General features: G+C 39.0%; 1 protein-coding gene across 1 annotated transcript; it reads left to right on the plus strand.

The window, feature by feature from the left end:
- Nucleotides 1–2,962: 2,962 nt before the first annotated feature.
- On the plus strand, nt 2,963–105,227 carry TpnC4 (Troponin C TpnC4). Its single transcript, XM_070278905.1, has 5 exons — nt 2,963–3,117; nt 49,800–49,833; nt 49,887–50,285; nt 50,344–50,364; nt 105,073–105,227. Exons 1-5 carry the CDS (start codon nt 3,115–3,117, stop codon nt 105,075–105,077), a joined length of 462 nt encoding a protein of 153 aa, XP_070135006.1. The 5' UTR covers nt 2,963–3,114; the 3' UTR covers nt 105,078–105,227.
- The last annotated feature ends 38,952 nt before the right edge of the window (nt 105,228–144,179 follow it).

The following is a 144,179-nucleotide window of genomic DNA, read 5'->3' on the forward strand; positions in this document are numbered from 1 at the left end:
AAGGATCGGTCGACTATATCCTATAGCTGCCATGTAACTGAACGATCGGAAATGGTATTTGGTACAAATATATACTTTCGTATTTTTGAAGATAGAAGCTTTGTACTTTTTTTTAGATTTTTTATTTTAATTAATTGGTTTTATTATGATGTAATCATAAGGATCGGCCAACTATATCCGATGTTTGCGATATATATCCGGTTTGAACTGCAAAGGTATATCAACTTCGGCTCCGCCCAAAGTTAGCTTTACTTTCTTGTTTTTTATAGACATGGCTGATAAATACATACATATATTAATATTTGAGTAGTTACGATAATAACATTGTTTTAACTAACTTTTGTTATGTTTTAGATATCTCGCTACTGGCACTTCATTTAGATCTTTATCTTTTAACTTTCGAATGGGTGCTTCAAAGGTTCGTTCTATGCAACCTCTACATATGGCTGTTCCCACAGAAGAAAATTTAAGAAAAGTTGCGGATCAGTATTGAAATCTTTGGCAATTTCAAAATTCCAAATTGTGTGGGGTCTATTGATGGAAAGCACATTCGTTTAAAATGTCCAGCGCAATCAGGATCAATGTTTTATAATTATAAGAAATTTTTCTCGATTGTGCTGCAGGCAGTAGCAGACGCAACGTGTAAATTTGTTACCATCGAAGTTGGTGGTTACGGACGGCAAAGTGATGGTAGAACTTTTGCTTCCTCAGCGATTTACACAAAGAAAAATTCTGGAGAATTAAAGTTTCCCAAGGATTCCTATATGCCGAATACCACCATAACTAAGCCATAAGTGTTGTTTGCAGATAACAGATGAATCTTCTTTTGGACTGGGTTCTTCGACCATATGCCAGAAGAAATCTAACATTGGAAAATGAATAATTTAATCTGTTGTGTTATGTTAATCTTTAATGTTATTATCGCATAATTAACTCCAAATGGAGAATATTATGGAAGCCAATTGAAGCGACACCGCCTAACGCAGAAATTATTGTTAAAGCAATTTGCATACTGCAACTTTGGATTCAGAAGATCTGGACACTCAAATGGAAGAGGGAGAACAATTTATAAGCAACAATCAAAACAAAATATTGGAAAGTTCAAAGAAAAGAGGTCGAATAATTAGAGACACGTTTTGAAGTTTTGTTTGCAGCCTTAGAAATGCTGATAGTATTTAAGAATTTGATTTTATAATTATGTATCTCACTTCGTATTAATACTAATTAAATTACTTACCATCAACATTTTATTTCTTTGAGATTTCTTTCCAATTTTGGTCGACAATGTGCCTATTGTGGTAAAATTTTTTCTTTTGGTCCCATAAGAAACGTTATTTGAAAACGGGAGCAATTAGCTCTTCATTTATTATAGACATTTTAAAAACACGTGCGTCCGGCAAATCAAAAATGAAAAGTATATTTTAACATGCGGAAAGAAAGAAAGAGGAGAAAGCAGAAAGCAAAGCAGAAAGAGAAAGAGGGTAGAAAGAAAGAGAAATAATAACACGGGCAAAATAGCAAGCGATTCGTCTGCAAAAACAGTACTGCTCCGTTTAAAACTGATTGTTTGTGTTTCGTCTTCGTCTCAACGCGCACTATGTTTACGGGCGAGCGAATTCATATGAATTGTTCTGTACTGTTTTTCGTCTTCAACTTCATCTTCAGCTTCGTCTTCGTCTCAGTGCGCACTATGTTTGCAGCCTAAGGAGGAGCGGGGAGCGAGCCGGGACGAGTCTTTATAGAAAGGTGGTGTCGTTGAATTGGAGGATCGTATTTTTGGAGTCCGACAACCCCAAATGTTAGAGTGTTCCTAGAAAGAGGTAGTTGTGTGGAGCAGAAGCGCCGCCTTTGGAGAGTCCGCAGCCCAAAAAAGTAAAGTACGAGAATACAAGCGAATGAAGAAGGAGCCTTGCCAGGTCAGTTCCACTGAAGCCCAGGGTGCAAGAGTCGAGTTGGGCATTGCTAGACCATGGTAGCCTTATCACAAAGCGTACAAGCGGCCCTCTCTGGGTAAGTAAAGAGGTTCCTTGGTTCTTCCACCCAAACTGTAACTAAGGTTTTAAACTATAGATTTTCAGCACAACAAATTTCGTTACATTTTTTTGTGCGAAAATCTTGTTAGCTTTGAAAATAGTAGGAAGCAGAATGAAACAGTCGATAGCTCCTGTAAACCATTTATGGCATGGGGGGAAAAAACGCTAGTTTGGGAATCGGAATAAAAATGCTTATAAGTAACTTTTTATATCTAGCTTATAAATATGACTGAATTCTGGGTTTTAGAGCTGAAGGGGTCGTGATAAATTTTTCGTAGGAGTCGTCATACAAAATCTTGTATAAGTTTGCGCAAGTTTCATTTTAATTTTTTACTATATGTGAAACAATAAGGAAACCAATAAAATACATTTTCAATCATCATCCCAATTTAATAAAAAATTTTTGGTAGTATTATATGATATATTCGATTAATGGGCATTTTTAATATCACAATTTTGTGCAATAGTTCTATTTTATTGATTTAAGCTCGGCGACTTAAATAGAAACCATAAAATAGCCAAGTGGTCAGAGTTTAAATTGGCAGGGAAAACTTACTAAATGATACAGGTATATGTATGTATGAAGAATACTTACATATGTATGAAGAGCGTGCATTATACATGTTTATTTTTATATTAATAAATATAGTATTGTAATTGTATTTGTAATTTAAAAGAATTGTTTAACAGTTAATGTCTTTTTTTTTAATATTCATACTTTTTAAGAATTAAATTATTAGATAATAATTCTTTAGTTTGCAGAGCCCACTGCAGAACATTTACAAGCACATATATCTTGTATGTGGCTTTTATTATCTCGTCATTGATTAAACCGAAAGACTCTTTTTGCTATTTGCTTGTGTTGTAGCCGTTTACATTTTTACAGTTTCTGTATAGGAAAAATTGTTTTCCAATTATTTTTCGATTTTAAAACTAATCAGTTTCCACCTTGGATATTTTATACGCCGGGTGATTTCTAATCTTTCAGAACAATACTTTCAGTGCTCCGAATATAAATTAAAAATTAACTCAGAATTTAAAACAATTTTAAAACGTATATTTACATTTTAATTTCTTAAATATGGTACGTAATTTTTTTTCGTTATTGAAAGGATTTTCTTAAACTGTTCAAAGTGCATATTTTAGTGGTATAGTATTAGTTCATTTAGTATTCAGTTGATTTTTATACCCTTGCAGTGATTTTGCTCAAAAGTGTGCAACACAGTGCAGGATACATCTCTGCCCCTATAAAGTATATACTTGTATATTATTTAGCAGGATCACGTCCTTAGTCGATATATTTAAGAATGTAGGTCTGTCCGTCTTCCTTTCTTCATAACGTCAAACTAGTACTTTTAAAGCAATCGACTTCAAACTTTGCACAGTTCATTCTTTCCTTTCACGGCATTTTTTTCTTAAAAAATAACGTAACATTATCCATGTGATAAAAAAAAAAAAAACATTATTAAAAATAAAACCGTCCTTTCTTTCCCTCGAGTTTTCCGACTATATAATACATGGTACTCGTCTCTTCCACCCACAATTTCACTAATCTTTAAAGCTTAAACTTTAACGGTATGGACTTCAACGGTATGGATATAAATATTAAACGGTATGGATATTAAGTCGGAGGATTTAGATAAAATTTGTATTTAAAATATATATAACCTACAGAAATATTATGGCATCAAAAGTTTTTCCAAAAAAAGTCAAAAGTTTTTTTCTCATGCTACAGAAATTTGAGATTTATGGAGGCGGGAGGAGGCGTATGCCACGCCTTCAATAATCTCTTAAAGTATCCGAGATCCACGCACGGACGGACATGGCTATATGGACTCGGCTGTTAAAACTGATCAAAAAAAATGTTTTGGTGCCAAACTTTTTCGGGTAAGGGGTATAATTTAGCCGGGAAACTCGACTATAACCGCCCTTCTTGTTTCTTTTGTCGATTTTTGCTCCTAAGCCTTTTGAGAAAGGATGCCAACAAGATTTTCTATCGCATTCAATCCGGAGCTGCGCGTTGGCTATTTCAAATGTTTGATTTTCGTAATGTCTTTATGTGCTTCTCCCAATAAATAAGTGTATTAAATAACTAAGAACTAAATCTAATAGCTTTTCATAGGTTTGAGCGTTCCTGTATTAAAACGTATAGATGAATTTTCTAAATACCTAAAGGCAGGCCATACCATAAGAGACCCTCCGTGTAGGCCTTGTATCCTGATAATAGCAATTAGGGAAATACCGGTAGCAATTATAGCTATCAAAATTAAAATTTGTCTTACTTTTAAATATTACTTTTTTCCACTCTTCGACCCAATTTGTATTTGTTGGCAAACTGCATCTCTTTTATGTCTTGGCAGTAGTCTAGGTTTAAGCAGTTTTTTGTTTTCCTATGAAACATCTTTAAAGCTTATTAAAATTTGTTGAACTCATCGAGTTGAAGCTGGTAGACTTAAATTTTATCATATTTGGATGTGCTGATGTGTTCCGTTCAATCACTTGTGTTCCGTTCCCAACTAAGAGCTATTGCCCACATCGGGGTTTCTTTCAATGATTTTCTGGGTCCTTTAGCAAGTTTTCTATTCCCGCATTTCTTTGCAATTCGACCTATTGACATTACCCATCTGCAAGAATGCCAAAAAACCTACATTCGAATTAATTCTATAAAAAACAAGAAAGGAAAGCTAACTTCGGGCGGAGCCGAAGTTGATATACCCTTGCAGTTAATACCGGATATATATCGCAAAAATCGGATATAGTTGGCCGATCCTTATGATTACATCATAATAAAACCAATTAATTAAAATAAAAGATCTAAAAAAAAGTACAAAGCTTCTATCTTCAAAAATACGAAAATTTATTTTTCTACCAAATACCATTTCCGATCGTTCAGTTATATCAGATATCAGATGACTGCGTAGCCGGTTCGGTTTGAGTGAGCGCACGAGCGTCCTACTCAAACGCACTACATCAAAACCAGGAAAGACGAAGTAATGGCATTAGAACGGGTGAAGCCAATGTTTCAAAAGCATTCAAATGCCGACCTGTTTCTTTTGTATGAAAAAAACAGAAAATAAAAAAAACTCAAGAAATTTTTTTTGTTAGAAAATGAAATTAATATTGAACGGTATTAATGAGAAAAATATACATATATATTTTTATGCTTTTATGTGAAGGTAAATCTTGCATCTTAAAAAATATATAAGCTTTCGTTTTTTTTTTCAATTAAAAAAAATTTTTTTTTTTTAGTATGTTGTTCATACACTTTTGTCACCAGCACGTGCTTCCACGCAATCACGAATTTAAAAATTGCATTCAACATCTAATGTCTTTGGCTATGCCCGGAAGTTTCATTCCGTTTCACGCTTCATATATTCTCACTCGGTGTTCTGAAATTCTCGGCATGTGAATTCGAGTGAGTTCACAAACTCATAAAACTTAATTTCAGCCACGTTATCTGTGACACTGAAATAATGGAGCAAAAGTTTTTAATAGTTTGCCTTCTGTATAGGCTGCTAACAACTTATAGTCCTTGGTTCCTAGCTTCCGTCTCTTCGTCATCGCTGATTACATCGTTGCCATTTGGATTGCCTCGGTCGATTACTCCTAAGAGTATGCGGCTCTTAGCAATTTCCGTAAATGACCTTTTTGACTGAGTCAAAGCTCTTTGTTAACGGCTTGAGAGCGTTCCCGCTTGGGTTGCGGTCACTCCTTTTTGGGCTCCTGCAAAGGGACCGACTGCTTTGGCGTCCATGGGTCAGCTATGGATGGCTTGCTTCCAGCCAACCGAGTTTGGAACGGGGCCCTACCGGACCCTGCTTAGCGGTATTGACCTGGCAGGTGGGCTCCCTCGTCGTCTTCTCTGCCTTAGGCCCCTGGCCAGACTCGCTTGTCAATGCCAGTTAAGTGGGTTTTTTGGGTTTTTGGGTTCTTTAAATTCTCAATAGGATGTCCCACGAGTTGTGGAGAAAGGGTCAACCGCCCTGGTAGAGATCCGCGACACTCGGATAAGGTTGCTTAAAACAGGGGGTTTCCAGGTGCCCTGATCTATCCGTTAAAGTTTGTCCTAAATTGAGGTTTTCCTAAATCTGTTAACTGTTATGTTAACTTTTATTATATATGTCGGGTCAGGCAGCATCACAGGGGTCTAATGTTTATATTTAAGTAATGTTAATTTAATGTTTAGTGTAATTTTTATTTATTAGGCTTAAGTATGTACAAATAGCTTAGTTAGTGCAAGCCAACCCTCTCTCGGCCGCTCGATTCAACGGGATTTCTTCAGAGAGTTTTGGCTCGCAGTGTCTAGGTCGGGCAGCCCTCTCCATTATCGAGAGCTTTAGCTTCGCAGTGAGCAGTCGGGCCGCCCTCTCATTGAAAAATCTCAATGACCAAACAATTTATATACATTAACACAAACTACCTCATATTCTCTCTGTTTACCATAATCCACATTAATGTTACTAGTTCTGCTCCAAGAAACACAACTACTTGTATTTTTAAGTTAGGTTTGGTATAGAACATGAATCAATAATTCTAAAAATCACTAAAAGTTGGCTGCATTTAGCTTTAAACAACTAACTTCCTTTGGGGAGCTACCAAAAACCAAGGATGGTCGCATGTAACATACTAATTTTGGACTTTATGCCACAAAATTGGCGTTTCCGCCAGTGAATGCCAAACGATTTGCATGGAAATGCTCCTATCGAGCCAAGGAACGCACCAACTCTAGAAAAGGCTTTAGAGATGTATCCAAACGATGAACCATTCCCAATCACAACAGCTGAGCACAGAGCACGGCAGCAGAAAACGGCTACAAAAAAAAAAAGAAACGCTTTGGAAAAACAAGTTCAAAAGGGTAAATACAGCGGCAGCGAAGGAGGAGAAGACACATCACGAAAGAGCCTGTACGTCAACGGCAAAAAAAAACTCCAATACAAATAACCCCTGTTTATGCGACACATATCATTTCGTGATTTGATTTTGATTTAATTTCAAAATGATTTGATTTCATAATAAGTATAGAAACCAAGCAACGCGATAAATTGAAAAAAAAATTTTCATTAACAATCGGCAAATAAGAACCGGAAAATTAATTTCCAAAGTCGCTAACTGGAAACTTTATTCAATTTCAACTTTTATGAACGGCGTTGCCACCGGATTTGTACCACCAATTCATGCTTTGAGGCTGAAATCATAGTCAACTTTCGTGTGTTACCGAATTCACGAAATGGCGTTTTTGTACACACGAATCGGAAATCGTGAAATGAAAGCGTAAATTCGGCATCGCATAAACACATTAATAGAGGAGTTGTAGTCTACTTCCCTACTGAATCGGTAGTACGGCCGTAGGTTTGTTGTTGGTGATTTGCCAAAGCGCAAAATTATGCAACAACAATTTTTTGCTAAGAATCCGTACCGTTAAAGTTTAAACTTTATAGGTAAGTTAAATTGTGGGTAGTTAATTAGCACCGGGTATAATATAGTCGGGAAATTCGACTATAGCCGCCCTCTCTTGTTTTTATGGCATGGCATTTGCCTATAAAATTAAAAACATCAATTTTTCGACCAAATTTGCACAATGATTAATAAACCATAAGGTGTTTTTGGTTTTATTAAAATATGGTCAAAAGAATTAGACGACGCAATTACTAAAAACGTGTTCCTTGGGTGCATCCGATACTGAAGTACGGTTCATGTGACTGGAGTCCCGAATACGGAGTACGTCAAGACCGTATAGATTTTCTAAGTCCAAACGAATTTCTTACTATTTGCTCTAAGGGGACTTCCTTTGTATCGTAGCAGACTCTACCCCTCTTAACAAATCGTAGTATAATGCTGGGTGCAATTTTTCTACACAACATTATTAATGGTGATATAAATAGCCAATATTTACTAACGCGCTTACATTAAAACTTTCGTAATAGAAACACTAGAAACTTTAGTCCACTATTCCTTAGCCATTGTTGTCCACATATGCACAACTCGATTCTCTCAGGGACTTATGTAGAACCAAAGATTATAAAGTACATAGATGGGACATCAGGACCCAAAACGGTCAACTTTTTGCGACGAGCTTGCACATGCATACGATTCTATTTTTAGAACTCTTTACATGTACCCGTCAACAAAAATGTGAAGGGTCGGAGATGTTTCCTTCACTGCGTTTCACACTTTTGGACAAAATTATAATACCCTCTGCAAGGGTATAATGAATTGACTGCGTAGCCGGTTCGGTTTGAGTGAGCGCACGAGCGTCCTACTCAAACGCACTACATCAAAACCAGGAAAGACGAAGTAATGGCATTAGAACGGGTGAAGCCAATGTTTCAAAAGCATTCAAATGCCGACCTGTTTCTTTTGTATGAAAAAAACAGAAAATAAAAAAAAAAAAAAAAAAACTCAAGAAATTTTTTTTGTTAGAAAATGAAATTAATATTGAACGGTATTAATGAGAAAAATATACATATATATTTTTATGCTTTTATGTGAAGGTAAATCTTGCATCTTAAAAAATATATAAGCTTTCGTTTTTTTTTTCAATTAAAAAAAATTTTTTTTTTTAGTATGTTGTTCATACACTTTTGTCACCAGCACGTTCTTCCACGCAATCACGAATTTAAAAATTGCATTCAACATCTAATGTCTTTGGCTATGCCCGGAAGTTTCATTCCGTTTCACGCTTCATATATTCTCACTCGGTGTTCTGAAATTCTCGGCATGTGAATTCGAGTGAGTTCACAAACTCATAAAACTTAATTTCAGCCACGTTATCTGTGACACTGAAATAATGGAGCAAAAGTTTTTAATAGTTTGCCTTCTGTATAGGCTGCTAACAACTTATAGTCCTTGGTTCCTAGCTTCCGTCTCTTCGTCATCGCTGATTACATCGTTGCCATCTGGATTGCCTCGGTCGATTACTCCTAAGAGTATGCGGCTCTTAGCAATTTCCGTAAATGACCTTTTTGACTGAGTCAAAGCTCTTTGTTAACGGCTTGAGAGCGTTCCCGCTTGGGTTGCGGTCACTCCTTTTTGGGCTCCTGCAAAGGGACCGACTGCTTTGGCGTCCATGGGTCAGCTATGGATGGCTTGCTTCCAGCCAACCGAGTTTGGAACGGGGCCCTACCGGACCCTGCTTAGCGGTATTGACCTGGCAGGTGGGCTCCCTCGTCGTCTTCTCTGCCTTAGGCCCCTGGCCAGACTCGCTTGTCAATGCCAGTTAAGTGGGTTTTTTGGGTTTTTGGGTTCTTTAAATTCTCAATAGGATGTCCCACGAGTTGTGGAGAAAGGGTCAACCGCCCTGGTAGAGATCCGCGACACTCGGATAAGGTTGCTTAAAACAGGGGGTTTCCAGGTGCCCTGATCTATCCGTTAAAGTTTGTCCTAAATTGAGGTTTTCCTAAATCTGTTAACTGTTATGTTAACTTTTATTATATATGTCGGGTCAGGCAGCATCACAGGGGTCTAATGTTTATATTTAAGTAATGTTAATTTAATGTTTAGTGTAATTTTTATTTATTAGGCTTAAGTATGTACAAATAGCTTAGTTAGTGCAAGCCAACCCTCTCTCGGCCGCTCGATTCAACGGGATTTCTTCAGAGAGTTTTGGCTCGCAGTGTCTAGGTCGGGCAGCCCTCTCCATTATCGAGAGCTTTAGCTTCGCAGTGAGCAGTCGGGCCGCCCTCTCATTGAAAAATCTCAATGACCAAACAATTTATATACATTAACACAAACTACCTCATATTCTCTCTGTTTACCATAATCCACATTAATGTTACTAGTTCTGCTCCAAGAAACACAACTACTTGTATTTTTAAGTTAGGTTTGGTATAGAACATGAATCAATAATTCTAAAAATCACTAAAAGTTGGCTGCATTTAGCTTTAAACAACTAACTTCCTTTGGGGAGCTACCAAAAACCAAGGATGGTCGCATGTAACATACTAATTTTGGACTTTATGCCACAAAATTGGCGTTTCCGCCAGTGAATGCCAAACGATTTGCATGGAAATGCTCCTATCGAGCCAAGGAACGCACCAACTCTAGAAAAGGCTTTAGAGATGTATCCAAACGATGAACCATTCCCAATCACAACAGCTGAGCACAGAGCACGGCAGCAGAAAACGGCTACAAAAAAAAAAAGAAACGCTTTGGAAAAACAAGTTCAAAAGGGTAAATACAGCGGCAGCGAAGGAGGAGAAGACACATCACGAAAGAGCCTGTACGTCAACGGCAAAAAAAAACTCCAATACAAATAACCCCTGTTTATGCGACACATATCATTTCGTGATTTGATTTTGATTTAATTTCAAAATGATTTGATTTCATAATAAGTATAGAAACCAAGCAACGCGATAAATTGAAAAAAAAATTTTCATTAACAATCGGCAAATAAGAACCGGAAAATTAATTTCCAAAGTCGCTAACTGGAAACTTTATTCAATTTCAACTTTTATGAACGGCGTTGCCACCGGATTTGTACCACCAATTCATGCTTTGAGGCTGAAATCATAGTCAACTTTCGTGTGTTACCGAATTCACGAAATGGCGTTTTTGTACACACGAATCGGAAATCGTGAAATGAAAGCGTAAATTCGGCATCGCATAAACACATTAATAGAGGAGTTGTAGTCTACTTCCCTACTGAATCGGTAGTACGGCCGTAGGTTTGTTGTTGGTGATTTGCCAAAGCGCAAAATTATGCAACAACAATTTTTTGCTAAGAATCCGTACCGTTAAAGTTTAAACTTTATAGGTAAGTTAAATTGTGGGTAGTTAATTAGCACCGGGTATAATATAGTCGGGAAATTCGACTATAGCCGCCCTCTCTTGTTTTTATGGCATGGCATTTGCCTATAAAATTAAAAACATCAATTTTTCGACCAAATTTGCACAATGATTAATAAACCATAAGGTGTTTTTGGTTTTATTAAAATATGGTCAAAAGAATTAGACGACGCAATTACTAAAAACGTGTTCCTTGGGTGCATCCGATACTGAAGTACGGTTCATGTGACTGGAGTCCCGAATACGGAGTACGTCAAGACCGTATAGATTTTCTAAGTCCAAACGAATTTCTTACTATTTGCTCTAAGGGGACTTCCTTTGTATCGTAGCAGACTCTACCCCTCTTAACAAATCGTAGTATAATGCTGGGTGCAATTTTTCTACACAACATTATTAATGGTGATATAAATAGCCAATATTTACTAACGCGCTTACATTAAAACTTTCGTAATAGAAACACTAGAAACTTTAGTCCACTATTCCTTAGCCATTGTTGTCCACATATGCACAACTCGATTCTCTCAGGGACTTATGTAGAACCAAAGATTATAAAGTACATAGATGGGACATCAGGACCCAAAACGGTCAACTTTTTGCGACGAGCTTGTTGGTGAGGGAGGAAACGCACATGCATACGATTCTATTTTTAGAACTCTTTACATGTACCCGTCAACAAAAATGTGAACCTATGTGTGTATGTGTGACTGCACGACGGAGTAAGAATGTTTTAGCTTCCAAATTTCAATTTCAATTTCCCGTTTCTGTTTTCTATGCGCCGATGTGGTAGTTGGTAAAACAAATAGTATTTTTTATCGCCGCAGATCTAGACAGGATGGTAGCGTGATGCATAGAGTAGTTACTCTATGTGTAACTTTTCTGTGTTCAAATCCTCGTAAGGACTTTGAACTCTTTCGTTCTTTTTTTTTTATTTTTCCCCAATTATAATATTTTTCTTTAATTTTACAATTGTAAAATTGTTTTGTTCTCCATTATGCCCGTCTAATAAAATTTCAAGGGAGTCCTGTCGGCATTTTGTCATCCGACACGTCCGTCACTTATTTTTACTTTAATTGTTATAGAATGCAATTAAAAATAATATTAATAACGAAAAAATTAAAAGTCAAAAAAAAAAAATAAATAATAAATAAATAAAAGTAAATATAAAAAGAATCAAAAAACTAAAACTTTATCCAAATCGAAACAACCGCCTGCTAATGAAGTCGAACCCAGGACCCCATGAATAAGGACCGCGCACTATCCATCTAGGCTACCCTCGAAGTTGATTTTATGATACTTAAAATTGGTGTTAAAGGAGGCGCTAGAATCTTCTAGAATCTAGAAAACAGAGTTGACGAGTAAGGATAGTAAAAGATATTTCTGATCTCTTTACTCTTAGATTGGTTCGATTACAACGTTTCAAACGTTCATCGTTCCAAAGATGTTACGATCTAAAAATAGAATTCTCTCTTTCCCTCTCTCATCTGCCAGCCGTTTGTCGTGGAACCCGCTCTCAAATTTTTTGATTATTACAGCGGGTTCCACGACGGAAAAAATGAAAACATTTGAGAGCGGGTTCCACGACGCGGCCTGACAAAATGCCGTAGAACTCGCACTTATAGACATTTTTACAGCGGGTTTCACTACGAACTGAGACGATGTTAAGATGACTTTACAATTTTGTATTTTTATACCCTTGCAGAGGGTATTATAATTTTGTCCAAAAGTGTGCAACGCAGTGAAGGAGACATCTCCGACCCTATAAAGTATATATATTCTTGATCAGGATCACCTCCTGAGTTGATATGAGCATGTCCGTCTGTCCGTCTGTCCGTCTGTCTGTCTGTCTGTCTGTCCGTTTCTACGCGAACTAGTCTCTCAGTTTTGAAGCTATCGTCTTGAAACTTTGCACACACCCTTCTTTTCTTTGCACGCAGTATATAAGTCGGAACGGCCCGGATCGGCCGACTATATCCTATAGCTGCCATATAACTGATTGATCGGAAATGGTATAACTTTGGTGTTTTTAGAGTAAGAGAGTTCAAATTTGACATGAGAGCTATTTTTGGCAAATTTTTGTGACATGCCAAATTTCATAAGGATCGGCCGACTATATCTTATAGCTGCCATATAACTGAACGATCGGAAATGACCTAACTTTCGTGTTTTTGAAGATAGAAAGCTGAAACTTAATACAGATTCTATTATTGGCCAGTTGATCCGACCTACCAAATTTCATTAGGATCGGTCGACTATATCCTATAGCTGCCATATAACTGAACGATCGGAAATGGTACTTGGTAGAAATATCAACTTTCGTATTTTTGAAGATAGAAGTTTGGGACTTATTTTAGATTTTGTATTTTAGTAAATTGGTTTTATTATGATGTAATCATAAGGATCTGCCAACTATATCCGATGTTTGCGATATATATCCGGTTTTAACTGCAAGGGTATATAAACTTCGGCTCCGCCCGAAGTTAGCTTTCCTTTCTTGTTTTTTATTGGATTATAAATTTAGAAAAACACATTAAAATAATAAAACAATAATATAAATACATTAAAAAAAATGGACTTCCCAAGCCTGGTTTGAACTCGTTTTACTTTGCACACAATCCAAGCACTCTACCACTCGGCTATTCCTCATTCGTTGTCGCGCGAAAAATTTCTCAAACTTAACTTGTCGCGAAATGGAACCCGCTCGTTCCACTGCTGGAACCCGCCATAGAAAATTTTTTTTTGTATGAGATGTCCCATCTATGTACTTTATAATCTTTGGTAGAACTTAAATAGTCTCTGCCGCATCATCTCACTCTCCTCTCCTTCAATTTTAAAAATTTATATTCCAAATTATATACAAGAGCACAGCAATTCCTCCTCGTTATTCTTCTAATTTTTCTATCGATTTAGTATCTCGCATCTATTCGAACCATCATTATGCGCAAGTGCCCAAATATCAGAAGGGCGGTAGGTGGGCTGTACGTATGCAGTTATACTCAGCTCAAAAAAAATATCAACGTTGTTAAATACACCGCTTACTATAGAAATCAACGGTAAACCTCGGAATTTAAAATAGCAAAAGATATTGTAATTACACCACAGATGCAGAAACTTTAGAATAAAATCAAAAGAATCTGGCAACATTGGCAATTTTTACACTAGTTGATTTGAGCGGCTCAAAAGGCCTATATTGAAGATATTTCGCACGCTGTCATAGAATTCGACGGGAGAAAAATAAATCTTCAATGATTTATTACAGCGATTAAATAAGTTAATCTCACTAAAGGGACACATGAACCTATAGAAGTCCAATAGAGAACCTATAGAGGTCATTTTTTTTTGTTTTTTAATTATTAAGTGAAGAACCCGTACAGCATAAAATGTACCTTAACAACACATGGATAGAATATGAAAAAAGAAAACAAACCTCAATACAAATATAAGGATTACAAATGGAATGGCAGCCTTATTGGCTCCTAATTGTTTTGGCAAAGCCTTGTCGCTTAAGGCGTCTCAATGGTATAGCTGGAAGTAGGTTTCTAGCAAGTAGGCAACGGTGTCTTAAAAGTTTTTCACTATATCGGCTTGTGTGCCTACCAATCAGGTCTTCTACAGTGTGTAGCTTCAATAACTTATCTTTATGAAGAGTTGTCCCGCGCACATACTAGGGTTTGTTATACCAGTTGTATACCATAAAAAACATACCAGTTTGTTATATTCCTTAGTGTCCGGTTCTGCAACACCTGGATTCGTTTATATTTGGATTTGGCTGCGATTCCCCAAATCTGTATTCCATAAATCCAAATTGGCAGGATACAATGCGCATATACCGCTCTTTTGCATCTCTTTCTATTTGCAATCTGCTCTTTCTATTTATAAGTCAACGCAGTTGCTGGGTTCTCAGCTTACATTTTCTAGCCGTGACTTTAAGATGTGGCCCAAAGGTATTGCGCATATCCAGGGTAATGTCAAGATATTTTGCTTGTAAAGGCTGCTCCAGAGTGACTCCCTCTAGTTGAATTTAAGGCGGATTCATTATTTTTCTTTCAGTGTAAAACAGGTGTTTGTTGTTTTCAGCGGATTGATCTTCAAATTCCACCGTTTGCACCAAGCTACAAGAGATATAAGATACTCCTTCTGCCGATAAAGACTGCGTCTGAGTACTCCAGGGCGTCAAAGGCCTGCAAGATATGTTTCACCAATCTGTGAACTTGTTCAACTGTGCCGTGTGATTGGCATTTACCTTTTCCCAAACTTTAGATAGGGAGGATAAGAGTCTGATGACTCAAGATCAATCTCTGGTTTACCGGGCTTGTGAATCATCTGAATTGCAGCTTACTTCCATTGCTTTGGAAAAATTTGGATCCTAATAATGGCATTACAAATTAATGCTATGTATAGGATAGCTCTTGTAGGTAAGGCCTTCAACGTAGTGTTACAAATCCTATCAATACCCGGAGCTTTATATTTGGGCAAAGATTCGATGACTTCAGATATCTCCTCAATTCTATAGGTTAAATAGGCATTGACATCTGCAATGGAGTCTCCAAACTCTGATGGGTCTCTTTAACTTGTTTTATTGAAGCAAAATCATAAGGAGTGAAGCGATCCTCTAAGTGTTGACCGAAAGCAATTCGTTTTTTGCAACTTCGCCATCAGGACATCGGATGGGAACCTGTCTATAAGGTTGTCGTTTCAGCGATTTTGTGCATTTCTACAAAAAGTGTAGTTCGTGTCAATGGTGTAGTCCATGGAGGACAATTTATGGTCGAAAAAATCGCTGCAAAGTTCGCCCTTGTAAATACAATGCCATAACTTATAATACGATGATCAGGATCAGGTGGCGTTGAAACAGTAGCAGCTCTATGTATATTTTCTGTTCGAATTTTGACAGCGTTCCCAATGTCCTCTTTAGAGCTTAGAGTCGAATTAAGTTGAAAGGAGCTTTCAAGGTGTTGTTTGAAAGCGGTGAGATCAGTGCGTTTTGTGACTAACCTATGACTTGGGCTGATATTAACACCATTTGTTAGCAAATTAACAACTAGGGCAATGTGATCAGAGTCTAAATCCCAGCTTTGGCTGATATTTATTTGAGAATCTAGTATCCCATGGTATAATGCAAAATCAATGCAAGTAGCTGTGTGACTTGATACATATTGGTATCCAGTTGGTGAACCAGTGCACAGTGGTCCGGCTTGTATGGGGAGAGCGGCCAAAAATACTTCTAGTTGAGGTAGGGACTGGAAACTTGGCACAAAATATTTATATTTTTATTCTAAAATGATATGTTAAAATCAGCCAGATCGGACATTAATCAGCTATATTATATAGCTGTCATATAACTGATTGATCGAAAATGCTATAACTTTGGTGTTTTTATAGTCAGAGAGTTCAGTTTTTGTACGAGCTATATTTGACAAAATAATACGACCTACCAAATTTCACAAGGATCAGCCGACTATATCTTATAGCTGCCATATAAATGTTTGATCGGAAATGACCCAACTTTTTTGCTTTTTAAGATAGATGGTTGAAACTTAGTACAGATTCTATTTTTGGTCAGTTGATCCAACCTACCAAATTTCATAAGGATCAGCCGGCTATATCTTATAGCTGTCATATAACTGAATGATCGGAAATGGTTTTGGTAGAAATACCAACTTCGGTGTTCTTGAAGATAGAAGTTTGGGACTTTTTTTTAGATTTTGTATTGTAATAGATTAGTTATATTATGATATTTTCATAAGGATCGGCGAACTATATCTGATTCTTGCGATATATATCCGCTTTTTTCAAATTGAGGTTAGGTTACTTGACAATTGAGGTTAGTAAACGATGACAAGCAAGGCTTCACAAAAAATCGCATAGCACTAAGAGGGGCAAAAGGTGTCAGCTGAAATTGAAAACATAGATTAAGCATACATTAACTAATATTAACAATCAAGTTTTGTTTCACGCGTACGCCCGCGTAACAACTTTTTGTCCAATTGAAAGCAACATATGAAGAAAAACACATCACTCGACGGGTCACTGTTAAAACAATTATTTTAAAACAATAATGCAACATATTATTTCATACAAATAACATAAATACACAGCGCATACCTTGCTTTTGGTAATTCTTTACACTTTATGGCGATTAAACGCGATTTAATCTAGTTTTTAAGATCTTCCAAAGAGCAAATTTTAAGCTGCGTGCGCTGCGATTTTCACGTGTTCCATATGTCTCTTTTCTCTCGCTATTCGTAGCCCGTAAGAACGATGGAATGAAAAAATTCTTTTGTCGTTTTATTCATTGTTCTATTACGAAACAGTTCATAAAATGAAAGCGGCAAATTTCAAACTTTTAATTTTTTATTTTTGGCCTATGAAACCGACCTCCAATTTTAGCCACTCTAGCTGAGATAGATTCGACTAGCTCACGTCCTCTGGGTGAATTGTGTCGCCCCACATCCAATGTCAAACATTTCAATCACCACCAATCAGATACCTCTGACCACAAGAAGCGAGTTTGTCAGTGAAATGCCTTTCTTCGATTCTGTGCCTTGGAGGACAGTATATTCCTCTTACACCCATAAATCCCATGACTGTGGCAACTTTAATGGAAGACATTTGTATGTTTTGTGTTTCAATAAAACTTTGTGGGAAATGACTGATAGAGCTTCTCACCAATACCGCCGATCCTCCAATGCCAAGATTATGCCGTAATGGCTTATACGCTGGATAGCAGGAATATCCATATAATTTGACAACTTCTCCTCAATTAAGCCTTATCTCACTTAAGGGTATAATATCAATACGGTTGTTGTGTGCAAAGATTTGAACTTCTCTGGCTTTACCAGAAATGCCATTGACATTTCAGATAAGGATTATCCCCCATCCATTGATTGATTGAGTTGGCCATTTCAAAAACCATATTTTCGAGCCGTTCAAGTCGTTGGCTTGTTCTTGTTTAGTTTCTATTGTTCCTGCTGCTGCTGTAGCCACAAAACAAATTGCTGCTGCTGCTGTTGCTGGAGCTGTTGTTGCCATTTTAAAAATTGCTGCTGCTGTTGCTCTAATATTGACTGGACGTCGATCACATTTTGTTGTTGTACAGCATTTTTATTCGATTTCTGTAATTGTTGCTGCGGTTGGAGGTCATGTAGACGGCGCTGGGCAAGTCCATTTCCATTTCTGACTATTAAGGAATAAGATAAACCTCCGCTTTTGGTTGCAAAAATGTTAGGTATTTGCTTAGTGAGTTGCTGTTGACTGATGTTTCTCACGGTTTTCTTGTGGTTGACGTGTTGTTTGCTTCTTTGGGGGACCCATAGATCGTCTAAGGAAATCTTGATACCACTGGCAACCCTTGTAGCTTGCCGTATGATTCCCACCACAGTGCATACAAGTAGGCGGTTGATCTAGGGGCCGTGGGTATTGCTTTGTATGATGATCTTCGCCACATCGAGCAAAAAACGGATGTCGACGACAGTACTTAGCTGTGTGGCCATATTCTTAGCATCGTATATTTCTGATGTGTTACCCATCCTTTCAATTTTAACCCGTTGACGGCAAAGTGTTACTATATCGTAAATATCATTTATTTTTGCACCTGGCTTAATATTAATAAAAAATATGTTGAGTTTTGCGGTTAGTTTCGGTTAGTCCTTGACTTTGGGTTATGCACCTGAAGAACATCAAAGCCAAATGTTTTAAAATTGGTAACAATTTCGCTGGTTAATGTGCTATGATGAAGCCCCCTATCCACTATTCTATGAGGCTTATCTTCCTTCATTTGGTAAGTATGAAATTCTATTTCCAATTATCAAAATGATTAACAATTACTCGATAAGATTTAGAGTCCTTGGGAAAGATTCTAGCTGTGACTCCTTGGTTAACTTTAACTTCTACGTTATCTAAACTAGTGACCTCCGAAATGACATTAAATAGTTCATTAAGGTTGGTCATACTTAAAAATATTTGCGGTGGTTTTGAAAAATCATTAACATTATTATTACTATTAGAATCTCTCTGTTGAGATATGTCGTCAAAATCATTTGTATCCATATAATCATTAGATATATTTGTTTGGGCAGCTACTGAAGAGCTAGAGAAGCTTTCCTTTTCATCACTTGGTGTCATCTCAACCTGTCTGTCACTGGTTAGGTCCACTTCCAAGTCTAGTAAGGCAAACCTGTTGCTGTACCTTGACATGCTGGTTGATGCTAAAGCATAGTACTGAGTTGACGAAAATCCGCTGTTGAAATTCCGATAGCGATTTTGAACTTTATTCAACTACCGAGCTAGTGTGACCAAAAAAATTAAGAAATAAGGTTATACTGAACAGCTGTTGTTTGTAAAGCATAGTATTGAGTTGACGAAAATCCGCTGTTGAAATTCTGATAGCGATTTTGCACTTTATTCGGCTGCCGAGGTAGTGTGACCAAAACAATGAAGAAATAAGGTAATACTGAACAGCTGTTGTTTGTAAACAAAAAACAAATAAGCAGAAATGAATTCAAAACGATTGGATGTTGGTGTTTTGTTTATGTATTTCGCCGCTAAGGAGCTGATTAAGAAATAGAAAACTGGGTCAAAATCAAAATCCAAATCAATCACAAATCATTTCAATGCCATTTTATGGCATTAAAATGCCCCTTCGGGACGGCCAAATAAATCTTCCCCAATTTCCTGGATAGAAGTAACTTAATACAAAAAAAAAAAAAAAAAATGCCCCTTGTGGGTCAAATCTCATATTATGGGCTTCGTCTTGACCGCAGAAATTCATTTTAATTTGTCCTGGCGCGTCGAAAATGTTTCGGGCCGACTATTTTTTTGTTTGGTCAATTGACCCTCCATGTCACACCTATAAAAATAAATTGAAATATTTATTTTAACACCCCGAGAGCAGCTGTTTATTTTTTTTGATCCGGCAACACCATTAAAATCGATAACAAAAATTTTCGTCAACTCAGTACCCGCAAAATCCAGAAGGCAAAAATTTCTTCTTCTTCTTCTTTCCTTTTTTACACCGTTTTTTTTATATGGAGTTTGACAGCTGTCACTCGTTGGACAGCGGATTTTCGTCAACTCAGTACTATGCTTAAACAAAAAACAAATAAGCAAAAATGAATTCAAAACGATTGGATGTTGGTGTTTTGTTTATGTATTTCGCCGCTAAGGAGCTGATTAAGAAATAGAAAACTGAGTCAAAATCAAAATCAAAATCAATCACAAATCATTTCAATGCCATTTTATGGCATTAAAATGCCCCTTGTGGGTCAAATCCCATATTATGGGCTTCGTCATGACCGCAGAAATTAATTTTAATTTGTCCTGGCGCGTCGAAAATTTTTTGGGCCGACTATTTTTTTGTTTGATCAATTGACCCTCCATGTCACACCTTTAGAAATAAATGAAAATATTTCTTTTAACTCCCCGAGAGCAGCTGTTTATTTTTTTTGATCCGGCAACACGATTAAAATCGATAACAAAAATTTTCGTTAACTCAGTACCCGCAAAATCTAGGAGGCAAAAATTTCTTCTTCTTCCCTTTTTTACACCGTTTTTTTTTTATATGGAGTTTGACAGCTGTCACTCGTTGGACAGCGGATTTTCGTCAACTCAGTACTATGCTTAATGGTAAAAACGTAATGTAACGTAACGATGGTATCAAACGTAAGATCTCTGTGGACCTTTTTTTGGACTTAAGTTCGGGTGAAAGGGGTTTCTTCCTCTTACTTATGTTTTTGGCTGCCCTTCAAGATGTTAGCAGTGGTGTCAGTGGTGTAGGGGAAATTATAGCAATTTCATCAAGATTTGGAGAGGCGATTGCAGCAGCTCCTCTGAGCAATGGAGAAACAATATTAGACGAGCATTGCTTGAAAACATTATTATTACTAGGGACCGTAATTATTATAATTTTTGAAATAAAAATTATAAAATAAAAATTATTTGTTGATTTTTATGACAAAAATTTAAATATAACTCTTATTTTCAATTTTTATAGTAATAATTAAAAACAAAAATTATTTTTCAATTTTTATTTAAAAAAAAAAATAAAAATTATGATTCAATTTTTATTAAAACAATTGAAAATAAGTGTTATGATTCAATTTGTATTATGGACTGTTAAGGACTGTTAAAAACTGTTGGACTGTTAAAAAACCGCTTACATATTTATGATCTGTGGCGCTGTACCTTTCAAATGATGTATTCTTAAAGGACATAATCAAGGATTCCCTTATAATTCAATAAATAACAGTGTTCATTACAAAAGAAAGACTCGATTATGTGAATTATGTGATAAAAAATCGTTTAATAATGGCATCTTTAATGACAATTTATTATTACGCCTTTATTAAAAAACATGTCCTAAAAATGTTTTAATCAAGGATTCCTCAATTATTCAATTTATTTAGTTCTATTTCTACTAGAAATGTTAAAGTCTGGGCCAACTATGGAAAAGTACACACCGAGTTTCTTAAAATTCTTTCTATTACATGATGTCGTCTTGTGAAGTGCGGAGTTGCCTTAAACGGCTCCCCCAACGCATAGGTCCAAAGAAAGGTGAACTTCAAAGGCCTATGGCTATGGCGTACGGAACGTTTTATTCTGTAAATTGTAACAGAGGCAGGCGGATAAAGGGGCTAGGTGGCAACGCTTAGGACATTATCGATAGTGGTAGAAGCGGCAGGAGTTGGCAGCCCTGCAAACGGGTAAGATCGGGTAGGATCGAAGGAGAAAGGAAAGAGGGGAAAAGATAGAGAGAGTGCGATAATTTTCATTTCTGAGCCGGCATTTTGAGCAATTGGAAAAGCGAAACGTTTGCAAAGAGGGAGGAAAGGAGGCATTCGACCCTCCGACAAATAATAATCCCTGAGCGCGGGTTTTTTTTTTGAGTGTTGAGGAGCCCAGCAAATACGGTGGTGTGCGTCACGAGCGGTGAATCTTTAAGTAGCTGTCTCCGTGAGCCCCCAGAGAGGGCGAGAAGAGAAAGAGCTCTAGAGGCAGCCAAAAGGAGGAGTAACAAGGAGGCGCGAAACAAGAGGAGCAGCGGCGCAAGTTACCCCCTTAACCCCCATCAAGGATCGCGCTTGACACCGACCGTTATCGATCAGGGCATTGACCCGGGCGAAAGCGGGCCCAAAACGTGGGCGAAAGGCGACATAGCGGTGCTAGTGCTGTCGGATGTGGCCGCTTAGAGGATAGACGAATGTGTGATATCCCGATGAGGGAAGAGTCGTCCTAAGGCGGGCGTTCACGTGCGGTATTCCTCAACATTTCGTAAAGCCGTTTTGTTTATCGTTACGGGAAGCGTTCGGCGACCCTTAAATCTTGAAAAAAACTCCCCTACAGGTGGCATGCTGGAAGCGCTTCCATCATCGCGACGTGGGAAATAATTGGTGAGTGAAGTAGGCTTAGAGAAAGGTCCGTTCGTCGGCGTCCGTACCTTGGACCCTTCCCGAATTCGGGTTTGATCCCTCGCGGTGTCCCTACCGCGGCAGCTCCGGTCAGGCTGAGAAAGCAATCCGCCATCGCTCTCCAACTTGGAGCCCTGTAGCCCCGCCCCCATCGTCGATCGCCTACCGATATTTATCAGCGAAATCGGCCGTAGACCGATATGAGACATCCACCTCTCACCGGTTACCTCCTTCATTTCTTGTAATCTTGGATTGCTTGGATTGGATTGCTATTAGGCGTTTAAGACATTTGGTTCCTTCTTTAGGTTAAGAAAAACATTGTAGATTTTAAGAGATTTTTTTGAATGGAGATAATTAGTTTTAGTTTATTCCTTAGGCCGTCATTTTAGAACATAAGAGAATTTTTGAATTGAATTTAATAGCATTTAGTGTAGAACTCTAGATGAAATATTTTTATGAATTTAATCAATAAAATTTTATAATGTGGTAAATAGTGTAGTCCCAGTCTGGTTTGCAGCCACCATGCGTACACCCAGCCGTTCCAGGATGCCGTAGTGGGCAAAACATTAGCCCGGAGGGGAGCTTCAATAGGGATCACGGTCAGGCCTACGCCGTTCGTTAGGCCAGGCACGCATTCGAACAAATTCGATTGCTATGATGAACATCAGGAACCTTGCGGGGAGAGATGAGATTTTCAGGGAACCCACCCACTAGCCGACGAGATCTAGGCCGGCAAACGCGTGCAGCTCATCTCTCGTCCGTTACCGTCGATAGCAAGGTTCCCGCGGCATCTATGTTCGTTACAGTTATAATCATTTTTATAATTCATCATAGTTTTTCTGGCGCCCAACTTAGTGGCCATGTATTTTTGATACGGCTACAAAAGCAACCATGTTTTGAATTAACAACGTTTAGATACGTTTTTTCGGCTGGTTATAATGGCATGGCATTAACCACGACCAAAACACCCAGGAGCTGAAGCTAACATCGGTTGGGAATTCTACTTTTAAAAGAAGAAGAGTAGACCACGATACCGCAACAGCCCCACAGAATAGGAGTAGAATGGTGAGATCGAAGGTGCGCTTTGGAACTTAGGTGATAAGAGGAATCATCTAACCACGCAAACGACCTCAGACATCTTCCATAACTAACAGACGGGAAAGCTGCCAGGATAGGTGTTCGGAGAAGCAGGCTCAAACAAACGCTGAGTTCTGACCACGCCTTTAGGTAGCAGGCAGATCCCGTCGTCCCCCGAAGAAGGAGACGGACGCTTGGAGTTTAGCAGCAGGAGTAGCAGCTAACCACGTCCGAGACATCGACCTCGCGGCACCTGGGAATCAGCAGAGCTTGCGAGAGTAGAGATTAAGGGGGGTTTTTCATTTTCCGAACGAAGCGGATGGAACCTAGGAACGGGAAGAAGAAGAAAAAACAATAAGGTGGCGTATTGGCGGTGCGCAGATCAGACAGTGGCAAAGTTTGGTTTTAGTTAGCAACAAGTTAGCAATCTTTCAATAGTTTAAGTGTTAGTTTTTGAGAATTTTAGGAAAATAACAGTAAAATAACAACAGTAAAATGAACCCAGCAGAGTCAGAGAAGGGGGCAGCAACGCCCCAAAAGGTGCCAATATGCATGTTATGCAATAAAGAGATGGCAACAGGCAGGGCCAGAACCAAATGTGGGCATAAGTTCCACAAAGCATGCATAACGGCTCACGCGAAAACCAAGGCAGCATGTCCCACTTGCAAGGTGGTGTGTTTTGAAAAACCCCAGACGACGAGCGAAATGTCTGCAGCAGGCACAAGCCAACAGATTCGTAGGGCCGATTCACCGGGTGGTACAGGCCAGGTAGGTTCTCAAGCAGAGTCCCTAGGTAGTACGGCAGAAATAAGCTCAATGATGTCTCAGTCGGTTCAAGCCATGCAGGCAACACTACTAGAACAATTGTCAGCACAGATGGAGAGGTTGTTCCAGCAAAGAGCTCAGTCTGAGAGGGAAGCCGAAGGAGGAGCTGGGAGGACAACATCCCGAAATGAACAGCCTAGCGAACCCTTTGATAACGAGGGAGGGTTTCGAGACCAGGGGCATACCATCATAGACGAATTAAGACAGCCAGCATATCGTCCAGACAAGGTTGGACACATACTAAACAACTGGAAGATCAGGTTCAGCGGGAGTCCAGATGGCATGTCAATAGACAACTTCATCTATCGAGTAGAGGCCCTGACCCACCAGACGCTAGATAGCAATTTTGCAGCACTCTGCGCGAATGCAAGTCTCTTATTCGATGGCAAGGCCGGAGATTTCTATTGGCGCTTCCACAAAGCGAATAGGGGCATGAGATGGGGCAAGTTGTGTGATGCTCTTAGGAATCACTTTCGCGATAGTCGGTCGGGCGTAGACATACGCGAAGCCATGAGGGATAGAAAGCAGCGCGAAAAAGAAAGATTTCGACACTTTCTATGACGCAATAGAGCAATTGATGGACGGGTTGGAAACGCCTCTTAGCGAGGCCACGATAGTAGAGGTTGTGAGGCGAAATTTGAGGTCCGAGATACGACACGAGTTGCTAAATGTGTCAATTCGATCGATCAGTCAATTGAGGGAAATCTGCAGGCGCCGCGCGAGGTTCTTGGAGGAGGTAAGGCACGAGAGCAGCTTTTGCAAGCCCGGCTATACGAAGAAGGCGAACGCTGAGGGGTTCAGACGCGAGGACAGAGGACATCATAGGAGCCATCCTGCCGGAAAGGCGGTAGCGGAGTTGAATGAAGGAATGGAAATGGAGGATGCAAGTGAGTTTTCGGACGATGGAGATCCGGACATCGAAGCAGTGGCTCTCATTTGTTGGAATTGCCGAAAGGAAGGGCACAGGTATCACGACTGTGCGGGGAAACGTAAGGTATTTTGTTTCGGATGCGGAGCGCCTAATACCTACAAACCGTCTTGCGCAAACTGTTTAAAAAACGGGCGGGTGAATGCGCAAGACCGTCCGACTCAGCGTGTTCAGATAGGGCAGAGCAAGGACAAGTAGAAGATCCAGAGAAACCATCGTTAAAGAATTTAGAAGTAGACAGAATCATAAATGAAGTTGTAGAAATTAACAAATTAGATACTAAGTCGAAAAAATCTAGGAATACAAACAGATTAAAACTATATTGGCAGGCGGTGGAAGAGATTGAAGCAATAAGGTACAAGGAGGCGGATAAGCGACCGTTTGCGGAAGTTTATTTGTTAGGGGAAAAAGTCATAGGGCTGCTAGATACGGGAGCGGCGATTAGCTGCTTGGGAGGTAGGTTGGCGGAAAGGTTTATCCAAAGTGAAGCGGAGTTCAAGCGAAAGGGATCGTGCGTGAGAACAGCCGATGGACAACGACAGCAAGTGCTAGGCCAGGTGACAACCGAAATAAAGTTTAAGGGGCAATGCAAAAAGCAAAGTCTATACCTGGTGCCCACACTGAGTCAGGACTTATATCTGGGCATTGACTTTTGGAACAGTTTTGAGCTTCTGCCGACGGAGTTCCAAGTCAGTGAGGTGTCGGTCAGTCACGAGTTGACGGCAGCACAACAAGCTAGCCTTACGGCGGTAGTAGAGAAATTTCCTTTTTTTGCCAAGTTAGGATTGGGCAAAACACAGCTGATCAGTCACAGCATCGACGTGGGGGATGCTAAAGCAGTGAAGCAGAGACATTATCCCGTCTCACCAGCAGTGGAGAAGTTACTGTATGGGGAGGTGGACAGAATGCTGAAATTGGGAGTAATCGAAGAGGCCGAGAGCGCTTGGTCGTCACCAGTTGTCTTAGTCCAGAAACCAGGCAAGGTCAGACTATGTTTGGATTGCAGAAAAGTGAATAGTTTTACGCAGGGAGATGCATACCCGCTGCCGCAAATCGATGCAATTCTTAGCAGGCTTCCGAAAGCAGTTTACATCTCGAGTTTGGATCTAAAGGACGCCTATTGGCAGATTCCTTTAGATCCAGCGTCACGGGACAAAACGGCATTCACCGTACCAGGCAAGCCTTTGTACCAGTTCACAGTGATGCCTTTTGGATTGTCGAACGCATCGCAGACGATGACGCGACTCATGGACAAGGTCATCCCGGCTTCATTGAGGAACGAAGTTTTCGTCTATTTGGACGATCTGCTAGTAGTAGGAAGGAAGGAAGGAAGGAGGAATCTGACTCGAAGGAATCTGAGAGTCGCATTTGGCAGTCCTTACAACGGTAGCAGAGCATATCCAACAGGCAGGGCTAACGTTAAACGTCGAGAAGAGTCACTTCTGCGTACGTTCGGTTAGGTACCTGGGTCACGTGATCGGGGAGGGAGTCATCAAGACCGATCCGGAAAAGATAGCAGCGATGGTGGAGTACCCAATTCCACGGACTCTGAGAGCTTTGCGTAGTTTTCTAGGCATGACCGGGTGGTACAGCAAGTTTATCAGCAACTACGCGGACATAGCTGCCCCACTGACGGATCTAGTCAGACCGAAGTGCAGGTTCACAATGACGCAGGCTGGAATTGAGGCGTTCGCAAAGTTGAAGGAAGCGATGTGCTAAGCCCCAGTGTTGCACAGCCCAGATTTCACGAAGCCATTTTACATCCATTGCGATGCAAGTAGCTACGGAATAGGAGGGGTGCTCGTTCAAAAGACAGAGGGAGATCGAGGGGACGAGTATCCTATTGCCTTCGTCTCAAGGAAGTTGAGCAAGGCTCAGAAGAACTATTCGGTCACAGAACAAGAGTGCCTGGCGGCGATTATCTGCATCAATCGTTTCAGACCGTATGTCGAGGGGCATAGATTCACCGTAGTTACGGATCACGCGTCGCTGCAGTGGCTTATGTCCCAGCCCGATTTGAGGTCGCGTTTGGGTCGGTGGGCAGCCAAGTTGCAAGGTTACAAGTTTAAATTCGAGCATAGGAAAGGGAAGCTACACGCGGTTTCAGACGCGCTATCCAGGGTTTTTGAAGGCGAAGACGAGGGGATAGATGTTTCGGGCATAGACGTTGACTACGAGTCGCCGCACTTCGAGTCGGCTGAATACAAGACGTTGGCGGAGACGGTGGAGGCCAATAAGGATATGACGCCTGATTTGAAAGTGATGGAGGGTAAGGTCTTCCGGAGAGCGAGATTGGCCCAGGAAGAAGGGTTGGTTGATCAGTTTGTTTGGAAGTTGTGGCTTCCTAAGGAAGTCATTCCAGAGGTCCTAAGGGAGGCGCATGATAGTTCAATGGCAGCTCATGGGGGTCTCAATAAAACGCTGGAGAGGATTCGGCGTATGTATTATTGGCCGAAGTTAGTGGATGATGTTAGAGACTATGTACGGAATTGTGAGGTGTGCAAGGAAACGAAAGCACCCAACTATGTTACGAGACCGACGATGGGCAGAGTAGCTGGATCTCAGAGATTCTTTCAGAAAATCTACGTAGACTTTCTGGGACCGTATCCATGGTCGCGGTCAGGTAATGTGGGCATATTCATTGTTTTAGATCATCATACCAAGTTCGTTTTTCTGAGGGCGGTAAAGAAGCTGTCGGCCGATACGGTGGTCAGGTTTATTAAGCAGGAGCTGTTTCATATGTTTGGCGTGCCGGAGACTGTTGTGTCGGACAATGGGACCCAATTTAAAGGAGAGGCGTTCAAGGGTTTGATGCGTGAGAATCGGGTGACTCAGGTCTTTACGGCAGTGCACTCACCGCAGGCGAATGCGTCTGAGCGGGTGAACAGGTCCGTGATAGCGGCGATTCGGTCTTATGTGAAGCCAAATCAGAAGAATTGGGACGAGCAGCTCAGCGAGATCAGTTGTGCTTTAAGAACAAGCGTTCATTCGGGCACAGGGGCTTCGCCATACTACCTAGTTTTCGGACAGCAGTATATGGGTTCAGGGGGTTCGTATAAACTTCTGAGGGCGTTGGGTCTGTTGGAGGACCGGAGCGTTATGCTCTCGAGAGAGGACTCCTTGGACGTTGTCCGCAACCAAGCGCAAAAGGCTTTGGAGATGCAAGGCGAAAGGAATAAGAGACGGTATGACACCCGAGCGCGGGAGGTCGAGTTTCAGGAGGGGCAGGCAGAATAACTTTGCAACCGGGTATAGCGCCAAGCTTGGCCCGAAGTATGTCAATGCCAGGATAAGGAAACGGACCGGTAAGGCGACCTATGAGTTAGAAGATAGGCAAGGACGTTTTATAGGAGTGTACCATGCTAAGGACTTGCGGCAGTGAGTCCTGCCTCTGTGAGTGATCTGATTAGGATCCATAACGATCCTAATTCAGCTCTTGAGAAGGGGGCATTTTGTAACAGAGGCAGGCGGATAAAGGGGCTAGGTGGCAACGCTTAGGACATTATCGATAGTGGTAGAAGCGGCAGGAGTTGGCAGCCCTGCAAACGGGTAAGATCGGGTAGGATCGAAGGAGAAAGGAAAGAGGGGAAAAGATAGAGAGAGTGCGATAATTTTCATTTCTGAGCCGGCATTTTGAGCAATTGGAAAAGCGAAACGTTTGCAAAGAGGGAGGAAAGGAGGCATTCGACCCTCCGACAAATAATAATCCCTGAGCGCGGGTTTTTTTTTTGAGTGTTGAGGAGCCCAGCAAATACGGTGGTGTGCGTCACGAGCGGTGAATCTTTAAGTAGCTGTCTCCGTGAGCCCCCAGAGAGGGCGAGAAGAGAAAGAGCTCTAGAGGCAGCCAAAAGGAGGAGTAACAAGGAGGCGCGAAACAAGAGGAGCAGCGGCGCAAGTTACCCCCTTAACCCCCATCAAGGATCGCGCTTGACACCGACCGTTATCGATCAGGGCATTGACCCGGGCGAAAGCGGGCCCAAAACGTGGGCGAAAGGCGACATAGCGGTGCTAGTGCTGTCGGATGTGGCCGCTTAGAGGATAGACGAATGTGTGATATCCCGATGAGGGAAGAGTCGTCCTAAGGCGGGCGTTCACGTGCGGTATTCCTCAACATTTCGTAAAAGCCGTTTTGTTTATCGTTACGGGAAGCGTTCGGCGACCCTTAAATCTTGAAAAAAACTCCCCTACAGGTGGCATGCTGGAAGCGCTTCCATCATCGCGACGTGGGAAATAATTGGTGAGTGAAGTAGGCTTAGAGAAAGGTCCGTTCGTCGGCGTCCGTACCTTGGACCCTTCCCGAATTCGGGTTTGATCCCTCGCGGTGTCCCTACCGCGGCAGCTCCGGTCAGGCTGAGAAAGCAATCCGCCATCGCTCTCCAACTTGGAGCCCTGTAGCCCCGCCCCCATCGTCGATCGCCTACCGATATTTATCAGCGAAATCGACCGTAGACCGATATGAGACATCCACCTCTAACCGGTTACCTCCTTCATTTCTTGTAATCTCTACTTGGATTGCTATTAGGCGTTTAAGACATTTGGTTCTTTCTTTAGGTTAAGGAAAACATTGTAGATTTTAAGAGATTTTTTTGAATGGAGATAATTAGTTTTAGTTTATTCCTTAGGCCGTCATTTTAGAACATAAGAGAATTTTTGAATTGAATTTAATAGCATTTAGCGTAGAACTCTAGATGAAATATTTTTATGAATTTAATCAATAAAATTTTATAATGTGGTAAATAGTGTAGTCCCAGTCTGGTTTGCAGCCGCCATGCGTACACCCAGCCGTTCCAGGATGCCGTAGTGGGCAAAACATTAGCCCGGAGGGGAGCTTCAATAGGGATCACGGTCAGGCCTACGCCGTTCGTTAGGCCAGGCACGCATTCGAACAAATTCGATTGCTATGATGAACATCAGGAACCTTGCGGGGAGAGATGAGATTTTCAGGGAACCCACCCACTAGCCGACGAGATCTAGGCCGGCAAACGCGTGCAGCTCATCTCTCGTCCGTTACCGTCGATAGCAAGGTTCCCGCGGCATCTATGTTCGTTACAAAATTCATTAAATTAGTTTACATTCAAATTTAGCTCTTCTTCTTACCGCAGTGTGCCCTCCTACTATTCACAAGACAGTGAAAAGGCACCTTTCGGCGGCATTCACATAACCGCGATTAATAGGCCCGTACTTCAATGGGCCAAAAATCGAATAACTTAAAAAATACTAAATTTCCTATTAATACTATATTAACTATCGATAACAATGTTTTTGGCGTCGACACATATATTGAAATATTTATCTATTTTTTAATTTTCTATTTATTCAGTTTTAAAAACAGTTTCTTTATGGACTCCGATGATAAGTTACACCGTAAATCCGAAAGTACCAATTTCAGTGCTGAAAATGCTCTTTCTACCGAAACCTGTGCAGCAGGCACACTATGCTACACTTTTGCTAGTTGGTAGAGACGAGGATAAGTAAACTTTTTGCCTTCCCAGTATTCCATTATATCAGAGGTCGGCACGGCCCTATCTCGGGGGCATAGGAAATTTCTCTGCCCGAGCTCTGCCACACACACACAGTATACATGTGTGAAACGTCATGCTCACAGCCTACTTTCTGCTATTCGTTACTAACACTAATGCGGTAAAATCATATCAATGTATTGGGGTGCCGACCACTGCATTATATTCTCCTGCAAAAGACAGAGGGAGATCGAGGGGACGAGTATCCTATTGCCTTCGTCTCAAGGAAGTTGAGCAAGGCTCAGAAGAACTATTCGGTCACAGAGCAAGAGTGCCTGGCGGCGATTATCTGCATCAATCGTTTCAGACCGTATGTCGAGGGGCATAGATTCACCGTAGTTACGGATCACGCGTCGCTGCAGTGGCTTATGTCCCAGCCCGATTTGAGGTCGCGTTTGGGTCGGTGGGCAGCCAAGTTGCAAGGTTACAAGTTTAAATTCGAGCATAGGAAAGGGAAGCTACACGCGGTTTCAGACGCGCTATCCAGGGTTTTTGAAGGCGAAGACGAGGGGATAGATGTTTCGGGCATAGACGTTGACTACGAGTCGCCGCACTTCGAGTCGGCTGAATACAAGACGTTGGCGGAGACGGTGGAGGCCAATAAGGATATGACGCCTGATTTGAAAGTGATGGAGGGTAAGGTCTTCCGGAGAGCGAGATTGGCCCAGGAAGAAGGGTTGGTTGATCAGTTTGTTTGGAAGTTGTGGCTTCCTAAGGAAGTCATTCCAGAGGTCCTAAGGGAGGCGCATGATAGTTCAATGGCAGCTCATGGGGGTCTCAATAAAACGCTGGAGAGGATTCGGCGTATGTATTATTGGCCGAAGTTAGTGGATGATGTTAGAGACTATGTACGGAATTGTGAGGTGTGCAAGGAAACGAAAGCACCCAACTATGTTACGAGACCGACGATGGGCAGAGTAGCTGGATCTCAGAGATTCTTTCAGAAAATCTACGTAGACTTTCTGGGACCGTATCCATGGTCGCGGTCAGGTAATGTGGGCATATTCATTGTTTTAGATCATCATACCAAGTTCGTTTTTCTGAGGGCGGTAAAGAAGCTGTCGGCCGATACGGTGGTCAGGTTTATTAAGCAGGAGCTGTTTCATATGTTTGGCGTGCCGGAGACTGTTGTGTCGGACAATGGGACCCAATTTAAAGGAGAGGCGTTCAAGGGTTTGATGCGTGAGAATCGGGTGACTCAGGTCTTTACGGCAGTGCACTCACCGCAGGCGAATGCGTCTGAGCGGGTGAACAGGTCCGTGATAGCGGCGATTCGGTCTTATGTGAAGCCAAATCAGAAGAATTGGGACGAGCAGCTCAGCGAGATCAGTTGTGCTTTAAGAACAAGCGTTCATTCGGGCACAGGGGCTTCGCCATACTACCTAGTTTTCGGACAGCAGTATATGGGTTCAGGGGGTTCGTATAAACTTCTGAGGGCGTTGGGTCTGTTGGAGGACCGGAGCGTTATGCTCTCGAGAGAGGACTCCTTGGACGTTGTCCGCAACCAAGCGCAAAAGGCTTTGGAGATGCAAGGCGAAAGGAATAAGAGACGGTATGACACCCGAGCGCGGGAGGTCGAGTTTCAGGAGGGGCAGGCAGAATAACTTTGCAACCGGGTATAGCGCCAAGCTTGGCCCGAAGTATGTCAATGCCAGGATAAGGAAACGGACCGGTAAGGCGACCTATGAGTTAGAAGATAGGCAAGGACGTTTTATAGGAGTGTACCATGCTAAGGAATTGCGGCAGTGAGTCCTGCCTCTGTGAGTGATCTGATTAGGATCCATAACGATCCTAATTCAGATCTTGAGAAGGGGGCATTTTGTAACAGAGGCAGGCGGATAAAGGGGCTAGGTGGCAACGCTTAGGACATTATCGATAGTGGTAGAAGCGGCAGGAGTTGGCAGCCCTGCAAACGGGTAAGATCGGGTAGGATCGAAGGAGAAAGGAAAGAGGGGAAAAGATAGAGAGAGTGCGATAATTTTCATTTCTGAGCCGGCATTTTGAGCAATTGGAAAAGCGAAACGTTTGCAAAGAGGGAGGAAAGGAGGCATTCGACCCTCCGACAAATAATAATCCCTGAGCGCGGGTTTTTTTTTTGAGTGTTGAGGAGCCCAGCAAATACGGTGGTGTGCGTCACGAGCGGTGAATCTTTAAGTAGCTGTCTCCGTGAGCCCCCAGAGAGGGCGAGAAGAGAAAGAGCTCTAGAGGCAGCCAAAAGGAGGAGTAACAAGGAGGCGCGAAACAAGAGGAGCAGCGGCGCAAGTTACCCCCTTAACCCCCATCAAGGATCGCGCTTGACACCGACCGTTATCGATCAGGGCATTGACCCGGGCGAAAGCGGGCCCAAAACGTGGGCGAAAGGCGACATAGCGGTGCTAGTGCTGTCGGATGTGGCCGCTTAGAGGATAGACGAATGTGTGATATCCCGATGAGGGAAGAGTCGTCCTAAGGCGGGCGTTCACGTGCGGTATTCCTCAACATTTCGTAAAAGCCGTTTTGTTTATCGTTACGGGAAGCGTTCGGCGACCCTTAAATCTTGAAAAAAACTCCCCTACAGGTGGCATGCTGGAAGCGCTTCCATCATCGCGACGTGGGAAATAATTGGTGAGTGAAGTAGGCTTAGAGAAAGGTCCGTTCGTCGGCGTCCGTACCTTGGACCCTTCCCGAATTCGGGTTTGATCCCTCGCGGTGTCCCTACCGCGGCAGCTCCGGTCAGGCTGAGAAAGCAATCCGCCATCGCTCTCCAACTTGGAGCCCTGTAGCCCCGCCCCCATCGTCGATCGCCTACCGATATTTATCAGCGAAATCGACCGTAGACCGATATGAGACATCCACCTCTAACCGGTTACCTCCTTCATTTCTTGTAATCTCTACTTGGATTGCTATTAGGCGTTTAAGACATTTGGTTCCTTCTTTAGGTTAAGGAAAACATTGTAGATTTTAAGAGATTTTTTTGAATGGAGATAATTAGTTTTAGTTTATTCCTTAGGCCGTCATTTTAGAACATAAGAGAATTTTTGAATTGAATTTAATAGCATTTAGCGTAGAACTCTAGATGAAATATTTTTATGAATTTAATCAATAAAATTTTATAATGTGGTAAATAGTGTAGTCCCAGTCTGGTTTGCAGCCGCCATGCGTACACCCAGCCGTTCCAGGATGCCGTAGTGGGCAAAACATTAGCCCGGAGGGGAGCTTCAATAGGGATCACGGTCAGGCCTACGCCGTTCGTTAGGCCAGGCACGCATTCGAACAAATTCGATTGCTATGATGAACATCAGGAACCTTGCGGGGAGAGATGAGATTTTCAGGGAACCCACCCACTAGCCGACGAGATCTAGGCCGGCAAACGCGTGCAGCTCATCTCTCGTCCGTTACCGTCGATAGCAAGGTTCCCGCGGCATCTATGTTCGTTACAAAATTCATTAAATTAGTTTACATTCAAATTTAGCTCTTCTTCTTACCGCAGTGTGCCCTCCTACTATTCACAAGACAGTGAAAAGGCACCTTTCGGCGGCATTCACATAACCGCGATTAATAGGCCCGTACTTCAATGGGCCAAAAATCGAATAACTTAAAAAATACTAAATTTCCTATTAATACTATATTAACTATCGATAACAATGTTTTTGGCGTCGACACATATATTGAAATATTTATCTATTTTTTAATTTTCTATTTATTCAGTTTTAAAAACAGTTTCTTTATGGACTCCGATGATAAGTTACACCGTAAATCCGAAAGTACCAATTTCAGTGCTGAAAATGCTCTTTCTACCGAAACCTGTGCAGCAGGCACACTATGCTACACTTTTGCTAGTTGGTAGAGACGAGGATAAGTAAACTTTTTGCCTTCCCAGTATTCCATTATATCAGAGGTCGGCACGGCCCTATCTCGGGGGCATAGGAAATTTCTCTGCCCGAGCTCTGCCACACACACACAGTATACATGTGTGAAACGTCATGCTCACAGCCTACTTTCTGCTATTCGTTACTAACACTAATGCGGTAAAATCATATCAATGTATTGGGGTGCCGACCACTGCATTATATTCTCCTGCAGTCCAATTTGCTTAGGATAGTATGTGTGGATCTCTGTCATAGCCAACTTTAACTCAAGATCATCGTCGTCATCGGATTCCGAGTTCACCTCAATGGAGCTAAGGAAATCCTTCAGTAGAAAACTCTGGGATGCTCCATTAATCTCACCTAACGACGAACTTTGGCTTTCAGATGAAACTTCCAGTTCTTTTTTTACTATGCTTTCCTAAAAATAAATATAAATTATTTTAAAATAATAATTGCATTACTTTTACAATACGCGATTACCTTTTTATTTAGGGCTAGTATTTTTCGCATTAATGCCGCTAAATGATTATTAGCACATACCAACGATTTGTTCTTCCAGTTTTTGGCCAGAGAATATTTTCGTCTAAGAAAATCAGCCTAGTTCCGTAAAGAAAAAAGTTATAAAACCAGTGGGAGTGACACTTCCCCATATCGGAACCACTGACCAACCTTCCACCTCATCCTTGTCCACTAACCCAAAAAACTAGTATCGTCACTAACACTTACCTATCAGAACACTAGGGGGCTCTGTAGCAAACTCCCTAAACTATATTCTGATAGTTCTTCCTTTGCATCCCATATTATAGCCTTAACAGAAACTTGGTTAAAGCCGGAGATCTTTAGCTCCGAAATTTTTCCAAGTAAGTACACGATTTTTTGACGGGATCGTCCTCAGCGAAGGGGGGGTGGAGTCCTCATTTCGGTAGACTCTACTCTTGCTTCTGAAGAGGTGAAATCCCAAGAGTTTGGTGACATAGAATTTATTTGCGTTAAAATCACTATGTCCGTGAAATCTTTATACATTACATGTTCATATATACCGCCTATGTCTGAACCGCCCACATATTGGCAGCATTTGTCCGCTATTCGATACGTCTTTAATCTTATGACGGATCGTGACCAACTCGTAGCAGTGGGCGACCTAAATATCGCAGAATTAAAGTGGTCCAACGTCGATAACTCACCATCTTTGTCACTTATCACTCACCATGACTTCACCGTGGGCATGTTTGACATGTCCCTAGGTCAGATTAACCATGTTAGAAATTCGTTAGGTCGGCTTTTAGACTTATGTTTTGTATCTGATCCTGATGGAACCCCAGAGGATCCATATCACCCCAAGGTGGAGATTTCAATCAAAACATAAGATTCGCTGGTAAATAAGATTCGCTGTTTTCATAATGCTGATTTTCATAAACTTAATAGTCTTATCGATACATATGACTGGTCCGATATTCTGGAATGCACTGATCTTAACGTGACCTTAGAAAAATGTTATTTTACTTTAAATACATTTTTTGACTCATGTGTGCCATGGAAATATCCGTCCGCTTCAACAAATCCTCCTTTGTTTACAAGGTGCCTCACTAACCTAAAAAATATTAAAAATAGGCTCTTACTAAAATTCAAAAAAACCTGTAGTAGTGTTGATTTTTCAAGATACCTACTAGCTCGGTCGAATTTTAACGTGCGTAACGCGGAAGCGTAAACACGTATCTTTTTCACCCCTGCTTACGTTTGAAAATTCCTCTGCGACCTCTGATCAGGCCATTGCCGATCTATTCGCAGAATTTTTTCAAACAACTTATTCTCTGCCTAATTTGACAGATCAGCCTTACGCATACAACATTCAAGCAGCAAATCTTATTTTCTGTCCGTTTTTTTCTGAAAAAAACTTATTATCTGGTCTTTTAAGGGTAAAACCCATTTATTCGCCAAGCCCCGACGGAGTACCAGGCTGTGTGCTAAAATACTGCGCCAGGGCTCTGTGCAAACCTTTTCTAAGACTTTTCAACTTATCTTTGAAAACCTCAATTTTTCCCCTTAAGTGGAAGGAATCATTCATAAATCCCCTACATAAAAAAAAAAAAATAAAAAAGGGAAAAAGTTCGAGGCTGCCAACTACAGAGGCATCTCAACGTTGTCGGCAATTCCAAAGTTATTTGAAAAATTAATTACCCCTCATTTGCAACACCTTTGCTCTTCGATTATCACTCCTTGTCGCTCCACCACCACAAATTAACTGGAGTTGACATCCTTTGTCATAGATGGCTTTCGTAAGGGATATCAAACCGATGTAATTTACACAGACTTTATCAAAGAATTTAATATAGTCAATCACTCACTCTTGCTGAGTAAACTGAATAAGCTGGGATTTTCTACAGACCTCTTAAAGTCGATCTTCAGCTACTTAGATGGAGGGACACAAATAATCTTATTTAAAAACATACATTCCCGTCTGGTCTCTGCTATATCTGGCGTCCCTCAAGGATGTCATCTTGGCCCGTTATTATTTACTCTTTTCATAAATTATTTGCCCCCTGCTTTAACGAATTCTCTAGTTCTTACGTATGCAGATGATGTCTTTAGTACAAATCCATCTCTGCCTAATGCAGTCTTCAGTCTGACCTTGATAACTTTCAAAAATGGCGTTTAGCTAATGATTTAATACTTAATGGATCGAAATGCAAGTTTATGAATTTTTATCACTCTTGCCCTCTTCCATCTTATAATAGTAGACTCTTACTAATAAACTTACCTAGCTTAACAAATCGTAGGACGATGCTCCGTGTAGATTTTCTGCATAACCTAATTAATGGGGATGTAGATATCCAGCATTTACTAACACGCTTAAATTTTAACATTCCTAATAGAAGGACTAGAAGCTTTAGTCCTCTATTCCATAGCCATTGTAGTTCAACATATGCACAACACGACCCTTTTAGGGTCTTACGTTCGAACTACAATGGTCTCTACTCTATAGCATTTCTTTTCAGTCCTTTAAATTTAAAATTTAGCATTTTAAATTTCCTTTCTAACTCTTAGTTTAACCAAAGATTATAAAGTACATAGATGGGACATCAGGGCCCAAAACGGTCTACTTTTTGCGTCGAGCTTGTTGGTGAGGGGGGAACGCACATGCATACGATTCTATTTTTAGAACTCTTTACATGTACCCGTCAACAAAAATGTGAACCTATGTGTGTATGTGTGACTGCTCGCACGACGGAGTAAAAATGTTTTGGCTTCCAAATTTCAATTTCAATTTCGCGTTTCTGTTTTCGATGCGCCGATTTGGTAGTTGGTGGAACAAATAGTATTTTTGATCAATGCAGATCGAGACAGGAAGGTAGCGTAATGCATAGAGTTGTTTCTCTATGTTTCATTTTTCTGTGTTCAAATCCTCGTAAGGACTTTGAACTTTTTCTTTCTTTTATAATTATTATAATTTTTTTTTTCATTAATTGTAAAATTTTTTGAAATTGATTTTAAGATACTTTAAATTGGTGTTAAAGGAGGCGCGAGAATCTATACCAAAAACAGAGTTGACGAGTAAGGAGAGTAAAAGATATTTGTGATCTCTTTACTCTTACATTGGTTCGGTTACAACGTTTCAAACTTTCATCGTTCCAAAGATGTTACGATCTAAAAATAGAATTCTCTCTCTCCGTATCTCATCTGCCAGCCGTTTGTCGTGGAACCCGCTCTCAAATGTTTTCATTATTACAGCGGGTTCCACGACGGAAAAAATGAAAACATTTGAGAGCGGGTTCCATGACGCGGCCTGCCAAAATGCCGTAGAACCCGCACTTATAGACATTTTTACAGCGGGTTCCACTACGAACTGAGACAATGTTAAGATGATTTTACAATTTTGTATTTTTTTTTCATTGGATTATAAATTTAGGAAAACACATTAAAATAATAAAAAAAAGAATATAAATAGATTTAAAATTAAAAAAAAAATGGACTTCCCGAGCCTGGTTTGAACTCGGTTTACTTTACTTTGCACACCAGCCAAGCACTCTACCACTAGGCTTTTCCTCATTCGTTGTCGCGCGAAAAATTTCTCAAACTTAACTTGTCGCGCAATGGAACCCGCTCGTTCCAGCGGGTTCCACTGCTGGAACCCGCCATAGAAAATTTTTCTTTGTATGAGATGTCCCATCTATGTACGGTATAATCTTTGGTTTAACAAATAAGAAATAGCTTAGGTTAGGTTAGGTTAAGGCGGCGATGAGAGGCCGTTTCTGACCTCCATCCACTTGAGCCGCTGGGGCTCCTTGTGATACCGCACAGGCAAGGATCCTACAAAAAGACCTCTCCCTTCCCACTACTTATGTGCCCAAGGGTGCTCTATCCTTCCTGAAACGGCTCGCGGTCCCATCCAGATTTACGGATGAAGGCTACGAGTCTGTGTGGAGCGACCTCCGCGAGGTCTGTAAGGTCTGTAAGTGTTGCTGCGCCCAAGAATTTGAGCCGGATGCGCCCCAGCCCAGGGCATTGACACAGGAGGTGTGCGACTGTCTCTTCCTCTTCTTCGTCTCCACAGCTCCTCCAGTAGTCATAATGTGGCACCGCTAGTCTAGCCGCGTGTGCTCCTATTAACCAATGTCCCGTAATGGCCTTGATCGCCAGACTACAGTCCTGTCTATTCAGGGCGATAAGCATCATTGACCTCTTCCTAGATCGGATTGGCCACATCATGCGGGAGTTCCTGCAGTTTTGGAGGTTTCTCCATTTCCACAGTGATGGGCGGTCAAAGTGATCCCTGCATTTTAGCCTACACGTAGCTAAGGGGATACCTACTGGTACCTTCTCCGGTAGGAGAGGATTGGTAGTACCTGCTCTTGCTAGTTCGTCGGCGGCGCAATTACCCTCGTGGTCCCTATGCCTGGGCACCCATATGAGGTGTATGTCATGCTGCTCTGCCATCTCGTTAAGAGATCTGCGACAGTCATTCACTGTCCTGGAGTTGGATGAAATACCGTCAAGGGCTTTGAGTGCCGCTTGACTGTCTGAAAAGATACAGATTGTGTCCTGATTTCCAATAAGTGCTGGGGATCCGAGTGCTTCTCCGATAGCTATTACTTCTGCTTGGAAAACACTACAGTGGTCGGGGAGTCTGAAGGACCCATTTAAACACAGCTTTTCGCAATGAAAACCGCCTCCCACCTGGCCATTCAATTTTGAACCGTCTGTGTAGATATGGAGGGAACCGGCTGGTCCCGGGATTTGTGTGTCCCATTCCTCCCTTGTTGGAATGTAGACCTTGTATTTTAAGGTGGGATGATCGTGCGTGCAGTGGTGTAGATCTAACTTGGTATGTCCATAGTCAGTCCTTTTCCATGCGCCCGTCTCTCGTAGCCTGATTGCCGATAGCGTGGCCATCTTGACTCCCACTATCTCTACCAGTAATAGGTCGAGTATGAAGTCTAGTGCGTCCGTCGGAGTAGTACGTAGGCTGCTCGTGATACAGACCTCCGCCATCCTTTGCGTTTTCCTGAGCTTCTCCCTGATTGTGGAGTTGGTGAGAGCAGGCCACCATACCACCACCCCGTAGAAGAGGATGGGTCTTATGACCGCTGTATAAAGCCATCTTACTATTTTTGGTGACATTCCCCATTTAAGGCCAATGGCTTTTGTGCAAGTATAGAGCGCGATTGTAGCCTTGTTAGCTCTATCCATAGTGTTTGATTTCCAGTCCAGTTTCCTGTCTAGCGTAATCCCTAGGTACTTGGCGCTATCGCTAAGAGATAGTGTTTCTCCTAATAGTTTTGGAAGCCTTAAGTTTGGTATTTTGTACTTCCTGGTGAAGAGGACGAGCTCTGTTTTGGATGGGTTCACATTTAGTCCATTTCTAGCTGCCCACGTTGAGAGGACCCTAAGTTTGTCCGTCATGCGGTCACATAGAGTCTGGGGAAATTTTCCTGAGAAGGCAATTGCGACATCATCCGCGTAAGCGACAACTTTGCAACCAACCTAGGGATCGCAGTAGGCTATTAACCGCCACGTTCCAGAGTAGGGGTGAGAGTACGCCTCCTTGCGGGGTGCCTCTTCTGACGTATCTATGAATAGATTCTCCTCCTAGTGACGCCTCAACAGTCCTGTTTACCAGGATCTGCTTAATAAGGCGTACGGATTGATTATCTATTCCTAGTCCTGTCAGCGCATTGGTTATCGAGCTTGGTAGGATGTTGTTGAACGCACCTTCTATGTCTAGAAAAGCAATGAGTGCGTATTCCTTATCACTAAGTGCCTTCTCGACAAAAGTAGTGATTTTGTGGAGTGCCGTTTCCGTGGATCGGCCCTTCCTATACGCATGTTGTGATCCCGAGATATCATCTGGGTTTATAGTAAGATTAATATGGAGGCTGATTAGTCTCTCCATTGTCTTGAGAAGGAAGGACGACAGGCTTATTGGTCTGAAGTCCTTGGGGGTGCAGTGAGATGGTCCCGCCTTGGGTATAAATACGACTTTCGTCCGCAACCACATTTTGGGTACGATGCGCATCCTGAAAATTGCTGAGAAAGCTATCTTGACCCAAGATCTCAGGTTGGGTCCGACTTTAATTAGTTGAGCCGGGACAATGCCATCTGGGCCCGGGGATTTGAAGGGCTTGAAGCTATTTATTGCCCAGCTGAGATATCTATCATTCAATAGGTATTCAAGTGGGTTAGTGGTGGGGGGGCTATTCCCCTGTGTCTGCAATTCCAGGGTTGTGTCTTCTCGAGAGCATCCCGGGAAATGTGTCTCTATGAGAGCCTCTAGGGTTTCTTTGCTGGACGATGTCCAGTTGCCCTCTGAGGTTTTAATGTATCCTACATTTGGCGCAGTAGTTGCAAGGACCTTCCTGAGTCGAGAGGCCTCTGATGTTTGCTGAATTTTCGGGCAGAACTCGGCCCAGGCATTCCTTTTTTCCTTGCAAAGTTCTTTGTTATATCGCCTAAGGTCCGCTTTATACGACTCCCAGGCTGTCTCCGAGTTTGTTTTGCTGGCAAAATTGAAGGCCTTGCGGGCCTTGGTTTTAAAGAGCGCAAGTGTTTGCGACCACCATGGTGGTTTCTTTGACTTGCTTTTGCCCGATCTGATTTTGGGACAAGCTTTATTGAATGCCCTGGCGCATGCTGCCGTGACCGTGTCCACCATGGCATCCAGGGCTACCCTACTATCAACATTCCCTGTTGGAGGATTTCCCAAGGAACTATCTAGCTTCTTTCTATATAACTCCCAGTTCGCTTTTCTTGGGTTGCGTACCGTTAGTCGATTAAAGTTCTCGAAGTTGACCACTAATTCTATGTATCGGTGGTCTGAGAATGAGTGTTTCTCTAGGACTCCCCATCTAACAATCCTGTCTGCTAGGGATTCAGAGTAAAGAGTGACGTCAAGTACTTCTCTTCTGTTCTTGACTATGAAAGTGGGTTCTGTACCCCTGTTACCCACCAAAAGATTGGAGCCTAGGATAAAATCGAAAATTGACTCACCCCTCTCGTTTGTGTCAGTGCTGCCCCACAGATGATGATGGGCGTTAGCATCGCAACCTATGATCAGGTCGATCTTGTGCTTCCTGCTGTCTTCCACCAGCTGTTTGATTAGCGGGTGCGGGGGAAGGGTCTCCTGGTCGTGGCCCATATACGCCGAACATATCCTTAGAGGGCCATTTGGGCTCTCTACGGCTGCGGCTACGTGGTCTTCATTGCTGAAATTGGGTAGCAAAAAGAGGTTAAGGTTCTTTTTTGCGAGGATGCAGGCTCGCCTTTTACCTGTAGTATTGGCTTTGCAGAGCCTGAACTCCGACGCCCCCAGCCCAAGAATCCTGTCTCCTAGGATCCAGGGTTCCTGGATGAGGGCCACATCTGCTCCACTCTCGGCGAGGTGGAGAAGGAGGGCAGCTGACGCTGCTTTACTGTGGTGGAGGTTTATTTGTAAGATCGTCAGGGACATCCTTACAAACCTCCACCACAGTTGGAGGCCCGGACTCTCTAGTCCTCCTCCATTCCGACACCACCAAGCGCCCTTGCCAAGTCGCTTTCCTCCGAGGTGTACCCTTCTAGGATGTCCTCCTCCTCATCCGACATTCCCTCCGGGTGCCCCTCTTCGGTCGGCTCCTCCAAGTCTGGCTCTTGTGTGTCTGCCTCCAGACCGATACCTCCTGGCTTGGCCTTCGCATCAGATTTATAGATACGGACCAAAACATGCTCGAATCCGTACTTTAGCCGGTGCTCCGTCCTCTCCAGGGCTTTTACGGTCTCCTCGTTTAGTGTGAGGACGACCTGCCTCCGCAGTCCCACCGCCTCCTCGACCTTGGCGACTCTCCAGTCCGCCGTGGGGAGCGTCGGGTTGCACATCCTAAGCATTGTTAGAATGGTTTTCGGGTCGGCTGGCTTTTCTGTGAGCCACACTCGCGCCCTCGGTTTGCTGGGGATCTCGTCCCAGTCAACCGCCACCAGCTTAGCTCCAGGGTAGACCTCTCCAAGCGATGGAACCATCCGCTTGTAAGTCTCCACCGATCGCGCGTCTTGGCAAGCAATCACCTTGACGCTACCCTGATACCATCCTGTGTCTTCGCATTCTGGTGGGGGTCCTCCAATTCGCAGCATCTCCTCCTTGAAGCGCCCATGCAACTCGTTTACCACTCGTCGCCAGAGTTCCTTGGGGATGAGCCCATCCTTGGAGCCCTTGTCCAGGACTCCAATTAGGGTTCTTCCCTTCGTCACCTCGGCGAACGAGCGGTTGGGCGGCTGCGGCTGGGCCTTCCTCTTCTTGGCCTGGGGGGCTTCTCCCTCTGTGGACCTCTGCCTTTTCGCGCTTTGCGCGGCCTCCTTGGCAGGGTCTGACCCAGTGCGTCTCTTCGGATCCAGCCTTTCTCCCGCCTTTTCCGGATTGAAGTCGGGTAGGATCTCCCTTGCCCACTTAATAATCTCGGCCTGGTCCGGGTTGGCTTCGGCCGATGGGTCCGCCCTCATCAGAATGAAGGCTGCTCTTCTTCTATCCTTATAGGATCCTCTACGCTGCTTCGTGTGAGACGCTTCCGGACCAGGGTTCGCCTTAGGGGCACCGCCGGTTGGTTTAGAGGTTGACCCTGGGGTCTTCCTCTCCACACCGTTCGGTGGTCCCATAGCTAGCCCCGCTTTGGAGGAAGCTGCCTTGGCAACCTCCACTGCACCGGCGCGTCCCGCCTCCAGATGTTGTCCCTCAGTGGGGGACTTCTCCATCTCAGCAACTCCTTGGCTTTTGAGGGCCTTGGAGTTTGACGGGCCGTTGGCCCCATTTCCGGTCTTTTTTAGGGAGTTCCGTTCTCCGCTTTGGTTTTTGTTAGGTAAAGTGATGTTCATGTTTTGGTCCCACGAGTAGGCGGGAAGGGGTTCGTCCATCATGACATAGCCCGCTTGTCACGATAAGCCTGGTTAAAACTGGGAGGTCGGCCTGTCCCCCAGAGTTCGCATATTAGCGTCCGAGCCCGCCCTCGGACACGCATCCTTCGGCATATGCTGTTCCACCTTGGATTGGGGTAATTTAAGGAAGGGAGTGTTCTTCTCCCCGCCCGACTACCATTAGCCAGCATCCTCGGCAGAGAAATGACCTTACCGGGACCTGTTACCAGCCGCCCTCACGTGGAGAGTATAGTCGCACTACCAGCGGTGTACACAGTTACGGCACGCAATTGCTTGCGCGTAGGTCCCCTTGTTGTACCCGTTGGCTGACGGCCAAGTAATAGCTTAACATATACTAAAATTGTTTCTCGAGCGCCCCTCGGTCGTCTGGACCTCTAAGCTTTATGATTAATACAGGATATTACAGATATGCCACTTATATAAATAACATTTTTGTCTGCAATATATTTAACTATTTTGTTTGGCAAAACAAGAAAGAAAAGCTAACTTCGGGCGGAGCCGAAGTTGATATACCCTTGCAGTTAAAAACGGATATATTTCGCAAACATCGGATATAGTTGGCCGTTCCTGATGAGATTATGATAATATAACCCAATTAATTGTAATAATATATGGGCATTTCCTGGGGTCGCGAACGTACGTTTTTAACAGAAACAGACAGACAGACGGACAGACGGACAGACGGACATGCTCAGGAGGTGATCCTGATCAAGAATATATACACTTTATAGGGTCGGAGATGTCTCCTTCACTGCGTTGCACACTTTTGGACAAAATTATAATACCCTCTGCAAGGGTATTTTTTTGCAGATTTTTTATTTTAATTAATTGGTTTTATTATGATATAATCATAAGGATATATCCGATGTTTGCGATATATATCCAGTCTTAACTGCAAGGGTATATCAACTTCGACTCCGCCCGAAGTTAGCTTTCCTTTATTGTTTTTTTTTTTTTTTTTTTTTTTTTTTAACGTTGCTTTTATTTTTTGAATCTTCTCTTTGTGAGACTAACAAGAGGTGTATCAAATCTTATATTTTTAACTTAACTAACAGTCATATTGACTGATACGGAGTTAGACGGCCCTAAAATTCAATTGCTGGGTTGGGAGGTCGTTGCGTCTAAGGCGGGATACGCTAGAAACCTGAGTCAGTCCCCGTGCGAAAAAATTTGGGTGCGAAGACAGTTTTTCTTTGTATGACTCTTTTTGCTTCTGGATTTCGTCTTTCACTGCGAGGATGCCTAGATCCCGGTGGATGTTTTCGTTGCGAACATACCAAGGTGCCCCTGTGATAGTTCTCAAGATTTTTGATTGTGCGCGCTGTATGATGTCTATGTTGCTGCTGCTCGCGTTCCCCCACAGCTGGGAGCCATACGTCCAGATTGGCTTTAGGACTGAATTGTACAGTAGTAACTTGTAGTCCAGGCACAGTGGCGATCGTGAGTTTATGATCCAGTGGAGGCTGCTGGCTTTCAGTTTTAGGTGCATCTTTTTGCATTCGATGTGCTTGCGCCAGGTAAGTCGTCTATCAAGGTGAACGCCAAGGTACGTTACGTCGTTAGCTTGAGGGATCTGCATACCGTTTAGTAAAAGCGGAGGGCATGTTTGTCTATTAAGAGTAAACGTTATATGTTTACACTTTTGTTCGTTAATTTTAATGCGCCAGTCGGACAGCCACCTTTCCACTATTGTGAGATGATTAGCCAGTTGGGTTGTTGCCTGCGTTGGGCATCTGGAGCGACTAAGGATAGCGGTATCATCGGCGAACGTTGAGGTTGTTAGTTGTGCGCTCGTAGGAATATCCGCAGTATACAAAAAATATAGACACGGGCCGCTTCCTTGTGGAACTCCAGCTTCGATGGTGTAGTCGCCCGAAGTAGCTGCGTTGCATTTCACTGAGAATACCCTGTTGTAGAGGTATGATTCCTGTAGCTTGTGGGTGTATGTTGGCAAATACGTTTTAATTTTGTGCATGAGTCCGATGAGCCAAACTCGGTCGAAAGCTTGAGATACGTCGAGGAAAATAGCGCTGCAGTATTCTCGCTGTTCGAAGGCTGAGCGTATTTCGGATGTTAATCTCTTCACTTTTTCGATGGTTCCATGGTTTCTTCGAAAGCCAAATTGGTGTGCCGGGATGATATTGCAAGCTTCCAGATGTGGTATTATGCGAGTTAACAAGCATTTTTCAAACAATTTAGACAAACAAGATAGAAGGCTTATTGGTCTGTATGATGACGGAATTGTGTTGTCTTTTCCAGGCTTCGGTATCATTATAATGATGGATTTCTTCCACTTTTTTGGGAAATAGCCAAGATTAATGATTCCATTAAATAGTTTGCAGAGACCTCTATAGCGCATTTTGGAAGTTCGATCAGCATCTTTGGGGTCAATAGGTCACCACCGGGAGCCTTTTTTGGTTTTAGCCCTCTTATGACTTTTTCGATTTCGTTCGGCCGGAATGAAGGTGCGGCTGGCTGAGGGGAGGACTATGGCTGAATTTCTGGCAGGAGGAATGAATTTGAGGCTGGAAGACACTTTGGAGATGTGTGGCGAATGTTTCAGCTCGGTTTTCGTCGCTGCGAGCCCAGCATCCCGAAGAGTTTCTTATCGGGGTGGACGTTTCAATTGGGGCGCTAAGATTTGGGTGGGCCCTCCACAGGGGGTACTTTGTGCTTGTTGGCGAGAGATTCTGGATGTACCTAAGCTGTGCATTTTCTTCCTGTTGGTGAAAAGCCTGGTCGAGTGATCGGGTTGCATCGTTAAGGCGTTGTTTTGAAGCTGATGATCTGCTGTTTTGCCAATCACGACGCGTGCGCCTCTTATCTCGCACGAGCAACCGATCGAACAGATTTGCTGATTAGATTTGAAGTGTTTGTTTCGGTCTAAATCTTTCCTATAAGGAGTAGAGATTTTAGCTGCCGCAACGAGTACTTCTTCCAGGGCGGTCGTAGTGTAGTCGATGTCCGATTCCATGTTAAATTCCGGGGCGAGTTCTATGTGGGCACTCACGTACTTTTTGTATTTTAGCCAGTTCGTTTCTGTCGTCGTCAGGCTGAAGGGGTATTCGGTTATTTCTGGGCTTTGAAGAAGCGTTAGAAGCACAGGCGAGTGGTCTGATGATAATTCCGAGACTGCTTTGGCACTTATTAGATTGCGAGGTATGTTTTTTGTCACTGCAAAATCAATAAGGTCTGGGAGCTTTCGTGAGTCTGTTGGCCAGTATGTGGGACTTCCAGGGGAAACGTAGTCCAGTTTATTTTTCACATTTATAATTGCATTGTACAATTGTCTTCCTTTGGGAGTCACTAGACGTGATCCCCAGTGCGTATGTTTGGCTTTGTAGTCTCCTGCGGCTATAAATCGATCCCCAAGTGAATTGTAGAAGTCCATAAATTGTCCTTCCGAGATTGAGAAACGAGGAGGGCAGTAAACGGCAGCGATTGAAAGGATTCCGTTGCTTGACTGAATTTGTATCGATGTGGCCTGCGAAAAGTTTGTTGCAAACCTTTTGTGAAAGTGGTGTTTAATGCGTTCTCTGATTAGAACTCCAGTTCCGCCGTGGGCTTTCCCATCTGGATGATCTCTGCGGTAGATTGTGTAGCCTCTTATATGAAAGTTGTATTTGCTTGTAAGATGCGTTTCCACCAGTAGCATAACATCAATATGGTTTTCGGTTAAGAATTGTGATAATTCTAGTTTATGCCGTGAGACACCATTGGCGTTCCACATTGATATTCGTAGCGCCTGCATAGATTATTTAGACTGTTGTGCTACGAGCATCTGTATCACCATGTTCTGGTTTTGAACAAGCGTTTGCATGGTCGTTTTCATGAATGACATAAGCTCCATCATACTTTGTTGGAGGGTAAGCATCATAGTTTCCATTTTGCTGTGTGGCTGTTCTGGGGCCTGTTGAGCGCTTTGGGAGTTAGGCTGAATTGGAATTTCTCTTCCAGATCGTAGAGCATCGGCGTAGGAGAAGCCGTTGGTGGTGTTTAGTAGACCGAATGAGGATCTCGCAGCTTTGGCGAAGAAGACGTCTGGCGTAGTTTTTGACGCAATGTACGCATTCTGTGGATTTTGGTTGCGCGTTGCGGTCGCTTGACGCATGCGACTCTTTAACTCCTTATACACCATACATCCTCTATAGTTTGCTGTATGGCTGCCTCCGCAGTTTCCACATTTCTTCACGGTACTGTCCTTGTTTGTAGTGCAGCAAACGGACTTGTGGGCGTCCCCGCAGACTACACAGACAGCCCGAAGTGTGCAGTAAGACCTTGTGTGTCCATACTCTTGACGGTTAGTGCATTGCACTGGACCGTTGCGTTTATGTGGCTCTTCAACAGTGATTTTCCGATGCAAAAGATATTGCAGGTTGTAGATTGGGTGCACTTCGTTCTTCTTCAGCGACCTGCTTTCTGGCTCGAGCTCGACCTTGAAGAGGGGTTGTGGCTTTTTATCTTTATTTAGAATGTTAATAACATTCTTGGCGGCGAAGCCCGTTTCTTTAACGGCGGTTTTTATTTCCTCGGCGGTAACATCAGGTTCTATTCCCTTTACTACCACTTGTAGGCCCTTACTGCTTTTCAGCTGGTACGTGTACTAGTTTTTCTGTACAGTGTCCAGATATTTGGACACGATTCGGAAGTGCTCTTCAGTCTTGGTTTGCACTTTTGTTTCATGGATGTTCCCTTTGATAAGCGGAACAACATGAAAGTTGTCACCGTTCCCGATCAACGACACAGTTTTGTTGACCAGGGCACTCAAGCTCTTTTCCCTAATATAGATTGGAGGGGGCTTGGGTTTTTTTGCGGTGTCTTGGGCTGGTTGGTTTTCCTCAGCCTCCGCCAGTAGGGCATATCTGTTAGTAGTGGATCTGTCTGGTCTTTATCGATATTCAGGACACGGTTAATTTTTGTTTTGTTGCCTGCCGGATTACTCTGCGGGCTAAGCTTGCGCTTAATTTGGATGTAGCGATCCATTCCAGTCTGTGTGGCCGTTACCGCTTTGGCACTTTCCGAGGTTGTTGTTTTTGTACTCGCTGTAGTCGTTGACGTCGCGGTACTTTGAGTTGCAGAGGTTTTCGCTGTTGTTGCAGAAGTTGTAGCTCTGCTAGTTGTTGGTGCGAAATTTGTTTCCGATATTGGAGGGGGGTTATTACACTGCGAACTCCATGACGCGGAAGTCGGAGTGAGCAGTGCGGGTGAACAAGACCGTGCCCTTTGGGTTTCAACGGTCAGTAAAGCCGGGTTGCTTATAATCGCCGATTTTTCCCCTTCGGTATCGCGGGTTGAAAAGTAAGAGTAGAAGCCGTTTCTTTGGTTCACTGAACTTCTACGCTCGTTCTTTTGGTCGTTGCTCAATGAGCTCATTGCGTGGCTCTTATTTTTTTTTTTTGAACAATGCACTAGTTTTGGTTTAGCACATCACAACTGTTATAAACAGCTTGTCTGTCGCTTTTAATAAATTGTAGTTCAGCGTCTTTTCGCCTATATTGGGTTACCCCAGTTTTTTGATTAGCTGTATTATGGTGCAGTTCTCCCGGAGCTCGGACAAAGCACGTCCGCTCAGTTCGGTAGTTAAACTTAAACTTTTTTTAAGTTAGCTGTACTAATTTTCAAGTAATTATGTGCCCAAAATTGAACGTACGCACACTGTATTATACTCATCTCCTCCACGCACACTTTAAATTAGCTTTCAAGTTTAAATTATATATTCCAAACTTAAAAAACTTTGTTGCATACTCTTCTGCTGTTAAAAAAAAAGCACCAACCGAAGTAATTTAGTTGGGAAGCAGAATAAGATGTCTAAAGTTCCTCTAAAATTTTTACGATTTGTCTAAATTTTGATTTTCAGAGCTGTAGATTAACCATTGGAATAGTTTGGCATTAAAATTGTACTTAAATACTTATACTCTACTTATACTTACATATACCAAAGTATTAATAATTTTATTGGGTTGTTCTTTTTTTAAATTTATTTTCAGTCTGACGCAGAATACGACAAAGAACAACTTAGAAGTATACTAATTGGTAATATTAAAGAAATTTATAATAAACCCATTTTTTTTTAGTTCTTCGAAATGCTTTTAAAGCATTTGACCATGATGGGGCCGGCTCGATTGAGCATGCTGACGTATCCAGTATTCTTGAAATTTTAGGTCAGAAACTAGAACCGCCAGCGGTAAAGGCACTTATTAAAGAAGTAGATAAAGGTACAACTGGAAAATTAGATTTTAGTCAGTTTTGCAAACTGGCTGCACGTTTTATTGAAGTAGAAGAAGATGTAGGAGCTCTGCAAAACGAGTTAAAGGAAGCATTTCGGGTTTACGATAAAGAAGGAAAAGGCTATCTAACAGTTGCTACATTGCGTGGCATTCTTCATGAACTAGATGATAAGCTTTCCAATCAAGATCTAGATATGATAATAGAAGAAATTGACGCAGATGGTTCTGGTACAGTTGACTTTGATGGTAAGAAACAAAATATAATAAATAAAAGAGTATTACATAAATTTAATATTTCTTACAGAATTCATGCAAGTAATGACAGGTAAAATAAAGTAAAAACCATTCTTCAATAATTACATAGGCTGACAACAAAAAATCTCCACGAATAATTTCACCTACTTCATAAAATTTAGGCTTTCTTGAACCTCCTGAAGTTTAAACCAAACAGAAATTTCTTCATTTGCAGAAGAAATTTATCAATTTGTACTATATATTGAATTATGTAGACCAGTCAATTGGGTTCACCATAATTGTTTTTAGTGTACGAAAGATCATCGAAAGATTGAAAAGACATTCCTTAAAAAAAGATCAACATAAGATCTAAGAATATAATATAGAATATATAATATTCTGTTAGCATAATATTAGCATATTTTATTATGCTAATATAAAATATAATATAAATAATATAGAATATACCGAATATATAATTCGGTATTAGTTCATGTCTCATTACAATGGATGAATGAAGTTCTGGAATAAAAGAGTTTGTTTTATGCCTTGGCGAATGCCTAGGGCACAAAGGCATAGCTACCAGGTCCCACGTGGGTTATTTAGACTTCTTGTGATACCATGTGAAAGGATCGTTCCCTTCCCAGCTTATGAAGACTGCTAGTGTTGCTGTAAAATTTTAGTTAGGTCTGTAACATTGGTTAACGATAAATGAATCAGAAACTCAAATATCTCTGAAAGCAGCTAAAAAGCACCAACTAAAAAATAATCAATATTTTATCTGATGTCCCGCAGTTTAGTTACCTAAGGCAATTACTGTATACTTTTTTGTGTGTAGCAAATATAGGCTATGTACTACATTTATGTACGTAGGTGTTGACAATTTGTGATTTTTTTCACCGACCATTTCCTTTCCAGACTCTGTTAATTGCACTTTGATCACGTCTATCTGCCTGTATTTTGTCTATAATTTTAACAAGAGACGCGGTGTACGCGATTGCCAGTCTAGGATTCCTCGGGTGGGTGGTTTGCTTTCCCCTAAAAGCTCTCCCCACAAGGCTCCTGCGGGCTTTTTAAATAAGTTTCCATTTTTTCAAGTGGCAATATGCAAACAAAAAATTAGAAAGATTTAATAAACTTAATGATGAATTCTAAAAATTGTGAAATCTTATTTAAAATTCAGCAATCAAATATAATTTAAAATATTTTTTAAATTTTAACATTTTATTATGCTATTTAGCTTTTAATTCTTGTATCAAAATTGGCAAATAAGACTTTAAGTTTTTGTTGTAATGCGCTAAAAATTTTCACTTTTTTTTACTTTTAAAGACATTTTTATGTCTATTTTTTTCTCAAGAAAAACATTTGATGTGTTTGCTCTTTTTGTACTATTTCTCTTAATAAAAATCTTATAAGACGAGAAAAATTCAAAGAGATCGAAAGAATCTTCAATTAGCTCTTAATTTGTACTTTGATTCTAATATATGCTCTAATCGTACGTACGTGTTAAATCATTTTAGTGTAAACTATGGAAATTTAGAAAAAAATACCGACTTTTTCAAGAAAATTTTTTTATATTGAATTTTAAAATGGCGTACGTTTGCGACCGTATGTATGACGTACGTATAAAAAATAATATTAATTAAAAAAAATGTTTTTTGTTTAACAAGGTTATAAATAAATTTAGATGGATAAAAGAAGTTACAATTGAAATTAAATTAAATTAAAATTAACAATAAAATTATATTTTAATTTTTTATTAAAAAAAAAATTTGGTGAAACATGATTTTTTAAGAAAATATAAATTTTTTATAAAAACAAAGAGGTAAACAAAAAAAGAAAATTTTATGTGGGGAAAAATCGTACGTTTGCGACATGTACGTTCGCGACCCGTACGTTCGCGACCCGTACTTAATTTTATTTAAAAAAAACTAATGGAGATATTTAATTGAGAATAGACTCGATAGAAAGCTATATGCCTCTATTTTAAAAGTAAAGTTATTGCATTAAAATATTCCATTCCAATTCGCAAATTTATTGATTTTGCTAGAGCAAGCCAAAACCTACTTCCATTTCGCGTACGTTCGCGACCTCATGTTTTTTGCCAATATTATGAAAATAAAAAATCCATTAGAACCATAATTTACACTAAAAAAAAGAACTCACCAAATGCTATAGAAAACAAAAAAAAAAGTATCAGAAAATGTTTTTTTCTTTAATTCTTCGGCACTAATTGCGTACGAACGTACGTTCGGGACCCCAGGAAATGCCCATATGCTATTGAAATTGTTTGACGGACTTTACTATACACCTATAAAATTTTCTTGATAGAACTACAAATTATAGCATAGATAACAAAAAAAAGTAATAATTAAATTATAGAAGTGCATTTGAAGTTTTTCTTATGTAGTCATTGATCATAAAAAAATTAAATCTCCAAACAAAATACGTATGATTGTAAACAACATAATACGAAGTCACATTTAGCTCTATAAAACAGGTGGACAAGAATAACACGAAAAAGCTGACGCAAGGGGGCTCCGCCGGTGACATTAACCTAAAATACAAAAAAACAAGAATGGAAATCTAGTTTTGGCCGGGTCCTAAGTTAATATACCCTCGCTGTTAAAAAAGAGATATATCGGAAATATCAGCTATATCGGATCTTTTGGCCAAAAGGAAGTTCCAACTCAACACAAAAGTTTGGTCATTTCCGATCGTTTAGTTGGACGTCAGCTATAGGATATAGTAGGCCGATCCTTATAAAATTTGATAGATTATAAGACCACGCATAGGAAGTTGGGCGAACTGGATGTCTCGGAGCTGAGGAGCGAGTTACATATGTATTAGCTTCAACGACTTGGCAAGGGAGGTGAGGTTCATAATCGACAAGGAGGTAATCCTTCGCTCAACTTTTCTGTGCGGCCATGGTAACGGCCGGTCGACGGTAGTGAGAGCGATCCCCACTGCAAATTTGGATCAAACATGCAGCCGTATTTTCCACCATTACCTCTACCTATATTTAGCGGAGGCTATGCCGAATGGCTTGAGTCCCGGTAGCTATTCTCAACCATTAAAGATTCCAACCCGTTTATCGATCGGGTTGAGAAAATTTCAGCGCCGTTTACAGGAATGGAACATGGAAAAAATGATGATGATATATTAGAGCTCCTAAATAAGTGGTTCGACAACCATCCATCCACCAAATCGCTGGCGAAGGTGCTTCGAAAAAAAAACTCGCGTCGTGCGAGTCGATAGCAAGTTTCTTGCAGTTGTGTGGCTATTCGTCCAGCATTATCTCTTTCTGCCCTAGCTTACGCCAGAGACCCCGGCAGAGCTTCGGTTAACGATAACATAAATGTATATATAAGTAGTGGCTGGCTAAGACTCACCGCCACAGTGTAGAGGTTCTATGTTCATATTGCGACAGAACCGTTGCGCAGTTCAAAAGTTTTTTTTTTTTTGTTTTTTTTTTTTTTTTAATAGCAGGGTAACGTTTATTTAAAACTGTCCATTAGGGACAACCATTAAATGTTATCACATAAACTTCACTTATAGATAATTTTAAATATTAATATGGTAGAAATAAATTAGAGAGCTGGCCAACAGGTTCGGTTGATTATGAAGCCTCTGCATGTAACGTGCGCTGCTTCTTTGTATCTCGTCCTTGACCCAAGGGAAATTGAGAACCTCGTGGATGGTGCGATTGTCATGATAGACGTGGGCCCCAGTGGCGATTCGAAGGGCTCTAATTTCGAAAGCTTGTATAGTTCGGACATTCGTCTTGCTCGCAATGCCCCAGAGCTTTATGCCGTACGTCCAGATTGGGCGTATTATGGCCTTGTAAATGAGGAGTTTAGTGGACGTTCTCAGCTTCGATCTCCTACCCATAAGCCAGTAGAAGGATCGAAGTCTTTGATTAGCTTGTTTCCTCTTCTTAATCAGATGGGGCTTTCAGGTGAGCCTCCTGTCTAGGGTGAATCCCAGGTACTTGGGATTGTCTTCCTGTGGGATTGGAGAGCCGTTAAGGTTAACTGGAGGGCAGTTGCCTTTGCAGAGAGAAAATGTGGTGTCAGAGGACTTCTCATTATTGACGGCAATGTTCCATCGCTTTTGCCAGTTGCTGAGCAAGTCAAGCTGCAATTGCAACGTTTCGGCTGCCCCCAATGCGCTATCGGCGGTGGTAAGGAAGGCGGTGTCGTCTGCATAGGTTGCTGCGAGCAGGTCAGGCCTCTGAAGAACAGGGAGGTCGGCCGTGTAAGCATTGTACATCAACGGGCCAAGAACGCTGCCTTGGGGTACACCAGCGTGAGCTTCTCTTATACCGGAGATGGCCTCGCCACATCTAACAGCAAATTTACGGTCTTCCAAGAACGACTTTAGGAACTGGAAGTCTGGTCGGGGTAGGCCAGTCTTTAATTTATATAGAAGACCGGGATGCCAGACTCGGTCAAACGCCTGCTTCACGTCCAGCATGACGGCCATGCAGTACTTCTTGGTTTCAAACGCGTCCAGGATGCACTGCACTACCCGATGGCACTGCTCTGGCGTACCGTGTCGCCGCCTGAAGCCAAACTGGTGGTCAGGGATCAGTCCAGCCTCGTCAAATACTGGCAGTGCTCTGCTTAAACACACTCGTTCAAGTATTTTGGAGAGCATTGGTAACAAACTTATTGGTCGGTAGGACGAAAGGTTTGCTTCGGGTTTCCCGAGCTTAGGTATCATAGTTACCTGGGCACGTTTCCATGTGGACGGAAAGTACCCTATCTCCAAGCATCTATTATAGATCCTCGTAATTAGCTGTATGCTTGGAGGTGGTAACATTTTTAATGCAATTGCATTGATACCATCATCGCCCGGGGCCTTGTTGTTGCTCATGATAGTTATGAGCTCAGCTGTTTCCTCCTCAGTCACTGGTGGTATTGGATCGGCGTCCCAGGAAGGCTCGGCTAGCAGTCGGGCAGTTTCAGCAGCATCCTCCTGTGAGCAGCGATCGAAAGGCGTAAAGACTCCTTCGAGGTGTTTGGCTAAAGCGTTGGCCCTGTCCATCTCTGATCTGCACCAGTTCCGTCGGTTCTTTGTACAGGTGGAATCCTTTTCAGCGGGAGTCTGATAAATTTGGTGACTTGCCATAAATTATGTTTAGGGTCGCCTGGCTCGAGTTGTTCAACGAACCCGTCAAAGGCCTGCTTCCTTAGTCTTGCCAGAGTTTCTGTCAGACATTTGGTCGCTCTATTGAAGGCAGTTTTGTCCAAAGGATTCCTCGAGAGCATCCACACTCTTCGGAGTCGTCGCTTTTCAAGTTTGAGTTCTTCGACTTTTGGGCTCCAAAAATGGATGTCCCTGTCAGTGGCTCTTGGGCGGTTGAAGGGCCTTGGTGCTGCTTCAGAAGCTGCCGCCTGAATATGGGCTGTTAACTCTTCTACAACGGTGTCGATGTCAACCGGGGAGTCAAGTGTCGGGCTGGGGTCGGTAACGTTGTTCAGGTAAGATTGGTACTTGTCAACGTTTGTTGTCTTGTAGATCAGCTTTTTGCGGGCTGACCTGAGCAAGGCTGGGGCAAAAAGTGACACGGCAAAGGCGCTGTAGTCCGAGAAGAGGTCTTCTACTTCTCTCGCTTGAATTCCGGCAGAATCCAGTCCTCCGGAGATGGCGAAGTCTAGGACATTTGGGATTTTGTGGGGATCCGTAGGCCAGTATGTGGGTGCACCGGTTGCGTGACAGCTCAAGTTTCGGGACTGAATCTGCCTATATAGGGCCGAGCCCTTTGGGTTTAGCATTGGTGGAGCCCCACCAGGGGTGTTTAGCATTAAAGTCCCCTCCGATTATGAACTTGGGGCCGAGGCAATCCAGTAGCAAGCCGAATTCCTGTTCGTGGATGTTGTGCCTGGGGGGGGGCAATATGCTGCAGCGATTGTTATGTCACCGTTGGTAGTGGAGATTTTAATTTCGGCACATTGCACCCAGTCTTCGCACATGGCTGGAAGTGCCTCATACTTGATGCAGCTGCGAATAAGGATGGCCGCGCCCCCGCGACCTCTACCGTTCGGGTGGTTAGCGGCAATGAGGTCGTATCCTCTAATAGTCAAGTATGATTGCGTATAATTGCGTATGCATAAAGATTTGCAAACGGTGGCCATCATTTGGGCTATTTGGCTCAAGACCTTCTCCATCATGCGCTCAAACATAGATTCCATCCTAGCCATTAGGGCGTCCATTGGATTACTTGGAAGACTGGGATCGGGATTGGGGTTGGAGTCAAACTGTGGTGCTCCGTTTTTGACTGCGCTAGCATAGCTGATGTTAGGGTGAATTTTTCTGAATTGAGGTTGCTGGAGTCTTGGGGCAGTCTGCTTGGGGGCGAACGTGTTCTTTGCCTTTTTGTAGACTGGACAGCCCTTGTAAGAGGCCGCGTGTGATCCGTCGCAGTGGAGGCAGACAGCTGGTTCACTGGCGATTTTGGTGCATTCGGACGATGGGTGCCTATCTCCACACTTTACGCATCTGTACTCCAGATGACAGTACGGTAATATCCTCCGGGTCGGTGGAGAAGTGGAGACCTTTAACGACGATCCGATAAGCGCGCTCGTCTCGGTGCTGGAATGTGTGGTATCGATGGTTATTTTCGCTCAGGAACTTTTTCAGAGTTGAGTAAGTATCCTTGTCTGGAGTCATGACGCGAATTGTGTTGTTAGTGCTTGCCTTGTAGGTCACTTCAACATCCCCGCCTAAGAGGTGGGAAATGTCTTTGGAAAGGCCCTTGATGCTGGATACGTCCGGGATAAAAATTGGGGGCGGTTTGATTATTTTCGCCGTTTTTACCGCAGATTGCTTGGTCTTCTTATCATCTTTTTTCTTCATACCGCCAACCTCCATGTCGCTGACAGTCACCGATATTGAGGTTCCGTGTTGGGCATTCGGCAACTAAATTTCCGCCCTCGAAGTTCAGGATTCTATTGTGGCGTTGAACCGGGTAGACTGTCATTCTCTTACATACGAGCTTAGGATTAGGAAATTTAATGAGAAAGTGCAGAATGTCACAATTTTGAAAAACGCTTATGCTAGATACTTCTAATATTTCTACCAAACTAATATTAATATTAATAGGCTGTTTGTCTCTGAATTCGCATACGTCGGCACCATCTAGAATAGCTGGGCTTACAATATTTAATTTTGCTAGGGTTAGGCCCATAAGGATGCTCTCTAGGTCTGTAATTATGATTCTATTCTTTGCTAAAATGATTTCTAACAAGTGCGTTTCTTTATTTGTTTCGTATTTCTGAATCTGATTCATTTCGTTACCGAGCTTTTTTATACGTTCTTTAAATTTTATATTTAATTCTTTCTGACCTTCATCTTCAACCGGTTCTGATTAAATCTTACCTGCTCCCAATCATTAAAGTCAGGCATACCTGCAATAACCTTGAGAGCCGTACCAATTTAATTAATGCTTCTAGTAGCCCTGTAGTGGTACTTAAGGGTGGTCACCAACTTGCGAATATTTCTAAGGTCCGTTGCTATAACTGGTGTTCTGTGGTCGTCCGTGAATGTTTTCGTCATTGCTTCTGTCTGGTCCGCGTAGTCCTCGTAGGTCGTCATGTTCGTTGCGTGTTGTAGGTACCCGTAATTTTTCCAGATTACAATGTCATTGTCTTCTATCGGGATATAGTCCGCGTTCGTGTAATCGTTAAGTCTTAATGTTGCGTCCATCCTAATAGCCGTTAGTATGAAAATTAAAAAATATTTCTGTAACCCAGAAAGAATAATGAAAGGAACAAAGGGGTAGGTCAAAATCTTGTAAGGACGATTAACGTAGATTGTCCTTGTGGAGGACAGGAAAGGGAGGACCCCCCACCCTTTAATAAGGACCGTGGTATCAAGGTCTGCATCAATAACCTCTTCTGAGCACAGTGGTGTAAGCTTATTCCCCAGGCGTTTGTTTGCTTTCAGGAAAACTTTATTGCCCACTTGGTAAGTTTTATGAGTCCTATCTTTATTTACGTGTTCGAGGGTTTTCTCCTGAGACTGTTGAATTTTTTTGCTAATTTCTGCCTCGAATTCCGCGGATTTTACGATTTTACTAACGAAAACCCATAGACATTTTACTATGGGTTTTTCGTTAGTCACCGAGTGAATGGATTTATTGTATTTATTAGTTGCAAGAAGAATTATTTCGGTAGTGGCAATTAGATTGTTCTCTAGCTTCAAACAGCGTGCTATTTCGGCCAGGGTGCTATGAAATTTCTCTACTTTGCCGTTTGAGGTGCTGTGTAGAGGTGGTGCGTTACGGAAATGTTATAGTTGTTCAGGAGAATGGATTTTATGGTCTCGGAATTTGGGGATTTCTCATTATCGCAGTAAATCGTTTTCGCTTTTGGAAAAAAAATTTGATATTTGCATTATTGGACTTTTTACGTACACAATAGCCCTTGACGCGATCACCTGTACTGTGGCGAATTTCGAGAATTTGTCCACACACGTAAGGAAAAGAGTTCCGTCTGTGGAAAAAATGTCAATGTGTGGAATTTCCCCCACAAAAGTAGGTATAGGTGTTTGTGCTACTGATTGTTTGGATGGGTGGCGTTTGTACTTTGCTATGGAACAGATTTTGCAGTTTGATGCTAAATCTGTTGCTAGTCGGAACATTTTTGGAAAAAAATAGTCTCTTAGGACTTGCTTCGCTTTTCCTGGGCTGCTCGATGAGCTCTATTATGTTTGATTACCATGATCTCTTTCTGTTCGGTTCCGTCCGTTATGTCCTATACAAAGCTTTTTGAATGTCTGAAAGTAGTGCTCGGGAATAACTCCACGAGTTTGTGTTGAATAAATGCCAGTATTGGCAGGGAGCAATATATTGCCTCTTGCAAAGTATTCAGTAGGTTACCGCGGTCGTTTATTTTTACTATGTGTCTAACTTTGTTTTTAAACAGAATGAACGTGTCTATGGAAGAGCTGTTACTCACTTCAATTATTATTTGATTCCTGAAACAGATGTGTTGTGGCTATGGTATACGTTAGCGATTTCTCGCTATGTATGGTAGCCATATTGGAGTCCTATTCTTCTTCTAAAGCGTTAGCGTTTTGACAACGGGACAACGCGTCAGCGACAAAGTTTTCTTTGCCAGGTATATAAATCACCTTTGCACCGTGGTCGTCAATAATTTCTTTCCAGCGCTTTAGCTTAGCGTTAGGATTTTTATTAGAGGCGGCGTAAGCGAGTGGCTGGTGGTCCGTACAGATCTGTACATTTTTTACTCCATACAAATAATTGCGGATGTTTTATAATGCCCAGACTATGGCGAGGAGTTCCCGCTCCCGGAGTTCCAACCCCTTAAATAAGTGAATGCGAAACTCGATTTTACTACAAATATTTTCCACACTAATAATGGATCCAAAAAGATCCAGTTCGCAAAGGCAGAAAATGTCAACTTTATCAAAATAGATGACGAGGACGTTCCCCTCGCAGTAAAAGCTGCCTTTGACAAAATGATAGGCGAAAATTACAAAGCCTTTGCTGATCCTGACGAAACACTTCCTTTCAATATAAATACTGTGGCTACAATTAAAACCGATGGGGAGCCGGTGTACTCAAAGTCGTACCGGCACCCCATGGGTGTAACTGAGTTTGTCAACGCAGAGGTTAAACAACTTCTAGCGGACGGCGTAATAAGGCCATCCAAGTCTCCTTATAATAACCCAACGTGGGTAATAACCCAACAAAAAAGGAACCGACCAGAACGGGGGCAAGAAGCAGCGACTCGTTATCGACTTTAGAAAGCTAAACGATAAAACCGTAGACGACAGATACCCTATCCCTGCGATTACGACAATATTGTCGAACCTGGGCGAGTCAAAGTTTTTTACAACACTCGACCTTAAAGCCGGCTTCCACCAAATAGAGCTGGCAGAGAGACCGACACAAGACGGCTTTCTCAATAAACAATGGTAAATACGAATTCTGCAGATTACCATTTGGACTAAAAAATGCTCTGAGCATTTTTCAAAGAGCTATCGACGATGTCCTACGAGATTAAATTTCAAAGATATGCTATGTTTATGTCTACGATGTCATAATATACTCAAAGACGAAAGAGGACCATCTTAATGACAAAAGATGGGTCCAAGGAAAATTTTCCGAAACAGGTATGAGAGTATCTCAAGAAAAATCAAAGTTCTTCAAAAAGAGCGTTGAATACTTGGGATTCATAGTGATGCAAGGGGGCTTGCGGACATCACCCGAAAAGGTCGGGGCCATCAAGCAATTTCCCCAGCCAAAGACCCTTTTCGAGCTGAGATCTTTCATAGGGTTGGCTAGGTACTATAGATGCTTTATTAAGAATTTTGCAGCAAATGCAAGGCCTTTTACTAGCATTCTTAATGGCGAAAACGGTAAGATAAGCAAATACCAAACAAAAAAAGAAGCATTGAAATGAACAAGGAACAGATGGAAACATTCTGCAGACTAAGAGAAATCCTAGCATCAAAATTTTTTTGCCTTTTCTATCCAGACTATGAGAAACCGTTCAATCTAACAACGGACGCGTCGGGTTTTGGTCTAGGGGCTGTTATATCACAGGGTGGTCGCCCAATTACAATGATATCACGCACTCTGCGTGATAACGAAAAGACCTATGCAACCAACGAGCGGGAACTCCTCGCCATAGTCTGGGCATTATAAAACATCCGCAATTATTTGTATGGAGTAAAAAATGTACAGATCTGTACGGACCACCAGCCACTCGCTTACGCCGCCTCTAATAAAAATCCTATACAGTTGTACCGCGCAAAAATATGGATTTTTATCGATTTTTTTTTGACACCATAGAAAATATTTATGAAAAATGTTTTACCGACGTTGTTCAGTACATGTTTCTGGGTACTTAATTAAATTTTTTCATAAAAAAATATTACAAAAATGTTATATTATAATGTACTTTTTCAAGGTATAAGATTTTCGTTTTTTGTTCTTTAAAAAAGGAGTTTTCAAAAAAATTGAAAATCCCTCGTTCACGGACTAGCTAATATCATAATTAATAAGTGGTCAAAATTTGGTGTTGATCGGATTAGTAGTTTTTTAGTAATCGTGTCCATCGCAAAGATAATTTCCCAAAAAAAAAGATTCTGAGATAATCGCGTTTAAAGTTTCAAGTTTGTTCAAGTTTTATATGCAGATAGTGCGCTATAAATAGCTACAGCTTCGGTTCCGATCGTTATGAATTTCCGAATCGTATATCACAACTGTATATAACCCCTTAAGCAAGTCGAGACCGATAATACCGTCAAAATCTTTTAGAACATTGAGAATGAAAAATGGTGATTTAACATTAAATATGGAAGCAAAACATTTTCTCGATTTTTGTAAAGCCGTGGATTGACTTTACGTTAAATGGGGTGTCCACAGCCACGACGCTTTTCATCCCCGGGCGTGGAGTAATATAATTTTTTGAGGTACGTGTATCGATTAAAAGCTTTATTTCCCTTCCTGCGTAATGTACGGGAGAGGGGACTTTACCCTGAAAAATTAATAGAGTCCTCTGCATCCAGGACATCCTCTATTTCTGTGGCGCATGCTTGCACAACGGAATCGTAGTCTTCTTCGATTGCCCTACTACCCATGCTGAAGGCTGTCTAAAACGGGATGAGGTATCCTCATCCATTGGCTCCGCCCTTGTTTGTTTCTGGGCGTTTCCCGTATTACTATATGGTCTTTGTCTAAAAGAACCGGGTTGATTATTGCCTCCTTTTTGAGGTCTGGCAAAGTAAGGGTCTTTTGCATTGCCCCCAAGTTTTGACTTTGTTCTTGGTCTGTGGACCAATTCTTCCAACCCGCTTGTCGCTGGTTGTTTGGTTTACTCACTTTTTCCTCGCTGTGTCGAGCAAAACTAGCCGCAAAAACACTTTTTTCGTTGCTCGATTCGGCTTCTTGGGCCAAAGCCAATGCCGATGGCAAATCTTGTGGTTGTGCAGGAAATACGGCTATCTTTAATTATTTTTTTAGGCCGGATACAAACGCATGCAGGGCGTCGTTTCTGAATTTTTGGTTCAGAACAGCTGCTGCGGTAGCGTCGTGGGTAATAATAATTTTATTTGTCAGAAGCGTTAGCTTCAGTTCTACTTCATCGTAGTATTTAAGTAAGGGTAAATCTCCTTGTAAAGGAAAATGGTAAATTAAACTTAATTCTTGTTTAATTACGTGTACCGGAGTTTTATCCGCATACGTGAAATCTAAACGTGCCAGTATGGCATGGAAATTTAACAATGTATTATATGAAGACAATGCAGCGGATGCTGGTCCTCTTATTTTGTTTCTGAGGATTGCGACTGCTTGGTAGAATCGACTGCTGCCCTCGTAAGGCTCGAACACCCTGAATGCTGCTGTGGCAGCCTGCCTCCAAGAGACGTAATTCTCCTGTTTTCCTTCAAATCTGGGACGGATTTTACTATATCTAGCGGTTCGGAACATTCTATTCCTGGTACAATTTTGATCTCCTGATACGTTTTGATATCTGGAGTCTGATTTTTAATGAGTTTATTTCTGCCATCAATGTGGCTACCTTCTCATCAAATTCTCGTTGTTGCTTTTCAAGTGCGCCTTTAATGGCGTTCTCGATGGCTAGAAGCTGTTTATGAGACAGAAAATTCAGAGGTTCTAGTTTCAAGGACGCTCTCTCCAACGAGGGTGTTAGTTGCGGCCCTACTGGTTGGTGGATAAAAGTCCTCTTGGTGAGCCCTTGACCCCCGAGATTTCCTATACTCTTCTAAAAGTTCTTCATCTGACGACGCGTAGTTTCCCGTGGACATGGGTCAAAATTAATAATACAAAATGCTGCGGATTTTTATAAAATTTTGTATAATTTTGTTAAAAAAAAAAAAAAATTTTAATGTATTTATCTTTTTTTTGTAATATTTTGTTCGCTTTTATTAAGGGGTTATATACCTTTTTGAGCGAAAAAATTGAGGGAACTTTGGATTTTTATTTCGTGTGTGTAGAAATTATTTTATGACACTGAAGTTATTTTTTATTAAAAGTACATGTTTTTATTGAAACAATAAGCGTTTGTTCTTAAAAAAATATAAACAATTTACAAAGTTATGGCAATTCTCTCGGAACCCTTTTTTTTTTATAGCGGCTTGCGGTGACCACGATAGCAGTCCAGCCGGTCAACAAAAATCCAAAAACCAAAATTTTTTTATTAGTATAATATTATATCCAGTTCGTGAACGATTAGTTTCAAGAATATTTGGTTTTTCCTGCATACAGTAAACATTTTTCCAAAAAATTGATGTTTTCAGTTCTAAAAATTTTATTAAAAAATTTTTATCTGCGAAATAAAAATGGACGCAAAAAAACTGAATCGTTCACGAACTCGGCACAATCATTACGAATAATTTAAAAAAAAATTGAAGAAGATCGATCAAATAGTTTTTGTGTAATCGTGGTCACGGCGAAGGCACTTTTGGAAAAACACGACTTTGAGATAATCGCATTCAAAGTTGCTTGACGCTGTCCGCAGCCGTGACGAACCGCGCCTCAAAACGCTGCTTTCCTGCTTTCCTTTATTCGGATCTCCATAAAACTTTGGGAAAATATTCTCTAGGAGATATACTTTAGGATTCAGCAAACAAAAATTTTTCGTTTTTTTTAAGAAAAAAAAAGGTATATAACCCCTTAATTCTCAGTGCACTTCTTATGAATAGTAAAAATGAGTTAGCTGTCAAATGCTTTTATTCGTACTCAAATTTCAGAGAAAAATGTATTTCTTCATACTCAGATTTCAGCGACGAAAATAAAAAAATTGATATATTTTTTAATCATGTATTTCCTATTGTATTAATTTTTTATTTTTTATTTCTCTTGCACAATGACAAGTTTGACAAGTTTTAAGCCTTTTAGGCAAAGGAAAAAAAAACAAAATTTTAAGAGGAGAAAAGAAAAAAAAAACAAAATAAAAATATTTTCTCCTTTTTTTTTTTAAATCGTGTAGTCACTACAGGCCTAGCAAATCGTTTTTATTTGTTAAAAAAAATTTTTTATTTTCTGTATTATTTTTCTTGCACGATAAGCTTCAATACAAACAGCCTACTTACATTTTTTATATTAATTTATTAAGATATGCTGCAAGTTGCCGTAGGCTTTCCGCCACTTTAGCTTGTTGATTCCCAAGGAGGGGGGCGAGGGTTACCCTACAGCTCCCTTTACTTTAGTTGCTCCCACGGAGGGGGGCAAGGGGTTACCCTACAGCTCCCTTTACTTGGATTATTCCCGCGGAGGGGGGGCCAGGATTGTCCCTACAGCTCCCTTTTTCAATGTTTCGTTGGTTTTTTGAGTTTTATGCAAGATTTACCTGAATAAAATCTTGCACATTTTTTTTGTTTTTTTTTATATTATTTTTCACTATTATGTGAGTAGAAAAAAAATATATTTTTGTCTGGAATGTCTTAGAAGCTTTTGAGGGTGGGTTTTCTTCTCAGCTTCTTTTTTCACTTGTATGTTTATTTTATTTATTTTATTTTCCGACTACTTTTCCTGTAGCCGAATTGCACTTGTATTAACTTTATTTCTATGCCGTAATTTTCCGAATTGGGTGCGGATTCTTTATCACGCTTTGGCGCCAGTTAATAATAGATTATTTTTGTGTGGGTTTTACAAATAATATTTATTGATCATTTGTTTCGCATAAGCCCGTTAGGGTAAGTGTTACTGACAAAGATAAAATAAAATATAACGCGAGCTAAGGCTGAATCCGGAGCTCTACAATATTTATTGATCGTTTGTTTCGCACAAGCCCGTTAGGGTTAGTGTTACAGACAAAGATAAAATATAACGCGAGCTAAGGCTGCGGAGTGCTTCTTAAGACTGAACTAAAATACTACCCGGGCTGTACTTCGAAGCGCAAGTTGCGCAAGTGCCCGAGCCGGTCGCCGGACAGTTTCCCTTGGAATGCGTAGTCAGCACCTCTTTCGTTACGCGTGCGGGCCACCGGATCCGGTGTGCATTTCGGCACTTTTCCTAAATTCTGCCTGCGCGTGTTAACTTGTATATACATATTGTGGCCAAGTGCATCGAAATGTTTGTAATAGTATGTATGCATAACACTAAGAACAGTGTTCATTCAATATGTGAAGAATATGTTGCAATATGTTGCAGTAACTGCCGAAACTTACTTAAGCAAGGTCCGAGTCTACAAGGCGTTGCCTGCTTATATCAACTAAGGAGGTGATCGGGATCAAGAATATATACACTTTATATGGTGGAAAATTATTTGTCGGCCTAGCTGCCGAAGACAAAACTTTTATTTTTATTTATTATTAACAATAATCTGATATTCTAGAATCTAGATTATTATAACTAAAAGTAAGGATAAATTAAGTCTAAAGATATTCCATAATTTTGGATTTAATAACATCTAGGGATAGTTCAGGGTATAATAAATGGGACAATGAGTTATAATTTTTACAAATAACGCGAAATGGATCGTGTTCCGCAAAATTAGACCTAGAAATCGGTAGCCAAAGGGGTCGGAAGGATCTAGTTACTTTATTAGGAACAGAGAACATTATTTTATTATTATTATTAACAATGAACTGTTATTTCTATATTATTATAACTAAGAGTAAGGATAAATTAAGTTAAAAGATATTCCATAATTTTGGATTTAATTACAACTAGGGATAGTTCAGGGGACATTAAATGGGATAACGAGTTATAATTTTTACAAATAACGCGGAATGGATCGTGTTCCGCAAAATTAGATCTAGAAATTGGTAACCAAAGGGGTCGGAATGATCTAGTTACTCTATTAGGCACAGAAAACAATAATTTTTCAAGAAGTACTTGTGAGTCAACCTGTCCAAGAATAAGCACATGAAGCAGCATAACCCCAGCACAAGTACGGCGCTCTTTTAAAGGAGGTAGGTTTAGTAATTTTAACCGGCAATTATACGACGGGAGGGAAGTGGCAGTATCCCAGTTTAAGCCTTTTAACGCAAATAGCAGAAACTGCTTTTGGACTGATTCAATCCTCCTTTGGTGAACAAAGTATTGCGGACTCCAAACGCTAGAACAGTATTCTAAGATAGGACGAACCAACGATACGTATAGAGTTTTAGTTGTGAAAGGATCATCAAATTCTTTAGACCAACGTTTGATAAAAGCTAGCACGCCTCTGGCTTTATTCACTGTTAGTGATATGTGGTCGTTGAAGGACAACTTATTGTCAAAAATTACTCCAAGATCGTTAATTAGGAAAACACGATCTAAGACGTTATTCCCAAGAGAGTACGAAACGATGTGAGGCACACTGCGATTGAACGTCATAACCTTACACTTAGAGCAGTTAAGCAAAAGGAGATTGTTTGAGCACCACAAGAAGACTTCGTTAAGGTCTAGTTGCAAGTGTCTATGAAGGAAATGGTCTGAGAAAGAAAGACATAACTTGACATCATCAGCATACATAAATGTAGTAGCATAGTTTACAACACTAGGTAAATCGTTGACAAAAAGAACAAACAGAAGAGGTCCTAAGTGACTACCTTGTGGGACACCAGATGAAACATTTATAATCTGTGATGAACTGTTTTTAAACAAAACACGCTGCGTGCGGTTCGATAGATAAGAGGTCAACCACTGTACTAAAACCCCATAAGACACAGCTTATGAAGGAGGAGATGGTGGTTAACAGAGTCAAACGCTTTACTAAAGTCAGTGTACACCACATCAGTTTGCATGCGGCTCAGAAAACCTCTGTGGATAAACGAAGTGAATTCAAGAAGGTTAGTTGTGGTAGAGCGATGCTTGACAAAACCATGCTGTGAAGTGGAAATAATACTTTTACAAAAATGTTGCAGTTGGAAAGTAACCAGTTTCTCAAGCAGTTTGGGAATCGCAGATAGCTTAGCAATCCCCCGGTAGTTCTCAATAAGTGCTTTAGAGCCTTTCTTATGAAGCGGAATAATAAAAGATTCATTCCATCTCTTGGGGAGACATGCCAGCTCCAAGGATAAGTTGAATAAGATAGTGAGAGGATAGCAAAGGATATCAGAACAGTACCTTAGAACACAGCTAGGAACATTGTCAGGACCAGCAGAGATATATCTATTGTTGAAAGAGCTTCGAACAGATCCTGAATTCGAAATTTTGTAAAGTAAATGTTGTTTATATGTGGTAATTTATAAGGATAAGTAGAATTGTGGTTATATGAATCGGACGAATAGGTGGTTTGAAAAAATGACGCAAAGAGATTAGCAATACCTTGCTCAGAAGAATGTGAAATATTTTTATATGATAGGGAAGGAGGAAAAAGATTTGATTTACGTTTCATATTGACAAAAGAGTAGAAGGAGCTTGGATCATTTCGAAAGTTTACCTTACAATTCCTGATATACTGCTTATAGAGTAGATCGTTGAGAATAATAAACTGGTTGCGAACATAAAGAAAGTTTGACTGGTGGCACATCGATCCTGACTTGAGAAACTTTTTGTAAGCTCTGGATTTCCTGTTCTTAAGACGAGAAAGGTGTTTATTATACCAAGGTGGTTTTGTAGACAATGATACAGGGACTTCCGGAACAAATTTGTTCAAGGCATTATGAATTATTTCGTAAAACGAATCCGTAGCTGCTTCAATTGTGTTTATAGATGAAAGAAAATTCCAATCGATTTCAGCTAAATGATTCCGAAGGGCAATAAAATCAGTCTTTCTGAAGCATTTGAAACGAGGTTTAGCATTAAAGCAAGCATCATTGTGAGGCACATCAATAAACACCGATGCTAATAGTGTAGGGTGGTGAATGTCTTCAGGAAGCGATAGCGGCGGGGACCGAATGACTGTCACAGAGGATGACACATTAGAAAAAATAAGGTCGAGAAATCTGCCATGAGTGTTATGAATTGGATTAATTTGGAGCAGGGCAAGATCGGTTAAGCCATCGATAAAGTCGTTATGACAACTGGAAAGCAAGGAATTGTCTACCTCAGACGGGATCCAGGAAATGATGGGAAGGTTGAAATCTCCCATGATTAGGATTAAATCACGGGCCTTGGCCAACGAAGAGACAGACCTAATGGCATCAAGATGGTGAAAGTACACAATATCTTCAGCCATGGGAGGAATGTAGGAACAGGTCAGAAAAATATGAGACGAGCCAGTTAAAATTTTCACCGCAATGAACTCAATTCCGAACTCGTTCGTGAAAGGAATAATTTCAGAAGGGTACTTATTAGTAACAGCAATGAGGACACCACCTGCAAAAGTTGGACGATCCAATCGAAACACTATGAATTTGGAAACAAGAATTTCATAATCAGAGACAGAGGAGTTAAGCCAAGTTTCAGTAAGCACGATAGCATCAAAATCAAAAGAAGCACTCTTTGTAAAAAACTGGCTCAGCTTACCCAGAATACTTCTAACGTTTTGATAGCAGCAGGAAAATACAATGTTATTCAGTTTTTTGAAGCAGTTTCTGCAGGGATAGGATTCTGAGCGTCTTTTGCTAGGAATTCATGAACGATACTGTGCTCAGGCCAGGCTACAGGATCAAGTGCTTTTTCAAGGTAGGAATCAGGTAGAACTATTTTAAAAGAAGATATAGAACGCTTATGCTTAAAGTTAAACTTAAAAATAGCTATTTCATTAGGAGCTACCTTAAGATGGTTTAACAGGTGACTCTTGACATCATCAACAGTAGCATCCGGCATAAGCCGAGAGACAAAAATGGCCTTACGAGGAGCAACAGCCCTCAGCGTAAGTCCAGAAGATCTAACTTCAGGCGCCACACCAACCAGAGGCCTTGGAGACATCACAGCTAGAGCAGAGGGTAGGTTGTCCAACGATGGGGGTTGTCCAACGATGTCCAACGATGGAGGCTCCAAGATGAGAGGTGGCTCGAGATTTGTACTTGGTACGCTGATCGCTTCTTGCAAGGGATGAATATTAGAGTGCCCTGAAGGAAGGCTCATCAAGTCCCTTGGTACTGGAACAGCATAAGTAGGTAGACTAGTAGGCGACGGTAAAATGTTTGGTGTTAAAAATTCATCGACTTGTACAGCATGGGATGTAGGGGTATTCAATAATTTAGCAGTCAGCAGGTTGTTGTTCGGAATTTTTCGTCTGGGGGATTCACTTAACAACTTTAGCCCAAGGAATTGAGTTTCAAGAGCGAGGAATTGCTCATTAAGGGCCGAGAATTGCTTGCGGACATCTAGGAAACCATTTCTCGTCTGTTTCATAAAAGTCCGCATCTCTGACTCAATTTCTCTACAAGCGATGCAAGACCATGTCAGGCCAATTTTCTTGTTGATAAGGTCACTTATCCGTCCATTGTGTCCTCCTCCAGCACATTTAATATGTGAGCAGTTATTGCAGAGCCAACAAGACAGGTATGAATCACCCGTGATGGTTCCACCAAATTCACATTTTTTTGCTGTGCAAGTAAGACTCATTTTTGGCTTCTTTTTGACGGAATGCAGACCACTGTAATAGCGTGTAAAGAATTTAGGCTCTCTGAAGCACTCTGTAGCCGAGAGTGGACGATCAGATCGGATGTAAGAGATGACGTTACAAAAGAGATGTGCAACGAAGGTTCGGCGTCGTGAAGAACAACAAACTCCACAGTAACTATGAATGTAACGGGTTACGTCCGGAGAGTACAGCTCGGAGAGACTTATGTTGGAGAATATAGTTAAAGCGCAACAGAGATAACTTTAACCGATTAAATGTAAAAATTGGAAATAAATAGTTCAATGAACTTAATAAGTCGAATTTATTTTTAGGGATTAATTGTTATATTTCAACTTGTCGCAGAAGGAGAAAGCTTGAGTTCAAGATCGAAAATAATTGCAAACTGGCAAGAGCGATCGAAGAAACACGTCCGGGTACGGCAAGTGAATATACAGAACTGTGAAAAATTAATTTTTCAAGAAGTACTTGTAAGTCAACCTGTCCAAGAATAAGCACATGAAGTAGCATAACAAGTACGGCGCTCTTTAAGAGGAGGTAGGTTTAGTAGTTTTAACCGGCAATTATACGACGGGAGGGAAGTGGCAGTATCCCAGTTTAAGGTTTTTAATGCAAATAGCAGAAACTGCTTTTGGACAGATTCAATCCTCATTTGTAAACAAAGTATTGGGGACTCCAAACGCTAGAACAGTATTCCAAGATAGGACGAACCAACGATACGTATAGAGTTTTAGTTGTGAACGGGTCATCAAATTCTTTAGAACAACGTTTGATAAAAGCTAGCACACCTCTGGCGTTATTAACGGTTAGTGATATGTGTTATTGTCAAAAATGACTCCAAGATCGTTAATTAGGGAAACACGATCTAAGACGTTATTCCCAAGAGAGTACGAAACGATGTGAGGCACACTGCGATTGAACGTCATAATCTTACACTTAGAGCAGTTAAGCCAAAGAAGATTGTTTGAGCACTACAAGAATACTTCGTTAAGGTCTAGTTGCAGGTGTCTATAAAGGAAATGGTCTGAGAAAGAAATACATAACTTGACATCATCAGCATACATAAATGTAGTAGCATAGTTTACAACACTAGGAAAATCGTTGACAAAAAGAACAAACAGAAGAGGTCCTAAGTGACTACCTTGTGGGACACCAGATGAAACGTTTATAATCTGTGATGAACTGTTTTTAAACTAAACATGCTGCGTGCGGTTCGATAGATAAGAGGTCAACCACTGTACTAAAACCCCATAAGACACAGCTTATGAAGGAGGAGATGGTGGTTCACAGAGTCAAACGCTTTACTAAAGTCAGTGTATACCACATATCCCGCACCGAGGAACACCCCTGCAGACCAAAAGCTTTGGTTCAGGAGGACCATACGCGGCAGCTACCAAGCTAGGATGGGTATAGTATGGACCAGTAAGACAACAATCGAGTCCGCTGATGGAGAAATCGTGCCTTCTAGCCGTTACTCAGGATGACGATCTGGAGAAGATGGTCATCGATTACTTCGAATTAGAGAGCTTTGGATTAAAGCGAACGACTAGGCTTATAGAGCAACCAGACTGGGCGGCTATGGGAGAATGAAGCGATGAGGCTGCCACTTTGTTGAAGCATGGCAGTACAGTGAATCGTAAACATTGAGAAGAAAATGAAGCTCGACACAAACTTTGCGCAGGTCTACAATGGAATTATGGATGCAACAACAACTACTCGCAACAACTAGAGCAGCAGGAGGTCACTTATGGCAACAGTGACAAGTTGTGGTACGTGCCGCTCTTCGGTGCTCTCGGTGCAAATGCACTCAAAGATTCCTGTGAAGGCTAAGATCTACCACATGACAGTGGTGACGTTTAGAGCAGCTTCTTCGCCATGCTCAGTGCAGTACGTGAAGACCTTAAACGCTAAAGGTACGCACATACTGATTCCAGGGCAGTCCTGAAAAATTCAACGACCAAACAAGAAATAAGTAGGAAGTTAGGGGCAATACAACTTTATCTGATTTAAGATCAGGCTCAGAGCCAATCAAAGGCGGAGCCGATGGACGTTAACACCTCACCCCGTTTTAGCCCACCCACAACATGATAATAATAATAATAATTTTAGCAAAAAACAGAATCATTACCATTGACCTAAAGAAAATTCTTACGGGTTAACCGTAGCAAAATTAAATACTGTAAGTCCGATCATTCTATATAGCGACGACATAGGCCAATTTAAAGAAACGCAGCCTATTAATGTTAGTCTTATAATTAAAATACAATCGTTTCCCTTCCTTTTTCATAAGCAAATGGTCTTGTTCTTTTGTGCGCACTGCATTTATGATAAATCTTGTTGTAAACCGGTGTTTACTCACTTGAGAATTGAATTTAGAGAAACTTTACTTTTAACTAAAACAGTATCGCTTCGCGTATGTGGTATATTTAGAGGCGAATTAATAGTTTGTTTAATTTCAATTCCAACCATAGCTCGGCATGTCCGTCTGTCCGTCTGTCTGTCTGTCTGTTTCTACGCGAACTAGTCTCTAAGTTTATCGACTTGAAACTTTGCACACATCCTTATTTCCTTTGCACGCAGTTTATAAGTCGGAACGACCGGAATCGGCCGACTATATTCTATAGCTGCCATACAACTGATTGATCGGAAATGGTATAACTTTGGTGTTTTTAGAGTTAGAGAGTTCAAATTTGACATGAGAGCTTTTTTTGGCAAATTTTTGTGACATGCCAAATTTCATAAGGATCGGTTTACTATATCCTATAGCTGCCATATAACTGAACGATCGGAAATGACCCAACTTTCGTGTTTTTGAAGATAGAAAGCTGAAACTTAGTACAGATTCTATTTTTGGTCAGTTGATCCAACCTATTTCATTATGATCGGCTGACTAAATCCTATAGCTGCCATATTTTAAATATAAATATTAAATATTAATATTAACTTTGATATTTTTGAAGAAAGAAGTTTAGAACTTTTTTTAGATTTTGTATTATAATAAATTGGATCATATTCTCATAAGGATCGGCCAACTATATCCGATGTTTGCGATATATATCCGGTTTTAACTGCAAGGGTAAATCAACTTCGGCTCCGCCCGAAGTTAGCTTTCCTTTCTTGTTTTTTTGTGAAATAGAGATTCTTATCTCTATTTCTGCAATTTTCCTTTTCCCACTCCAATCGCTTTCTACAAAGCTCCCGCTTCGGCTCTATATGGCACAGTGGTTCAAGGTACATTGTTGTTAAACTTATTATATATTGCTTACATTTAAAATTATTAAAATGGAATTCAAACTTGTCTGCTCAATGATGTCTTGTAATAAGACAATATCCTTATCCCAGCCTACCATCCATTGTTGGCTATGTAAAACATTGTACACTCCAAGTGTGCACTCCGGGTTCACAGCCTCAGTTTCGGATGCCATTTCCCGTAGGTCTGGTTTAAATTAATGTTGTGATAATTGTCGTGTTGCCCTAGACGAAATGAGGTCGTTCATGAGACAGACTAAAAACGGATTTACGGAGTTGTTCACAGGTTTTCGAAAAATCAATTACCAGCTCTGCGCGCTTGATACTAATTAAAGCGGCCTTCAGCTGGTAAATAAGTCCCCTAAGCGTTAACAAATCCGCTGTTTCTCTTCCCCGTTAGCCTGCTCAGCCGACGACAACGCAGTCATTTATATCTCTGCCCGAACCCAAAGGCTAAAACTGGCAACAATTTTCACTCCGAATTCTTCAGTGCAAATGAGCAATTGTTCGATATGTCCTCCGTGACATCCCTTCAAGTGATGCCACGGGTACTAGTGAATGAAACCACCGTTAGAGTCACCCATCAGGGTATTCCACAGTCCGGACCACCGGTACCAACTGATGCTGCAGTTTTCGTACCTGTGACACCAAAACACTTACAGGTTATTACGACGAAACATAGAAGCCAAAACAAAAGCCTATATAATGGTCGACTAAATATAAATATATAAGGCCCACGTCTTCTTTCAAGATTCGTATGCCCGCGCTGATGTTCAAGACGATTTGTTCTTCCAGTTTTTGGCCAGAGAATATTTTCGTCCAAGAACATCAGCCTTGTTCCGTAAAGAAAAAAGTTATAAAACCAGTGGGAGTGAGACTTCCCCATATCGGAACTACTGACTAATCTTCCACCTCTTCCTTGTCCACTAACTAAAAAAACAAGTATCGTCACTAACACTCAAACAAACTCCCTAAACTATATTCTGATAGTTCTTCCTTTGCATCCCATATTAAAGCCTTTACAGAAACTTGGTAAAAGCCGGAGACCTTCAGCTCCAAAGTTTTTCCAAGTGAGTACACCACTTTTAGACGGATGGAGATCTCATTTCGGTAGGCTCCTACTTGCTACTGAAGAGGTGAAATCATCAAAAACCGACATCGATTTTTCCCTTTAAGTTAAAGGAATCTTTCATAAAAAGTCCGATGGTGCCAACTACAGAAGCATATCAAATTGTCGGCAATTCCAAAGTTATTTGAAAAATTGTCATAAGTCAGAATTTCAACGTAAAGAGTTCAAAATTTGTATTCGCGGGTGTTGTGTGTCGCTGATTTAGAATATAAAATCGAAATTTCAAAACTTCAAATGAAGGCTCTAATATGGGAGTTGTGACTTCCGTTATTACCTGGTGAATATATTATCTTATTTTTCACGACCCCAGAGTGTACCACTTGGAGGTTTGCGGTACATTTAGAGTCTCCTTTTTATACCCTTGCAGAGGGTATTATAATTTTGTCCAAAAGTGTGCAACGCAGTGAAGGAGACATCTCCGACCCTATAAGGTATATATATTCTTGATCAGGATCACCTCTTGAGTTGATATGAGCATGCCCGTCTGTCCGTCGGTGCGTCTGTCTGTCTGTTTCTACGCAAACTAGTCTCTCAGTTTTAAAGCTACCGTCTTGAAACTTTGCACGCACCATTCTTTCCTTTGCTCTCTTAGCTCTTAAAAATCTTAGCTATATTTAAGAAAAATTCCATCATGATGACTACAGATCGTTTTTTACGTAAGAGCCACAGCATTCCTAAGATCATTTTCAGCAAAAATCCAATCAATTTGCGTTAAATGTTTTGTATTGCACAATTATTGATTGGAATAAGGTTAACTTCATTTAAAATTTCCTCCAGTCGATCAGTGGTTGTAGATCTGTATATATTAAAATCTCCTAATACCAATTTTGTATTATTTTCTAAGCTGCGTATTCCTTCTACATCCGCCATAACTTCATTTCGAAATTGTGTTATAGGAAAATCAGGGTTCCCTTTATTATTATATGGCCATGACAACCCTTTTATCGGGTCTCGGTCTGAAGCGCAATGTGCCTCCACGCGTCTCTGTCCTGAGCGCGCCTTCGCCAGTTGGTAACCCCAAGTGTGGACAGGGTTTCCATCACCTGGTCTTGCCAACGCGTTCGGGGTCGTCCTCTCCTTCGTGTCCCAACAATCACCGCATCAAACACCTTACGAGCCGGAGCGTCTTAATCCATACGGGCAACGTGGCCCAGCCAGCGAAGTCTTTGAGATTTCACTCGACTGGCTACATCAACATCACCGTACAGCTCATACAGCTCGTGGTTGTATCGGATGCGATAAACATCGTCTACGCAGATTGGACCAAAGATTTTTCGAAGAATTTTCCTCTCGAACACTCCAAGAGCAGCTGCATCTGTCTGCGTCACTGTCCAGCACTCCGCAACATATAGGAGTACTGGAAGAATGAGCGTCTTGTAGAGTGTGATTTTTGTGCGTCGAGAGAGAGCTCTACTATTGAACTGCCTACTGAGCCCAAAGTAACACCTGTTGGCAAGTGTTATTCTCCGCTTAATCTCCAGACTGACATCATTTGTGCTTGTTATAGCAGTGCCTAGGTAGATAAACTCCTTGACGGACCCAAAGCTATAGTTTTCTGCAGTCAGCTGAGAATCAAGACGCCGCGATTCTCTGCTAGAACACACCATAAACTTTGTTTTCTCCATATTCACTGCTAGTCCTACTATTGCAGATTCCTTTTCAATAGCCCCGAAGGCTCCTGTAACATCACTCTTGGTGCGGCCAATGATATCAATATCATCAGCGTAACCAAGGAGCTGGACACATCTGTTGGTTAATATCGTGCCCGTCCGATGTACACCAGCCTTTCTTATAATACTCTCCATTAAAATATTGAAGAGTATACAAGACAGCGAGTCACCTTGTCTGAGGCCACACTTGGTAGTAAAGGTTTCGGATTGGCCACTTCCTACCTTGACAGAGCTGATGGTGTTGCTCAATGTCATTCTGCAAAGTCTAGTCAGCTTTACTGGTATACCAAGCTCAGACATGGCGGCATATAGGCGATCTCGCCGGGGGCTATCAAATGCGGCTTTGTAGTCGACGAAGAGATGGTACGTGTTGATCTGGTTTTCGTAAGACTTCTCCAGGATTTGGCGCAATGTGAAAATCTGGTCAACAGTGGACTTGCCAGGCCTGAACCCGCACTGATAAGGTCCAATCAATGCTTCAGCATGGGGTTTCAGTCTTTCACACAATACGCTCGTTAGGACCTTGTATGCAACTGGAAGAAGACTAATTCCGCGGTAGTTGGTGCGTACCGTGGCATCACCCTTCTTCAGGATGGGACAGATCATGCTGAGGTTCCAATCTTCGGGCATGCTCTCCGTGAGCCATATCTTACTGATTATTTGTTGCATGCTCCCTACCAACATATCACCAGCAGCCTTAAACAATTCTGCCGGCAGGCCGTCAGCACCTGCAGACTTGTGGTTTTTCAGCCGTTGGATTGCATCCTTGACTTCGATATGACTTGGGATTGACACTTCAATATCAGTGCCATAGATTGAGGTTCGTGGATCATAGTCTTCAGAGTCTGTGCTTGAGCCAGATAACAGACTCGAGAAGTGATCCCTCCATAACCTCAGCGCGACCTCTGCTTCTGTGACAAGATTTCCATCATCGTCCCTGCACGCCACTGCACCAGTCTTAAATCCTTGGGTCAGACGCTTGACCCTCTGGTAGAAGTTACGTGTTTCATATCTGCGTCTGCTGCTCTCTGTGCTCTCACACTCTCGCCTCTCCTGCTCTTTCTTCTTGCGTCTGAAAAGGCGTTTTTCGTCTTCTCGACCTGTATACATCCACAATAGCTCGTGTCGCACCAGCCTGCAGTGTTTTTCTGTAGGCGGCATCCTTTGCAGCTGTTGCGTCATGACACTCCTGATCGTACCATGGATTCCTTGTTAGAGGACGCTGGAATCCAAGCACTTCTTCTGCCGAAGCGCCCACATATCGCGTATGTCTTCAGGTATTGAAGGTGCTCGGCTTAATAGCCCCGAGACGTGAGTGGAGAATGCATTCTTCGCCTGTTGTGATTGCAGCTTTCCGATGTCCAGTCTTCTTAACGCATTTCGACGTGCAATCTTCGCTACACATAGCCGTGTGCGAATCTTAGCTGCAACAAGATAATGGTCGGAGTCGATGTTGGGACCCCGACAGGATCGCACGTCTTGTATATTAGATGCGTGCCTCGCATCGATCACAACATGATCGATCTGATTTCTGGTCAGTCGATCGGGAGAGAGCCAAGATGCTTTATGGATGTCCAAATGACGGAATCCAGTACTACGAACTACCATATTATGCGCAGCTGCAAAGCCTATTAATCTGAGACCATTGCTCGAGGTGGTCTCATGTAGGCTAAATCGCCCGACGGTGGCACCAAAGATGTCTTCTCGTCCTACCTTGGCATTAAAATCCCCGAGGAGAATTTTAATGTCATGGGAAGGACAGCGGCCATAAGCTCGGTCGAGCCTTTCCGAGGCTTCTCTTGCTTCCTTCATTGAAATTGTGTTTTACATGGGTGGATTTCAAGTCCTACGCAAAAAGCTAGTTTGTAGAGTTAGGACTCTCGTCGCGCGCTTTAGTTTGCCACTCAACGGCTGTCGAGCGACAATCCAGAGAGAACCACATGGAGGTAGTGCGTCAGCTTGAAGAAAGCAGTGACAGGAATCATGCTGGCATTCACCAAGTTGAATGCAATCAGACACTTTGACCTGTATGCTTTCCCCCATTCTCCCCATTCAGGCAACTTGGCATAAATCATAATTCCATTTTTGCCAATTGCTATCAATTCTGCTTATAATGTCGAAACCTTGTAAAGAAAAGTCTTCGCTGGGAAGAGTCCAAGTTTCGACAAAACAAAGAAAATTTGCAGAACAAATAATAGGGTCGTTGAAAATATCTTCGAAGAGACTCAACATTATGGTAATATATGGAGATTTCTTCAGTACTCCTGACTAAAATTTCATATTGCGTAGTCAAGAAATTTTCCTCCCTTAACTTTTGAAGTTCGTCTTGGACATTTGGGGCTCCAAATATGGTTGGAGTTACAAAGTCGCCTAGAAGGAAAAGTCCTGATGCGCTAGTAGCCCTGCTACATCCAACATACAGCGAAGCTCGCTTGATGCCTCTTTCAAGATGCACGGCGACTTTGCTATATCTTGCTCCTTGGCTTTTGTGGATGGTAATAGCCTCAGCGAGAAACAATTGGAAATTGTTTTCGGTCAACAGAAGCATCGGGGTTGTTTCGAACTTTTGATCTGGCGATAGCACCAACCGTGGGTTCAAAAAATTTCATCCAAAGTCGCGTTATTTTAAAGTCGCATCCAAAATTAAGTTAAAATTAAATAATCAGCCCTGTGTTTCAGAGGTTTTCATATTTTGAGCATATCTTAACGTGTTTTCTCTGTTTCGTGCAGATATGTTCGCAGTTTTCACTGTATCAACAGCAGTGGAAACCAACTCTTCCGGCCCAATTTGCGCTAGTTTTATGGAATTGTAATTGTTAACTTCTTCGTTAGAAGAAAATAAATGAATGGCATGATCAGGAACTTCGCTGGGTGAAACAACTCTTTGTTTTATGAGCTCTATATCTGCAATTGTCATGCAAGCCTCAGATAAATAATTCAGGGCTTGAGCAAATGCATGATCGCCTCTTTGGCGCATTATTTCTGTGAGCTCAAAATACATAAAGTTGCTTCATAGGCTATTTCCTGCTAAAACGCTATAAGGATTAATTGGATTAATCCTTTCCGAAAATATCCAACTGTCTCCAACTGGGGAAAGCTGCTGTAGATCTCCAAAAACTATAATTGATTTTCCACAAAAACATATGTCAGGGCTTCGGAAAATTTGACGAAGCATTTGATCCAAAAATGAAAGCATTTTAGAACCAACCATTGAAATTTCATCATTTATAATTAATTGGAGATCAATCAACTTGCAATGAATTTTATTTAAACCAGTGGTCGGCACGGCCCTATCCCGAGGGCATAGGAAATTTTTCTGCCCGAGCTCTGCCACACACATACAGTATAAATGTGTGAAACGTCATGCTCACAGGCTACTTTCTGCTATTCGTTACTAACACTAATGCGGTAAAATCATATCAATGTATTGGGGTGCCGACCACTGATTTAAACTGTAATTGCTTAAAGGTCTTAAGGGACTTAATTGGAAGAGAAAACACTGAATGAAGTGTCAGTCCTCCAATTCCAAAAGCAACTTTTCCAGTTGGAGCACATAATAAAACCTTTGCCGTATCCTTAGAACCAGGAAGTTTATTTGCTCGCCAAGTCACAGACTGATAGATGGTAGAAATCAGTCTGCGTTTTCGTACACTGGCCCCTCCACCAACATATTCGTAAAAAATATTTTTACAAACAACATTATGCATCACATGTGCATAATATTGTCTTTGCTTGTAGTTGAGTGACCGAGTTAGCGAACAAATGTCATCATTGGAAACTAACGGGGGGAGTCTAATTAATTAAAGTTCACCGTCTTCTTCAGGGTTGTTTATCGCGTTGTCATCCTGAGGAGTATTTACGTTCCGCTCTATATTTGGTACTGCCAATGCTCTAAACTCTTCGTCTAAGAATTGGGAGGCAGGTTCTTCCGCATCAGGAGCATGATCTCCCCTATCCTCTTGCAAATCTTCAAGAACTCTTTCCAACTCCATGACATCAAACACATCATAGTTACTTTATTTTTGCCTTAATGGCTTCATGGCTTACTCGGAATGTGTCTTCAATGTCGTTGGAAAGAAGTTCAGCTGAACTTCTTCATTTCGCTAAGGATAGAAGAGCATTAAATGCTCTCGGAAATAATCGGAAGGTGTAGAGTTAATGCTAAAGCGAACCCCCCTTAGAATCAGTGGATGCCTGCGTTTCTTAACGCAACCAGACCCATCTATCAGTGGATAGCTTTGCTCAGCAACTTCATCTTAGCATCTACCTCCACATCATTTGCTTCATCATAGTCTTCCCTATGATTAGCGGCAGATCGTGCATTTCGCTTGACAAATCTGTACCAAGCCGCAAAATCGGCCAACACACATATCGGCCACATATTGGTCAAGAAAATTACGCTCAAAAATATTCACCAAATATCAACCAAATTATTCACCAAACAAGCGTACGCATCTAGGATAAATTGAATATCCATATTAGCTCGTGTAAGCCTAGAATATTTCTATTATAAGCATTGAGCAGTCGGTCGGAGAATTGTCTGCAATTTGTGGCTTTTTCAAGCTGGAATATAAGGCTAATTTGTAGGCTTCAAAATTAGTTTCAAGGTGGGTCAGAAAATAATCAAAATTATTATACAAAGCTGCGTCTTCATTTGAAATGGTCTTTAAAGATTTCTTAATTTTTTTGTACAAAGTTTTATGTTCTTCAACATTTACTTCGTTTTCTTCTATTGGATGCAAAAGAAGCGTTTCGGGCATAGGAGGATATGGCATATTTAATCAGCAGAACTCCTATCCGCGTAACTCTCTCAGACAGGAAGCACTATGCTTGTGGCGTTGATACTGAATTACTTCTTGTAGCTCAGGATCGTCTTCATTTGTAGTAATAAACCTATCGATAAAGTTTATTACTTGCTCGGTATTTTCGACGTCTTCGAGCTAAGGAGCACCAGTAAGCCAGTACATGCCATGAGATTGCGGAGATCCTCTGTGCTGGAATTCGATTCTCCAATAAAAATGGGAAAGATTGAATTCCCCAAAAATATCAGTTTTTAACAATTTCATTAATTGTTGCAGCCTGTAATCGTAGTATCGAGAGCACGTCACTGGATCGGATCGGATTAACCGAGCTTTTTTGGAGCTGGAAAGAGCTGCCGCTTCTTCCTCGCTTATAGCCCTATTGTCCAATAGAAGGGAAAGGATAACTAAAAGTTCATTCCACTTAGTTTCAGCAGCGGAAAGAGTTATGAAAAATGTTGGCAACCCAAATTGTCGAATCATAGCTAGAACTTTTTTTTCTCAGCCTCCCAATGAGCTGGTGCAAACCGTAAGCCTTTAAGGATGTGGTAGCCATCATCATGTTGAACAAGTCTGTCAACAAATGACTCATCCCGCAGATTACCAGCGGTAACTGCACCGGACTTTTTGCGTAAAGCAATTGAAATAGAATTTTGAATGCGCTGCATTTTGTAAAATTTATACATGTATAAAACTTTAGGAATTACAACGCAACGACGGTCGTAAAATCGGATTTGAGATCTGCCTTTTTTTGCATAGGTTGTATTTCCTTTAAATATTTCTCCGCAAGACATAGTTGGAAAGGAAAGTTCCTTTGGGTCTTCGTCAAGCGTTAAGCTTGTTGGCCGACGGCCTTCACCCGGTACCAATGCAATGCGCTGAATTGCACTATCATTATTTTCCAATAATGTTTCATGGCCTCCGGGACTTAAATTTTCCTCGAGCTCTGCAGAATTTTGGGATAGATTCCAATCAGATTCCTCCGCAATAAAAGGAATTTCATTAATTCCTTGAAGTCCTGCTAGCCATGATTCGTTCAGTGAAATGTTGTGTTTTCTGTAGAGCTCGGTATTCACTAAGTATCGCACAGCTTCAAGGACCCGAGCGGGTCGAATAGTTTCAGTTTCAGTCATGAAATTGTGAGCGTACTCTAGTCTTCTTTTTAAATGGACTTGGATGACATGAGTAGAGTCGAAAGAGCGCAGAAACGCAGTCACAACATCAGGAACTGAAATTGGAACGTTCACTACTGCCACTCTGATTCCGCATTGCCTTTCATAGCTGAGGGAAATAATCCTCATAAAAAGAATTCTCAGTGAGATAAGGCGTTCTTCGAGGCAGGTGAGTCCATTCAAGCACTCATGAATTTCTGGGAAGTCGAACCCATTAGAGTGACGGGTGTTTAACCGGGTGGCCGGAATGAAGGTGCGGCTGGCTGAGGGGAGGACTCTGGCTGACTTTCTGGCAGGAGGAATGAATTTGAGGCTGGGTTTGGCTGGAAGACACTTTGGAGATGTGTGGCGAATGTTTCAGCTCGCTCGTCGTCGCTGCGAGCCCAGCATCCCGAGGAGTTTCTTATGGGATGGTCGTTTCAATTGGGGCACTAAGATTTGGGTGGGCCCTCCACAGGGCGTACTTTGTGCTTGTTGGCGAGAGATTCTGGATGTACCTCAGCTGTGCATTTTCTTCCTGTTGGTGAGTGATCAGGTTGCTTCCTTAAGGGGACCCCCCCCATTCTCAATTTTAAATTTTGACGATTTTCAATGGGCTGGCAAATGGACATAAATTATTTTTTAGGGTTGTAACTGTGCTTACATATATTAAGACACAAAAAGGAAGAAAATCATTTCACAGAATTTTTTTTTGTTTTGTTTTTGTTGTTGTTTTTTGTGATCAAAGAAAAGCCCTTCTTTTCGGCGGCGCATGTGATTTCCGCTCACTGGAACATCGGAATCCAAAAATTCCAACGGGATTAGAAAAATTACATGTTTGGCTCTCGTATGAACTAGGATTATTAACTTCGCTCAAAAATTAACAAAATGGCGGACCTTTGAAATTTTTTTTTTTTAATTTCCATTTTTTTCAGCCACAAATCGAGTTGAAAAGTAAAAAAGATCTTCACCGATTTGATTTATCCTAGTTCATACGAGAGCTATATATGTATAGAATAACGTGTTAAAATTTGGAAACGATTGGATTAATAGTTTTTGAGTAACCTCATGCGCCAGTTGTAAAAACACTGTTTCGAGAAAAACGCGTTTAAAGTTTTGAGACGGCTCTCGCCGTCGCCTGAGGCTTCCATCATAAATCGGCTATATCTTCAAGAGTTTTCGAAATTTTGACTTGAAATTTTCAGGGAACATTCTTGAATAGTTATAAGTTCGAATTAAATTTAAAAAAAAAAATCGATTTTTTAAAACCGAGAATGGGGGGGGTCCCCTTAAGGCGTTGTTTTGAAGCTGGTGATCTGCTGAGTGCCAATCACGACGCGTGTGCCTCTTTTCTCGCACGAGCAACAGCTCGAACAGATTTGCTGATTAGATTTGAAGTGTTTGTTTCGGTCTACATCTTTCCTATGAGGAGTAGAGATTTTAGCTGCCGCAACGAGTACTTCTTCCAGGGCGGTCGTAGTGTAGTCGATGTCCGATTCCATGTTAAATTCCGGGGCGAGTTCTATGTGGGCACTCACGTACTTTTTGTATTTTAGCCAGTTCGTTTCTGTCGTCGTCAGGCTGAAGGGGTATTCGGTTATTTCTGGGCTTTGAAGAAGCGTTAGAAGCACAGGCGAGTGGTCTGATGATAATTCCGAGACTGCTTTGGCACTTATTAGATTGCGAGGTATGTTTTTTGTCACTGCAAAATCAATAAGGTCTGGGAGCTTTCGTGAGTCTGTTGGCCAGTATGTGGGACTTCCAGGGGAAACGTAGTCCAGTTTATTTTTCACATTTATAATTGCATTGTACAATTGTCTTCCTTTGGGAGTCACTAGACGTGATCCCCAGTGCGTATGTTTGGCGTTGTAGTCTCCTGCGGCTATAAATCGATCCCCAAGTGAATTGTAGAAGTCCATAAATTGTCCTTCCGAGATTGAGAAATGAGGAGGGCAGTAAACGGCAGCGATTGAAAGGATTCCGTTGCTTGACTGAATTTGTATCGATGTGGCCTGCAAAAAGTTTGTTGCAAACCTTTTGTGAAAGTGGTGTTTAATGCGTTCTCTGATTAGAACTCCAGTTCCGCCGTGGGCTTTCCCATCTGGATGATCTGTGCGGTAGATTGTGTAGCCTCTTATATGAAAGTTGTATTTGCTTGTAAGATGCGTTTTCACCAGTAGCATAACATCAATATGGTTTTCGGTTAAGAATTTTGATAATTCTAGTTTATGCCGTGAGACACCATTGGCGTTCCACATTGATATTCGTAGCGCCTGCATAGATTATTTAGACTGTTGTGCTACGAGCATCTGTATCACCATGTTCTGGTTTTGAACAAGCGTTTGCATGGTCGTTTTCATGAATGACATAAGCTCCATCATACTTTGTTGGAGGGTAAGCATCATAGTTTCCATTTTGCTGTGTGGCTGTTCTGGGGCCTGTTGAGCGCTTTGGGAGTTAGGCTGAATTGGAATTTCTCTTCCAGATCGTAGAGCATCGGCGTAGGAGAAGCCGTTGGTGGTGTTTAGTGGACCGAATGAGGATCTCGCAGCTTTGGCGAAGAAGACGTCTGGCGTAGTTTTTGACGCAATGTACGCATTCTGTGGATTTTGGTTGCGCGTTGCGGTCGCTTGACGCATGCGACTCTTTAACTCCTTATACACCATACATCCTCTATAGTTTGCTGTATGGCTGCCTCCGCAGTTTCCACATTTCTTCACGGTACTGTCCTTGTTTGTAGTGCAGCAAACGGACTTGTGGGCGTCCCCGCAGACTACACAGACAGCCCGAAGTGTGCAGTAAGACCTTGTGTGTCCATACTCTTGACGGTTAGTGCATTGCACTGGACCGTTGCGTTTATGTGGCTCTTCAACAGTGATTTTCCGATGCAAAAGATATTGCAGGTTGTAGATTGGGTGCACTTCGTTCTTCTTCAGCGACCTGCTTTCTGGCTCGAGCTCGACCTTGAAGAGGGGTTGTGGCTTTTTATCTTTATTTAGAATGTTAATAACATTCTTGGCGGCGAAGCCCGTTTCTTTAAGGGCGGTTTTTATTTCCTCGGCGGTAACATCAGGTTCTATTCCCTTTACTACCACTTGTAGGCCCTTACTGCTTTTCAGCTGGTACGTGTACTAGTTTTTCTGTACAGTGTCCAGATATTTGGACACGATTCGGAAGTGCTCTTCAGTCTTGGTTTGCACTTTTGTTTCATGGATGTTCCCTTTGATAAGCGGAACAACATGAAAGTTGTCACCGTTCCCGATCAACGACACAGTTTTGTTGACCAGGGCACTCAAGCTCTTTTCCCTAATATAGATTGGAGGGGGCTTGGGTTTTTTTGCGGTGTCTTGGGCTGGTTGGTTTTCCTCAGCCTCCGCCAGTAGGGCATATCTGTTAGTAGTGGATCTGTCTGGTCTTTATCAATATTCAGGACACGGTTAATTTTTGTTTTGTTGCCTGCCGGATTACTCTGCGGGCTAAGCTTTCGTTTAATTTGGATGTAGCGATCCATTCCAGTCTGTGTGGCCGTTACCGCTTTGGCACTTTCCGAGGTTGTTGTTTTTGTACTCGCTGTAGTTGTTGACGTCGCGGTACTTTGAGTTGCAGAGGTATTCGCTGTTGTTGCAGAAGTTGTAGCTCTGCTAGTTGTTGGTGCGAAATTTTTTTCCGATATTGGAGGGGGGTTATTACACTGCGAACTCCATGACGCGGAAGTCGGAGTGAGCAGTGCGGGTGAGCAAGACCGTGCCCTTTGGGTTTCAACGGTCAGTAAAGCCGGGTTGCTTATAATCGCCGATTTTTCCACTTCGGTATCGCGGGTTGAAAAGTAAGAGTAGAAGCCGTTTCTTTGGTTCACTGAACTTCTACGCTCGTTCTTTTGATCGTTGCTCAATGAGCTCATTGCGTGGCTCTTACTGTTGCCTTGCACGTTCTTCTGGGTCCTCGCGATGAGTAGCTCGCGCTACGGCGTCCCGAATCCGCTCTTGAATTCGAAATTCGGGATTGGTCTTGTGCATTAAATTCCTTTTTCATAAATCTCATATTAAAGGACGCTTTTAGGGGAAAAGACTTATATGTCTTATATATGACTTATATGTATATGCCAAAATATATGTATCAACAATTAATTAATATATTTTTTAACACACGCACTTTTTTGTCACTGGTAAGAAGTAAAACTTGCACTTATTAACTTTAAGACTGGCAAAAAAATACTTTTCACACACATTACCTGTTGTGTTATGAACTTAGGTTTTACGAATATTTACAGCCCAAATTTTAGGGATAAAATGATTCCGCTTCGACCAATCAGAAAAAAGGTAATACCTGATATTTTAAAGTTACTCAGTCCTCATATAAACTAAATTCATACCTGTGTAACAGGTCACAATTGAAAACCCTTGAACGTGTTCATTCAACAAAGGAGGATTTTCATTGAACCAATTGGTGGCATTTCCTAGCTTTAAGGTCATCATGGGATAATCCCATGGTGTTTTCGTAATAAAAATTATTTATTTAAGAAGGAAAGGGTTTTAAACTTAACAATGAAAATGAATAAAATTTTATGATCTTTAATAACCTCGCCTGAATCCTACTATAACATATGAATATATCGGATCTTAAATTATAGTAGTCAGTGTAATAAAGAACAATTCTCGTCCCTGCAATTTTTGTTTGTTAGTATACTTTGTTCCTTCTATTCGCAAGATGGTCAGGATAGTTCGATGCGAATAAGGAAGAGAGATGTTGCATGAGGTTAGAGGTTTGAGAGAGAATCTCTACGCATGGGCACTACGATTGTTGTGCGTGTATGCTTAAGCCACTGCGAGAGACAGAGATACAAGTATGTTCGTTGTAGCTTTTCTGAAGGACATTTTCGGTAAGCTAGAATTGCTGGAGGAGTCTCAAGTTGGCAGTAGCACGAACAAGTATATTCGCCGTATACAATCCGTTAAAAATATGGAAAATCATAACCAGAACCCGACATCAGAAGTGCCAACTCCTGCATTTACTGAAGATCAGTGGCGTACCATTATGGAACTACAAAATCGCAATTTCGTCGAAATGTGTAAAGCTATGCAAGCGTCTGCGCGTCCACAAAATCAAGTGGTTTTGCCAAAATTTAACCCAGATGTGTCAGGAGTGGATGCGACTCAAAGGTGTGTAACGGCAAGCCTTATCATGAACGAACAGAAGAATGATGGCAGCGCACTTATCATGATGTTGAGTAGTTGCATGCAGGGCAGTGCTTCAGCGTGGCTTGCACAGATCTGCTATTCTGGCATTAATTAGGACCAGTTTAAAGAACTATTTCTATCGAAGTAGTGTTGCCGAATAATTTGATGGCAAACTTGGTAATAATATTGTCATAATACGAGGTATTGGCGACGCTGGCATTTCCAGTAAGTTACAAAAACTACTGTTTATACTACTGAAATACTGTTTCACTTCATAGCAGATAAGCATCTCTCAAATGATATTGTAATTGGTAGGGAAATCCTTAGTCCATGATACGAAATCATCTTGACCCCTGATAAAGTAAATTGGTCTCTAAGCCATCTGCCTTGTTACTTAATGTTGATACTGATATGATTGGTAATGACAAAGAAAACTTAATTAAATTACTTCAAGACTATTCAGTTGCATTTATTGATGGAATCCCTTGCACAAAGGTTAACACTGATGAAATGACTATTAGATTAATTGATCCAAACAAAACTGTGAAGCGGCGTTTATATCGTTTAAGTCCGAATGAAAAAGAAATTGTACGTGAAAGGATAACTGAGTTGTTCAACTGTAACATTATTCGACCTAGTTGTTCTCCCTATGCTTGCCCTATACTCCTGGTTAAAAAGAAAAACGGATCCGATCGACTCTGTGTTGATTATCGTGAACTGAACAGCAATACTGTTTCTAACAGATATCCCTTACCACTAATCAACGATCAGATTGCTAGACTTGCGGGAGCAAAATATTTTACTTGTCTGGATATGGCTAGTGGTTACCATCAGATACCCATTAATCCCGAATCCCGATCCCGCAGTGAATATACTGCGTTTGTTACACCTGAGGGGCACTATGAGTATCTGACAATGCCATTTGGCCTTAAAAAAGCCCCGTTTTCCCCTGTTTTTTAGCGAGCCATTATAAACGCAAATCTTGCTTATTTTTATGTAATAGTCTATATGGACGATATAATGGTGGTGTCATCTACCATAGAATCAGGTATGGAAAGATTGAGGATTGTTTTGGATGTATTGACTGCAGCGGGATTCTCTTTGAACATAGCAAAATGTGGATTTTTAAAAACTACTGTACAATACTTGGGGTATGAGGTACGAGCTGGAGAGTTAAGGCCTAATCCGCGAAAAATTATTGCGTTAAATTCCTTGCCACCACCGCAAACGATTCGTAGCGTACGACAGTTTATTGGATTGGCGTCTTATTTTCGAAAATTCGTGCCTCGGTTCTCACTGATTATGAAACCGATATATTCCTTAACTTCGAGTAAAAGTGTGTTTAATCGGAATAACGAGTTTGAAAAATATTATTGCTATTCTTGTAAATGAGCCGGTACTTGTTATTTTTGATCCACAACATTGAATACAGTTACACACAGATCCAAGCTCTTACGGTTATGGAGCAATATTAATGCATCGAATCAATGGTAGTCCCCATGTAATAGAGTATTTTAGTAAATTTACTTCCCCTGCAGAGTCTAGATACCATTCATACGAATTAAAAACCTTGGCATTGGTAGAATCCGTTAAACATTTCCGTCATTATTTAGTTGGTCGTACGTTCGTAGTGTATACAATAGAATATAGAGAAGGAAAGCGGAAGCCAGCCAAGTTGAAAAGTCTTTAGTCCCTGAAAAGCGTGTAAACTTGGCAGAAATCTCAAGTGACTGGCTTGCTCCTGAACAGCGCGAGGCTTCTACAATTACCCATATCATTAACAAACTTAACTCTAAAGAGTTGACAGATGATGTTGCACAGACTTATGAGTTGAGAAAAGGTGTCTTGTTTCGTAAAGTTCAGAGAAATGGAAGAACCCGTTGTTTGCCAGTGGTACCCCATGCATTTCGATGGTCAGTAATAAATCAAGTGCACGAGTCCATCATGCATTTGGGATGGAAAAAGACTCTTGACAAGACTTACCAATACTATTGATTTGCTAAGATGAATAAATATGTTAGGAAGTTTGTCGATAGTTGCATTACATGTAAAACTGTTAAGGGTTCATCTGGGAAGATACAAGCCGAGTTACATCCAATTCCAAAAGTGAATGTGCCATGGCACACGGTGCATATCGACATAACATAAAATGAAGTGGGAAGAATGATCTTAAATTTGTTTATTTGTTGCATACTTTAAGACTAGATTCTGATAGTTGTATTCAGGCAGTGAAATCATCTATTTCTTTGTTCGGAATACCGCAGCGTATAATCGCTGATCAGGGTAGATGTTTTACTAGTGAGAAATTTTTAGAATTTTGTACATCACAGAAGATTAAGCTTCATCTTATAGCTACAGGAGGAAGCCGTGCAAACGGTCAAGTTGCACGTGTGATGAGTACACTTAAGAATTTACTGTCAGCGTTTGAATTGAGTCACCGATCTTGGCAGGATGCTTTAGGTGAGATACAACTTTCCTTAAATTGCAAAGTTAGTAGTGCAACCAAAGCAAGTCCCCTAGAGTTACTTGTCGGCAAGGAGGCTCGTCCTTTGGGTTTGAATCCACCGTACTATACAGAGATGGAGGTAGATAAAGTCAAAGCTAGAGATAGGGCAATTGAAAATATGAAAAATCAAGCTCTTCAGAATCATTTTGTGTTACTGAAAAATGGAGAACGACATCAAACTAAATTGGATGTAAAGTTTAAAGGGCCATTTTTGGTTAGTGAAGTTCTAGAGGGAGATAGATATATCCTGAAATCATTGCATAATAAGAGAACTTATAAATATTGTCATGAAGATTTGAGAAAGATTCCAGATGGTTATGTTCCGAATGAATTGGAGTGCCCGCCTGAGAATTGTTGAAATGATTATGATATATCCGTATGAGAGGATATGTTATGTGAAAACCAAATGTCCATATAGTATGGAATGATTGAAATGAAGTTGCAATAGACTTCGATAAGAAATGTTTGCGAATGGCGGATTTGTTTGAGAATTCAAATGGAAATAACCTGGCTGATGTAAAGTTTATGCATGGTTTATGAACCATGACAATATTTGATTGAAATGTATTAAAGATATGGTTTTGAGATTTGAGCTATCTGCGTCATAGGGCAAGCACAAGTGAAAGATGAAAGATGAATAAGAATTGAAATTTGTTTATAATGTTGTATAGAATGTAAAATAATGAAAGATTTTGAAGTAAGTGAAAATGTTTAGCATTAGGAAATCACATAAAAATGGTATTCGAAATTGATGAGTAAAAGAAAACACAAGCTAAAATCACGGATTTATAAGTCATATTTGTAATATTATGATTACAGTACACGAGGACGTGTAAATTGTCAGAATGGCCGTGTCGGATCTTAAATTATGGTAGTCAGTGTAATAAAGAACAATTCTCGTCCCTGCAATTTTTGTTTGTTAGTACACTTTGTTCCTTCTATTCGCCAGATGGTCAGGATAATTCGATGCGAATAAGGAAGAGAGATGTTGCATGAGGTTAGAGGTTTGAGAGAGAATCTCTACGCATGGGCACTACGATTGTTGTGCGTGTATGCTTAAGCCACTGCGAGAGACAGAGATACAAGTATGTTCGTTGTAGCTTTTCTGAAGGACATTTTCGGTAAGCTAGAATTGCTGGAGGAGTCTCAAGTTGGCAGTAGCACGAACAAGTATATTCGCCGTATACAATCCGTTAAAAATATGGAAAATCATAACCAGAACCCGACATCAGAAGTGCCAACTCCTGCATTTACTGAAGATCAGTGGCGTACCATTATGGAACTACAAAATCGCAATTTCGTCGAAATGTGTAAAGCTATGCAAGCGTCTGCGCGTCCACAAAATCAAGTGGTTTTGCCAAAATTTAACCCAGATGTGTTAGGAGTGGATGCGACTCAAAGGTGTGTAACGGCAAGCCTTATCATGAACGAACAGAAGAATGATGGCAGCGCACTTATCATGATGTTGAGTAGTTGCATGCAGGGCAGTGCTTCAGCGTGGCTTGCACAGATCTGCTATTCTGGCATTAATTAGGACCAGTTTAAAGAACTATTTCTATCGAAGTAGTGTTGCCGAATAATTTGATGGCAAACTTGGTAATAATATTGTCATAATACGAGGTATTGGCGACGCTGGCATTTCCAGTAAGTTACAAAAACTACTGTTTATACTACTGAAATACTGTTTCACTTCATAGCAGATAAGCATCTCTCAAATGATATTGTAATTGGTAGGGAAATCCTTAGTCCATGATACGAAATCATCTTGACCCCTGATAAAGTAAATTGGTCTCTGAGCCATCTGCCTTGTTACTTAATGTTGATACTGATATGATTGGTAATGACAAAGAAAACTTAATTAAATTACTTCAAGACTATTCAGTTGCATTTATTGATGGAATCCCTTGCACAAAGGTTAACACTGATGAAATGACTATTAGATTAATTGATCCAAACAAAACTGTGCAGCGGCGTTTATATCGTTTAAGTCCGAATGAAAAAGAAATTGTACGTGAAAGGATAACTGAGTTGTTAAACTGTAACATTATTCGACCTATTTGTTCTCCCTATGCTTGCCCTATACTCCTGGTTAAAAAGAAGAACGGATCCGATCGACTCTGTGTTGATTATCGTGAACTGAACAGCAATACTGTTTCTAACAGATATCCCTTACCACTAATCAACGATCAGATTGCTAGACTTGCGGGAGCAAAATATTTTACTTGTCTGGATATGGCTAGTGGTTACCATCAGACACCCATTAATCCCGATTCTGTTGAATATACTGCGTTTGTTACACCTGAGGGGCACTATGAGTATCTGACAATGCCATTTGGCCTTAAAAAAGCCCCGTTTTCCCCTGTTTTTTAGCGAGCCATTATAAACGCAAATCTTGCTTATTTTTATGTAATAGTCTATATGGACGATATAATGGTGGTGTCATCTACCATAGAATCAGGTATGGAAAGATTGAGGATTGTTTTGGATGTATTGACTGCAGCGAGATTCTCTTTGAACATAGCAAAATGTGGATTTTTAAAAACTACTGTACAATACTTGGGGTATGAGGTACGAGCTGGAGAGTTAAGGCCTAATCCGCGAAAAATTATTGCGTTAAATTTCTTGCCACCACCGCAAACGATTCGTAGCGTACGACAGTTTATTGGATTGGCGTCTTATTTTCGAAAATTCGTGCCTCGGTTCTCACTGATTATGAAACCGATATATTCCTTAACTTCGAGTAAAAGTGTGTTTAATCGGAATAACGAGTTTGAAAAATATTATTGCTATTCTTGTAAATGAGCCGGTACTTGTTATTTTTGATCCACAACATTGAATACAGTTACACACAGATCCAAGCTCTTACGGTTATGGAGCAATATTAATGCATCGAATCAATGGTAGTCCCCATGTAATAGAGTATTTTAGTAAATTTACTTCCCCTGCAGAGTCTAGATACCATTCATACGAATTAAAAACCTTGGCATTGGTAGAATCCGTTAAACATTTCCGTCATTATTTAGTTGGTCGTACGTTCGTAGTGTATACAATAGAATATAGAGAAGGAAAGCGGAAGCCAGCCAAGTTGAAAAGTCTTTAGTCCCTGAAAAGCGTGTAAACTTGGCAGAAATCTCAAGTGACTGGCTTGCTCCTGAACAGCGCCAGGCTTCTACAATTACCCATATCATTAACAAACTTAACTCTAAAGAGTTGACAGATGATGTTGCACAGACTTATGAGTTGAGAAAAGGTGTCTTGTTTCGTAAAGTTCAGAGAAATGGAAGAACCCGTTGTTTCGAGAGCACGTGTACACCAAATAGTATGATTTACTCGGTAGCGTCTAAACTTTAAACGCGTTTTCTCGGAACGACATTTTTGTTCACAAATCACATTCACCGGTGATTCACAAAATTCTATGGTACCGATCTAGCTAAAATTGGGATATGTTGTTCTAAAAAGTAACACTTCTGTCCCGTACTAGAATAATTTATTTTTAATAATTCGTTTTTTATTTATCATTAATTTAAAATACATTTTTGAAATTTATTTTTGAGTTTTTTTTTTTTGTAATTTTGCTATTTTGTTGTTTATTGATAAAAATTGAAAATATTGAAAACATTTCATTCTAGTACGGGACGGAGCCATAAGCTTACAAAACAATAATCTATTCTAATTATACCCTTGCAGAGGGTATTATAATTTTGGTCAAAGGTGTGCAACGCAGTGAAGGAGACATCTCCGACCCTATAAAGTATATATATTCTTGATCAGGATCACCTCCTGAGTTGATATGAGCATGTCCGTCTGTCCGTCTGTCCGTCTGTCTGTCCGTCTGTCTGTCTGTCCGTTTCTACGCGAACTAGTCTCTCAGTTTTGAACGGCCCAGATCGGCCGACTATATCATATAGCTGCCATATAACTGATTGATCGGAAATGGTATAACTTTGGTGTTTTTAGAGTAAGAGAGTTCAAATTTGACAAGAGAGCTATTTTTGGCAAACCATTACGACATGCCAAATTTCATAAGGATCGGCCGACTATATCTTACAGCTGCCATATAACTGAACGATCGGAAATGACCCAACTTTCGTGTTTTTGAAGATAGGAAGCTGAAACTTAATACAGATTATATTTTTGGTCCAGATGATCCAACCTACCAAATTTCATTAGGATCGGCCGACTATATCCTATAGCTGCCATATAACTGAACGATCGAAAATGACACAACTTTTGTGTTTTTGAAGATAGAAGTTTGGGACATTTTTAGGTTTGGTTTTTGTATTATAATAAATTGGGTAATATTATCATATTCTCATAAGGATCGGCCAACTATATCCGATGTTTGCGATATATATCCGGTTTTAACTGCAAGGGTATATAAACTTCGGCTCCGCCCGAAGTTAGCTTTCCTTTCTTGTTTTTTGTTTCGGATGACTCTAGCAGTCGAAATCACCTGCGCCAGGGATCTACCACTTTTTTTAGATGCATACTTTGGCATGCTATAAAATGCATTAAACTACACAAGATTTAATTTAAAAACACAAGAAATTTAAAAAAATATTTTCATATAGTTTATGATGCCTATAAAAACATATTTGAAACTTGAAACGATCGCATTATTTTTTATTACAACAAATTTTTGTTCAAATGACCTCTAAAAATAGGCCGGAACATGAGACTACACCCTTAAGGAGGTATTGGTGATTGGCTGCTTATTTAGCCAGTGGGGTATTTTTTTTTTTTTTGCTCCTCCCATAAGGAGCACTGGAGAAAGTGAAATATTTAATTTGTAACATAGATGAATAGTGTTGTGAAGGGAAGAGGGTATCTTGGCCCTTTTTTTGCATTAATAATATTGTTACATATTTGTTCGATAGGTAAGTGTTTTGAGTTTAAGAAAGTTTTAAAGTTTTTTTGGGTAGTTATCTCTCTAAACTTAAGGGGAATTATATTTACTTATATTAAGAGATTATTAATTGGTGTTATACGGTGAGCAGAGAATGCAAGTCGGATGGCTGTGTAATAGTTTTTATTTTGTTAAGGATGGACTTTGAGGCTTTTCCGTACAGGGGTATTCCATAGTTATTATTTTCTAATTGCAGTCATTAGAATGGTTTTTACCACGTAAAGAATAGTGGTAATATTGGCTTCGTACCTGCTGTTGGATAGACACTTGATTATGTTAAGCCTTTTTGTTAGTTGCGAAGTTAAGTTTTTAAAGTGGTTGTTCCATTTTTATTTCTTATTTATTGTTATTCCTAGTAATTTTAGTACTTCTACGTTATGCAATGGCATATGACATCCATGTACGTGTTTGCATTCGGTTTCTGATAGAGAGGCAGTATTCCGTTGTCTAATGGTCAGGAACTAGAACAAGTCTTGTTGGTAAGGACAGTAATTTTTCTGTTGGTAAGGAAGTTGAATATGTATTTTGCTATCATTGGTCCTATTTTCCATACTCTGGTTCGTCGATGATGGTGTACCATGGTGATGGTAGTAATTTTTCTGTTGGTAAGGAAGTTGAATATGTATTTTGCTATCATTGGTCCTATTTTCAATACTCTGGTTCGTCGATGATGGTGTACCTACCCTGCCCTGTCGAAGGATAAGTGAAGTCTAAGGAGATATTGGAGATATGGTTTTTATTTGATAGGGAGGAGGTAACCTGAATCAGATACTGATTTTCCCGTTTTGAATCCAAATTGACGGCTATCTAACAACTTGCCGTTTGTAGCCAGCCACCAAAGCCGTTTAGAGACAATTTTATCAAAAACTTTTGTTGTGCACTGGTTGAGGGAGATAGAGCAATAAGAGTTGGTAGAAGTCTTGTCCATATTTGGTTTAGAAATGGGTATAACTGTGCTAACTTTAAACTGGTGAGGTATTTTTAAGTTAATGATGTTGAAAAGTTTAAGGAGTCTTAGAATTAGGCTTGTGGGTAGGTTTTTTTTATCATGGGGTAGCTGATAGGATCTCGGCTAGGGGGTTTTCCTTTTAATTGGTTTTTGGAGGCTAACATTTCGATCATGGTGATGTCCTTTTCGATACTCAAAGCTATTTGGGATGGGACGTTAGATAGGTTGGTGATTCTATTAGTTTTGTGTTGTATGAAGGTTGGGTGGAAATTTCTAGTGCTGAATTCGACCAATGGTTAGTAAGAATGTTGGCTATTCCCTTTTTGTCGAGAATTGTTTGTGTTGGGTTATTAGGGTCAGAGATGCAATGGATATCGTGTCGAATCTTCAAGCCGTAAAATCGATTTATGTTTGACCATATCTTGGAGACAGATGATTTTGGGTTTATCTCGGCAGTGAAGTTTTGAACATTTCATTTTTGTGTAGAGAATAGGTGGGTTTCTTGTAGGGATACAATTTTTGAATTGTGTATTTTAATGAACGTTTGCAATTCATTATAATTATTTATGTATTCATTTAAATTTCATTAAAGTATTTTTACCATTAAGATTAATACTTAAGCTAAGTATTGTTAGAAAGACTTACTTATGTATTAAGGGGGGACATCTGAGTAACAGGCGAAAAAAAACGGATTTTCTGGAATTTTTTTTGGCCAATTGAAAGAGCCAATTTAAAATTTGTTAATGAGGTTTTATTAAATTATATTTAAGGTACAAAATGTTAATAAATCGAAAACAAAATGGCGGCTCTGCAGCCTTTATTCGTAGGCCCTATTTTTTTAAAGGGGGTCCATGGCCGAACACCTAACGTCCTTAATTTTTGATCTAGAACAAAAAATCAAAATTGGTAAGTTTCTGTACATCAATGGCTATCGACACACGTAGGATTTTTTCGATATATGGACTTTTTGCAAAATGGTGAGTGATTGAAAAAAATTTTCAATTTTTACTAACAAAAAACGTCACAAAATTGTTGATAAAAAAAAAAGTAAGCAATATAAAATCCTACGTGTGTCGATAGACGTAGATATTTTGAGTATACTGTCAAAATTTTAGATCGATAGGTTAAGAGTTGTTTGAGTTATGTGTTCGGTCAACTCAAAAAAGGCGGTTTCGAGAAAAACGCGTTTAAAGTTTTACGTACTGTGGGATATACCAGTGAGGCATCGCCGCAGAATGGAAAATTACGACACTTAGACACTTTTGCCGGACTCTATCTTTTAATATGTTATTTTTAAGACCCTAAAGAATTTTTTAAGCGAAAAAAAAATTGCGATTTTTTCAAAATTCTACTCAGATGTCCCCCCTTAAAGTGTAGGTGTATTTGGATTGAATTAGATATATTTTAATCAGTGGGGGGAAAAACTAACACAAGTTTAAGATTTGAGTGTGTGTGTAGCAGAGAAAAACAATGAGAGCAGAGAATTCACTGAGCGAAAAGAACGTATTTTTTTATTTCATTTTTCGTTAATTCAAAAGTTGGAATGGACACTAAAATAGTGTACTTTCTTGTACTTTTAAAGAAAGCTTTTCTAGAAACAGTTATAAAACAAATGAAAAACTACGCTTCTCTATCTATATTTTCTATGGAGAAAACTTTTTCAAACCCAATTTCTGAACAAAATTTTTCTCAGTAGAAACATTTTGATTTTTAAGTTTGGGCTGTCAAATGAGTCAAAATGAGACCAAATGAAAGAGCTGTCAGTGTGCCGGCAGCGCTGCGGCAGAATTTCCTACCCTATACACGCGTGCTATGTAAAATGAGAGTTTGCCCACCACTGATTTAAATGCTGTCGCTGTCACTATTGAGAAGATAGTTTTTGTTTTTATTGTTCTTTTTAGGTTTTAGGGGTTTGTTTGTTTGTATGAGTAAATTCGAAGTTTAAGATCTTATGATAGCAAAAGGCTGAGGTAGGTGTTGATGTTGATGATGATGTCGATTTTGTTGCTGCGTGAGAGAGGGGTGAGGTGTTCATGGGAGTTTCGAGGTCGTCGTATGTAATTGATATCCTTAATTATGACTTCGGTCTGTCACCGGATGGGGGCGGATTTGACAAGGAGCCAGATGGGTTTGCGGGTATTGTTGAAATTTTGTTGGGTTGTTCTGCTAATTTTATAGAGTAGAGTGGTGTGTTGTGGATGTAACGAGTTTAGTATATCTTAAGAGCTGTTTTGTGGTCAACTTTTCCCAGTGTTTTGATTGATGTGAGCTCTTTGTGTTTTATAGAAGCTGGGCATGTTTTATCCATTGTTGTTTGTTGTTTGGAATTTTATATTTGCAATTTATGCAGACTTTTTCGTTGTTAAAAATTTTTTCCGTGGTTGGGTGTTTCTCGGCGGAACAGTGCGGGTACTTTACAAGCTGGTGTGAAGTGTCCAAGTCTGAGACAGTTGCAACATCAGAGAGGAAGTGGTATGAATGTTTATCTTTTCATATCCGATCATCATTGTCTCTGTGAGAGTTAATGATGCAAAGGTTATAATGATGAGTCCTGTTTCTTTAAGTTCATTTAGTTCCTTTTTTTTTATTTTGCGTATTTCTGTTACTTTTTGAGATTTAAATTCTTTCAATATAGTTTCTTCAACGATGCCTCGCCGTTCGTTAGAGAAAGTAACTCCCTTGGAGAAGATAAGAGTTTTATGCTCACAAACTGATACAGGGAAATCGTGAAAGGTTTGCCGGTTGCCGAAAGGCAGGTGCTCTGCTGTGACATATTTTCAACCTGCTTTGAAGTTTGTTGGTAGTTGTCGTTTTTATTATTTTTGAATTTGTTTTGCACACTTGTACACTTGTTTCGTTGTGGTTGTTGTTTTTTAGCTGATAAGACTTGGGTCTGAAGATCGCTCGCAGTTACACGTCTTTACTCCTCAAAGCATAGAGACCAACTGTATACTTGTATTAAAGTTAGTTGTATTTGCAAGAAGGAACATTTTTTTTGCGGTTTTCTCATATAAAATATTTAGCTACAGAAAAAACTTTTTCGGATGTTTCAGTGTTCGCCAAAGCTGCTAATATCTTGCTACTAATATGAAAAGAGCAGGAAAACGGTTTACTAACCACCAATACAGAACATAAAAAACTTCACTGTAAACTTTATTTACAATTTTATATTCTTGTATTTAATGCTCTAAATTGTCTGTATTGACTGTCAGGTCACTCGCTTCATAGTAGGATTCAGGATTAATGAGACAATATTCCCTCTCTTCCCTCTCTTTCTTTCAAGCGAACGGTCGTGTTTTTTTGTGCGCACTGCGTTTTTGATAAATATTTGTGAATTAAATCTTGTGAATTATAACAATCTTAAAGCCTAAACCGTATCGCTTCGCGAGTGCTTTGGTATATTTGGAATCGAATTAATAATTTGTCTAAATTCTATTCCAAGCATAGCTCAGCTCTGCTTCTTCCCCGGCTTATCTATATTTTCTGCATTTCTCTTGTGCACTCTTTCAAAGCTCCCGCTTCGGCTTCTTGTTTGGCACAGTGGTTCAAGGTATTGTGTTTTTTAACTTTTTAAATATTAATTTTTGTCTTATTAAATTAAAAAAAAAAATAATAATAATAAACAAAATGGAATTTAAACTGGTCTGTGCCATTAAGTCTTGCAACAAGACGATTTCCACATCCCAGCCTAGTATCCATTGCTGGTTATGTGAAAACGTCGTGCACGCCAAGTGTGCCGGTTTCACTGCATCAGTTTCGGATGCCATTTCCCGTAGGTCTGGGATACATTATTGTTGCGAAAATTGTCGTGCTGTGCAAGGCGAAATGAGGTCGTTCATGAGACAGACCAAAAATGGATTTAAAGAGCTGATCACTGGTTTTCGTAAAATCAATGACCAGCTCTGTGCGCTTGACACTCAATTTAGTGGCCTTCAGCTGCTAAATGAGTCCCCTAAGCGTAAGAAATCCGCTGTTTCTGATCCGCCTCAGCCTGCTCAGCCGACATTAATGCAGCCGCTTATAACTCTGGCCACCCCAAGGCCCTTAACTGAGAAAAATTCGTCAGAATTTCTCAGGGATAATGAGCAATTGTCCGATATGTCCGCCATGGCATCCCTTCAAGTGATGCCACAGGTCCTAGGGAACGAAACCCCCATTAGGGTCACCCAAAAGGGTATTCCACAGTCCGGACCACCGGCACCGACTGATGCTGCAGTTCTTGTACCTGCGACACCAAAACCCTTACAGGTGATTCCTCCATCGAAACATATATTTGTTTCTCGGCTTGCCCCTGATACTTCAGAGATTGATATCTCGGCTTATATCAAAGCCAAAACTAAAGCCGATATAAAGGTGGAGGACATACAAAAATTTAAGTACAATTATACAAGGCGCACGTCTTCTTTCAAGATTCGTGTGCCCGCGCTGATGTTCAAGACGATTTGTTCTCCCAGTTTTTGGCCAGAGAATCTTTTCGTCCAAGAACATCAGCCTAGTTCCGTTAAAAAAAAAGTTAATAAACCAGTGGGAGTGAGACTTCCCAATATCGGAACCACTGACCAACCCTCCACCTCTTCTTTGGCCTCTAACCCAAAAAACTAATTTCCTCACTAACTCTTACCTATCAGAATACTAGGGGGCTACGTAGCAAACTCCCCAAGCTATATTCTGATAGTTCTTTCTTTGCATCCCATATAATAGCATTTACAGAAACTTGGTTAAATCCGGAGATCTTTAGCTCCGAAGTTTTTCCAAGTAAGTACACCACTTTTAGACGGGATCGATCTCAGCGAAGAGGAGGTGGAGTCCTTATTTCGGTAGACTCTACTTTTGCTTCTGAAGAGGTGAAATCCCAAGAGTTTGGTGACATAGAATTTATTTGCGTTAAAATCACTATGTCCGTGAAAGCTTTATACATTACATGTTCATATATACCTCCTATGTCTGAACCGCCCACATATTGGCAGCATTTGTCCGCTATTCGATACGTCTCTAATCTTATGACGGATCGTGACCAACTCGTAGCGGTGGGCGACTTTAATATCCCAGAATTAAAGTGGTCCAACGTCGATAACTCACCATCTTTGTCACTTATAACTTACCATGACTTCACCGCGGGCATGTTTGACATGTCCCTAGGTCAGATCAATCATGTTAGAAATTCGCTAGGTCGGCTCTTAGACTTATGTTTTGTATCTGATCCGGATGGTACCGCTCTCTCCAGAGCTTTTCCCCTTTCAGCCCCAGAGGATCCATATCACCCCACGCTGGAGGTCTCAATCGAAACCACTCCTGGTATCGATCAGATGTCTCCGAGCGTGGTAAATAAGATTCGCTGTTTCCGTAAAGCTGATTTTCAAAAACTTAATAGCCTTATCGATACATTTGACTGGTCTGATATTCTGGCGTGCACTGATCTTAATGTCACTTTAGAAAAATTTTATTTTACTTTAAATACATTTTTTGACTCATGTGTGCTTTGGAAACATCCGTCCGCTTCAACAAATCCTCCTTGGTATACAAGGTCCCTCACTAACCTAAAAAATAAAAAAAATAAGCTTTTACTTAAATATAAAAAAACCTGCAGTAGTGTTGATTTCTCAAGATACCTACTAGCTCGGTCAAATTTTACCGTGCATAACGCTGAATGTTATAGGAATTATATTGACCGCTGCCGGATTCAATTTACTCAGGATCCAAAGCAGTTTTATAATTTTGTAAACACTAAGCGTAAACACGTATCTTTTTCACCTCTGCTTATGTTTGAAAATTCCTCTGCGACTTCGGATCAGGCCATTGCCGATCTATTCGCAGAATTTTTTCAGACAACTTATTCTCCTCCTAAATTGACTGATCAGCCTTATGCATATAACATTCAAGCAGCAAATCTTATTTTCTGTCCGTCTTTTTCTGAGAACAACTTATTATCTGGTCTTTTAAGGGAAAAACCCATTTATTCGCCAGGCCCCGACGGAGTACCAGGCTGTGTGCTAAAATACTGCGCCAGGGCTCTGTGCAAACCTCTTCTAAGACTTTTCAACTTATCTTTGGAAACCTCGATTTTTCCCCTTAAGTGGAAGGAATCATTTATAATTCCCCTACATAAAAAGGGGAAAAAGTCCGAGGCTGCCAACTACAGAGGCATCTCTAAGTTGTCGGCAATTCCAAAGTTATTTGAAAAATTAATTACCCCTCATTTGCAACACCTTTGCTCTTCGATCATCACTCCTTGTCAGCATGGCTTTATTAAGCGTCGCTCCACCACCACAAACTTATTGGAGTTGACATCCTTTGTCATAGACGGCTTTTGTAAGGGATATCAAACCGATGTAATTTACACAGACTTCAGCAAAGCATTTGATTCAGTTAATCACTCACTTTTGTTGAGTAAACTGAATATGCTGGGTTTTCCTAAAGACCTCTTAACGTGGATCTCCAGCCACCTAGATGGAAGGACACAAAGAGTCTTATTTAAAAACATACAGTCCCGTCTGGTCCGTGCTACATCCGGCGTCCCTCAAGGAAGTCATCTTGGCTCGTTATTATTTACGCTTTTTATAAACGACTTGCCCCCTGCTTTAACGAACTCTCTAGTTCTTATGTATGCAGATGATGTAAAGCTTTGTCTTCAGTATAAATCCATCTCTGCCCAATGCAGTCTTCAGTCTGACCTTGATAACTTTCAAAAATGGTGTTTGGCTAATGATCTAATACTTAATGGATCAAAATGCAAGCATATGTCTTTTTATCGTTCTTGCCCTCTGCAAGCTACGTATTCCATTAATGGGATTGCCTTAGAAAAATTAACCCAGGTTAATGATCTCGGCATCCTATTAGACATAAAACTTAAATTTGCCGACCATATTTCCTTAATGGTTAATAAGGCTACAGGAGTCCTTGGTTTTATTAAAAGGTGGTCAAAAGAATTTAATGACCCCTATATAACCAAAACTTTATTCATTTCTTTGGTCCGTCCGATACTAGAGTACGGTTCATGTGTCTGGAGTCCCCAATATGGAGTACATAAGGACCGCATAGAATCCGTACAAAAGAACTTTTTAATATTTGCACTTAGAGGTCTATACTGGGATGCAAATCTTCAGCTTCCATCCTACAGTAGCAGACTTTTACTTATTAACTTACCTAGCTTAACAAATCGAAGAACAATGCTCGGTGTAGTTTTTCTGCATAACCTTATCAACGGGGATGTAGATAGCCAGCATTTACTAACACGCTTAAATTTCAACATTCCTAATAGAAGGACTCGAAACTTTAGTCCTCTGTTCCTTAGCCGTTGTAGTTCGACATATGCACTGCATGACCCTTTTAGGGTATTATGTTCGAACTACAATGGTCTCTACTCTATTACATCTCTTTCCTGTCCCTCTAATTTAAAATATAGAATTTTAAATTTCCTTACTAACTCCTCTTAGCTTAATAATTAACAAATAACTTAATATACTCTAACAAATCGTTTCTTGAGCGCCCCTCGGTCGTCTGGGCCTCTAAGCTTTATGATGAATACAGGAATGCTAGCTGATGCTCTTATTGATGCACAAGCCATTTCCAAATTCTGAAAGACCGCGAAAAAAAAAAAAAAAAAAAAAAAATATTAATGTGTGTCAAAAATGATACAATTTCTTGTAAGTTTCACGATAAAAATGTAAAACGGCCAGATTCTTTTGTAAAAGTTGCATAAATGTTGTTTAAATAATTTGAAGATCCATTATTTTTTCAAAAACTACAGTATTTCACTATCGAAAAACGTCGGAAATTTTAAGATTGGTTTCTTATCTCTCTTCCTCTTAAGCGAAGGGTCGTGTTTTTTTTGTGCGCACTGCGTTTAAGATAAATATTGGTAAACCGGTATTAACTTGCTTGATAATCAAATTTTTTTTAGAAATTTCTGTTATACTTAAATCGTATCGCTTCGCGTGTGCTGCGGTATATTTGGAGGCGAATTAATAATTTCTTTAAATTTAATTCCAAGCATAGCTCAGCTCTGCTTCTTTCTTATCTTTATATCTGAATTTTTCCTTTGCACTCTCCAAAACTCCCGCTTCGGCTTCCTATTTGACACAGTGGTTCAAGGTATAGTGTTTATTACCTTTTTATATATTTTTTTTTATTGTAAATTAATAATATGGAATTTAAACTGGTCTGTTCTATGAAGTCTTGTAACAAGACAATCTTCTCATCCCAGCCTAGCATCCATTGCTGGCTATGTGAAAACGTCGTACACGCCAAGTGTGCCGGGTTCACTGCCTCAGTTTCGGATGCCATTTTCCGTAAGATGCCATTACATTATTATTGTGAAAATTTGCGTGTTGTCCAAGACGAAATAAGGTCGTTCATAAGACAGACTATGAATGGATTTAATGAGTTAATCACTGGTTTTCGTAAAATGAATAACCAGCTCTGTGTGCTTGACACTTAGTTTAGCGGCCTTCAGCTGCTAACTGAGTCCCTTAAGCGTAAAAAATCCGCTGCTCAGCCGTCAAAAACACAGACGCTCATATCTATGGCCGCTCTTCATATCTATTCGCCGTCCGAATTTCTCAAGGAAAATGAGCAATTGTCTGATATGTCCTCCGTGGTATCCCTTCAAGTGATACCACAGATCGTAATAAATGAAACCTCCCTCTGAGTCACCCGAAAGGGGTGACTCCACAGTCCGGACCACCGGCACCGACTGATGCTGCAGTTCTCGTACCTGCTACACCAAAACCCTTACAGGTGACAGGTGAGCCTAGTTCAGTGAAAAAAAGTTTCACTGAAAGAAAGTTTCAAAAAAAATTAGTCAGAGTGAAATTTTCCCTCATTAGAACCACTGATCAACCTTCCACCTATTTTTCGTCCACTAACCCAAAAAACTATTATCGTCACTAACACTTCAGAATATCAGAATACTAATGGGCTATGTAGCAAACTCCCCAAACTATATTCTGATAGAGTTTTTTTTGCATCATATATTATAGCCTTTGCAGAAACTTGGTTAGAGCCAGAGTTCTTAAGCTCCGAAGTTTTTTCAAGAAAGTACATCACTTTTAGACGGGATCGACCTCAGCGAAGGGGCTATTCAGAAATCACAATAGTGTGATGACATAGAATTTATTTGCATTAGAATCACTTTGTCCGCGAATTCTTTATACATTACATGTTCATATATACCTCCCCCAGCTGAACCGCCCATAAACTGGCATCATTTGTCCGCTTTTCAATCCGTTTTTAATCTTATGTCCGATTGAGACCAGCTTGTAGCTGTAGGCAATTTTAATATCCCAGAATTAAAGTGGTCCAACGTCGATAACTCACCATCTTTATCACTTATCACGCATTATGACTTCACCGCGTGTCCCATGACCCTAGGTCAAATTAACCATGTTAGAAATTCGTTACGTCGGCTTTTAGACTTATGTTTTGTATCTGATCCTGATGGTACCGCTCTCTCCAGAGCTTTTCACCTTTCAACCTCAGAGGATCAATATCACCCCACGCTGGAGGTCTCAATCGAAACCATCCCTCATATCGATCAGATGTCTCCATGCGTGGCAAATAAGATTCGCTGCTTCCGTAAAGCTGATTTTCACAAACTTAATAACCTTATCGATACATATGATTGGTCCGATATTCTGGCACGCACTGATCTTAATGTCACTTTAGAAAAAATTTTCTGTACTTTAGTGCCTCACTTACCTAAAAAATACTAAAAATAGGCTCTTACTGAAATATAAAAAGGTTCTTACTGAAATATAAAAAACCTTTATTTATTATTAAATGTGCTAATATGGCTTTCTCATTTTCAGGTTGAAGAGATTGATGATCAACGCAAATGGCGTCTTTTGGACATACTTTTCATATTCATTTTTGAAAAATTTATTGTATTATAAATGATTAAATAAAGCATGCAAAAAAAAACTTATGAAAATTCAAATAAATAAAAGTTTGAATATTTTTAATATTCAATTGTTTTTTTCTTTTTCATTTGAAAATATATATGTATACTAGCGAACCCGGCGAACTCCGTTTGCCACTAGATGGCTTCGTTTTATGTAACATTTCGTTTTGTTATTAAAATTTCGATACAACATTTTTTTGTTGTTTTATATTTGAAAATGCGTGGGTTTCCGATATAAGATGATGGAAGATGACAGACGCCAATGATTTTCGTGTGCTCACTCACTGTTCCATTTTATTGAAGTGCTTTTTGGTAAACCACATGTTTTGTTTTTTGGTCTGACACAAACAAACTGAATGGTTTTCCAACTCGTGAGCACGCAACGTGTAACTGTCAATGTGAAAAACAACGATTTTCTAAATTTATGCCGCAAACACTAAGCAATTGGCCTTGTGACTTGTTAATTGTCATTGCGAACGCAAGGCGAAAGGCGATTCGTGTTCGATTGTATTCGAGGAATACATACATTTTCACCTGCGTACTTTCCGTTGAAAATGGTTGCCTCAATGAAATTCGGCATAAGTCTTTTAACCGAAAGTCGAGTACCGTTACAAAGCCGCGGTGGATTCAAAAACTCCGTTGGATAATTTACTACATAATCGGGATTTGTTATCGAATCAACTGATTTTTATGTCACCAAATCGTCAGCAATCTTTGATTGAATGGTGAAATTCAGTGGGTGTACATCATTATTCTTTGCGGCAAAAATGGTTCGTTGACTTAACCAAGCGTAATTCTGATATTTCTCACTAATGTTTGGGAAAAATAAGAGCTAATTGAGAGTCGAAAAACCGGCAAAAGTCGTTGTTAGAATAATTAATCCAGCCGGCATCAGCTGGGACTTTTCCATTTCCAACAGCTAACAATCGTTTTGAAAATTGTGCAGCACTTTGATCATTTTGAAGTTCAACTCCCATATTTGTGGTTAGAGACAATGTTTTCACGTTACTCCAAAAAGGTGATGCCTTCAGGCATGCGTTCAATTCATCTGCAGGCGTTCCACGGGGAATTACTGGCAACGTCTTCGTGAAATTGCCTGCCAACAATATCATCAAGCCGCCAAAGATGTTGTTATTTGTTATAAGTGTTTCAAGTGATTTCTTATGTGCACTCTTCCCAAACAATGAGGTTGCATTCCATCAATAATTTTCCCATTGCACTGGATCAGGAAATATTGCATGTTGAAGAATCTATTGTGTTTAAATTGAGTGGCAACTTAAGCGCTGAATGTGCAGTACGACCGCCATATAGAAGAGTCGCCGCAATTCCAGAGGATGCTAACGCCAAGGCTATGTCACATCTTAATCCAGCCCAATCCAGCCGTTTCTCTTTTGAACTTTAACGCATTGCCATATAGGCATATAGTCGTCATTGGTTCAATATCTATATTTTCATCATCACAGTAGTTAGCAGTGGGATCATATTGGAATGCCAAGCTATTGTATGATGCCAATGATCTTCTCTTATTTTCTCTTATTAAATTTCGTCTTTCTTCGCTTAAGTTGTGTAAATACACTCGTTGCTGGCTTGGATGTTTGCGCGGCGGCCGATGTTCGAACGTGTTCCTCTAGGCATTTTGGGATATGGACAGAGTGGTTAATTTAATCTCAAAGGCACAATCTACATAATTTACACAGTTCAACTTACCACCTTAAAGACACATGCCTGCTATTTAAATTGTTTAAAAATATACGTGACTGATTTGATGTTTTCCAATTGAAATGTTAGGAAACAAGAAACTTATTTTTTCAAATGTTTTCACAATTTGACAAAAAAACACAATGCCGGTTTGTCAGATGAAATCAGCAGAGAACAAAAGGTAGCTGTCAAACAATGTTTTACGCGCCTGCGCCCTCTACTTAAAACATTGGTTTATACTATAAACCTTATAATGTTTTGCCAAAATTAGCTTTTGTGTCAAATTTGAACTCTCTAACTCTAAAAACACCAAAGTTATACCTTTTCTGATCAATCATTTATATGGCAGCTATAGGATATAGTCGGCCGATCCGGGCCGTTCCGACTTATATACTGCGTGCAAAGGAAAGAATGGTGTGTGCAAAGTTTCAAGACGATTAAAACTTAGAGACTAGTTCGCGTAGAAACAGACAGACAGACAGATGGATAGACGGACATGCTCATATCAACTCACGAGGTGATCCTGATCAAGAAAATATATACTTTATAGGGTCGGAGATGTCTCCTTCATTGCGTTGCACACTTTTGACGAAAATTATAATACCCTCTGCAAGGGTATAAAAATATTATTCTACATACGATGATAATACTAGAATCTAGGTCGGATAGCGCACTCCAACTGGTGCCTTTTCATTTCGCCTTCACCGCATCCATGCCGTTTCGAGAATAAAGCTCAATTTTAGTTTCTGTGGTCCTAGTAATAACCAGGAGCACAACCGCGAACACGTCCGTTTCGTTCAACCATTTTCTCTCTTTGTGACAGAAATGGCCAGCTTAAAACACCACTGCACTATGTGGAATTTGCCCCGTTTTCGTGGCCAATATTCAATTTTCGCGAGTTCCCGTTTTTTCAATGTGACATGAATCTTTTAATCTTAACATGAAAAAATGATCAAATTGCTGTTTTACATGTCTAAAATGTTAAACTTAACAGTTTAGTGCAGTCGGGGCAAAACGCACACATTTATAATATTTGAGTGTATGCGTAACAGAGAAAAAAATGAGGGCAGAGCATTCACTAAGCGAAAAAACCTAGTTTTTTATTTCATTTTTGGTTAATTCAAAAGTTGGAATACACTAAAATAGTGTACTTTCTTTTAAAGAAAGCTTTTCTAGCAACAGTTCTTAAACAAAAACTACGCTTCCCTGTGTATATTTTCTATGGAGATAACTTGTTCCAACCCAATTACTGAGAAAATTTTTCTAAGTGAAAAAATTTTTGATTTTTAGTTTGGGCTGTCAAATGAATCAAAATGAGAGCAAATGAAAGAGCTTCTAAAAAACTTGTAAAATGCTCACACTGTCAGTGTGCCGGAAGCGCTGCGGAAGAATTTCCTACCCTATGCACGCGTGCTATGGAAAATGAGAGTTTGCCCCCCACTGGTTTAGTGTTACAATAAAAGCTTTTAAAGTCATCTGTTGCAAGCGAACACCACGTGCTGTCTTAAAGGTGAACTTTGCGGTGCAGTTTCAAATCGGCAAATCTCTAACAAAAAATCATGAAATAATCAAATTTAAAATGAATACTAATTCTTCAGGTTAGTACTTTGTGTTGATCTTAATATTTTGAGTGTTTCGTTGAACTTTCCAAAGGGTTTTAAAAAAGGTTCAAATTGTATCAAAGTCCATATACATGTTGTAGATTTGTCAACTCTAAATTTAGAATATGTAAGCTCATTGTGCGGTTTTTTGCGTAATTCTAATTTTAAGGAAGCAACATCTTGATCAGAAATGCAGAACTGCTAGAAGTGTGGGGTAAGAATGACAGCTTTTGCAAGAAACAACATGCCATATATACTTTTATAACTAAAAATATTAATGACAGCGTTCTGGAAAAAAATTGTGTTTATTTAAACGACAAGGTCAAAACTTTCTCTGCAAATTTATGGCGAAATTGACAAAATGCTTTAGAAAATTAGATATGTTTAAAAACAGAATTGGATGGAGGAGTACTTGAGCCTTAATTTAACTAGAGAAGAATCCAAAGAAGAGGAAATAAAAAAACCAGTTCGATGTCCAAAAAAAAAATTCAATAAAAAAGATAAAAGAGCTGAAAGAAGGCAAGCAGCCGACCTCTCCGCGGGACAAAAACATATCGTAAGACTACTTACTCAAGCGGCAAACATAGATGCTCGTAGACGCGTGCTAGTTGATCTTGCTGTCCTATTAATATTACTTGATGTAAACACTGGAAAGCTGTCGCTATTCGCAAAATAATAAACAAGCCCATGGTTAAGCTTTTGCGATCTTCTACTGGCTTTGATTTTGGATCAAGGTTCCACAACTGACGAATATTGCGCAATTTGAGAGGATGCAAAATGGTGGAAAGCCAATATATATCCCAATTACCATGATGTAGGTGAAAAGAAAAAGCATTCCTTTTTTTTATTATACCAGCCAATATTGTAACGGAAACCGTAGCAAAAGTTTCTTTGCAAGACCTATTAAATCACACAACAAGTCGAATAGTGGAATATCAAAAAAAAGCTATTGCGGCGGCACTGACCATCCAGCAGTCTGACTTTTTATCTTCCGAATTGATATTGAGTTATAGTTTTGATGGCAGCACGGGGCAAGCTGATTATATAATCAGGCTTACACCAACAGTCAGTCACAAGATGCAGACTCTGCAGACAGAAATCAAAAATTAAATTCTTTTTAAGTAAATCTTTATGAAAGGATATGTATAAATATAAGATTTAGCTTGTTTTTGACTGTAATTGATGGCAAGGTGCTTAATGCCCTAACAAATACAAAATCTTACAAAGCTTGGCCAATCTGCACTGCGACACCTAAAGATTTTTTTGCTAACAACAATTTTAAGTGTCTTAAGACACGGTTTAAGTCCATAAAATTGTTGGATTAGGCTTCTTGAATTCGTATTTCATGCTGGGTAAAAAATGGATGTGAAGAAATGGCGAATATCCACCCAAGTCGATATAAGCATTGTCTTGCAAAAAAAAATAAATAAATATTCAGCGAATTTTTTTGGGGAAATGCTGTTCCCGAAAATGGACCCACCAAAACAAGGAGGATTGGAAAGCATAAATGTTGCACGCCGTGCATTCAGCAAATATGAAGCTTTTGCAGAAATAACTGGCGTCGATACACGCGATACACATTATTTCAAACATGAGGAATATTCTAATATCTTGTCAGCTGCCAATAAATGTTTTTGAATGTTTTTTTAAAATAATAAATTTGAAGAACTTTGCCTTCAAACTGATCACCTAATAATTGACAAATATCCGTGGCTACCAAAGACAGCGACGGTCCAACAGATTCTTGTCCATTTAAGAGTTATATTGAAAAACACTGTTCTTCCGGTCGGTTATTTTGGTGTTGAAGCAGCTGAATCCAGAAACAAAATATATATATCCGACTTCGCCATAAATATAGACCCCACAATGCAAGACAAAGCAGCCGAATCAACAACCTTTTTCATAGAGCAATGAATACTTCCGACCCCATATCCAAAAACACAAAAGACTTGATTTGCCAGTAAAAGTCACCAAGTCAGTTTTCTAAAAACCTTCCTTTAGATAACTAGGAACCATCAATATACAAGAAACCTGCAGTGAAAAATCTTGTTAATTTCAAACATTTTAATTTTTGGTCTGGACGGTATTTTACCCTGTTGGACGACTCTAATGGGGATTTCGTTCAATTGAATCCTTCGTTTCACTTAAAGTGATACCACGGAGGACTACAAAAAGTTTCGAAAACAATAAGCCTTGAACCACTATACCAAGGGAGCCAGCACCCATTGCTCTCGTTGCTCTCGTCTGTAATATGCACATATATAGAAATACATATATCGACCATCCTCTGTACCAGGAGTACTTAAAGGGCACACACTGTAGCACTTTGTCGCAGTGTTTATGTTTGTTTACGTAATTTGAAGCCTGGGTCATAAATGACTGAATTTCCAAACGCTTGCTGTGTCTTAGCCGCACGTCGAAACTGCATATGCAGCATAAATGTAACACGAGCAAACCAATTATATGTGCATAAACCTCCGCTTAAGTGATCATAAGTAGGGAGTAAATAGGCAATCGGCTGATTTCTTGCGTCATATCCGTGTATGCATGTATATGTTGGTGGGAACGTAAATCCACAATCCAATATACACTCACATATATATATAATCCTAAATAAAAAATACATATTGACCTTTCATCTGACCCTGACATAAATATGTCTCCTGCAAGAAAGTGATAAAAAGGGATCGCAGCAGGTCAATTGGTTCCTTTTTTTTTCTTGACCCTTCAGGGTGGATTTTCACTTTTCTACGAAAAGATTTTCTTGTGATATACTTACTCCTTGTAAAATTCTGTATTATATTCTATATTATAAAATTAAATTTCTTTATATAAGTCCGAGTTAATTTTAAAATTAATTAAAAAAGAATTGGAGTAAAAAATCCTTTTAAATGATATGCAACACCATAATAAAATTTTGGATATTTTTTTTTTAAATAATTATTTGTTCTTCATCATTAATTTTAAATTAATTACAAAATAATTATAATAAAATACATTTTTAAATGAACTGCAGCACCATGAATATAATTTTTGTAAATAAGCATTTTATTTTTTGTTAATCAATTTTATTTATTTTTTCACGATCCTGAATCTTAGACAGGTATCTTAAGTGGACAGTTGAATTTGTAGGGAATTAGGCAAACGGCGTATAAGCGCCAGAAAAATTTTAGTAGTATGTAATTAGGCAAACGGCGTACGGCGTAAATTTAGTGGCGCCATCTATGGGTCAAGTTTGTGTAAAATTGGGCAGCGCCATCTACCGTAATATTTTATACGCCCTCTATTGGCATAAAAGCAAACGACCATGTCAAAAATTATACTTGCCAGGATCATCGCCGTCTATGTTTTCTACATTTTCTGATATCTTGCATTGGTTTCCATTAAGAGAAATATGAATGTAAAGAAAAGATCATGTAAGAATGAAACTTGTCAGGATCATCGCCGTCTATGTTTTCTATATTTTCTGATATCTTGCATTGGGTCCCATTAAGGGAAATATGCATGTAAAGAAAAGATCATGTAAAAATGAAACTTGCCAGGATCATCGTTTGCCTAATTACATACTACTAAAATTTTTCTGGCGCTTATACGCCGTTTGCCTAATTCCCTACAAATTCAACTGTCCACTTAAGATACCTGTCTAAGATTCAGGATCGTGAAAAAATAAATAAAATTGATTAACAAAAAATAAAATGCTTATTTACAAAAATTATATTCATGGTGCTGCAGTTCATTTAAAAATGTATTTTATTATAATTATTTTGTAATTAATTTAAAATTAATGATGAAGAACAAATAATTATTTAAAAAAAAAATATCCAAAATTTTATAATGGTGTTGCATATCATTTAAAAGGATTTTTTACTCCAATTCTTTTTTAATTAATTTTAAAATTAACTCGGACTTATATAAAGAAATTTAATTTTATAATATAAAATATAATACAGAATTTTACAAGGAGTAAGTATATCACAAGAAAACCTTTTCGTAGAAAAGTGAAAATCCACCCTGAAGGGTCCAGAAAAAAAAAGGAACCAATTGACCTGCTGCGATCCCTTTTTATCACTTTCTTGCAGGAGACATATTTATGTCAGGGTCGGATGAAAGGTCAATATGTATTTTTTATTTAGGATTATATATATATGTGAGTGTATATTGGATTGTGGATTTACATTCCCACCAACATATACATGCATACACGGATATGACGCAAGAAATCAGCCGATTGCCTATTTACTCCCTACTGTAGGCTCTAGGCTCTAAGCGTTATCTTTTCTTTCGAGTCTTCTGATTGGTTTTCCCGATTCATTAACCGGAAAAATGTGGGGAAAATTGGGGTGGTTTTCATGCGTTAACTCATGTACATGTATTGATGATACCAATACATTCAAACACAAGTACCTGTTTTCCGTTTTCGAGGATCAATAGGTTTTGAGGTTTATGCTAAGAATCAAATTTTTAGTATAAATCTTGCCTTGCCGGTTAAAGCAATTTTTACGCTTTTTCTTTTTACAAAAAATAAAAACAAAAACCTAAAAACATAAAAATGGAGTCGAAAGTTGCGTGTGACTTGTGCTCTAAAGTTATTAGTGTGAATGAGTTTATAACTCATTATGATCGATGTGAAGGACCTCGAAATGCCTTCTCGGAGATGAAGAAGAAATCTCAGGCCAACGGTTTGGCGAAAGCTTTGTATCGTTCGCGAACAACGGTGACCAAAAAGCAGGAGGAAAATCAACAACCAAAAATTCAAGGAATCAGGAACCAAGGAACTACATCAAAACATAGTATTTTCAACGTATCATCAGCTGTAAAACGGAAGGCTGGTGTGCCCAAGGAAACTAGCCCTCAAGAGGGGCAACCCATGGATATTGAAGAACAGCCATCAACATCAAAAAGGGCTAGACTAGACCGCATAATTGCTGAGAAGAATATTTGTCCCGATTGTAAGCAAAATTGTGCTTTCATTGAGGAAAGAATTCATTTACATTCTCCAAATCATAGAGCAGCATTAAGGAAACTTGTGTGGCAAAATGCTAACATTTTTCCTATAACCCAAAGTGATACTTTTTACACAAAAAAGTATAAAGTTTCGGAGTGCGCGATCTAGATTTAAAAGAATTTTACATTGGATGTAAAAATAATCTTTTAAACATTATAAAATATGCACTTAGCGAATTAAGAGCTATAAAAGTGCGTCTATCAGTTCATGGTAAATATGTAAAACCGACTGAAGAAACTGATAAGATGCAAGAAGAAACAAAACATTTCTCAACAAACTATAAAGCAATTTACGTCAGCTCATATAACGACGTCGAATACATTTTAAATGACGATAAAAGAAATGCTCTCATAAATGTTAAAAATAATGACATTTATTGTTTTAAGTGGTGTATTTTGGCTCACATAGCATATATGAAACACATTCAAATAAATTTTGATACATCAGCGCAAAAAAAATCAGCTCGCGAAAAACTGCCCAGAACTTCATTTTATGGAATTTTTGATATTAGCCAACCAATTATAACATATGAACAACAAATATTAAACTTTTCGGGAATAGAGTTTCCCATTACAAAGAATGGAGTAAAGCTGTTCGAGAAAAATAATTCAAATTACAGCATAAATGTATATGAAATTTATAACGGTCGCATAGAAGGTCCTACAATTAGAACTAAAGAAGTAAAAATCCATCATATCGATATATTGAGAATAGAAATTCCTAAAAAAAATTGTTTGCATTATGCGTACATTACAAGCATAAAAACATTGTGTAAATCACAAGTGAACAACTCAAATTCGGAGAGATATATTTGTAGAAATTGCCTACAATTTTATTGCAGCACTAACAAGACCCACAATATAAAGGAGTGCGGTCAAGTGGCTTCACTATACCCACAACCAAACACTAAAACCAAATTTGAAAATTTTTCAAAAAAACTGGCACCACCCGTGGTAATTTATGCGGACATTGAAGCAGTTTTGGAACATTACCAAACAGCCTCAAATAATCCAAACGAATCCTATACCAAGCCTGTGCAGAAACATACAGCATGTGCTGTTTCGTTTTATGTTGCCCATAAATACAACCCTCAGCTGAATAAATTATGGACCTATGAAGGTAAATAAATTATTTTAAAATAAATGAAAAGTTTAAAAGTTAATAAATTTTTCCTTTTTACAAATTACAGGACATGACTGTATGAAGGTTTTTGTTAAAACGCTGGAAGAGGAGACAATGGCCTTATATAGCAAATACTGGAAGGGATCAAAAAAACCTATATATAACTTTGACATCTGCGATGAGGACTACCAGGAGCATGGGAACTGCTATGCGTGTGAAGAGGCCATCAGTACGGATGAACGCGTACAATATTTTAACCAGTTCACGGGTAAATACCAAGGCCCTATCCATAGAAGTTGTAAAGATAGTTTTAAGTTAAAAGCTTATTTCCCTGTAGTTTTTCATAATTTATCAAGATACGATATCCACCTCTTTATTAATGCCCTAGGGGGTAAATTGAAACCAATACCCTCTACTAAAGAGTTATATATTGCTCTAAATCAGACAATTTTTGAAAAGGGAAAGACTAATTATACTATAAAGTACATAGATTCCAATAGGTTTTTAAATTCTAGTTTAGAAAAATTAGCTTACAACATGGAAGATAAAGATTTTAAAATATTAAAATCAAAATTGAGTGGAGAGAAGTTTAGGCAAATGAGAAGAAAGGGAGTATTTCCCTATGATTATTTGGATAGTTTTGAAAAATTCAATGAAACCGAACTTCCTCCTAGGGAATATTTTTATAATTCGTTGAAAGACGAAGAGTGTAGTATTAGCGAATACAATTTCGCTAAAGAAATTTGGAGTTCGTTTCAGTGCAGAACTCTAAAAGACTATATGAAATATTATTTGGAGAGTGACGTACTAATTTTAGCAGACGTTTTTGAAAACTTCCGTAATATATGCTCAAAAATTTATAAATTAGACCCTGTTAATTATGTTTCAGCCCCATCTATTTCATGGGATGCTATGCTGAAGTATCCTAAAGTAGAATTAGATTTAATAAGTGACCCTAACATATACAATTTTGTTAAAAGAGGTATACGGGGCGGTCTGACTCAATGTACTCAAAGAATTTCAAAAGCAAATAATGAGTACATGAGAAATTATGATAAAACAAAACCAAAAAATTATTTGTCGTATATTGACGCAAATAATTTATATGGTTGGGCTATGAGCCAAAAACTCCCATTTTCAAATTTTCAATTTTTAAGCGAAAATGAAACCAATTTATTTGATGTAGAAAATGCTGATTCCTCAGGAGACACAGGATATATTTTAGAAGTAGATTTAGAATATCCTGATGAAATTCATGACAAACATAACAGTCTACCATTTTGTCCTGAAAACAAGGTTCCCCCAGGAGGAAAACAGCCAAAATTAATAGCTGATTTAAATTCTAAAGAGTTTTATATTATTCATTTAAAACAGCTTCAATTGTGTCTTAAACAGGGATTAATATTAAAGAAAATTCATAGAATTTTATCTTTTAATCAGTCATACTGGTTAAAGCCCTATATATGTAGATTTAAATACCCAACATAGAAAAATAGCAAAAAATGAATTTGAAAAAAATTTTTATAAATTAATGAATAATGCCGTATACGGCAAAACCATGGAAAACGTAGAAAAGCGTCGAGAAATAACACTAGTAACTCGTTATGAATCGGCGCAAAACTCTCCAGGATTTAGACAACTAGTTGCAAGGAATAATTTTCATAGTTTAGAAATTTTTGGAGAAAATTTAGCTGCAATTGAGACTACAAAGACTTCAATTTTGTATGATAAGCCTATTTATATTGGATTTACTGTTCTCGATTTGTCCAAATGGCTAATGTATGATTACTATTATAACTTTTTATTAGTAGAGTGTCCCTCAGCAAAAATAATATATATGGATACAGACTCTTTTATAGTTTCCTGTGAAGAGGATATATACAAAATAATAAAAAAAAATTCTAGCCGTTTTGACACATCAAATTATGAGACAGGAAACCGATTCAACATTATTCAAGCTAACAACAAAGAATTGGGCTTATTCAAAGATGAAAATGCTGGTAAAATTATGACCTCTTTCGCGGGTCTAAAAGCTAAAGCATATTCATTTTTAGTAGAAAACAATGACGAATATATAGATACAAAGAAAGTTAAGGGTGTTAAGCAATCAGTAATCAAAAAACTGTGTCATTTAGATTATATTGAATGTATTAGACATAAGAAAACGTACTATGGAGAACAAAGATGTATAAGAAGTAGGGGCCATCAGTTATATACTGATGTAGTTAATAAAGTAAGTCTTAGCCCTAGAGATGATAAAAGATGGGTATTAGCTTGTAATATTAATACTTTAGCATATGGTCAATATAAATTAAGATCTTTATTAAATACAAATGGATAATGTCAATAATATTGTACGTATTTTTAAAAATATTAAATAAGCGACAAAAAAAAAAAAAAAATAAATAAAAATAAAAATAAAAAAAAAAAAAAACAAAAAAATAAAATAAAAATAAATAATAATAATAAAAATTAAAAATGTATATAAATAATAATAAAAATTAAAAATGTATATATGTATGTATAATTTGTATAAATAAATTCCAAATTGTAAAATTTTATTTTAATAAATCTGTTTTATTTATCCATGAGTTATGTGTTTCATCAAATCCTAGCCATTTTACAAAAATTTGGTCTTTTTTTCTTTTTATTACTTTTTCAACTAGGAATGCACTTTTGTCTTTAACTTTTTGAATTTCAGCTTCATAAAATGTACCTTTTATAGGGTCACCCTTATAATCAATGAGCTCGTAAGTAACTGGGAATGTAGTCCTTATTTTTGAAATTGTAAATATTTCAGTGGTCCAGTTAGGTTCATATCCTTTAACAAATACACCCTTGTATTTGCTTATTCTAACATGTTCTCCTACTACATATTTATGCCTTGGAAATACCTTAACAATGTTATAACATGTTTTCAAAATAAACTCTTCATTCTGTTTACAAACATCGATTGGCCTCATTTTTATAGTTCTGTGGTAAGAATGGTTGTAGTCTTCTACAAGCGAATTCAAATGGGTAATCCATCGATAATTTCCATTAAAACTAAACATTTTCCACATCCTATTTTTTAAAGTTCTGTTAAATCGTTCACAAATCGAAGCCTTAAGGTGTGTAAATGTATGATAATGATTTATATTATTTTTCTTCATAAGTTCTTTAAAGAGTTGATTAAAAAATTCTTTGCCTTGATCGGAATGTATATTTTTTGGCTTGTATTTGGAATCTTTCAATATAGATTTCATAACAGTTGCAACATCCATTGCCGATTTTGATTTTACAGGCTTAGCAAAAGCATATTTTGAAAATGTATCAATAACCGTTAGTAAATATTTATATCCATTATTCTGATTGGAATATGGGATCATTTCAACCAAATCAATTTGCCAAGTATCATGATACCCTTTTTGAACGAACTGTCGACGTAAAAAATTTTTTCTACAAGTTTTATGTATTTCATCAACAACTTGTTGCTTACTCATTATACCCTTGCAGAGGGTATTATAATTTTGGTATATAATTTTGGCAACGCAGTGAAGGAGACATCTCCGACCCTATAAAGTATATATATTCTTGATCAGGATCATCTCCTGAGTTGATATGAGCATGACCGTCTGTCCGTCTGTCCGTCTGTCTGTTTCTACGCAAACTAGTCTCTCAGTTTTAAAGCTATCGACTTGAAACTTTGCACACACCCTTCTTTCCTTTGCACGCAGTATATAAGTCGGAACGGCCCGGATCGGCCGACTATATCCTATAGCTGCCATATAACTGATTGATCGGAAATGGTATAACTTCGGTGTTTTTAGAGTTAGAGAGTTCAAATTTTACATGATCTCTATTTTTGGCAAAATAATACGACATGCCAAATTTTATAAGGATCGGCCGACTATATCCTATAGCTGTCATATAACTGAACGATCGGAAATGACCCAACTTTCGTGTTTTTAAAGATAGAAAGGTGGAACTTGGTACAGTTTATAGTCTTGGTCAGTTAATCCGACCTACCAAATTTCATAACGATCGGCCGACTATATCTTATAGCTGCCATATAACTGAACGATCGGAAATGGTTTTTGGTAGAAATACCAACTTTGGTATGTTTGAAGATAGAAGTTTGGGACTTTTTTTAGATTTTGTATTGTAATAAATTGGATTATATATTCATATTCCCATAAGGAGTGGCCAACTATATCCGATGTTTGCGATATATATCTGGTTTTAACTGCAAGGGTATATACACTTCGGCTCCGCCCGAAGTTAGCTTTCCTTTCTTGTTTTTATTTTAAAAAAAATTTATTTTTTATTGTTAATGTCTGAGGTCTTAGAGATTAATGATTTCTTATAATGAATTACATCTTCTTTTATTTCTTTTGTCATTTTTTTAGATATTTCGAAACATAAACGTGTTAAATCTATTTGAACATTTTTATCATAGTTACCATCTAAATCAGATAATTGAATATCGAATTTTTGTAAAGAGACACACTTCGGAATGATATGATTATAGTACAGATAGGATATTTGCTGTTTTAATATAGTGTTCCAACATAAAAATGTAGTTAAAAATATAGCTAGGCGAATTAATGATCTCCAAGTGTCACTATCTATTTCAATTTTATTACCGAATTGATTTAGTATCAGAACATATTGTTTATCTGATTTTCTAAATCTAAAATTACATTTAATAGTTGATAAAATAGGGTGATCCAAAACTGTATCAGACATTAGGAAGTCATACTGATCAATCTTTAATTGTATAAATTCCTTGTATGTAAGCAGTTGCATCCATTCTTCTTTATCAAATCCAATATAATTGTTTTTGTGCTGCTGCATCCAAATCATTGGAGTAAATTTTCTAGATGTCGAAAATCCACATTTTATTTTCAAATTTTGAGCCACAAAATATTCAAAACCAAATATAACTTCATGGTTCTGTTTTTTTCTTATGGCTCTTTCTCTTTTAGCTTGGAGTGTATCCATTGAATCTGAATGTTATTAACAAACTGAAATTAGTTACTAAAATGTGTGGTTTATAAAGGGCTTAGTATGCCGTATATACATATATATATATTATACATTATGTATTACATAATGAAATGAAATATATATCCATATATACAAACTCCTAAGATGTGAGAGCAACTTTTATATTATATATTACATAATGCATGTATTATATAATAAAATGAATGGTATATAAAGACCTAAAATGTAGACACCAAAGTCAGTTTACATTTAAAACTCATTCTAAAATGACTAAATTTGATAGATCAAATTCCGTTATAGTAGATTTTCAATGTGTTGTTGGAAATAACAATCAAATTTTTGTTAAGGAATTGGCTTTCATGCCTGGAGGAACTGTAATACCAAACTTCTTTCACTTCAAACCTCCATACAACATTAAGGAGTTGAATTATGATACATTACAACAACATAATATTCATCGAAAAAACATAAACGGATTGGACTGGATGGAAGGAGAAATACCCTTAACTGCTTAAGCGATGTACTTTCTCCACTAAATAAGTTTTCCAATATAATTGTACGTGGCGAAGTAAAAAAGGAATTTTTATCCAAGTTTCTATCGAATAATATTATCGATATAGATATAGGAAAGAGCCTGACGTGTTATCCTAATTTTTTTACCAACTGTAAAATTCACAAAAAACTTAAGCTTAGATGTGCTCTAAATAATTTATTTAAGCTTTTTGTAATTTTAGAAAACTGTAATTACGATATATACTATAACGGAGAATCATATGTATAAGTTACTTTAATAAACAGTATGATTTTAGTACTTTAATTGAGAAGTTGTTTTAGCAAAATGGATCGCATCTTTGGAAAAGATCCTCGTAAAAAAGCATGCAGTCAACTTATATACTGCAACTATTGTGGTTCTGATACTCATTTTGAAAAGGACTGCGCTAAAAAACGGGACCAGGAAAAAAATCATTAGAAAAATTTTTTTTTGATAATTAGCATTGAATAAACAAAAAACTTTTATCAAAATGTTTACACAATTTGTTCGACCTTTTACGATGCTTATTTGTGGCCCCTCAGGAAGGAAGGACTTAATAAGTACTTCAATAGATAGAATAATATGGTGTTACGGCGAAGAGCAAGCGAAACCAAATTTTACCAATATTGAATATTACCATGGGGTACCTGACTCCATTGAAAATGAAAATAATGAACCTATACTTTTGGTATTAGATGATTTAATGATGGGAGCATTTAATAAAAATGTATGTGAACTTTTTACCAAAGGATCTCATCATCGAAATTTATCTGTAATTGTTGTGTCACAAAATATATTTCATAAATCTACTCACACCCGAGACATATCACTAAATACAAAATACATTGTGGCATTTAAAAATCCTAGAGACAAATTACAATTTCAATGTTTAGCTAGACAGATATATCCTGAAAACCCTAAAGAACTTTTTAGAATATATAAAGAAGTCACGAATGAACCTCATGGTTATTTACTTATCGATCTTACGCAAGGAATAAATGATCTTTTAAGATTTAGAACAGAGATTTTTAATCCATTATATTCAATTTGCTATTCAGATGAAAATGGTTTACAAAAAGAGCATAAGGCGATTGAAAGCCAACAAACATTTATTGTATGTGCTCAAAAAAGCAAATAATAAACTTCGAAAAGCGATTATTTGCAATAGTGATAGCGAGTTAGTAAAAACATTGTCGGAGATAGTGATAAATACTTTAAAAGGAAACCATAAAATATCAAAAAATATCTTGAATTCATTAAAAAAGTATAAAAATTTATTACGACATATTTCCAGCTCAAAACAATCTTTAAATTCTAAGAGAAGAGTTCTTATTCAAAAAGGAGGATTTTTACCAATTTTAATAAGTTCATTGCTTTCTGGGATTTTTGGAAAAATTGATTAAAAGTAAAAGTGAATCGTGATTAAAAGTAAGCATCAGCTAAACAAAGTAATCTTAATGCATCCAAATGCATACCATAAACTTTTAGTAAATGATCGAGGAAATGATCTTATATATTTAAAATTTTTACCAATTTTAAACAATAAAAAAATTAGTGATTATGATAAATGGATTAAAATTCAACAAGAATTATGTGCATACCCAAAATAAAAAAGAGAAACAAAGCTGTTTTGCATCAATCGGTATCGAAACCCCCGTTTTCATTAAATCAAAATGTAGAAACCCAAACATATATAGATGATTGGAAAGATTCTATTGCCAGTACTTCTAAAGAATACAAGAACGAGTCATCATTTAAAAGAGAGGATTTACCCGATTTAGCCATTTTACCCAGCGATGAAGAAGAACAATCATCTGAGAAATCTGTTTCAATTCCAATTAATAATAAACGATCACTCGCAGATACTTCTTTCACTGATGATAAGATTTTAAAAAAATCATTAGTTGAGAAAACAAGAATTATAAAAGGAAATTCTACTGAAAAGAAACTGAAACTGAGAAATAAGGTTAAAAAGAATAGAGATTCCCCCTATCCACTAAGAAATCTTAAGTATATAAGTGATTTAGAAAAATTGCAAAGGGCAAACCGCAAAGAAAACAATATCCAAATTGGTAAAAATAAATTAAATTGGATCTCATATTCTTAACTGCAGAGCTTAAAATGTTTTTTCAAAACGAGTTTTATATTACATTGCTCAGCAATGACTCCTTAAATGTGTTTCCTGATAATGTAAAATGCGCTTTTACAAATATTGTAAACCTTCCTGAAACAATGTCTGAGGAATGGGAAGTCGGTATAACTGATATATATTTAAATAATTCTTTTCGAAAAAATCCTAAAAAAAGGAGAGAAACAAAAGAAAATGAATCAGAAGAATCAAGCTCTAATTCAACAGAATTTATAAGTTTAGTAAATTCTGAAACATTTCGATACAAACCGGCTCCAATGAGAGCGGATGAGCTGGAATGCGGTGCAATATTTATTAACACGGACATTATAAAGCCTCATGGTGTAGGAAGCAAAAGACCACGTTGCTTAAGATTTTTATTTACAAATGGAAAAGAAAAATTTATGTAGGTCAGGAATGTTAAATATTATCCTATTGAAAATTTTTCACCAAACGAAATTTCAATATTAATTACTGATTCAAGTGGATATAAAATCCCCTTTGAAACTTCATCAGTTCCAATTTTTCTAACTCTGCATTTTAGAAAAAGAAGAAAAAATCTATAAATAATAATGTTAAGGGAAACTAACATTTAGAATTGATTTACCAACCATGGCGAAATGTTATCATCAATATTATTTAAATCAGTGCGGTGGAAGCTTAAGTAACATAGGTAGTCTCTATGTTTCCCCAAGAATTGTTCAGCATGGTCGTGGTATTGGAAATTTCTTTAGTGGACTTTTTAATTACATTAAGCCGCTTTTTCTGTCAGGGATAAATGCACTTAAAAATCAAGCTGCTGAAACCGGAAAGGCTGTTATAAATGATTTGGGTCGAAAACCTCTACGAAATATCATTCAAGAACAAAGTAAAATCGCATTACATAATCTATCTGACAAAGCAATTCATAAAATTACTAAATTACAAAGTGGTAAAGGAAAAAGGCATAATAAGAGGAGACCAAGAAAAAATCGCAATCATTTAACAACTAAACAACGTCGTAAACATACGCGTTCAAAAAAGTCAAGAAAAAAAGCATCTAAAAAATTTAAAATTAGTGACATATTTTCCAAATCAAAATGAGTAATCACATTGAATGCATGAAAAGCGAATTGGATCTTTTTGAGCCTCATCCAACGCAAAGCTGTATTTTGAAAACCGAAGAAGTTTCATACAACCCTATTGCTTCTTTGGATAGTGCTTCATCAATTGAATTCGTTTGTTTAGGAAATGGAGAAACCTACAGAGATCTTTCAAGTGTTTACTTAAAACTTGTGGTTCAACTTAAAAAAATTGATAATAGTAGTATTGAAGGAAATGCTGTTGGTGTAGCAAATAATATATTGCATTCTATATTTAGAAGCTCATCTGTATATTTAAATAATACTTTGGTTTCCCAAAGCGATAATAATTATCATTATAGATCATATTTGCAAACAATTTTAAACTATGGTTGTGATGCAAGTGAAAGTCATTTAGCAACACAAGGATATTTCCCAAATTATGGTACCCAAACACCATTTAAAAGTGATGGCAGTCAAATTCTTAAAAACATGTTTCAAAATAGTAATAAAGTAGAATTATTTGGAAAAGTGCATGGAGATATTTTCAACCAACCAAAACTGCTTGTAAATAATGTTGATTTGCGCATTACTTTTAATATTGAAAAAACAGCATTTTATTTATTGGAAACCGAAACTGAATCGAATCTAAAGATCTTGGAAGCCCAGCTGTTCATGAATCATGTAGTAGTCAACCCCAGCATTTTATTAGCTCATCATCACGTTTTACAATCAAAAAATGCAATATACCCATACAATAAAGTTGAAGTAAAATCATTCACAATATACCCAGGAAATAATACATTATCCATCGATAACGCAGTTATTGGTCAAATTCCAAATTTTTTGGCCTTTTGTATGGTAAAAAACAGAGCATACTCAGGAAATCGAGGATTAGATCCTTTTAATTTTGAAAACTTTATAATACAACGATTCAATCTGCTAGTTAATGGAGTACAGGTACCTTCTCAGGCACTTGAATTTGATTTCTCAAATCCTACCAATACCCAAAGTTCAAGAGCATATAATTTACTATTTAAAGCTTGTGGAATTAAGCATTATGATCGTGGTCTCCAAATTTCCAAGGATATGTTTGACAAAAATAATTTTATATTAGCGTTTGATTTAACTGCTGATCACTCCAATTCTAGTGTTTGCGCTAACCTGATTTCTCAAGGAACGATCAGAATAGAAGGAAGATTCTCTGAGCCTCTGGCTGAGGCTGTTACTTGCATTGTTTATTGTGAATACGACTCTATGATTGATATTGATAAGCATCGAAATATTCGAGTACTTTTGTAAAAATGAATACAATACAAATCATGGACTTGCTCTCCAAGCATCCTCAAACTAAAAAAATATTTAAAGGGGTTTTTTCGGCCGATAAACTACCAAAAGAAATTCGTGAATATCCAGCATTGATTGTAGCTAACACTGATTATTCATACCAACCAGGAATGCATTGGGTTGCATTTTACTTCTATAACAAAAAGTCAGCAGAATTTTTCGATTCTTATGGACAATATCCTCAGAAAAAAGAATTTATTGCATTTTTAAAAAGAAATGCATCAAAATATACTTATAACAAGCAACAATTGCAAGGATACTTTTCAAATACCTGTGGACATTACTGCATGCTTTTTGGTCTTTACAAAAGCAATCGAAAAACTTTAAAGAGTTTTACACAGAATTTTAAGATAAAAGATTTCACCTATAATGATAAGTTAATTTCAAAAATGTTTAGTAAATGTTTTAAATGATTTACAAAATTTTTTTTTTTTTTTTTTAACCCAATATGAAAAATAAACAATATTAATTATAATATCTATAAAAAAAACTTTTTTATTTTCATGGATTTGGATACATTCTTTTACTTATTTTATAGTATCTTATCATAATATCCGTAGCTTCCTTTATATATAGAGGAAGTTTGTTGCAGTTACAAGTGTCTGGACCTTCGGTTGCTTCATCATCACTCCAGGGACATATTTTGTAGTGGAATCCATATTTCGAGTACAGCATTTCCTTTTCTTCCAAATCCTCTAAAGTTGTTTTTAAAAATTGAAGTTTTTTAAGGTGCTCCTCGAAAAGCATATCTTCAAATTGAAGTAAAAATAATTTTATTTGATGCGCGTACATCGAGAGGCTTGAGAGAGGAGTTGTTTTTGATTAAAGGGAAAAAATGAAACTGATAAAACATTATAAGGAATCGACTCTTTTATACAGTTACTCCTTTGAGATAAATTGTAAACAGGCTGAGCTATATCTAGTCATCTCTTTTCCTTTATATACAAGATGCGTTATTCCATTTTCCTTCAATTTCTTAAATGGTGTTTTAGTTGAAAATTTATTCACGTAGCTCTTTGGTAAAAATATCCAGAGTGGTTCGTCGTCCTTATCAGTCAAATAAAGGGCTATTTTCGTCCCATATGTGGTTTTCTTTATCTTACAGCCAATGATCTTGTATTCGAAATTAATACATAGGTCTTCAGTCTTTGTGTAGCCAATAACAGGCTTTTGATCATTCAAAGTATCTAAGAAAGACTATGATATACATAAACATAAGGATATTTTTTGATTGGCTGTGAGAATTTGTAAGCATACCATCATTTATAACTCACGTACTCCTGGATTCGCTTCAAAAAGGTTACTGTTAGGTACTAATCAATTTATTTAATGATCCCGCTCTTTTATACCTTTCAATAATAAATTCACTCTTCTTTGTGGTTACATATATACATATACACACATATTTATTTATATATATATATATATATATATATAAGTATATTAATACGAATAATATACTTTTATTTAAATGAAAGGGATGACATCATACCACTTTTATAAATGTATTTGTGTATATAAAGAATTTATAGCTAGGGATATGGTAATTATTATTAGGAATGAAAGAGATGACTGCATGGTCATTTAATTTTAAAATATATAGGTCAATTATATACTATATAGATATTCACGAACAGCTTCAATCTTAAAAATATAATATAAAAACAAGTTCTAGTGTTGCTTTTTATCAGTTTATTTTCAAATCTTCGAAATGAAAACGTTCGTTTGTGATCTCTGTATAGAAAGTCCTTCCTTTAAATATCGCTATGGATTAAAACGTCACATTCTAAAAAAACACAACTTCAGCAATACAAAAGCCAGATCCTCATACTATAACTGCTACTTCTGTTCTGAAGTGAAAAAGTACTGGCTCCGAAGTGAATTATACACCCATTTCTTGATGGATCATCCAACGATATTAATTGAAATAATTAACTTAACACAAACTTCAAAATATTTCTTTTAAATTTTAAATCTTGGTGTTAATTTAATTTCAATCAACTATTTTAAATATTAATGTATTTTAATTTTTAAGTTCATTTTAACTAAACTTTGATAAAAAGAAAGATTTCAAAAATAATTTTGTTTGAATAATTATTTATTTTTCATGAATTAAAAATAATTACACAATAATAAAATAACATAGTTTTTAATTTATTCATTATTTATAAGCCAATCGATTAAAATGTTGTCGAATTCCTCATCCATTAAACTTTCATAATTATCTTTTCCCTCATTAATTTCCAAAAATATGTGGTCATCATCCGGGAAAGTAAACTCTGGTTTTGATGATATTTCCACTAGTTCTGGGGTCTCCGGAATAAAGCACGGAGAAGCAGGTATGTCGTCGTCGAAATCCTCAAATATATTTTCTTGAGTGTCCGGGACATACATTTTATCCTCGATGATAGTTAATTCGTAATCCCATGTTGGCGTTAGCAAATCGTACATGGATGTCAGAGAATCATCCTGTAGATTATTAAATAGCTCTTCTTGTGTATTTTTCCCAATACCAATTAATGATAAAAGTGCACCGTTTGATACACAAATATCACTAAGTGCTGGTTGGGTATCCTCGAATATAATTTCCAGCTCGCTCATATTTTTTCTTTATATTTTAACTTCAAACTCTTTCTTTAGGATTTGGATTTATACTAAAAATTTGATTCTTAGCATAAACCTCAAAACCTATTGATCCTCGAAAACGGAAAACAGGTACTTGTGTTTGAATGTATTGGTATCATCAATACATGTACATGAGTTAACGCATGAAAACCACCCCAATTTTCCCCACATTTTTCCGGTTAATGAATCGGGAAAACCAATCAGAAGACTCGAAAAAAAAAGATAACGCTTAGAGCCTAGAGCCTACAGTAGGGAGTAAATAGGCAATCGGCTGATTTCTTGCGTCATATCCGTGTATGCATGTATATGTTGGTGGGAACGTAAATCCACAATCCAATATACACTCACATATATATATAATCCTAAATAAAAAATACATATTGACCTTTCATCCGACCCTGACATAAATATGTCTCCTGCAAGAAAGTGATAAAAAGGGATCGCAGCAGGTCAATTGGTTCCTTTTTTTTCTTGACCCTTCAGGGTGGATTTTCACTTTTCTACGAAAAGGTTTTCTTGTGATATACTTACTCCTTGTAAAATTCTGTATTATATTTTATATTATAAAATTAAATTTCTTTATATAAGTCCGAGTTAATTTTAAAATTAATTAAAAAAGAATTGGAGTAAAAAATCCTTTTAAATGATATGCAACACCATAATAAAATTTTGGATATTTTTTTTTTAAATAATTATTTGTTCTTCATCATTAATTTTAAATTAATTACAAAATAATTATAATAAAATACATTTTTAAATGAACTGCAGCACCATGAATATAATTTTTGTAAATAAGCATTTTATTTTTTGTTAATCAATTTTATTTATTTTTTCACGATCCTGAATCTTAGACAGGTATCTTAAGTGGACAGTTGAATTTGTAGGGAATTAGGCAAACGGCGTATAAGCGCCAGAAAAATTTTAGTAGTATGTAATTAGGCAAACGATGATCCTGGCAAGTTTCATTTTTACATGATCTTTTCTTTACATGCATATTTCCCTTAATGGGACCCAATGCAAGATATCAGAAAATATAGAAAACATAGACGGCGATGATCCTGACAAGTTTCATTCTTACATGATCTTTTCTTTACATTCATATTTCTCTTAATGGAAACCAATGCAAGATATCAGAAAATGTAGAAAACATAGACGGCGATGATCCTGGCAAGTATAATTTTTGACATGATCGTTTGCTTTTATGCCAATAGAGGGCGTATAAAATATTACGGTAGATGGCGCTGCCCAATTTTACACAAACTTGACCCATAGATGGCGCCACTAAATTTACGCCGTACGCCGTTTGCCTAATTACATACTACTAACATTTTTCTGGCGCTTATACGCCGTTTGCCTAATTCCCTACAAATTCAACTGTCCACTTAAGATACCTGTCTAAGATTCAGGATCGTGAAAAAATAAATAAAATTGATTAACAAAAAATAAAATGCTTATTTACAAAAATTATATTCATGGTGCTGCAGTTCATTTAAAAATGTATTTTATTATAATTATTTTGTAATTAATTTAAAATTAATGATGAAGAACAAATAATTATTTAAAAAAAAAATATCCAAAATTGTATTATGGTGGTGCATATCATTTAAAAGGATTTTTTACTCCAATTCTTTTTTAATTAATTTTAAAATTAACTCGGACTTATATAAAGAAATTTAATTTTATAATATAAAATATAATACAGAATTTTACAAGGAGTAAGTATATCACAAGAAAACCTTTTCGTAGAAAAGTGAAAATCCACCCTGAAGGGTCAAGAAAAAAAGGAACCAATTGACCTGCTGCGATCCCTTTTTATCACTTTCTTGCAGGAGACATATTTATGTCAGGGTCGGATGAAAGGTCAATATGTATTTTTTATTTAGGATTATATATATATGTGAGTGTATATTGGATTGTGGATTTACGTTCCCACCAACATATACATGCATACACGGATATGACGCAAGAAATCAGCCGATTGCCTATTTACTCCCTACTATCATAGCTATATATTTAAGAATAAATATTCTGTTAATTGATTTGTTATTTTATTGAAGTCGAAAATTGTGAATTATAGTTATAGCTGAATTTTATTTGTTAGTCTGTAAATTTACTCTTAGATAGCTTAGGGCGGAGCGGGAGCGAAAGCTCATATTCACTCTTGTGCGAATTCGCCCCGCTTCGCCGCAATAGATAAGTTAGGCTTAAGATTAGAGAGAAATACAATCGAATTTATAACGTTGATGAGGCACGACCATTCTTTTCGTTTTCGTTTTTCGCAAATTTTTAAATATTTTGCAGCCACCCCTTTTTTATTATTTGAAGTGTGAGATAAAACAATCTCGTTATACACATAGCCATCTCTCCGCTGCCGCTGTTGGCAGCGCAGCTACAAGACCTAGACTTCCCGACTCCTAAAAATATTGTAAAGGAGAAGAACCTTTTGGGAGCTTGGAGCGGCAACAACGGCTGCTCTAAAATAAAGATCAAATAATAAAGTATCCAAACAATATACCCAAAAATCGACTTGATACAAACTGGATGGGATCCCTGGACGCCGAGACATATTACATGGCGACCGTGACAGCGATGGACAAAGGACATTGTCCATCCAAGGACTAGAACCCAGGAGCACATGGGAAAAAATACATGCCGAAAAAATTAAAAAAGGGAGTAGCACTTCTCAAATGGTTTCTGCACTCGTAAACAAGTACATCGCCTCCAGCGTTGTCAACAAGGCTAAAGTTACAAGCTGCTCTTGACTTCCTAAAGTGAAAATTAACAACAACAAAAATACTCAAACGATCTGACACTCACTCAGCCCCCCTTATACAAACAAACTATGAGGAACGAATAATTAAAGTTTCAACATCCAAGCAACTGCCAAGAACACAAGCGCTTCCTAGAGCGCACACCGTTATTTTAGCCATGCACCTGTGAAGCCAGCACCGGTGCTCCATCAAAATTCAACAACCTGCAGCCAGCACCAGCCCCGCCTGATGACCAAGGAGAGAAGACCGGCAGCGCTCTGGACAAAAAATAAAAAAAATTAAAAAAAAAAAGCGCCTACAATAGTTATAAAAAGAGGTTCTGCAAAGAAACAAAAATTACACGTTTTTTTTTTTTTTTTTTTTTTTTAACGTTGCTTTTATTTCTTGAATCTTCTCTTTGCGAGACTAACAAGAGGTGTATCAAATCTTATATTTTTAACTTAACTAACAGTCATATTGACTGATACGGAGTTAGACGGCCCTAAAAATCGATTGCTGGGTTGGGAGGTCGTTGCGTCTAAGGCGGGATACGCTAGAAACCCGAGTCAATCCCCGAGCGAGAAAATTTGGGTGCGAAGACAGTTTTTCTCTGTATGACTCTTTTTGCTTCTGGATTTCGTCTTTCACTGCGAGGATGCCCAGATCCCGGTGGATGTTTTCGTTGCGAACATACCAAGGTGCCCCTGTGATAGTTCTCAGGATTTTTGATTGTGCGCGCTGTATGATGTCTATGTTGCTGCTGCTCGCGTTCCCCCACAGCTGGGAGCCATACGTCCAGATTGGATTTAGGACTGAATTGTACTGTAGTAACTTGTAGTCCAGGCACAGTGGCGATCGTGAGTTTATGATCCAGTGGAGGCTGCTGGCTTTCAGTTTTAGATGCATCTTTTTGCATTCGATGTGCTTACGCCAGGTAAGTCGTCTATCAAGGTGAACGCCAAGGTACGTTACGTCGTGAGCTTGAGGGATCTGCATACCGTTTAGTAAAAGCGGAGGGCATGTTTGTCTATTAAGAGTAAACGTTATATGTTTACACTTTTGTTCGTTTATTTTAATGCGCCAGTCGGACAGCCACCTTTCCACTATTGTGAGATGATTAGCCAGTTGGGTTGTTGCCTGCGTTGGGCATCTGGAGCGACTAAGAATAGCGGTATCATCGGCGAACGTTGACGTTGTTAGTTGTGCGCTCGTAGGAATATCCGCAGTATACAAAACATATAGACACGGCCCGAGTGCGCTTCCCTGTGGAACTCCAGCTTCGATGGTGTAGTCGCCCGAAGTAGATGCGTTGCATCTCACTGAGAATACCCTATTGAAGAGGTATGATTCCAGTAGCTTGTGGGTGTATGTTGGCAAATACGTTTTAATTTTGTGCATGAGTCCGATGAGCCAAACTCGGTCGAAAGCTTGAGATACGTCGAGGAAAATGGCGCTGCAGTATTCTCGTTGTTCGAAGGCTGAGCGTATTTCGGATGTTAATCTGTTCACTTGTTCGATGGTTCCATGGTTTCTTCGAAAGCCAAATTGGTGTGCCGGGATGATATTGCAAGCTTCCAGATGTGGTATTATGCGAGTTAACAAGCATTTTTCAAACAGTTTAGACAAACAAGATAGAAGGCTTATTGGTCTGTATGATGACGGAATTGTGTGGTCTTTTCCAGGCTTCGGTATCATTATAATAATGGATTTCTTCCACTTTTTTGGGAAATAGCCAAGATTAATGATTCCATTAAATAGTTTGCAGACGACCTCTATAGCGCATTTTGGAAGTTCGATCAGCATCTTTGGGGTCAATAGGTCACCACCGGGAGCCTTTTTTGGTTTTAGCCCTCTTATGACTTTTTCGATTTCGTTCGGCCGGAATGGAGGTGCGGCTGGCTGAGGGGAGGACTCTGGCTGAATTACTGGCAGGAGGAATGAATTTGAGGCTGGGTTTGGCTGGAAGACACTTTGGAGATGTGTGGCGAATGTGTCAGCTCGGTCGTCGTTGCTGCGAGCCCAGCATCCCGAAGAGTTTCTTATCGGGGTGGTCGTTTCAATTGGGGCACTAAGATTTGGGTGGGCCCTCCACAGGGGGTACTTTGTGCTTGTTGGCGAGAGATTCTGGATGTACCTCAGATGTGCATTTTCTTCCTGTTGGTGAAGAGCCTGGTCGAGTGATCGGGTTGCTTCCTTAAGGCGTTGTTTTGAAGCTGGTGATCTGCTGTTTTGCCAATCACGACGCGTGCGCCTCTTTTCTCGCACGAGCTGTTCGATTTGCTGATTAGATTTGAAGTGTTTGTTTCGGTCTACTTCTTTCCTATGAGGAGTAGAGATTTTAGCTGCCGCAACGAGTACTTCTTCCAGAGCGCTCGTAGTGTAGTCGATGTCCGATTCCATGTTAAAATCCGGGGCGAGTTCTATGTGGGCACTCACGTACTTTTTGTATTTTAGCCAGTTTGTTTTTGTCGTCGTCAGACTGAAGGGGTGTTCGGTTATTTCTGGTCTTTGAAGAAGCGTTAGAAGCACAGGCGAGTGGTCTGATGATAAGTCCGAGACTGCTTTGGCACTTATTAGATTGCGAGGTATGTTTTTTGTCACTGCAAAATCAATAAGGTCTGGGAGCTTTCGTGAGTCTGTTGGCCAGTATGTGGGACTTCCAGGGGAAACGTAGTCCAGTTTATTTTTCACATTTATAATTGCATTGTACAATTGTCTTCCTTTGGGAGTCACTAGACGTGATCCCCAGTGCGTATGTTTGGCGTTGTAGTCTCCTGCGGCTATAAATCGATCCCCAAGTGAATTGTAGAAGTCCATAAATTGTCCTTCCGAGATTGAGAAGCGAGGAGGGCAGTAAACGGCAGCAATTGAAAGGATTCCGTTGCTTGACTGGATTTGTATCGATGTGGCCTGCAAGAAGTTTGTTGCAAACCTTTTGTGAAAATGGTGTTTAATTCGTTCTCTGATTAGAACTCCAGTTCCGCCGTGGGCTTTCCCATCTGGATGATCTGTGCGGTAGATTGTGTAGCCTCTTATATGAAAGTTGTATTTGCTTGTAAGATGCGTTTCCACCAGTAGCATAACGTCAATATGGTTTTCGGTCAAGAATTGTGACAATTCTAGTTTATGCCGTGAGACACCATTGGCGTTCCACATTGATAAATTACACGTTAAATATAATATTTATATCCATATAGAGATATATTTGATACTATATTAAAGAACAAAATTTATTTTTATAAAGTATAAATCTATTTTTATGTATAATGGAAAAATGAAATGAAACGAATTAAATAAATATAATTGTGTAAGGGAAAAATGTTGAAAAATATGAATTCTGCCCCGATAAAATATCCCGATAATATGGTATCCAAAATTTAAAAAGGAGTTTCCCTAATCCATTAGATAATGGAATGAAAAGAAATCTATAAAACATTGTATGATATAAAAATTCATTTTGACAAATCTTATAAGTCATTATCAAGACTTAGACTTAGACTGGTCACTTATCGTGACCAACTCGTAGCGGTGGGCGACTTTAATATCCCAGAATTAAAGTGGTCCAACGTCGATAACTCACCATCTTTGTCGCTTATAACTTACCATGACTTCACCGCGGGCATGTTTGACATGTCCTTAGGTCAGATCAATCATGTTAGAAATTCTCTAGGTCGGCTCTTAGACTTATGTTTTGTATCTGATCCTGATGGTACTGCTCTCTCCAGAGCTTTTCCCCTTTCAACCCCAGAGGATCCATATCACCCCACGCTGGAAGTCTCAATCGAAACCACTCCTGGTATCGATCAGATGTCTCCGAGAGTGGTAAATAAGATTCGCTGTTTCCGTAAAGCTGATTTTCAGAAACTTAATAACCTTATCGATACATTTGACTGGTCTGATATTCTGGCGTGCACTGATCCTAATGTCACTTTAGAAAAATTTTATTTTACTTTAAATACATTTTTTGACTTATGTGTGCCTTGGAAATATCCGTCCGCTTCAACAAATCCTCCTTGGTTTACAAGGTGCCTCACTAACCTAAAAAATAAAAAAAATAAGCTTTTACTTAAATATAAAAAAACCTGCAGTAGTGTTGATTTCTCAAGATACCTACTAGCTCGGTCGAATTTAACGTGCATAACGCTGAATGTTACAGGAATTATATTGACCGCTGCCGTATTCAATTTACTCAGGATCCAAAGTAGTTTTATAATTTTGTAAACACTAAGCGTAAACACGTATCTTTTTAACCCTTGCTTACGTTTGAAAATTCCTCTGCGACTTCGGATCAGGCCATTGCCGATCTATTCGCAGAATTTTTTTAAACAACTTATTCTCTGCCTAATTTGACAGATCAGCCTTACGCATACAACATTCAAGCAGCAAATCGTATTTTCTGTCCGTTTTTTTCTGAGAAAAACTTATTATCTGGTCTTTTAAGGGTAAAACCCATTTATTCGCCAAGCCCCGACGGAGTACCAGGCTGTTTACTAAAATACTGCGCCAGGGCTCTGTGCAAACCTTTTCTAAGACTTTTCAACTTATCTTTGGAAACCTCGATTTTTCCCCTTAAGTGGAAGGAATCATTCATAAATCCCCTACATAAAAAATAAAAAAGGGAAAAAGTTCGAGGCTGCCAACTACAGAGGCATCTCAAAGTTGTCGGCAATTCCAAAGTTATTTGAAAAATTAATTACCCCTCATTTGCAACACCTTTGCTCTTCGATTATCACTCCTTGTCAGCATGACTTTATTAAGCGTCGCTCCACCACCACAAATTTACTGGAGTTGACATCCTTTGTCATAGATGGCTTTCTTAAGAGATATCAAACCGATGTAATTTTCACAGACTTCAGCAAAGCATTTGATTCAGTTAATCACTCACTCTTGTTGAGTAAACTGAATTTGCTGGGTTTTCCTAAAGACCTCTTAACGTGGATCTCCAGCTACCTAGATGGAAAGACACAAAGAGTCTTATTTAAAAACATACAGTCCCGTCTGGTCCGTGCTACATCCGGCGTCCCTCAAGTAAGTCATCTTGGCCCGTTATTATTTACGATTTTTATAAACGACTTGCCCCCTGCTTTAACGAACTCTCTAGTTCTTATGTATGCAGATGATGTAAACCTTTGTCTTCAGTACAAATCCATCTCTGCCCAATGCAGTCTTCAGTCTGACTTTGATAACTTTCAAAAATGATGTTTAGCTAATGATCTAATACTTAATGGATCAAAATGCAAACATATGTCTTTTTATCGTTCTTGCCCTCTGCAAGGTACTTATTCTATTAATGGGATTGCCTTAGAAAAATAAACCCAGGTGAATGATCTCGGCATCCTATTAGACATCAAACTTAAATTTGCCGACCATATTTCCTTAATGGTTAATAAGGCTAAAGGAGTCCTTGGTTTTATCAAAAGGTGGTCAAAAGAATTTAATGACCCCATATAACCAAAACATTATTTATTTCCTTGGTCCGTCCTATACTAGAGTACGGTTCATGTGTCTGGAGTCCCCAATATGGAGTACATAAGGACCGCATAGAATCCGTACAAAAGAACTTTTTAATATTTGCACTTAGAGGTCTATACTGAGATGCAAATCTTCAGCCTCCATCCTACAGTAGCAGACTTTTACTTATAAACTTACCTAGCTTAACAAATCGTAGGACAATGCTCGGTGTAGTTTTTCTGCATAACCTTATTAACGGGGATGTAGATAGCCAGCATTTACTAACACGCTTAAATTTTAACATTCTTAATAGAAGGACTCGAAACTTTAGTTCTCTGTTCCTTAGCCGTTGTAGTTCGACATATGCACTGCATGACCCTTTTAGGGTATTATGTTCGAACTACAATGGTCTCTACTCTATTACATCTCTTTCCTGTCCTTCAAATTAATGGTATAGAATTTTAAATTTCCTTACTAACTCCTCTTAGCTTGACAAATTTAAAATAGCTTATTATGTACTAACAAATCGTTTCTCGAGCGCTCCTCGGTCGTCTCTAAGCTTTATGATGAATACAGGAATGCTAGCTGATGCTCTTATTGATGCACAAGCCATTTCCAAATTCTGAAAGACCGCAAAAAAAAAAAAAAAAAAAAAAAAAGCACAGCAAAACATTGTGAACAAGCATGCCGAAATATTAGTAAACCGATTCAATATAGCGCGTACACTAATACATGACCAGAGAGATAGGCTTCTTAATTACTGTAACCTCCAATATCCTATGTATGTTCCAATAACATACAGTTCTGGCAATAACTCTCTAACTCTGCCGGCAAGATTTCAAGTATTTCGAAAAATTTGAAATGAATTCTAAAAATGACAGTGTATTAATTCCGAATCAAGAAATTTAGCTTGGTACCTATATAGCAAATACCATAGCAACAGCCCAGAATGCAAATACGAGTATAAGGCTACTAAATACAACAAATACAGATCAAGTAGTTGATATTAAAAATATTCAGCATGAACCACTTTCAAACTACGAAGTACTACAAACTGACTTAGAAACTCGAAAAAAATTGTATTATCCCAACTTTCGAAAAACTCTCCTCCTCAATTCAACGAACAACTGCACCCAGTATGGTGATGTATTCGGACTAGAAACCGAATCGATCACTACCAATAATTTCCATAAACAAAAACTGAGATTAACTGATGATAAACCCGTATATGTATATGAAAAATTATAGAAATCCTCATAGTCAAAAAGACGAGAAATTCAAAAACATGTCCAAAAACTCATTAAAGATAAAATAGTGGAACCCTCTGTATCACCTTATAATAGCTCACTTTTGTTAGTACCAAAGAAGTCAATTCCAAATTCGGAAAATAAAAAATGGCGATTAGTAATTGACTATCGTCAAATGAATAAAAAACTCTTGTCTGATAAATTTTCCCTCCCTAGAATTTGCGATATTTTGGATCAACTAGATCGAGAAAAATATTTCTCAGGCCTTGACTTAATGTCAGGTTTTCACCAAATTGGAATCAAAAAAAGTTCACGCGATATAACATCTTTTTCAACAAACAATGGTTCACATCGCTTCACGCGATTACGATTCGGTTTAAAAATAGCGTCAAACTCTTTTCAAAGAATGATGACCATAGCTTTCTCTGGATTAGAACTTTTGCAAGCATTTCTTTATATGAATGACTTAATAGTCATAGGTTGCTCTGAAAAACATATGCTCAAAAACTTAACTGATGTTTTCGAGAAATGTAGGCAGCACAACCTAAAGTTACATCCAGAAAAATGTTCATTTTTCATGCATGAAGTCACTTTTCTAGGACATAAATGCACAGATAAAAGAATTTCACCCGACGACAAAAAATACGACGTCATTCAAAATTACCCAGTCCCACATGATGCGAACAGCGATAGAAGATTCATTGCATTTTGCAATTATTACAGACGTTTCATAAAGAATTTTGCTGAATACTCCCGACACATAACAAGATAATATAGGAAAAATTTAAAATTCGAATGGACAATAGAATGTCAAAACGCCTTTGAACATTTTAAATCAGCATTAAAAAACCCAACTCTGTTGCAAAACCCAAATTTTATCAAAAAAATGTTTCATAATCACAGATGCTAGCAAATACGCTTTTGGAGCTGTCCTAACTCAAAACAAAAATGGACTACAGCTTCCAGTTGCATACGCATCAAGATCCTTTACGAAAGGTGAAAGCAACAAGAGCTATTCATTGGGCAATAATACACTTCAGACAATATATTTATGGTAGACATTTCACTTATTTACTTATTTTCAATGGTAAATCCTAGTTCCAAACTAACAAGAATGAGACTTGAATTAGAGGAATATAATTTTTCGGTAGAGTGCCTGGGTAAAGATAATTATGTAGTCGATGCGCTCTCTAGAATAACAATAACAGACTTAAAAAACATACAATAAAATATTCTGAAAGTCACTACCAGAAACCAAAGTAGACAAAAATCCTGCGAAGGAAAAGAATAAAAAGAATTGCATAAGCAATCTATTGAAAAAGCTTCAGAGCCCAACTTAAATGAAGTCATTAATAATGATGAAGTATGTAAAGTAGCGACCTTGCATGTAAATAATAACATGTGTTTATTTAACCGCGGAAAAAAAATTACAGCAAGATATGTTAGCAATTTGTATACTAATGGAACCCTTGACTTAGGTCAGTTCTTCCAAAGGCTTGAAAAGCAGGCCGGTATTTACAAAATCAGCCAACTCAAAGTGGCACCGTGGGAAAATATCTTTGAACATGTTTCAATTGATAATTTTAAAAATATGGGCAATTATATACTGAAATCATTATGATGATCCTATACAAGGTGGTCATACAGGCATTACAAAAACCTTGGCCAAGGTCCAGAGACACTATTACTGGAAAGATATGTCCAAAGACATAAAAGAGTCCATAAAGAAATGCCCTAAATGCCAAAAGTCTAAAACGACTAAACACACTAAGACCCCATTAACCATAACCGAAACTCCGCAAAGAGCTTTTATTTAGTTTTTTTATTTATTTATTTATTAACAATGATCTGTTATTCTAGAGTCTATATTATTATAAAGTAAGTATAATTAAGCTAAAAGAGATTCCATAATTTTTGATTAAATTACATCTAGGAATAATTCCGGGGATAATAAATGGGACAATGAATTGTAATTTTTACAAATAACGCAAAATGGATCGTGTTCAGAAAAATCAGACCTAAAAATTGGTAACCAAAGAGGTCGGAAGTATCTAGTTAATCTATTAGGTACAGAAAACATTAATTTTTCAAGAAGTAATTTCGAGTTCACTTCTCCAAGAATAAGCACATAAAGTATCATAACCCCAGCACAAGTACGGCGCTCTTTTAATGGAGGTAGGTTTAATAGTTGTAACAGTATCCCAGTTTAAACTTTTTAATGCAAATAACAGAAACTGCTTTTGAACAGATTTAATCCTTCTTTGATGAACCAAGTTTTGCGGACTCCAAACGCATGAACAGTATTCCAAGATAGGATGAAACAAAGATACATATAGAGTTTTAGTTGTGAAAGGATCATCAAATTCTTTTGACCAACGTTTGATAAAAGCTACCTGGGGTGTGCTACCCTGAGGTGTGCTTTTTTGACTGTCAGTGATATATGTTCATTGAACAACAACTTATTGTCGAAAAGGACTCTTAGATCATTAATAAGGGAAACACGATCTAAGACGTTATTCCCAAGTGAGTACGAGACAATGTGAGGTACACTGCGATTAAACGTCACAACCTTACACTTTGAGCAGTTAAGTAAAAGAAGATTGTTTGAACACCATAAGAAGACTTCGTTGAGGTCTAATTGCAGGTGTCTATGAAGAAAATGGTATGAAAAAGAATACAATAACTTGACATCATCAGCATACATAAATGTAGTAGCATAGTTTACAACACTAGGTAAATAATTACCAAAAAGAACAAACAGAAGAGGTCCGAAGTAACTACCTTGTCGGACACCAGATGAAACGTTTATAATCTAGGATGTATATTATTTTTTAACAAAACTCGCTGCGTACGGTACGATAGATAGGAGGTCAACCACTGTACGATTTGTGGAGAAAACCCCATAAGATACAGCTTATGAAGGAGAAAATGATGGTTCACAGAATCAAACGATTTGCTAAAATCAGTGTATACCACATCAGTTTGCATGCGGTTCAAAAACCTCTGTGAATGATCGAAGTGAATTCAAGTAGGTTAGTTGTGGTAGAGCGATGCTTGACAAAACCATGCTGTGAACTGGGAATAATGCTTCTACAAAAATGTTGCATTTGGGAAGTAACCAGATTCTCTAGCAGTTTGGGAATCGAACCTTACGAAATTTTGCATGTCGTATTATTTTGCCGGATCGGCCGACTATATCCTATAGCTGCCATATAACTGATTAATCGGAAATGGTATAACTTTTGTGTTTTTAGAGTTAGAGAGTTCAAATTTTACATGAGAGCTATATTTGGCAAAATAATACGACATGCCATATAGATGCCATATAACTGAACGATCGGAAATGACCCAACTTTCGTGTGTTTGAAGATAGAAAGCTGGAACTTCGTATAGATTTTATTTTTGGTCAGATAATCCGACCGAATTTCATAACGATCGGCCGACTATATCTTATAGCTGCCTTATTACTGAATGATCGGAAATGGTTTTTGGTAGAAATACCAACTATGGTATTTTTGAAGATAGAAGTTTGGGACTTGTTTTAAATTTTTTATTATAATAAATTGGGTTATATTCTCATTAGGATCACCCAACTATATCCAATGTTTGCGATATATATCCGGATTTAACTGCAAGAGTTTATTAACTTCGGCTCCGCCCGAAGTTAGTTTTCCTTTCCTGTTTTGAGAAGTAGTTTTGCTAGGCATGAGTTCTGTGCGATCGGGGGGTATGAGTAGGGCAAGGTTTTGTCTGTGTTTGGTCTTACAATCGGTATTATTAAGCTATTTTTGTATGTTTGTGGAATGTAGAAGTTTAGTATGGCGTTTTGGACATTAATAATTCTGGTTTTGGTTGTTTTATCAAGGTTTTTTAGCATTGTGTAGCTGATTCTGTCAAGTCCTGGTCTGTTTCCTTTAAATGTGGTTAATGCTGCTGTTATGGGTTATGGGTGTATGGTATGGATAGTTACGGGTTTTTCTATTAGGAATATGTGGAAGATGAATAGTATTGCTAAGTGATGTTTGTTTGTGATTAATAAAGGTGCTTGAAAAATTGCTGTCAGAGGAGGTTTCTGAAAAATTTTGGCAGAAGAGCTGAGCAATTTCAAATTTTTTATTAGTGTTTGGTTTTGTGGATGGGTTGAATATACAGTGTATGTGTTTCTAAGGGTTAATGCCGCAAAAGCGACTGATGTTGGGTTGGCCGATCGTTTTGGGTTGGCTGTCCGGTGACATTTGGGATGTGAAATTGTTAATGTGGTACATTATGAGGCTTAAACGTTGGGTGTGTTTGTGGTATTGCCTTGTGAGCGCTTGAAAAGATAATTTTTTGTATTGTTGCAGCTTCTTTGTTCATGTTTGTGCTTGGTGGTCGTGGCGCAGAGAAGTTTTCTGTTAGCTTGGCAAATTTATGCCAGTTTGCCTTATCCATAATGAAAGTGGGTTTGCGTGTGGTTGAATGTAAGCACTAACCATACAGCATATAGAATACCCATTTCATTCAACGAAAATGGACGCAAAAATTTCTTTCGACAGGCCCCAGCAGGTGTCACACATTCACATACACGGGGACATTTGTGCGTGCGATTTCGTTTTAAAGCCAGCGCACAAAATTTTGATTTTTCTAACTTTTCAGGCTTGCTACCTTAACAAAATTCGGGTATTCGTTATTTGGTGAAATGACGAAAGAAATTATATTATATATTTTAATATTTCAGCATACATTTTATATTTATTTACGAATAAGATTAAGTGTTAGCAGTAAAATGTCTTGTATATATATATTTTTACGAATCATAATAAATCAATATACTAAGAAAGGAACAGGGTATATTTCAGTCGACATCACTTAAAACGCCGATTACTTTTAGGTTGTTGTTGTTCTGCATGTGAATGGTTCTTGCATACCCTACCGATGAATGATTTTTATAACACCAGACAAAAATGCTAAAAAAAATTTTTTTTTCTGGCAATGAATTTTTTTTACATTTAATAAATGTATGATTTAAAAATTTAAAAAAATTCCATTTCTACTTTAACAAAAATTCAAGTTAATAAAATTCATAAAAACAAACTGAAAAAAGTCAATGCAATAACATATTACAAATACATTTTGGTACGTGGACGGCACTTGTTGGCAAAACCGTCTCAGACAGATTTTCCCAGTGCCATCGCAATCAACGGCGGTCATAAAACCGGGCACTTGAGGGAATGTTTGGAACTTGGTAGACACTGTATAAGTTAACTGAAGTTAACCAAGCAGCGGCAATGTCCGATTATTTAAGAGCTCGCTCTGGCCAAACTGCTGACATAGCGTCTGGCCGGAAGCCCATGCATAGCGGCAAGCACTGCACATTTGCGTGGCCGCTATGAAATACTTTTTGTTAGCTTTAAGTTTCAGTTTGTGTCAGAGTCTCATACAATAAAGAGCACCATAAAACCAATCTCCGGCACTGCCGTTAATTTGTAAATTCATTTGTTGAATTGGTCACCGCGCCTCAAGGGCCGTGACAATGGGGCAAGTGCTCCCATCCTAACTCCCGTCACAGAACGGATCTTCCCTCGGCAACCGCCAGGGATCTCAACCACTACCTACAAGGAGTAGCAACACCCCCCGGCAACCGCCAGGGGTAATTATCTTACAAATATCTCCGGCGTTTGCAGCATCACCGACTGCAGCGAGGGATAACCAACAAACATCATATATCAAACATTATTACACAACCCAAATTATATTATTTGGCGCCCATCGTAAAAGAACCATGTATTTACACAGTTTTTCTAAGTCTGCATGAATTTTTCTTTGTGTATTAAAAAATAAAAAAAAGAAAGAAAGAAAGACAAAAATAGTAAAATATTGTGTCTTACGCTAATAAAAAACTGCAGCCCCATAAAATTTAAAAAAAAAAAAAAAACTTAAATAATCTTTATTAGTTGGCTGACGGTTTAGCATTAACATTTTTTACCTATTATAAAATATTTAAACCATTTCATTTTGTGAACCAATTATTGTCCCAATATTGTTTGCATTTCTGTTTTTGTGAATAAATAAATTAATATTTCTATATAACACAAAAAGTTTTTTTTTTTTTTTTTTTTTATTTTAACGTTGCTTTTATTTCTTGAATCTTCTCTTTGCGAGACTAACAAGAGGTGTATCAAATCTTATATTTTTAACTTAACTAACAGTCATATTGACTGATACGGAGTTAGACGGCCCTAAAAATCGATTGCTGGGTTGGGAGGTCGTTGCGTCTAAGGCGGGATACGCTAGAAACCCGAGTCAATCCCCGAGCGAGAAAATTTGGGTGCGAAGACAGTTTTTCTTTGTATGACTCTTTTTGCTTCTGGATTTCGTCTTTCACTGCGAGGATGCCCAGATCCCGGTGGATGTTTTCGTTGCGAACATACCAAGGTGCCCCTGTGATAGTTCTCAGGATTTTCGATTGTGCGCGCTGTATGATGTCTATGTTGCTGCTGCTCGCGTTCCCCCACAGCTGGGAGCCATACGTCCAGATTGGCTTTAGGACTGAATTGTACAGTAGTAACTTGTAGTCTAGGCACAGTGGCGATCGTGAGTTTATGATCCAGTGGAGGCTGCTGGCTTTCAGTTTTAGATGCATCTTTTTGCATTCGATGTGCTTACGCCAGGTAAGTCGTCTATCAAGGTGAACGCCAAGGTACGTTACGTCGTTAGCTTGAGGGATCTGCATACCGTTTAGTAAAAGCGGAGGGCATGTTTGTCTATTAAGAGTAAACGTTATATGTTTACACTTTTGTTCGTTTATTTTAATGCGCCAGTCGGACAGCCACCTTTCCACTATTGTGAGATGATTAGCCAGTTGGGTTGTTGCCTGCGTTGGGCATCTGGAGCGACTAAGGATAGCGGTATCATCGGCGAACGTTGACGTTGTTAGTTGTGCGCTCGTAGGAATATCCGCAGTATACAAAACATATAGACACGGCCCGAGTGCGCTTCCCTGTGGAACTCCAGCTTCGATGGTGTAGTCGCCCGAAGTAGCTGCGTTGCATCTCACTGAGAATACCCTATTGAAGAGGTATGATTCCAGTAGCTTGTGGGTGTATGTTGGCAAATACGTTTTAATTTTGTGCATGAGTCCGATGAGCCAAACTCGGTCGAAAGCTTGAGATACGTCGAGGAAAATAGCGCTGCAGTATTCTCGTTGTTCGAAGGCTGAGCGTATTTCGGATGTTAATCTGTTCACTTGTTCGATGGTTCCATGGTTTCTTCGAAAGCCAAATTGGTGTGCCGGGATGATATTGCAAGCTTCCAGATGTGGTATTATGCGAGTTAACAAGCATTTTTCAAACAGTTTAGACAAACAAGATAGAAGGCTTATTGGTCTGTATGATGACGGAATTGTGTGGTCTTTTCCAGGCTTCGGAATCATTATAATAATGGATTTCTTCCACTTTTTTGGGAAATAGCCAAGATTAAT

This window comes from Drosophila bipectinata, chromosome 2R (assembly GCF_030179905.1).
Source record: "Drosophila bipectinata strain 14024-0381.07 chromosome 2R, DbipHiC1v2, whole genome shotgun sequence".
In the NCBI taxonomy this organism is placed as follows: Eukaryota; Metazoa; Arthropoda; class Insecta; order Diptera; family Drosophilidae; genus Drosophila; species Drosophila bipectinata.

What these genes read in the sequence shown, in the direction of transcription:
- TpnC4 (XM_070278905.1), top strand. An exon ending in CGACAAAGAACAACTTAGAA is followed by an intron (nt 49,834 to 49,886) that starts GTATACTAATTG and finishes ATTTTTTTTTAG; the next exon opens with TTCTTCGAAATGCTTTTAAA. An exon ending in TGGTACAGTTGACTTTGATG is followed by an intron (nt 50,286 to 50,343) that starts GTAAGAAACAAA and finishes TATTTCTTACAG; the next exon opens with AATTCATGCAAGTAATGACA.